Source organism: Zophobas morio, unplaced genomic scaffold (assembly GCF_036711695.1).
Source record: "Zophobas morio isolate AGI-343-1 ecotype UQ-CSIRO unplaced genomic scaffold, CSIRO_AGI_Zmor_V1 ptg000568l, whole genome shotgun sequence".
Classification (NCBI taxonomy): domain Eukaryota; kingdom Metazoa; phylum Arthropoda; class Insecta; order Coleoptera; family Tenebrionidae; genus Zophobas; species Zophobas morio.
The window spans coordinates 69,057-199,837 of NW_026972671.1; the positions used below are offsets into that span (position 1 = coordinate 69,057).

The 130,781-nt window shown below is 35.7% G+C and overlaps 23 protein-coding genes and 5 long non-coding RNA genes across 40 annotated transcripts in view; 18 read left to right on the top strand and 10 right to left on the bottom strand.

Annotated features, from left to right (window-relative positions):
- Positions 1-12,275: 12,275 nt before the first annotated feature.
- LOC135121323 (uncharacterized) lies at positions 12,276-12,738 on the bottom strand. Its single transcript, XR_010278924.1, has 3 exons — positions 12,653-12,738; positions 12,548-12,585; positions 12,276-12,473 (listed from the first exon to the last, which is right to left on the bottom strand). It is a non-coding gene; the product is annotated as an uncharacterized LOC135121323 (long non-coding RNA).
- Positions 12,739-12,952: 214 nt separating this feature from the next.
- LOC135121352 (glutamic acid-rich protein-like) lies at positions 12,953-14,425 on the top strand. 2 transcript variants are annotated; one of them, XM_064045666.1, is made up of 9 exons: positions 12,953-12,976; positions 13,057-13,179; positions 13,238-13,350; positions 13,403-13,468; positions 13,520-13,568; positions 13,619-13,646; positions 13,698-13,770; positions 13,823-13,875; positions 13,949-14,425. In XM_064045666.1, exons 2-9 carry the CDS (start codon positions 13,081-13,083, stop codon positions 14,383-14,385), a joined length of 918 nt encoding a protein of 305 aa, XP_063901736.1. In that variant the 5' UTR covers positions 12,953-12,976; positions 13,057-13,080; the 3' UTR covers positions 14,386-14,425. The 2 variants fall into 2 exon arrangements, with proteins under 2 accessions (XP_063901736.1, XP_063901737.1); XM_064045667.1 differs by having other exon boundaries at positions 13,979-14,425.
- Positions 14,426-18,814: 4,389 nt separating this feature from the next.
- LOC135121327 (uncharacterized) lies at positions 18,815-21,197 on the top strand. The gene is made up of 15 exons (XM_064045646.1): positions 18,815-18,852; positions 18,902-19,130; positions 19,185-19,228; positions 19,297-19,383; positions 19,448-19,544; positions 19,600-19,749; positions 19,806-19,878; positions 19,932-20,004; positions 20,056-20,124; positions 20,182-20,283; positions 20,348-20,483; positions 20,546-20,640; positions 20,707-20,808; positions 20,872-20,998; positions 21,079-21,197. The coding sequence occupies exons 2-15, from the start codon at positions 19,052-19,054 to the stop codon at positions 21,195-21,197; spliced, it is 1,353 nt and encodes a 450-aa protein (XP_063901716.1). The 5' UTR covers positions 18,815-18,852; positions 18,902-19,051.
- Positions 21,198-21,257: 60 nt separating this feature from the next.
- On the top strand, positions 21,258-21,774 carry LOC135121320 (uncharacterized). The gene is made up of 3 exons (XR_010278922.1): positions 21,258-21,442; positions 21,510-21,596; positions 21,659-21,774. It is a non-coding gene; the product is annotated as an uncharacterized LOC135121320 (long non-coding RNA).
- A 1,009-nt stretch (positions 21,775-22,783) lies between these two features.
- On the top strand, positions 22,784-27,085 carry LOC135121322 (vesicle-fusing ATPase-like). Of its 2 annotated transcripts, XM_064045639.1 has the most exons (20): positions 22,784-22,829; positions 22,888-23,076; positions 23,131-23,252; positions 23,312-23,389; positions 23,474-23,605; positions 24,372-24,484; positions 24,626-24,783; positions 24,857-24,952; positions 25,010-25,086; positions 25,144-25,278; positions 25,327-25,414; positions 25,470-25,549; positions 25,609-25,743; positions 25,797-25,964; positions 26,041-26,122; positions 26,176-26,309; positions 26,362-26,428; positions 26,492-26,571; positions 26,631-26,844; positions 26,903-27,085. In XM_064045639.1, exons 2-20 carry the CDS (start codon positions 22,902-22,904, stop codon positions 27,013-27,015), a joined length of 2,247 nt encoding a protein of 748 aa, XP_063901709.1. In that variant the 5' UTR covers positions 22,784-22,829; positions 22,888-22,901; the 3' UTR covers positions 27,016-27,085. The 2 variants fall into 2 exon arrangements, with proteins under 2 accessions (XP_063901709.1, XP_063901710.1); XM_064045640.1 differs by lacking the exons at positions 22,784-22,829; positions 22,888-23,076; positions 23,131-23,252 and having other exon boundaries at positions 23,346-23,389; positions 23,450-23,605.
- Positions 27,086-27,765: 680 nt separating this feature from the next.
- On the bottom strand, positions 27,766-30,028 carry LOC135121357 (target of EGR1 protein 1-like). Of its 2 annotated transcripts, XM_064045670.1 has the most exons (12): positions 29,899-30,028; positions 29,803-29,843; positions 29,611-29,749; positions 29,443-29,550; positions 29,282-29,389; positions 29,078-29,147; positions 28,903-28,981; positions 28,708-28,792; positions 28,570-28,647; positions 28,136-28,458; positions 27,959-28,079; positions 27,766-27,902 (listed from the first exon to the last, which is right to left on the bottom strand). In XM_064045670.1, exons 1-12 carry the CDS (start codon positions 30,019-30,021, stop codon positions 27,804-27,806), a joined length of 1,374 nt encoding a protein of 457 aa, XP_063901740.1. In that variant the 5' UTR covers positions 30,022-30,028; the 3' UTR covers positions 27,766-27,803. The 2 variants fall into 2 exon arrangements, with proteins under 2 accessions (XP_063901740.1, XP_063901741.1); XM_064045671.1 differs by lacking the exon at positions 29,282-29,389.
- A 3,035-nt stretch (positions 30,029-33,063) lies between these two features.
- On the bottom strand, positions 33,064-34,400 carry LOC135121355 (uncharacterized). 5 transcript variants are annotated; one of them, XR_010278940.1, is made up of 6 exons: positions 34,296-34,400; positions 34,190-34,229; positions 34,062-34,132; positions 33,930-33,974; positions 33,326-33,873; positions 33,064-33,277 (listed from the first exon to the last, which is right to left on the bottom strand). It is a non-coding gene; the product is annotated as an uncharacterized LOC135121355 (long non-coding RNA). The 5 variants fall into 5 exon arrangements; XR_010278938.1 differs by having other exon boundaries at positions 33,326-33,574; positions 33,638-33,974; XR_010278939.1 differs by having other exon boundaries at positions 33,326-33,433; positions 33,514-33,974.
- A 2,071-nt stretch (positions 34,401-36,471) lies between these two features.
- Positions 36,472-37,853, top strand: LOC135121329 (zinc finger matrin-type protein 2-like). The gene is made up of 7 exons (XM_064045647.1): positions 36,472-36,554; positions 36,603-36,702; positions 36,753-36,830; positions 37,258-37,380; positions 37,435-37,502; positions 37,545-37,682; positions 37,734-37,853. Exons 1-7 carry the CDS (start codon positions 36,522-36,524, stop codon positions 37,851-37,853), a joined length of 660 nt encoding a protein of 219 aa, XP_063901717.1. The 5' UTR covers positions 36,472-36,521.
- Positions 37,854-37,858: 5 nt separating this feature from the next.
- LOC135121349 (uncharacterized) lies at positions 37,859-40,857 on the bottom strand. Its single transcript, XM_064045664.1, has 17 exons — positions 40,743-40,857; positions 40,270-40,585; positions 40,163-40,211; positions 39,932-40,094; positions 39,773-39,878; positions 39,606-39,720; positions 39,455-39,555; positions 39,325-39,389; positions 39,208-39,260; positions 39,031-39,154; positions 38,876-38,968; positions 38,710-38,814; positions 38,566-38,660; positions 38,418-38,509; positions 38,270-38,367; positions 38,080-38,213; positions 37,859-38,013 (listed from the first exon to the last, which is right to left on the bottom strand). The coding sequence occupies exons 2-17, from the start codon at positions 40,572-40,574 to the stop codon at positions 37,882-37,884; spliced, it is 1,830 nt and encodes a 609-aa protein (XP_063901734.1). The 5' UTR covers positions 40,575-40,585; positions 40,743-40,857; the 3' UTR covers positions 37,859-37,881.
- A 7,599-nt stretch (positions 40,858-48,456) lies between these two features.
- LOC135121372 (uncharacterized) lies at positions 48,457-50,670 on the top strand. The gene is made up of 7 exons (XM_064045686.1): positions 48,457-48,566; positions 48,617-48,708; positions 48,773-48,888; positions 49,774-49,856; positions 50,047-50,189; positions 50,247-50,325; positions 50,552-50,670. Exons 1-7 carry the CDS (start codon positions 48,519-48,521, stop codon positions 50,615-50,617), a joined length of 627 nt encoding a protein of 208 aa, XP_063901756.1. The 5' UTR covers positions 48,457-48,518; the 3' UTR covers positions 50,618-50,670.
- Positions 50,671-52,135: 1,465 nt separating this feature from the next.
- On the bottom strand, positions 52,136-54,205 carry LOC135121338 (ras guanine nucleotide exchange factor L-like). Its single transcript, XM_064045657.1, has 4 exons — positions 54,014-54,205; positions 53,790-53,951; positions 53,427-53,720; positions 52,136-53,369 (listed from the first exon to the last, which is right to left on the bottom strand). Exons 1-4 carry the CDS (start codon positions 54,186-54,188, stop codon positions 52,261-52,263), a joined length of 1,740 nt encoding a protein of 579 aa, XP_063901727.1. The 5' UTR covers positions 54,189-54,205; the 3' UTR covers positions 52,136-52,260.
- Positions 54,206-58,505: 4,300 nt separating this feature from the next.
- Positions 58,506-60,023, top strand: LOC135121330 (uncharacterized). Its single transcript, XM_064045648.1, has 8 exons — positions 58,506-58,590; positions 58,651-58,704; positions 59,047-59,124; positions 59,182-59,294; positions 59,356-59,583; positions 59,674-59,757; positions 59,815-59,950; positions 60,010-60,023. Exons 1-8 carry the CDS (start codon positions 58,548-58,550, stop codon positions 60,021-60,023), a joined length of 750 nt encoding a protein of 249 aa, XP_063901718.1. The 5' UTR covers positions 58,506-58,547.
- Positions 60,024-62,276: 2,253 nt separating this feature from the next.
- Positions 62,277-62,583, top strand: LOC135121319 (uncharacterized). The gene is made up of 3 exons (XR_010278921.1): positions 62,277-62,322; positions 62,374-62,445; positions 62,496-62,583. It is a non-coding gene; the product is annotated as an uncharacterized LOC135121319 (long non-coding RNA).
- A 430-nt stretch (positions 62,584-63,013) lies between these two features.
- LOC135121331 (uncharacterized) lies at positions 63,014-64,444 on the top strand. The gene is made up of 8 exons (XM_064045649.1): positions 63,014-63,039; positions 63,089-63,233; positions 63,288-63,630; positions 63,692-63,753; positions 63,818-63,924; positions 63,983-64,091; positions 64,146-64,287; positions 64,338-64,444. The coding sequence occupies exons 1-8, from the start codon at positions 63,014-63,016 to the stop codon at positions 64,442-64,444; spliced, it is 1,041 nt and encodes a 346-aa protein (XP_063901719.1).
- Positions 64,445-64,495: 51 nt separating this feature from the next.
- LOC135121364 (uncharacterized) lies at positions 64,496-76,362 on the top strand. Its single transcript, XM_064045677.1, has 74 exons — positions 64,496-64,595; positions 64,654-64,964; positions 65,015-65,099; positions 65,152-65,283; positions 65,345-65,467; positions 65,527-65,771; positions 65,829-65,952; positions 66,007-66,059; positions 66,122-66,169; positions 66,231-66,335; positions 66,387-66,481; positions 66,540-66,644; positions 66,701-66,798; positions 66,851-66,927; positions 66,978-67,035; positions 67,089-67,315; positions 67,371-67,444; positions 67,499-67,608; positions 67,664-67,914; positions 67,976-68,051; positions 68,110-68,226; positions 68,280-68,351; positions 68,416-68,484; positions 68,537-68,627; positions 68,685-68,759; positions 68,810-68,901; positions 68,965-69,111; positions 69,171-69,302; positions 69,348-69,411; positions 69,462-69,572; positions 69,629-69,694; positions 69,760-69,866; positions 69,928-70,016; positions 70,072-70,184; positions 70,239-70,320; positions 70,381-70,515; positions 70,576-70,639; positions 70,699-70,813; positions 70,874-70,984; positions 71,040-71,153; positions 71,209-71,276; positions 71,333-71,408; positions 71,467-71,643; positions 71,706-71,781; positions 71,842-71,899; positions 71,953-72,081; positions 72,140-72,242; positions 72,301-72,362; positions 72,424-72,505; positions 72,561-72,638; positions 72,693-72,771; positions 72,828-72,913; positions 72,966-73,067; positions 73,121-73,192; positions 73,245-73,330; positions 73,390-73,586; positions 73,650-73,797; positions 73,860-73,936; positions 73,994-74,099; positions 74,148-74,228; positions 74,288-74,377; positions 74,437-74,607; positions 74,663-74,745; positions 74,808-74,900; positions 74,958-75,055; positions 75,112-75,180; positions 75,245-75,291; positions 75,352-75,468; positions 75,521-75,634; positions 75,696-75,780; positions 75,835-75,908; positions 75,959-76,080; positions 76,130-76,188; positions 76,243-76,362. The coding sequence occupies exons 1-74, from the start codon at positions 64,497-64,499 to the stop codon at positions 76,350-76,352; spliced, it is 7,737 nt and encodes a 2,578-aa protein (XP_063901747.1). The 5' UTR covers position 64,496; the 3' UTR covers positions 76,353-76,362.
- Positions 76,363-79,930: 3,568 nt separating this feature from the next.
- LOC135121362 (U4/U6 small nuclear ribonucleoprotein Prp3-like) lies at positions 79,931-83,016 on the bottom strand. Its single transcript, XM_064045676.1, has 17 exons — positions 82,982-83,016; positions 82,869-82,926; positions 82,582-82,807; positions 82,483-82,527; positions 82,244-82,351; positions 82,101-82,192; positions 81,948-82,038; positions 81,793-81,891; positions 81,654-81,735; positions 81,488-81,600; positions 81,335-81,431; positions 80,885-80,967; positions 80,700-80,830; positions 80,517-80,643; positions 80,341-80,466; positions 80,174-80,278; positions 79,931-80,117 (listed from the first exon to the last, which is right to left on the bottom strand). Coding segments are annotated over exons 1-17 (1,641 nt in total). The 5' UTR covers positions 82,983-83,016; the 3' UTR covers positions 79,931-80,060.
- Positions 83,017-89,527: 6,511 nt separating this feature from the next.
- Positions 89,528-91,341, top strand: LOC135121332 (uncharacterized). The gene is made up of 6 exons (XM_064045651.1): positions 89,528-89,713; positions 89,808-89,856; positions 89,902-89,979; positions 90,032-90,107; positions 90,168-90,286; positions 91,217-91,341. Exons 1-6 carry the CDS (start codon positions 89,630-89,632, stop codon positions 91,339-91,341), a joined length of 531 nt encoding a protein of 176 aa, XP_063901721.1. The 5' UTR covers positions 89,528-89,629.
- A 3,861-nt stretch (positions 91,342-95,202) lies between these two features.
- Positions 95,203-96,778, top strand: LOC135121324 (uncharacterized). 2 transcript variants are annotated; one of them, XM_064045642.1, is made up of 9 exons: positions 95,203-95,238; positions 95,304-95,480; positions 95,626-95,765; positions 95,822-95,890; positions 95,946-96,047; positions 96,101-96,217; positions 96,295-96,415; positions 96,507-96,548; positions 96,607-96,778. In XM_064045642.1, exons 2-9 carry the CDS (start codon positions 95,369-95,371, stop codon positions 96,654-96,656), a joined length of 753 nt encoding a protein of 250 aa, XP_063901712.1. In that variant the 5' UTR covers positions 95,203-95,238; positions 95,304-95,368; the 3' UTR covers positions 96,657-96,778. The 2 variants fall into 2 exon arrangements, with proteins under 2 accessions (XP_063901712.1, XP_063901713.1); XM_064045643.1 differs by lacking the exon at positions 95,203-95,238 and having other exon boundaries at positions 95,391-95,476; positions 96,295-96,439.
- LOC135121333 (uncharacterized) lies at positions 96,688-98,277 on the bottom strand. The gene is made up of 10 exons (XM_064045652.1): positions 98,236-98,277; positions 98,028-98,168; positions 97,847-97,976; positions 97,760-97,799; positions 97,651-97,697; positions 97,417-97,485; positions 97,282-97,361; positions 97,065-97,230; positions 96,951-96,971; positions 96,688-96,895 (listed from the first exon to the last, which is right to left on the bottom strand). The coding sequence occupies exons 1-10, from the start codon at positions 98,275-98,277 to the stop codon at positions 96,765-96,767; spliced, it is 867 nt and encodes a 288-aa protein (XP_063901722.1). The 3' UTR covers positions 96,688-96,764.
- Positions 98,278-102,580: 4,303 nt separating this feature from the next.
- Positions 102,581-103,201, top strand: LOC135121370 (uncharacterized). The gene is made up of 4 exons (XR_010278948.1): positions 102,581-102,646; positions 102,708-102,798; positions 102,878-102,934; positions 103,021-103,201. It is a non-coding gene; the product is annotated as an uncharacterized LOC135121370 (long non-coding RNA).
- Positions 103,202-103,220: 19 nt separating this feature from the next.
- LOC135121337 (BRCA1-associated RING domain protein 1-like) lies at positions 103,221-105,515 on the top strand. The gene is made up of 14 exons (XM_064045656.1): positions 103,221-103,367; positions 103,484-103,574; positions 103,634-103,723; positions 103,778-103,844; positions 103,905-103,987; positions 104,039-104,114; positions 104,163-104,236; positions 104,296-104,553; positions 104,610-104,673; positions 104,728-104,829; positions 104,882-104,935; positions 104,984-105,045; positions 105,107-105,200; positions 105,259-105,515. The coding sequence occupies exons 4-14, from the start codon at positions 103,838-103,840 to the stop codon at positions 105,513-105,515; spliced, it is 1,131 nt and encodes a 376-aa protein (XP_063901726.1). The 5' UTR covers positions 103,221-103,367; positions 103,484-103,574; positions 103,634-103,723; positions 103,778-103,837.
- Positions 105,480-108,716, bottom strand: LOC135121336 (protein arginine N-methyltransferase 5-like). The gene is made up of 19 exons (XM_064045655.1): positions 108,597-108,716; positions 108,400-108,541; positions 108,259-108,344; positions 108,062-108,196; positions 107,680-107,735; positions 107,507-107,624; positions 107,359-107,454; positions 107,234-107,302; positions 107,076-107,168; positions 106,906-107,017; positions 106,716-106,848; positions 106,568-106,652; positions 106,419-106,509; positions 106,243-106,368; positions 106,103-106,186; positions 105,931-106,047; positions 105,745-105,878; positions 105,606-105,682; positions 105,480-105,546 (listed from the first exon to the last, which is right to left on the bottom strand). Exons 1-19 carry the CDS (start codon positions 108,669-108,671, stop codon positions 105,525-105,527), a joined length of 1,851 nt encoding a protein of 616 aa, XP_063901725.1. The 5' UTR covers positions 108,672-108,716; the 3' UTR covers positions 105,480-105,524.
- Positions 108,717-108,828: 112 nt separating this feature from the next.
- Positions 108,829-111,557, top strand: LOC135121346 (notchless protein homolog 1-like). Of its 3 annotated transcripts, XM_064045662.1 has the most exons (19): positions 108,829-108,912; positions 109,013-109,086; positions 109,134-109,214; positions 109,282-109,372; positions 109,451-109,496; positions 109,548-109,627; positions 109,691-109,767; positions 110,000-110,097; positions 110,154-110,224; positions 110,275-110,339; positions 110,393-110,452; positions 110,505-110,628; positions 110,686-110,763; positions 110,819-110,901; positions 110,954-111,036; positions 111,091-111,193; positions 111,250-111,306; positions 111,354-111,424; positions 111,484-111,557. In XM_064045662.1, exons 1-19 carry the CDS (start codon positions 108,846-108,848, stop codon positions 111,494-111,496), a joined length of 1,422 nt encoding a protein of 473 aa, XP_063901732.1. In that variant the 5' UTR covers positions 108,829-108,845; the 3' UTR covers positions 111,497-111,557. The 3 variants fall into 3 exon arrangements, with proteins under 3 accessions (XP_063901732.1, XP_063901731.1, XP_063901733.1); XM_064045661.1 differs by having other exon boundaries at positions 110,505-110,763; XM_064045663.1 differs by lacking the exons at positions 108,829-108,912; positions 109,013-109,086 and having other exon boundaries at positions 109,175-109,225; positions 110,505-110,763.
- A 3,340-nt stretch (positions 111,558-114,897) lies between these two features.
- On the top strand, positions 114,898-116,988 carry LOC135121351 (uncharacterized). The gene is made up of 7 exons (XM_064045665.1): positions 114,898-115,004; positions 115,128-115,658; positions 115,731-115,880; positions 115,931-116,025; positions 116,090-116,250; positions 116,359-116,408; positions 116,472-116,988. The coding sequence occupies exons 1-7, from the start codon at positions 114,953-114,955 to the stop codon at positions 116,930-116,932; spliced, it is 1,500 nt and encodes a 499-aa protein (XP_063901735.1). The 5' UTR covers positions 114,898-114,952; the 3' UTR covers positions 116,933-116,988.
- A 537-nt stretch (positions 116,989-117,525) lies between these two features.
- Positions 117,526-120,186, top strand: LOC135121360 (uncharacterized). Its single transcript, XM_064045675.1, has 8 exons — positions 117,526-117,582; positions 117,660-117,766; positions 117,823-117,901; positions 117,959-118,013; positions 118,071-118,176; positions 119,012-119,066; positions 119,388-119,488; positions 120,055-120,186. Exons 5-8 carry the CDS (start codon positions 118,072-118,074, stop codon positions 120,127-120,129), a joined length of 336 nt encoding a protein of 111 aa, XP_063901745.1. The 5' UTR covers positions 117,526-117,582; positions 117,660-117,766; positions 117,823-117,901; positions 117,959-118,013; position 118,071; the 3' UTR covers positions 120,130-120,186.
- A 4,395-nt stretch (positions 120,187-124,581) lies between these two features.
- LOC135121366 (geranylgeranyl transferase type-1 subunit beta-like) lies at positions 124,582-126,377 on the top strand. Of its 3 annotated transcripts, none has more exons than XM_064045680.1 (11): positions 124,582-124,711; positions 124,870-125,079; positions 125,135-125,237; positions 125,309-125,351; positions 125,416-125,572; positions 125,625-125,705; positions 125,757-125,812; positions 125,867-125,960; positions 126,010-126,085; positions 126,142-126,221; positions 126,277-126,377. In XM_064045680.1, exons 1-11 carry the CDS (start codon positions 124,616-124,618, stop codon positions 126,373-126,375), a joined length of 1,095 nt encoding a protein of 364 aa, XP_063901750.1. In that variant the 5' UTR covers positions 124,582-124,615; the 3' UTR covers positions 126,376-126,377. The 3 variants fall into 3 exon arrangements, with proteins under 3 accessions (XP_063901750.1, XP_063901751.1, XP_063901752.1); XM_064045681.1 differs by having other exon boundaries at positions 126,281-126,377; XM_064045682.1 differs by lacking the exon at positions 124,582-124,711 and having other exon boundaries at positions 124,968-125,079; positions 125,130-125,237.
- Positions 126,378-126,412: 35 nt separating this feature from the next.
- Positions 126,413-129,247, bottom strand: LOC135121334 (cytosol aminopeptidase-like). The gene is made up of 20 exons (XM_064045653.1): positions 129,200-129,247; positions 128,941-129,129; positions 128,816-128,878; positions 128,657-128,717; positions 128,513-128,605; positions 128,377-128,457; positions 128,174-128,284; positions 128,034-128,119; positions 127,904-127,987; positions 127,805-127,847; positions 127,653-127,751; positions 127,582-127,597; positions 127,448-127,524; positions 127,253-127,389; positions 127,072-127,201; positions 126,956-127,011; positions 126,803-126,907; positions 126,669-126,750; positions 126,544-126,606; positions 126,413-126,480 (listed from the first exon to the last, which is right to left on the bottom strand). Exons 1-20 carry the CDS (start codon positions 129,245-129,247, stop codon positions 126,413-126,415), a joined length of 1,692 nt encoding a protein of 563 aa, XP_063901723.1.
- A 1,046-nt stretch (positions 129,248-130,293) lies between these two features.
- Positions 130,294-130,781, bottom strand: part of LOC135121335 (uncharacterized) — a 4,864-nt gene continuing 4,376 nt past the window's right edge. Inside the window, exons 21-23 of the mRNA XM_064045654.1 lie at positions 130,627-130,691; positions 130,484-130,560; positions 130,294-130,387 (exon numbers count right to left, since the gene is read on the bottom strand). Coding sequence (XP_063901724.1) covers positions 130,294-130,387; positions 130,484-130,560; positions 130,627-130,691 — 236 coding nt within the window. The remainder of the gene's footprint in view (positions 130,388-130,483; positions 130,561-130,626; positions 130,692-130,781) is intronic.

Here is a 130,781-nt window from a genome sequence, read left to right on the forward strand (position 1 = left end):
GATGACTTGATATTAAGGGAGTCCTGTGTGTTAATATATTATTTTTTGAACTATATATCGTCTGAGCTGGTAATAACTAGGCTTGAAATTGGGAAATTTAACGGTGCACGGTTGTTTAAGCTCTGTATACCGTGTTGCGTTTTTAACATGTTTCGTTTGGCATATTTTAAGTGATTTTACTGTTAACAATAAAGTTTTGGACCAATATACGCTTGTAGAGTCATATTTAAAGTATATATAAAGTCTATCGTGCTTATAACGTAATAATACCGACTACAGAGAAGATGAGAAAAAGAAATGGTAGTTGGTTAAATTGAGGTAATCAAGTCATTTGTATTCCTTTAAAGTAGGTTATAAATATTATTTCGTTTATGCATATCCGTATAGATTTAATTTTAGGTCATTAAAATGAACAAACTTAGTTTGATTCCACTGAAAAGACAGGTTAAAAGTCATAATTACCACAGTTGTATATAAATATATTTGTTAAAATGGCCTGCAAAACTTGCAAATGTTTTCTTAAAAAAAAAATATAAAGATTTTCATTGGTTTACTTCAAGTTATAATTTTTTATAGCTAATTTATGCGTATAGTTGTTTGAGCATGTGTTAGTATTTTCTTAAAAGACTAGTGCAGAAAATGGAAAGCCGATATAAATGGAACAAAGAGCAAAGCTCTCTTAACAATGAAAAAACGTTTCCCTTTGCGGGCGAACTTAAACTTTGATGTCGTGAACATCCAGTGGTGCCATAATGAAATACAGTAGAGCCCTCATTGACAACAAATAGTCGTTGTGGTTATTCGTGGTCTTCGTTGTGGTGAAAATTAAGGCCGCGACTAAAGCGCTTTACCCTATACTATGGAACAAGATCTAGCTTCGCTGAGTAAGAATAGACGATTTCTATGTGTTTTGCATTAAGCCAATAATGATTCGCATCTGCTGCTTGGAGGGCCCCACGGCAATAGCGACAGAGGAATGAGGCCTTCCACCAGGAGTCGATTTAGACCCATTAAACGCTGTCCTTCAACGTAAAACCCTTCATGCCCGACTAGTCAGGCAACATAGCACGTACCACCGTCCGCGTGTTGTGCTTTATATTTTTCAGGTTTTGCAGTTAGGGTGGGTACTGGGAACGTAATAAATTGCCGGAACGTGCGCAATTAAAATTAAATATTTTTATTTTGCTCATGTACGCAAGCCCTTCTTAAAAGTCGGGAACAGACTTTTTAGTTTGGTCCTCAAGGTGAGGGTGTGAAGAAAGCACTAAGGTTGAATTTATACTCTTTTGAGGGTAAACACAACAGCCTATATAAAATTAATACACGATATTGTGACCACGCCTTTGTCCGAGCATAAAAGTTTTTTGGTTGTGGTGTGAAGCAATTCGATAATGTATTACTCTTGCCTATTTCTTTTTTCCTTGCTATAGTTGAATTGAAAGTTTTATGTGAAAGCAGCCAGAAATAAAATTTGAATTACAAGCTCCGCCTTGTATAGAAACAGAGTACATAGTAACTAATTAGACATGTCGTAAAGCTTGCCCGGAGAAAGACTTTTCGGCTCTGGTCATCACGGATAAACTACTGAAAGTATTTTATCAGAAGCAACAAGAGATGCAGGAAAGGCTAGTAGAGATATTTGGGCCTTAAAAGAGGATTTGAGGTTCAGTTCGAAGATGTCGAATCAATGGATCTTATGAGGTAAAAATTAGTTCGCTAACTGCAAGTTTTAAAAGGGAAGAATTTCGATGGTGAGTCGAAAGGAGGAGAGATTAAAAACTCACATAGAAGAATATATGGAGGCGGTGAGGTTGTTGGACTTCCCACCAAGATCTTTTGAGCAGTGGAGAGAAAAAAGGGGACCATGTCTGTTGTTCAGAGTAGGTTGGTGTGTTTTCTCTACTTGAATGGAAGCTTTTAGGTTGAAAGAAATAAGATGAATTTTTGTAATAAGCGAACTTCTTTAAACGATCAATTTAATTTTCGAGGAAATAGAGAAGTAATAGTAAAAAGGGTTTAACCGCGTGCAAAGGGTGTTATAGCGCAATTAGAGGGAAATTATGTTTAGTAAAATAGAATAAATAAGGGTAATTACATAGTTATTGCTAGAATTGTATTGTCGATAAAAAAATAATTATAGAATAATTGTAGTAAAGGTATTTGTAGGAATAGTAATGGCAATATTAACAGTTAGTATTAGTTGTAGTGAACTATGTTGGAGCTGTACAGTAAGTAAAGGACCATTCAAAGAATAAAGTTGTAGAAGGAAGGTGGAGGGAAGGAATTGAATGGCGTTTTTATAATCTGGATCAAGGTCTAGTTTTTTTTTTATCTGTAAGACTTTGCTGGTGGGAAATAAGCTAGTTACATTTGTAATATATCAAAAGAATGTTTTTCAGGTATTTGATGGAGGTAACTGAGTGTTCGTGGGAACTATTACAACTAAGTTCCGGCTTTATGGGTCGTTATAGATAAATTAAAGATAGTGATTTGTGTGTTACCAGAAGAAGTGGATCTTAATGAGGCCTAAATTATACTGAAAAGTTAACGTATTGTCTTGTAAACGTAATAGAGAAGGAAGATGTGGCCTAGAGCGGCAAAGGGGAGGCTGTGTTTTCTAAATAATTTGTTTAAGGTGGTGCCAAATTTTATTGAAGCATAAGTAAGGTTTTTCAATTTAAAGGGGTGCCGTTTCTTTGCTCTGTCCTGGAGTGGGCAATAGATGTAAAGAATTTGGCTAAAAATAGCTTGGGATTCTTGTTAATATAGCCTTATAAAGTTAAAGTAAACATTTTTACCATGTTAGTCCAAGTATGAGATTAAAGACAGGAACAAGATTTTAATATAGTGAAGGAATGTGAAAAGTTATTAAAAGCAGGACTACTTGAAGAGACTACAATTATAGAAGGAAGCCATATTTAACCCTTAGTGGAGAAATGATACTTGAAAAAATAACTTGGGAAAAAGTGCACCAAGAACTTAAGAAATTTTGCAAGGATGGGCGATGCACTGCAAGTGCTCAATAAGATATGATTAACAGAAACACTCATTGTTTTAATTCATAGGGAAATACACAGAGATTAGAAAACACTTTGCGTTGATAATGCCAGAAGAGTGAATGGCTAGTGGCAAGTGAATTTAAAAAAGAACACTTTGAAGATTATGCTATCTAACGACAGTATAAAATTAATAACGTTAAACTCTGACTCGAAAAGTGTTGCCTTGATAAAAGTTTAATTAAGTGGGGGGTTGGGAAAGGAATTAGTTTGCTAGAGGCCCGATTGAACTAGAACGCATGTTAAAACCTTAGTACATAGAAGAAATGATGAGTTTTACTCAAACTTCAAATTTTAAAGAACCGTATACTTAACAGCTCTGCATTTATGGAACCCTTGAGCAGGCTGTTGAAGAAAAAGACAAGTTTAGTGAAATGATTAACAAGAAGTGGCATCGCTCAATGTTTGGCAAGGATTGTAAGCTGGTTTTACATACTGAAGCAAGCGACCAAGGAATGGGAGGAGTTTCTTCCAAAGATACGATGGCCGAATGAATTATATAGCTTCCGTAAGCTTAGAATTTATTGACACACTGGAAGAGGCCTTAGCAGTAGTTTGGTGCACTCATAAACCTGATGGATTAGCAGACTAATAAACCATTAGTTGTAGAAACAGTCCCTGAAATTCTATTGAGTATTCTTCGCAATGGAAATGATGCCGTGACGGTTAGAGTTAAAAAAAATTAAACGAATAAAGCAATTTATGAACAACATTCACCAGGTTCTGAAGTACATTTCGGGAGGAAGTAACAGTTGTATTAAAGAGAAGGGAACTGAGGTGTTTACAGAGTTGGCTTGTTGCTCTAACTTAAATTGAAGATCAAATAGAGCTGCTACTGGTTTCTTAATGGATAAACGAAACTAAAACAGATACTATTAGCTAAAAAGCTAGGAGATCATGTTGATAAGGAGATAGATAATGTAACTCTTCGAAAATTTGGTAATAGGAACAGGAAATTTTGGGTAAAATTAGAACTTATGGATTTGCCTAAAATACGCCTCTCTACTTAACAATCTATATATTGGTACCGCCTAAAATAATGAAGGGGAAGGATAGCTTGCTAGTGGTAGTGGAAAATACACTCGATTTGTATGCACATAACCTATAAAAAAGGTCAAGACACCACAGTCAATTATTTAATGTTTACGTATTATTTTAGTTCGCGAGTATCTAACCAAGTAGTAGAGAACTGCTAGAATTTTTGACAAATATGGACTAAAAGAATGCTAACACTACGAATCACCATCATTTAAACGGTTCACATAGAAGAGGCAATACGAACTACTAAAGAAGATTTGTTAATATCAGGTGTCAAAGAGTGGTGAGTAGTCACGTTTACTAAACGAGTATTTATATATCTTCCTTTTGGGTGAGAAGCTTTTAGCCTGGAGGCCTGGCAGGCAGTGGTGCTGGCCGGTGTCTCCAGGTGGCCACGGGTCTTGTGCCTAATGCTCCCTCTTCTAGTGGTGGTTTTTAGCAGTTTCCACCACACTAGGCCATATGCTGGGCATCCGGGCCGGACTATAAATAGCGTACGCTGGTGGGCACTCCTCGCCAAAGCCCTGCAGAAGAGGGGATTCGGATTAAGCGGTAAGGCCTCTTAAAGAAAACCGGCTGTAGTATGACAGCGTCTAAAAATAAGACTAAAGGATTGTCAACACTTTCGTGTTCCCTCTGTAATTATGATATTTAAAGAAAACGCTTATATAGAATACTTTGATGCGTTTAGAATTTTTGTACATGTAAAATTATAAGGGAAATATGGCTGGGTAAGAAGCGGTTGCAATGGATGGATTAATCTACTTTAAATCCTTTTGTTGTTCCAATCGACCTTGAATTACTGAGATATCACTAGCATTTGAAAGACAACAAAACACATCTGAACCTAAGAAGTCCAAGGTAATGTCGGCATGTAAACTGCTTAATAGCAGGTTTTATGGGCCTCATTTGTTCATATGCTTTTGCAAGGTTTAGTTTTTACAGTTCAAGTACCTCGATCTAGTAAAATGGGGGGAGGGGGCCAACATAGAACTCCTTAATTCGTTCAAATATGTTGTATGCTTTCGTTTATTATATAACCGCCGATGCTTTGTAATTCATATAGTGCCTACATGCACCGTTGGCTCTAGTTGAAACTAAGACTTTTTTTAGGAACTTGCGAGTTAAGGCTTATTTTCAAAAAATATTAGTTATAATAGTTTAACAACTACTGCTGTTAGTTACAAACTAAACTCTTTTTTTATGACAACGAAACTATATGATCAATTGGCGTGAAAACGTCCAGGTTATTATTATGCTAGCAATAACTAGACAAGGACCAAACTAAGTGCTAGCATTACTCAAAGTAAAAATTCTATATGGCGCAACCGAAGTGAGCTCGTGCTCTTTAAGAGCAGCAGTGGCTTAAGTTCTTGGCTCTTTTGTTCTTCGTGGAAAAAAAGGCCGAACTGTCAAAGTATCCTGAGGAATCTCCTGGATTTCTTGTGTAGGATTTACTATTATTTTTTTCAGAGTAAGCTTTTTTTAAACAGTAGGATTCCGAGACTTCGAAGCATGAAAAATAATATTTACCAAACAAGTTGTAGTCTTTAATCCTCCCGTTTGTAAGTGCACTGTGAATTATTATAAGCTAAATTTCAGTAAACCACCCTAAATCTTTTTCTTACAGGAAAAAATAAAGGATTGAGATTTGTTAATATCTTAATTTATTAAAATTGTTTTGTTGGCCATTAAATATTCTTCTCTAAATATTTATAGAAATTTATATATAAAACTGCCATCTTGTATTACATATAACTGTAAGTAATCCATTATTTACTTTAGAAGAAAAGAGTAAACTGTAATATAACAAACTTTCTCACAAAAAGTTGAGTCAGAGAAAGCATCTTTCTCTGTCGAGTCGGTACTGTTATAATACAGATCCTTAAAATTACACAAAACTTAAAATATTAAAATTAGCCATCCACCCGAATGTTTTATGCAAATTTAAAAAATTCTAAATCTTTTAAAAATAAGAACATTCAGTAAGTTGGTTTTCTATTAAAGATCTTTTAATATAAAACACAAAAAAACAATTAACCTCAAAAAATATATATTTTTATCAGTGAGATTTTCCTATCTCCCAACGCTCTCTATTGAAGATATACGTTTATAATTAAAGAGTGTACCATTAAAAAAGTATTAAGAACAAAATTATGAGGCAAAGAGAAAAGATGGATAATAAAAATATATAACTACTACTCTTCCAGTTTTCTAAAACTGTACTTTTAACTTGTTTTAATTGTTACGAAAGTTAAATTCTTAAAGTCTTTGAAGTATTCTTTTTCGACGGGAGTTATTGGGTTTTCAACTAAATATCTTAATAAACAATTATTACGAATTTGTAACAATAATACTTAATAATAAGTAAGAAATAGCGTAATTACTTATCGTTCAAATTCACAAACTTACAAAGCTATAAAGCTCTTTAGTTAAAAAAAGGGATTACCTTCAATTTGTTGCTAAGATTTTTTATGAGTGATCGTAATTAGTAAACCTAAATAAAAATAAGAGGTCATATAAAAAAATAATCAGCTGCTACCTTCTTATGTAAATGGAGCTATAATCAAAAACTTTACTACTACTTTTACAAGCATACCGCCTCTTTGAAAATAATTTACCGCTTATATCAGATAAAATATTACAATTCTTCTGCACCTCATTTGGAAAAGTTTCGAATCGCATTTGGATAAGTATCTTCTTTTTTATTTATGGATCTAGTATAAAGTATATTTTAATATTTATAAGAATGGCTTTAGCGTAAGCATAAACACAAATAATATTTAGTTCTTCAGCTCTTATTAGAGCTTAGACATCTCAGTGGGCTTTGTTTAAGAAATATAAATTAATAAAAAGTAAGACTTGGAAATTGTTTTAAACTATAGCTACAATTAAGCGATCAACGTATATATTTAAGCGCATGCTTTAAATTATAAAGTGTTTTAAGTATACTCACAATATGCTTTCGTTTTCGGAAATCTTTGATGTGAATGATGTGTTTAAAAGAAAAAGTGCTAGAAATAATAGGATCACCCAAAAAATTATGTTTGCAAACAAATTGTAATTGGGTAAAAGCTCAATTTTAATTTGCCAAAAAAGAAAGACTTTCTACGCTATTATATGTTTTTCCTGCGTTTAATAAGTTAAGGATATGCTAATAGTTACATTTATTTAAGGCATTCTGTGGTTAAGCAATTAAAGTTGTGGCTTACTGCTGTAAGTTACTTTTTTACCCAGTTTTTATCAACTGATTTAACTTTTTTCAATTTATTATAACTCGATTAAATAATGTACTCGCCGTTGGTATTTGATAATTAAGAAATACTAGATTTCAACAAATCATAACAATGCATTAACTCGAACATTTATCTTTATACCGGATTCAATGCTATTTAAAGCAACTTAATTTTGTTTGTATAATATTTGTAACTCTGCTTTGAACAACTGTGAAAAGATAACAGGGTTTACACAGAACATAACAAGTTATAATATTTTAAAGTAACGCCCTTTTAATTATATTGCTGATCTTATGCGAAATCTCCGATACTTTCTAATGGTACATTAAGTGAGTCCTACTTGATAGCCTGCTAGTTAAAAAAGAAAGTAAGGTTGCAGTTGCCTATCTACTAGATTGGAGTAAAAGATCTCAATTAAAGGGCCGGATGTATTCGCACAACTAAATGCTCATACAAAAACACTTGCAAAGACGCAGCTACTTTATTTATCTTACCTCTTAGCTATAAAAAAAAGTTTATGAACTTAGAGAAACTCATCACGCTTTATAACATAGAGTATTCTCCCTTGTCACGTAAAAAATATAATTCGAAATTAAAAAAATCAAGGTGTGTCACTGCCACCCATTTCTTAAATGAAGTTTAATCAAGAAAGGTGTAGCTTCTACTTGGATAGTAAACAGGACTTTCACTGAGAATTTTCAAGTTGAAATATCGCGTAATTTATTTTTAACACAAATATAACTCGTGCTTATTAACTATTGATTACTTTTCTGTTTAGCTCTGTTAACCCAAGCTAAGTTTTAATAAATAATATAATAATTTATAAATAGTTGGTACTACTTTGATAAAAATTTTAACAGAATAAGGAAGTGAAAAAAAAATTTTTTTTTACCAGCATATTGTGAAAGGAAACAAAAATAAAACCATGTAGAAGGCATAAGAATATTACAAGTTTAATGGAAATGAAAAAGGAATATTAGAGTTAAGCCGAATAATATATATAAAGCTTATGTTATATTTTTTTTTTAAAAAAAAAATCAGTTATCTCTAAAAAAGTTTTTTTTTCTATTATTACAGTTTTCTTATTAGGGGATAACAGTTTTTTAATAGGTTAGTAGAAGATATTTGTGTATTAGTCAAGTTGTAAATGAGGACCAACTATTTGAAAAATTTTTTTTTATGTGGACTTTTCGTTACAGATAATAAAACCTAAAATACTTTTTTTTTTGCTTGCAGTTCATAATATAGCAATTTCATTACTTGTAAAAAACTCTTAGAAATATTTATTATCAAAAATAAAACGAATGAAAATATTTATTTTTCTAATTTATATCAAACAAATATAAATACTTTGTAAATATTTAATAAAATTATTTTTTTAATTTATTATACTTTACTATGGAGATATATTTTGAAAAACACGCAATATTTAGATTAAACGAAATATTTAGTTATTAAATAAAAGAATTGACTAATATAAATATTATTTTAAAAATATTTAAAATTAAATTTTTTTTAATTAATTTATTCTTTAGATTTGATTTATATTATAAAAAAATAATTTAATGTTTTATAATGGTACCAGTAAATTTTACTTTCTAAATTTATATTTACGTTATTCCAAGTATAAAAAGTTTAATAAAATAATAATATTAAAGTATAAAAGTAATATTTTTTTAAATTTAAATTATAGAAATAATTAGGTATTTTTTTTAATATTAAAATATAAAAGTAAAATTTTTTGAAATTTATAAAACAAATTTTATTAAAAAATAAAATTATTTTTTTTGATAAATTTTGTTATAAATATATTTAAGATTTTATTTTTTAAACATCAGTAAATTTATTATAATTTTTGGAGTTAAATGCTTATTAAAAAAATTTATTCCATTTTTTCATTTATTTCCGATTTTACTTATGAATAATTTTATTTTAAATTATATTTTTCTAATTTTTAACTAATGTTATTTTTCAAATTTTAAAATGGAAATTTATTTTACTAAAATTATTTTTAAAATTTTGTTTATTAAAAAATTTTTTATTGTAATTTTTGTAGTTAATTTTATTAAATAAGTTACTCAAAATTTTTTTTAATTATAATTATTAATTCTTTTTAATTATTTTTATTTTTAATGAATATTTAACAAAATTTTTTAATTATTAAAAACGAGATTTATTAATAAATTTGTATTAGTTATAACTTTTTTTTGCAAGCGGAATTTAACTTTTGTTTTATAAATTTATGTTATTTTATAATATTTTATAATAAATAATTATAAAATTTAACTTTTTCTTAAGATAGAAATTTTTTTATCAAATTATCAAAATTGATTTTATCTTACCATATAAATTTTTTTTAAAGTACTAAAATTCTAATTTATTTTTTAACTTTAATTTTTTAATCTAATTTATTAATGATAAATTTGTAAAAAATTTTTAGATTTAATTTTTTTTAATTTTTTATTATTTTATTTTTCTGTCTAAACATTTATTATAAAATTTAAAATATAAATTTTATTTGTTATTGTCTTTATTAATCTATTTATAACTAAAATTTTATAACCTTTTTATAAAAAATATAAAATTTAAATTATTTTTTTAACATTAAAAATGTTTTACTATTCTCTGAAAATTTGTAGAAAGATCTTTAATTTTTATATTAATTTTTTCTTAAAGTATTATTTTATAGTGTTTGAAAGTAAATAATTATCAGTTTGAACCTTTTTTTTTAGATTTAGAATTAATTATTATATAACTTAAATTATTGTTTATTTTTCATATTGAATATTTTTTTGTATATAAATTAATAATAGATTATATTTTTAATTTTTTTTTTTTTACTTTTACTAAAATAATATTAAAACAACTTCTTTTCTATATTTATTTTGAATTCATAAAATTTAAGTAAATTTTATTGATTTACTTTTATTTCTGTTATTTTGCTATTTAGTTATTATACTTTTGCTTTATTAAAATTATATTTTACGAATTGTTTTTTCAATTTAATTATATTTTTCCTTATATATCATTAATAATAAAAGTAATTATAATTATAAAAAAATGTAAATCGTTTGAACGAAAATTATTTTTTTTAACTTTTTTTTTATGTTACCTTCACCAACTTTTTATTTATATGACAAAAATTTTTATTGGTTCAGGTGGCCGCACGCTTCGTCCAACATATTAAAATTTATAACTTAATAATTATTTCGTTCTCACTTAATGCTTTATATATATAGACAAGCTCCTTTATCTTCATTAATCTAACCTTTTATAATAATTAAAATTTATTATTTAAGTTATTTCTATAAATTTTTAGTTATATTTTTTTGCAGTAATAATTTTTCTATTAAAATTATTTTTTATGTACAATATTAGTTTAAGTCTAAAAATTAAAATATTTAATAATTTTTAGTTTGATTATTCCAATCCTCAATGGTTTTTTTACATAGCTGGCCAAGCGACTTTATCTTCATTAGTCTTAACTTTTATAATTTTTTTTATATTGTTTAAGTTTTACTTTTTATTGAATATTTTGCTTATAATATTAATTAGTTTAGAATTAAATATTACTACTTTCTTAAACTTTTTACTTTGAGCATTATTAAAATTTTAATTGGTTGCTACATATATATAGCAATTGAGACAGAAATCAGTTGAAAAAAACAAATGGGGGCTATGGTTAGAATTAAACAAGATTTAGGGCATCCAAAAAATAGAATATTTGTGTGCGAGTTGCTGAATAGAGACAACCTCAGTGTAAACCAGAAGAGATTATTAAAAGGTATTTGCTTAAAAGGGTATAGCTATTAAAAAAAGAAAAATACTACTATTCATGAAACCCTATTATTGTTATTAAATAAAAAAGAACAAAGAGATGACATTTACTTAAAAGGGTATAATTATTAAAAAAAGGATCTGCAACAATGCCATAAAACCCTATTATTTTTATTAAATAAAAAAACATGATATTTAAAAACATAGATGTGCTATAAAGTATAACTAAATATTATATAGATTAAGTTACAAAGTGCAGTAAAATGGCTTTATGCATGCCTACACATAAATAGAGGTTCGAATTAATAAGACTAAAAGGTTGACAGATTTTCCACCACGATAAAAAGTGGATGCTCTAATTAAGAGGGAAAAAGTAATAAATCCTAACAAAAGAATTTATTTATTCGATACATGCCCGAATCAACTGCGTTTTACTGCTTAACTCAATTAGTAATAAATTTTAAAACGCCTTCCAAAAATTTATAAACATTAAAAAAAATCGAGCCTTCCTTTATTTTTTTTAATTCATGGTAATCAGTTTAATTTTTCTATCTCGTTACATTCCCAGCATACTGAGTCAAGAGCTGTTAAATCGTTAAAAAAACAATGTAAAGGTACGCTTATAAAACAATCTACCCAAACATATTAATGAATGGAACTAAATAAAATATACAAAAAACACCGTTTATACTCTACTCTGATTTTATTCGTCTACATAATAGTGAATCAAATGTTCCTTAACGTACACAAAAAACTAACCGCTTGGCCGTGAAAAAAAAAAATTTAAAGAACTTTATACCATACACTAAAAATAAAATGACATACAACGCGCGTGGAAATTACAATTTTCTGCATCCTCAAGAAAAAAAGGAGAGAATATAATACTTCTTCCCCTCAAATGGTGTAGAATTTATAAAAACTCTATTTAAGACAACGAAACCAGCAAAAAGGACAATATACCATGTTATAGCATACAGTAAGAAGGTAATTTCAACTCGGCTTTTTATAACTCAAAACAATAATAAGGCTTGTCATCCAACACGAAAATATTTGTATGACGAATATATAAGGCAAAAGAGAGTAACTTTAAAATCACAATTTTATAACAAGACTGCTAATCAAGATTAATAAAATATTAAAAGACTTATGGCCAATCAATAAGAGCAGGTAAGTATAATAGTCAATCTTCACTTCTATATTCTAACTCTGAAACTTATCTCTGCCCAGTAACAATAAGACACCTTCTGTAAACACGACCTGATAAAGACTAGCAGAACAGGTGACTGACGTTTTCAAAAGATAAACTGGATCCATAATTATAATACCTTTCGATAAATTGACTATTCAAGGTTACAATAAACCTTGCCTACGCTCAAAGAAAACAATAAAGATTAAATTTAAAACAAAATTAAACAATTAGCCAAAATGAATTAACACAACCTCTTAAACTGGGCAAACTAAATTTATGATGATAAACGCTATATAATAAAAAAAATTTGTAACAATTGTAAAAATAGAGCACTTAATTAATCATAATAATTTTACCCAGACTGGTTAAACAAATTTGACCATTCACCAAACAAGTCACCTATTAATAGCCTATTGCGATTGTAGCAGGTATAACATATAACTTGATACTGTATGTAAACAAAAATGGTATAATACAATACAAAACAGTTCACTTTGAGTGCTTAAATAAACTGTGACGTTCACTGCCTTATGGTGACCAACTTGGCCCCCTACAACGTGCAAAGAATTTGCTCACGTGCCATAATTTTCACATGGCCGCTCCTCTACTCAACAGATTGTTAATATAAATAATATATTCTTGACTTATACTTTTTACTGTCACCCCTTTTACTCCTTTCGGTTTGCCTTTTTATTATTTTATAGGTTTTATTTGTTTTTTGTAAAGAAATGCTATTTATGTCTCTTATACAACTTATTAGTTACTTGATACCCCTTGAGAAAAGATGTTTGATTTTTACGGCGCAGTTGTTTCTCAAAAGAAATTTTACGAGTATACCGATGCATCATCTGAAGAAGTTGAAACGATTTTACACATAACACATGTGAGTATTTTTTTGGTATTTCCAGGGAAAGAGGATATTTTAATAATACAAACTTAAGGCGACATTTGGCCCTAATGCCACTGATAAAAAACCACATACGTTAAGCTGTACAGTGCCTGTTGAGGATAGCCATAAGACTTTTACCATAGCAACATTAACCGTTGATTCTTGGTAAGAAGTTAGCTTTATTGTGAGTTGATTCTTTATTCATTTTTAAAATTAGCCCTAATATTTCTCTGGACCTTCGCTATTCAGACGATGTTAAATTTGAAGTTGAAGGTGGAAACAAGTAACCTTACTATATTAAGAAGTATTTTTTTACTTAAATGGATTTAATTAGTGAAATTCATTTAATCGGCTATCTTGAGACTTTGGAAATTCGGGACAACGTAAGTTCTTGCCTGATTATACTATGAGCTTATTAATTGTCTACTACTAGATCGAAGATGGCCTTATGGATTATGAAGGTTTTCGCTTGTTATTGTTGTGAGAGCTACAAGTTTATATTATATGTTTAGAAAGTGATAGCGAAGACGAAGTTGTAAAGCGTAATACTCTCGCTAATGAAGGAAAGAGTGCTAATCCTAAGCGGTAAAATTTATATTGACGGTATGTTGAAACCCAACTTTAACTTTTTTTTTAGAGTGAAGTCTTCTGATGGCTTTTTAGCTAATGGCAGTAAGAAAAATGAATTTGGTATTTCGTAGTTTTTTGCTTTTCATTAAATTTATATTCACTTAGTTGTGCTGTAAAACTTTTTGTTTTTCAGCACTCATACTAAAGAAACGTTTTTTTGAAGAGGCCGGCAACTTGGACGACGATGATGATGAGAGCTACCATGAAGATAGTAAAATCGAAGAGTTGAGTGATGAAGACGAAGATGAGGATGAAGACGACGATGAGGACGATGAGGAAGATGAGGAGGATGAGGAGAATGAAGAAGAAGATGAGGAGGGTAAGGACGAGGACGAGGACGAGGAAGAGGACACTGATGACGAAAAGGAGGTGGAAGTTAAAAGGGAAAACAAAAAGCTAAAAAAGGATAGCAAACAACCTTTAAAAGGAAGCAAAAAGGATAACAGCGTTAAAATCGAAATCAAAGACAAAAAGACTGACAATGAAACTATTGCTTGTCCGGTTTGCTCGAAAAAGTTTAAGAAAGAATTTTCTTTAGAACAACATAAGAAACAGGTTCATGCAAAGTAAGTAATCTTCCACTTTCCTTATTAAAGTCTTAAAACTTTTATATATTGTTCTTATGTTATGTATTTATATTTTGCAAAAAAAGTAAGCAGTCTTTTGAGATTAAGTAATAAATTCAGTCATCTCTTTTATTTGAATAATGTCTCTCTTAGATATGGGTAGTTAACCTTTTTTGCCATTGTTTATATATTGCTTTTCAAATCTCTAAGAAAGTTCAATGTAAAGTGGTTTACTTAAAAAATATAATCATATAAGATTGTTCTTAACTTAAACGCGTAATTTTATACGGGCAGTAATCAATTAATAAACTTAAAAGGCTTACCACTTTAACTTAAACACATTTATGCAAGCACTATCAAATTCTCTTTTTACTAGGATTTTATCTCTTTTATCAAAAGGATAGTCTTAAAATGTTTTGCGACTACAAATGGGTGTGATGGGGAGACGCAGTAATAATTTTATTAAGATTACTTGAGGTTCACTTTAAAAACCCACATAAAAAACAGAAGCCTACTCTTATTCACTTAACTATTGTGGAGTAATGATTTAAAGCAGCTATATTGCTGTATGCCTTACCCTGTAATTGAGGTAAACTTTAAAAATAAGTAGCTTGATAATTAGCTAAAACCACAAATCATTTTGTACGGCCACCACTCTAACGTAGCGGGTCGCAGAGCGTAACTTTTGTATGCTAACCTTGCATTGCTGAATTTAAAGTTATTTTTAAAAACGTAATCTTTAATAAGCTTGCATAATCCTAATCTCAACTCTAGCCCAGCGCCCGTTGCAAGGAAGGTTTTAAATAAAGTTTTTTCAAAGTTTTTAATTTACAAACTTTAAAAATTTCCAATATGAAGTTAGAGCACATGCAAAATTTGTTCTATCCACTAAGCCGCTCTTCCTTCAATTCAAAATGCTTGATTTAGTTATAAAGCTTTAAGAATTGAGTAACTGTGTTACAGGTTTAAAAAAAGCTATAATTAAGTAAAAGGGTACTATTGGGTAGTGCACGAGTTTAGGTTTCAAGATATTAACTGGCACTCTAGATTAACTATTCAGTAATTAAAAAATAAGTTAAATAAGGACGAACAAAAAAAACAAAGAATCGCAGCCTCTTTAATAGTTACGTATGTTATATAAATACCCACTTCCGATTAAAAAAAAAATTAATTGAAAATAATAACTAATATCACTCAGTTAGAATACTTACAATTTTTTGTGAAAAAAAAAAGATGCAACATATCCGAAGGGCTTAAAAATACAAGCTTGTTACTCCGCCTGCGGCCATAACACAGGGGGAGGGCGCGAAAGGTGTCAGTAGAGTACCTGGTGCCTATACACAGACTTAAAAGTGATATATAGCCAAATGTTAAGAACTGGAGTGCGCAGCCACCAATTATTAATCTATTTATGAGTAGATTATCTAAGTGGTAATAAAACAACTTAACTTAATGTTACTAAAATTTCCTTGAAATATCCCATTTCGTTGCAGGTGCGTAATGATAATGATTACTAATTTTCCACTGTTGGGCAAGAGTCGCGCATTTTATCTAGGGATCTTGTATACTTCGGGTAATTAGAGTTAACTTTAAAGTAGTGTGAGAAGTTCAGCAGGTGCTTGAAACATGATTATATACATTACTTAAAGTTGGCTTTTATATTTATGAACTCGAACCTTATGGTTATAACAAGAGTGTCGCAGAAACTAAATTACAAGGTGCGATTTAAGTATAAGGCAAAATAAGAGTTCTTCGAGTTCTTTTCTATAAGCAATTTTTTTCATGTCACCCTAGATTAAGTAGAGAGGCCCCTAAAGTTATTAGTATAGATGTCACGATTTATAGGGTAAGTAGTCAAATAGCTCGAGTTAAAAGTATAAGGTGGATAATAACTTATTTTTTGGTGACGGAGGTTATAAATTAAATTTTCAAACATTTTATTTATAAAAAGGATGTAAAAAATAGTAATAAGAGCATTGAGGAAGGCAAAATCTTTTTAAGATTTACGTAGTCAATTAATGAATTTAGTTAACTAGCATTAGTGGAGGTTTTAAAAATTAGTTAAGGTTGTTAGAGTTTACCCCCTTTTTTTTTTTATATTACAAAAAAAACAGATTTTTAAAAACTTTTAGGTGTGGTATGCTTTTGAATTTATATAATGTTAACAATGAGGATGTTTAAAACTTCCTTCAAAGCTTGTAGGCTATTTTAATAATACACACGCCCGCTAGACGTTAAGCTCCCAACCAGCTACCCTGTAGACAGTTACTATTAACACTTTGGTCGACCCCTATAGACCAAAAAAATATACTAAACTGGATCTTTATATAATAAAGCTAAAATTTCTTTACAGTCCTATAGAGTGAAAAGATACCACGAAAATGAAAGAAAATCTTGTTTTTATTTAATTAAAATGAATATATATATATAATTTAAAACAATCTTTATAGATGAAAAAAAAATCTACCAGTTAAAAATAATTTAAACGCAAAGAGCATACGCTCGATGGAATCACCATTTTTTTTAACTGCGCACTGTAATTGGAATCATATAATCTACAGAGGGTGTGACACATACTTGACATGACAGAATATATTAATCAATAAATTTATTTGGTTTTATGTTTATGTTTATTAGAGAGACCGACTGAGATTATGAGATTTTCAATAGTAAAAGGATCTAGAAGATAAATTTAACTTTTTTTTATTAAATAGAGATCATAGCTAAAATCATACCAAAAGGCCCGAATACAGGTTTTAAGGTATAGTTAGTCATAATTAGAGGTATCAAACCAAAAGCAGGTAGAGCTTTTAGTATGCTGAGTCATTGCTCTTCCAATGCTTTTCATATGTACGACTGTTTTGCAAATAGTAACCGGCGTTCCAATATGATATGTATGTCTGGCTGCACATATTCAAAAAGGTAAACTAGGGCGTCTACATCTAAACGTGAGGATTAGCCTAAAAAAAAGTAGTTCCTTTACAGCTTTATTTTGAGAACTTAAATACCGCAAATTCAACATCCAATAAATACTTGCATAATTTAATTTTTTTTGAACCCAGAAACTGACGCCATCATTTAAGTACTGGTATTTTCTTACACCCTACTAATTAAGAGTTTCAAAAATTGGAACAGGGAAAAATTCATATTGGAGGCATTCCTCTTTTGCAAGCACTGGGACTGAACCTCTTTGCGCGCACAAAATATACTGTCTTATCAAAAATGTAACTGTGGCGATGAAAGGTATTAAAAGAGAAAAGATAACGGTAACTTCTGCTTTATCAAGTGTTCTGTGCTAAAAACATCAAAATTAGAGAAAATAATGATCGTTTGTATCGGTTGTAGAAGGGACGAGTGCGGAAAGCATTCCAAGAAAGTAAGTTTTCATGTGCGAAAACTAACTGAAGGAAGTCACAGGAGAAGCAGAGTAACTATTATCTTTCTATTTTGTTTACAATTTGTGAAAAATGAATATTATCAATTTCTTTTACCCATCTCTATGCATTTAAAATAAACTGAGTTCATTTTTTGATTATTTGCGGAACTAAGGAAAAAAATAGACTTGGATAATTTTAGGTCACCCTCCTTGATGCTACAAGGGGTAATAATGAATCGCAGCAGTAAAAACCTACAGCATAAAGTTTCGGCTGGTCGATCTATAAGCTTCATTTTAGTAGAGCTAGGACACAATTACGCACAAGGTGGAGTATATATATAAATTCGTGCTCATAACAACGAAAAGCGATAGAGAATAAAATAGAAAACGAAGCAGAAAAATGAAAGTGAAAACTCCCTATGTTTTTTTTGGGTTTCACTAGGTATTAAGCAACATTTAATGCTGAGGTACCCCTCAAAACGTTGTTTATAGGGCTCATAGAGGTTATTTAATATATTAATTATTTACTTGGTCCAAAAACTATTAGTGTACTTACCTTTTCAATTAAAGATCAACAATTATATCATTTCTCAAACATAATTCAACAAATTTTTTGTAGATTAAACTATTGTATCACTTTTTGTTATTACTATCGCCCCATATATGCCATAGCATAGCGGTGTAATTTTTTATTACGTAGCGCTTCAAACTGTATTACTTTAACGTTCACCAAAGAGTTATAGTTGCCACAGTAAGGCTAGGTGCCACTCGAACAAGGAAATATATTAGGTATTTATCCAGTAGTGTTAATTAAAACATTCTTAGTCCTTACACTCAAAATAAAAAATTATAACAATGGCACTAGTATTTTCCGTTTGAGATTTGCACTACTTACCAGTAAAAAATTTTTTTGAGAATATAATAGATTTCATTTCTTCTAAAAAATATTATAAGAATGGTGGGCATGCGCGTAAGGTCTCACATAGAAAAGTGGCAGAATAACTGAGTTCTTCGTACCTTGCGGACACACTCCTTCTGCCAGGACAACTGAGTCATTGGGCTTGTTACTTTGGCATTCTTCCGGCGTCAATTTTGGTCAACTTTATAAATCGTTTAACAATAATTTTGAATAACTTGACTTTAGGATTATTTCCTTATAGTAATCAGGAAATTTTTTTTAACAACTCTTTGCTCACACAAAACACATCTTATCTCTCTAGTTATAACACAGCTTTTAGAATTTACAACTATATTGGGACATTTATTGATCACACTCTTTTCACATTTCGGCGTTATGAGCGTATTATTCTCAACACTGTTACTCATTTTGTTTCCTTTAAATTTGTTAATTAGAAGACGACGGGTAAAAAGAGGTCTTAACATTCTAAAACTAATTTAACTTGACTATTATTTATATAATACCGAAGAGTGTATACTGGAAGTTGACTTTAGTCACGGATTAAAGCTACGAGTTAGATTTATCACTTTTTTTAGAATATCTTGTGTTTTTCATTTTTACGTTTATTTGTTAACGTCTAGGAGCATGTTTCTGGTGACCCGATAACAAAGTTATTATTTTATAATAACTCCATGTCCATTTTCGAATTTTTCACTTGTCTTGAAAAGGTTTTTAATTTTACTTAAAGCCACTGTTGTCATGTCAACTTGCTTTTTAATTTTAAATTTTTAGGCAGGCCTTGATAAGCGGGTTAGTGGGCTTGTTTGCTACTTGGGCAACGGCTCTTATGTGACGACACTTGGCTTGGCTGCTATTCAGGAACTTCGAGGTAAACGTAAACTTGATTATTTTTAAAAGTTGTCTTATTTATCTTGTAACGTTAGAGTCCATCACTAATTTTTCACGGAAAGGAAAGTTCACCTGTTGTTTTTCCAACTCTTTCGGAGAAGGTTTTAATGGAATTTTTGCTTATTACCTGGCCACTGCTTTTGAACAGGTTTACTTGCAACCTAGTGGTGAACTAAACTTTGCAGGTTTTATATTTTGCTTTATATATATTTTTTAAAGTAAGTAAGTTAAAGATGGGTAGGGTTGATAATTGAGCAACCTTTTGTAAAGCGATTCTTAGAAAAACTCGGTTTAGTCCCGTATTTGGAAAGCAGGTTTGTTTATGTTTGGTTATTACTAAATTATGAGACTTGTGTTTTATATAAAGAAAAGAGTATAAAAATATGAAAAATTTATTTACCGAGACAAAATTCACGGACGAGCACAAGGAAGCAGTAGCGGTATTGATAATAATTAAAGTTATTGATTTATTAAAGAAATTTATGACTTAGGGGGTATTGGAAGTTGTAATTCAAGAAATAACTGATGAGATTATTGCTCGCCGTAGGATCGCTCCTGAGGTTTTTTATTTACTGTAGTATCACACGTTAGTTTTACCATTATTGTATGTTATAAAGGATTTGAAAAAATTGATAGAAGGAATATTTTTGTCTTCTGAAGAGGCAAAGAAATGGAAACTTATAGATGACGCCATTTATCTGCATCAATTCTACGAACTGGTTTTACTAATCCGTCTTTGGACGAAAAAAATGGCCGTTTTAAGTAGCTCTTCTTTTTTCTTAGGATTTTATTAGAAACAGGAATCTTCTTTTTCTCCAGCACTACTATAAAAACCCACGTGATTTCTCGTTGATGATCCCAAAGTGCGTGTATAAAAGGGTCCATAGTTATTTTCCGTGGTTGGCACGGCGTCTATTAGGTGAACGAGTGCTTTCGTTCTTGTGGATGTGAATTTCGAATTCCCCCACTTCCGCCACGCAGGGTCCCCAAGAGTGGCTCTCATATACTTACGCGGCAGCATACTAACAGGGAAAGGGGTCCCCGGCCGCACCAGCGGAAGTGACTGTGTTTCTAAGGTGGCGTCTCTTCCCGCACCCTCCTGCCCTCGTGCTACTCCGTGATTCTCTTTTCTACATTTCTAGGCCCTCCTTTCAGCCTGCGAAGATGAGCGCATTTCTGCCATTTTGCTCAGGGTTGACACTGGCGGCGGGAGCTACGTGGCCTCGGACGCAATCTCAGCAGTTGTTAGTTCTTCATAATTAAGTCTGCGCATTTTATCTTATTCTACAGCTGTTTTTCATAAATAGGTGGCCTATGCGGCCCAAACGGCCAAGAAGCCTGTAGTAGTGAGCATGGGCAACGTGGCTGCTTCAGGCGGGTACTTCGTCTCCTGCCGGTGCAGCCGCATCGTTGCTCATCCTTTGACCCTCACCGGTATTCCTTAGTGTATTACTAGTAAACTCCTTTACGCATCTTAAATAATATCTTTATTCTATTTATTTTTATAAAAATAGGTTCCATTGGTGTTGTCTTTGGAAAGTTCGGGACCACCCAACTATGGAACAAACTTGGAGTGGATTGGGACGATTTAAATACACATGAAAATGCAACATTTTTCACAGGAATTTTTTGATGAAAAACTTTGGATAATAGTTTTTTTTCTAATTAAATTTATATGTCTTCACCAACAGGCCGTTACGGTTATAACGAACAACAACAAAATAAACTTGATTGGTTTTTAGACAAGATCTACGAAGACTTTAAACAACACGTGGCCACAGGCAGGAATCTTGATAACGAGAAAGTGGAAGAGATCGCTCAAGGACGAGTCTGGACTGGTCGGCAGGCTCATTCCCTGGGGCTCGTGGACCAGCTCGGGTTTTTCTTATAATATTACTGCTTAGAAAAGTTAAGCATTTCATTTCAACATATACTACTACAACAGAGGCTTCCACACCTCCATCTTGGCAGTAAAACAACTGTTAAATATAAGCCCTCATGCACCTGTAAAGCTCATAGAGTTTCCGCAGTGGTATATTTTATTAAAGTGGTTTGTGCTTTTACCACTGACTTGAATATTATATCTATTATTAGGTCTTTAAAGAGTCTCTTTGGGAATTATAATAATTCGCGAGAGATCTTTGAATCAGCACCATGGGGCTCGTTCGCTTTGCGCTTTTTGTTTGAGCATATAAAAAGTTACCTTTTTTCAGGGTCTTATAAAAGCGAGTTTTTTCCTTCAGGTTTTTCAGTCCACGAGACTGGTTTGCTAATAAAATGATCTAAAAAGTAGCTTCGGCTTCTTCGTATTACTTCAGACAAAATTTGCAGTGCTCAGAGGTATATCCAATAGTTCATAAGACTGCAAGGCTGCTCAATAGTTGCATAAGTCAATATTGCAAGAGGGAGTAGGTTTTATAAAGAAAATAAATATTCAAGGCTATTCGTTATAAAATATATAAAGCTACTTACCTTGGAACGTACGACTCTCTTTTAGAACACCTAAACAAGATCGCGCTTATCGCTTCTTGCGTAAACCCTTTAATTTAAAGATATTTTTAAACATAAATTGAAAATATTGGTCTTTTTTATAAAGTAAAAAGTTATTTTTATAAGGTAAATAAGCCTAAATTATCTTAAAGCCCTATTTATTTTGGTTTAAAGATCTTTTTATCTGCGTAAAAAAAATTAAAAAGAAAAGAGCACATAAAGTAAAGGCGGGGGGGGGGGGGGTTGCAAAAAAAAATTCCTTCTTACTAGTTTTTATTACCTTTTGCCTTTTTTTTACATTTTTATCTATGTAATTCGTTTACTTGTTTGAGACTTGCATAATCTCGCTTGTATATTTGTTTAGAGACGAGTAGGAAGGCACAAGTAACCTAGATTGATTGTTTGCTCCCCTTTCCTTATCTTCTCTTTTTAATTTTTTTAACATTCTCAGATGATTCGCTCGCATAACTTGCGCACAACAGTCTATTCTCCAGCATATGCATAGTAGAAGACAAAGAATTCGAGCAGTCTTTTTGTATGAAAACAATAGCCAAATTTTAGGTCTACTTATCCATTTTCTGGACCAAATTGCTTTGTGCTAAAGAAAGCTGACTGATGATAAGTTTAAAATACCTCTTCATAGGCAGTGTTATAAGCCAGGAAACTTTTAAGTACTGAGCGTATATATATGGTAACCGAATTTTTTATATTGCATGAGAGAGCAGATGTGGGGGTTCCCTGGGAGATACTGCAACGAGGCCTTAGTTGAAGAAAAGTTATCTCTTTTTTATGTTTAAACACTGCTTATCGTGACTTTTACCCATTATTATCAGACATCCGATATGCTATGAAATTAAAGGTAATAAAATCTCCAAATGAAAATGCTGCTCTGACCAATGCAGTTTTTTGTCATCCCAACCTTCTTAAATCAAGCTATATAGAAGTTCGTACCAGTGAACATCCGACTCATAGTTTTTTTTTTACACTCCTCGAAGACTCAAAGATACCTTCTGACTCAATAGGTAACTATAGACCTATTGGATTTTCTTCGAAATTCATATATATAAATTATACAGCTTTTTCTTATCATCAAAGAAATTGGGCCGAACTTGCTTTAAACGTAGAAGTTGACGTTTTCCCTTTTGATATCTCAAAATATAAAAATGGCAACTATTATTTGAAACACATAAACCTTGAAGTTGAACTATTTTTTTCTGCTTAGGACTAGTATATAATAGCTATATGTTTGCGCTATAGATCGACTTTTTTCAAAAGAAACAAAAATCTCCTGCTGAACCTTTCGACGCCAAAACAATGGCTGCAGAATTTGTACAGGTTTGAGAAAGTTTTACTTAGAATTTTATTTCTATTTTAAGGCGTTTTTTCTATATTAAGCTTCTGCTTATCAATATGTTATAGAAATTCCCCAATCTTCTTTTAAGTAAAGGACAGTTATTGCTACTGGTACACAAAGGAATCAAATTAGATTGCAGAGTAGAAACTTTGGAAGTAATGGATTTAGAAAAACTTAAAAACTCCATGGAGGACGGCGTTAACTATTTTATTACTTTTTCCAACTTGTGACGTTGACTATATAAGTTATATATATTATAGAATATTAACCAAGTTAAAGAGGCGCAGACTAATAATGCTATCATTTTATTATAAATTTTTATCTATAATCCGTTTTTAACTATTTTAGCTAAAATGTAATTTCAAAAGAATTTATTTAATTCAATTTTTTTTTAAACTGCCTTTTAAGTTATTGTTAAGAAAAATATGTCTTTTACTTATTTTTTGTAAAGTTTACGTAAGTATATTTATGAACCAGAAAAGTTTATCTAATTTTTATATACTTGCGTAAAAATATTTATTTCACTTTTCAAGTCTTAATTTTTATTATATAGAATAATAATCCCTTTTTATAGTTATTAAATATTTTTTTAATAATATTTTAGTTTCCTTTTTTATATTTTATTTTTTAAAAACTTTTATGAGAGAAATAAAATTATTTTTTGTTTTTTTTTCCAAGTCTTATTCCTGTTTATAGCATTTTTTTACTTTAAGATTTCTATAATGTTTTTAAATTTTTTATTATATAAAACATTTTCAGTATTAATTTTAAAAAAGTTTATTTTTGAAAAAAGATTTTACTTTTCTATTATATTAGTTTTGTTTTCCAAATAAATTAATATAAAACGCCTTTTTATGATACTTTTTTAAAGTATTTAAATTTTATTTTAACAATTTCTACGTTTAAGTTATTCACTAATACAAATCTTTTTTTTTTACTCGAACTGCTTCTATTATGTTAAAGAGTCACTCTGAAGTTGGAGAGCCTTCCGATCTTGGAGTACTCATGTCGCAAACAGCCGTTGACTTTGTTAAGGCGGAAGGATCTGCTATAAAAATTAAAGGGACTGCTGCGGGGTGCTCCCTCTTTAGACTTTTCACTATTTTATAGAACTTTATTCAGTTTGATTGAATTTATTTTAGTAGATTTTTTTGTGTTTAGTTACTGTTAGCAAGCAGCAGAAGTCTGCCTAAAACTTGCAATATTTATATTGTCAGTATTTGCGCGGTGAATCTCATCAATCCCGATTGGAATTTTGAGCAAATGGGGATTGGCGGACTCGATAAAGAGTTCCGCACGATATTCCGGCGGGCCTTTGCCTCGCGCGTGTTCCCACCGGACTTAGTCGCCCAGCTTGGAATCCAACATGTGAGAGGTGCGATGACTACTTATGCTGCGCTCAGAAGTTTAATTTATACTAAAAACTACCCAACCCTTTATTTGGTAAGGGATTCTTCTTTATGGGCCCCCCGGGTGCGGTAAAACTTTAATGGCTAGACAAATCGGAAAGATGCTCAACGCAAGGCCGCCCAAGATCGTGAATGGTTTTATTTCTTTTTTAATTTTTTAATTTTGATTAGATACTCTGAAAAACAACTCAGGTCCCGATATATTGAATAAGTACGTCGGTCAGTCCGAAGAAAACATAAGAAAATTGTTTTCGGACGCCGAAAAAGAGGCGCGCTACTTTTATAATGTTTTCCTTCCTGTAAATTATGATGTATTTTTATAAAAGGCGGCTGAACACGGCGACTATAGCGCTCTCCACATCATTATTTTCGATGAGATTGATGCGATTTGCCGCCAACGCGGAATGTCGCTCGGCTCTACAAGCGTCAGCGACAACATCGTCAACCAGCTTCTGGCGAAGGTTAATTATTATTGTAACCAGCCTTCCTATTATTGTTATTTACTGCAGATCGACGGCTACGAACGTCTAAACAATGTTCTTATCATCGGGATGACAAACCGTGCGGATCTTATTGACAGCGCTCTGCTCCGCCCTGGTCACTCCTTTCCTTGCGCAGATTAAAACATGTTAATGTCTACCGCGTGGTGAAGGGCGACTCGAAGTCCAGATGGAGATTGGTCTTCCGGACGAGAAGGGGCGCCTCCAGATCCTTTCGATCCACACTCAAAGCGTACACCTGCCTACTCGTACTTGACTTGCGCGGGCCATTAAGCACAGCACGAACGGCAGATTAGAGACAATGGCTTGCTTAGCCCAGACGTGTCTCTGGAGGAACTGGCAGCTCTTTCCAAGAACTACAGCGGAGCAGAGATAGAAGGCGTCATCAAGGCCGCCTCCTCTTATGCCTTTTATCGCCACGTGGATGTAGTCGATGTTTACGTTCATTTGTTTAAGAGGATGATATTATGGCAACGCAGAATAAAGAATTCGGGAAGGTCGATGTTGAATCCCTCAAGCACATGAAGCTCTACAGAGCGGACTTTGTTTCTGCGTTTGAAGATGTAACTCCTTCATTTGGCGTACAAGAAGCCGACTTCAAAGATTGCACCCAAAACGGGATTGTCACGTGGGACTCAGACATCGAAGTATCCCCCCCCCCCCTTTTTTTTTTATTCTAATAAGCCTTTCTGCTTCTTTTGCTTAAACAAATCTCTTATTCAGCACATCATCGAAGAGGGCCGGCTCTACTGCAATCAAGTTCAGAACAGCAGCCGCACTCGCCTCGTTAGTTTGCTCATCGACGGTTTGTCCACAGCTTACTTGGAAATAATTTTCTTTATAATAACGTGCGACCAGGGCTGCCAGGGGCTGGTAAAACTGCTCTTGCCGCTACGATAGCGCTGAACTCGGGTTATCCCTTCATCAAGTTGGTGTCTCCCGAGCAGTACGTCGGGATGTCGGAGGCTTCCAAGTGCGGGGCTATCACCAAGGTCGCACGTTTACTTCGGTGTAGGCACCAGCTTATGCGTTGGTCTCCGATAGACTTTTGAAGATGCGTACAAGTCTCCGCTGAGTCTCATTGTTATAGACAATATCGAACGCCTTTTAGGTCTAGTTTTGCCTTTCTTTCGCCGTCGAAACGGTTTCGTTTTTATTATATATATCTCGGCAGACTACGTCCCGATAGGCCCCCGCTTTTCTAATATGGTCTTGCAGACTCTTCTAGTGCTGATTAAGAAGCAGCCCAAACAGGTCCCTTCCGAGGCACCGTTTCATAGCCTGTGGCGACGCTAACTTTCCCATGCCCGCAGCATCGCCGCCTTTTTGTTATTGGCACTACCAGCCAACGCGGCACAATGGTCGACTTGGGAGTGCTGCAAGAGTTCGACGCGCATGCAACTGTTCCTTGTTTGTCGCTCCCAGAACATGTGGCCTCTGTAGTGAAAGAGATCAACCTTTTCGAAGGCTCTGAGATTAGTCGCCTCGCCCAACTGCTTCGAGCCGAACAGCTCAACTTCCGACTTGGTATGCGGGTACAACTTGGTAGAGGTCCTTTTTTATATCTTTCTTCTTCCTTTTGAAGGCGTCAAGCCTCTTATTATGATATGCGAGATGGTAAGACAAGACCCGCAGATGAGTGCAGAGACATTTCTCATGTATTTCAGGGAAGAAGTTATTAAACTCCAATATGCATAACTTGAAACGTTCTATCTGTTTAAACATTGCTGCCCTGAATGTAAAATAGTAATAAAATAAATTGTAATCACTGCTGTTTATAAGGAAAGTGTCTTAAATGTTTTGCAACGAGCTAATTGCGAAAGAGAAACGAATCTTTTGCCTGAACTAAGCCGCCCCGAAAAATTTTACAGTAAATTGTCATTCCGTTGCATCTCGTTGCTAACTTTGCAGAAGGTTAAGTGTCTTTAAAAACGTTGTAAATCACGACAAATTAAAAACCACAGAAGATATAAACCTTAAAGTAGTGTTAATTTGACCAAAAACACCGGCTAGTTTCTCCTTTTATTGTAATAGTTTTTCAAATTCTGCTATTGTGCTTTAAATTTCTATGGTTTATTAGTCTTTTTAATTGCTGGCAGAATTATATTAACGGTTCAGAATCCCCTTTCAGTCTTTACTCTAAGTAGTTCGATGTGGTAGCAGCTATCAAATAAGAACTGGAAACTGTCGATTTAATAATTATTTACAGCCCAAAACGCACTGTAAAAGAATTTTATCCGTGCACGCGCTGGAATAATTTCAAGCATTTCTCTAAGAAACCGTATAACACTGTGAAGTTATTGGAAGCAGCTTTATAAATTACTCTAATCCTAAACTCCCTTATATCAAAGAAATTGCGTTTACAAAATTTAACAGGTTTAATATGTCATTAAACCGAAGGGCAACGCCTTTTTTATTTCTATAACAAACTCTCAGGTACAGTCACTTATTCCAAAGCTTAGTCTGTTGGTAATTAGCTAATTAGTCTACTTGCCGAATAATTGTTGCTGAGCGACGTTCCTGCTTTTTCGCAAGAACTCCTGTGAGTTCAGTGCATACGCGCTTTTCTCCAACTTGAGAGGGACCTGTTAGAAAAAAAAACTTTGCGGAGGTTATAGAGGACCGGTTGAATAATAGAAACTTTTTTATAGCTTAGAAAAAGCATATTGTCAAACGCCGTTAACTTCTCATTATATATGTGACTGTCGACAAAGTAGACAAAGCCAGTCATGAAGGCGTCGAAGCCCGCCCGGTGACTGAACCTGTTGATGGCCGTATGTTGCCTGCATAAGGATACACGGCCAACACAGAGAGTGACCTTTCAGTAGGGCAGAGAGCATCCCGCGTGGCCCTTTCGCGAAGCTCGTCACGTGGCTCGGCGTTGGCCGCAAAGCCATTACTGCGGGGGCGCTCCCCTGTTGACTCCTCGAGGGCAAAGCGCTTAGCAACATTAGCTAAACACTCTTGTTTCGCACGCTTTAAAGATTTCCGCATCTTTTTTTTCTGCTTCTTCGAAAGCTTTTCGGCTTTGGGGGCATGTAGGGCGCTTCCTCCTAAAGAAACGGAGTTGCCGGCTGTAAATAAAAGTTTGATGTCGTGGGAGAGGAGGCAGTGGCGGCCATGCGAACAGTTGCCGTGGCTCTAGAGTGCGGCTAAGGTTACAGTAGTTATATAATCTGACTGGATTGCAAGAAACAGCAAAATGGAAAGAAGAACTGAAGCATAAAATTTGAAAGATTGAATGTGAAGTACAGCGTATTGGGCGCAAAGGACAACAGGTGTGGGTGGAGCTCGGCTTAAATCGAACAAGTCAATCTCGTTCATTCTGATCTACAATTAAAAACAATAAACCTTCCATTCTTTGTCAATAAAAATAATGGCGATACTAACATTGATAAGAGGGTCGAATGAAGAAGCTAAAAGGAGATTTGAAATAGAGACTGAGGCAAAATTCTCGGTAGCCATGGTCTTCATTCTGTATAAACATATATATATAAAGAATAAAGAAACAATTAAAAATAAGCGAAAGTCTTGAGTAATATACTGATCTGCTTTATTACTAAAGATCTATGTAACAATATATGCCTTTTCCAGAATAAATACTCCAAAAAACTTGCGTCATCCCTAACTTGGTAGTCGGCTATGTACTTGGTATCAGCGATGCCTGAAAAACGAAAAAAGATTACCAAAAACAGGCCCAAGTTTTGCACCACTTACCGCAAATAATTATGTATTTGTCCAACTAAAAAAAAAAAAGAACCGCCGCGAAAAAGGCAAGACACGTCAGCAACAAAGGTCTCAAGGCTACTAGGAAGATCGGCATAAAAAGCCTAAAGGAAAAAATTTCTAGCTCGTTAGGTATACAGAAACTAATTAAAAAGCAAGCGATACACTAGAAAGAAAGATATACAAAAATTAAAGCTGAAATTAATATAGAAACGGCATAATAAAGGTTACTCAAAACCTGATAAAGAAATATAAGATCAATGAAGCCGTTATGCAAAACAACACGTAAATTTGAGTTACTTATTTCTAAAAACAGTTTCCTCAAAAAGGGAGTTCTTTCTTCTTCCTTACCAACAATTATAAGCTCACATATAACTTGGAACATATTAAAGACTTAACTCGATCATTTCCAGAATAATATAGCAGCCCTTCCGATATTTGTTTATTAAAATCAAAACCGTTATCTGCTAAGAACTGTAAACTGCTGGGGTCAACAGTATAACTATCCTAAAAAAAAACCGCGTTTTAGGTAAAAATATCTATTTATCATTGCCTTAAGACAGAAACCTGGCATGCCGTTAATATATTAAAAGAGTACACTTGAAAATCATTAACATCTAAGGGACAAAAAAAAGATAATCCTAGAGAAACAATAGCCCTGGACTTTGCCGTTAAAGAGAGTAACCGGTAACGGTCTTCGAGATTCCTGTATAATAATTATAAAAAAAAAGGGGATATTGGCCAAGGAAATAATATAACGGATGTTTAAGAGATTTCAAGTCTCCAAGGCCACTGAGTTCCTAAATTTTAAATACTAATTTAACAGTTTATCAAACAAAAGAGGTACCAACGTACTAAATCGACTGCTACGAAAGAAGCCTTAGCTACTAGTTGTAACAAAAAGAAGCTAAATTGGTTTTCAGCGCTCTTTGTTAATTCAATAACAATATGCCTACGTACCGAGTCAGAGTTTACCATTTTTAATACTTTATGGCACGAAGCTAAGAAGGACTATAAAATTATTAAAAGCTTGTAAATTACCCGGATCACGTGTATGATGTAAAAATGACCACTCGGGCCTAGTTCGTGTCAAGCTATATTCAATCGAAATAGATTAGAAAGAAAACTCAAACTTTCAATTAGGACTAATTGCGACAAAGTGCATTCTAATCATTTATCGATAATCTTCCTATATTTTTTAATCTTCAAAAACACAAACGAGGAATTAGAGCTTAAAGCGCGTCACGATGATATCGTCGCTAGCTAGCAACTCCTAAATGACAATGGGCATTGTGTCGGAAGACGACCTTCAGTGGGTCTAACTGAAGGTCCTCATAAAGAGTTTCATTCGTACAAACCACGTTGCTGCACTTGGAATGCAAACGCTATTGCCTTGAAATCGTAAGTCCTTCCAGCAAAAGCGTATGTCATTTTTGGCCGGACCCAAGACACATACAATCGTCGTGTGCTTTGCAGTGTAAGCTTGCTGTTGGTGCATAATTAAAAATAAAGCGTCTTAGTTGCTCCCTCAACCTTCACCACTCTGTAGACCCGTGTGACCATTACGAAAAATTGTTGTCAATTATGTCTCCCAGGTATTTCCTTTGGAGCACCACCCAATCTTCATGCTATCAGAGGTCAAGGTCGCCAATGATGAGTTACGTTTCTGCGTTATTAGGAGGGCTTTGCTTTTCGTGTCATATAATTACTTTTTATTAACGACACCAGTCGTCGAGCGCGTCAAGATGGCGCCGCAGATGCTAGCATGGCAGGGTGGGAGACTTCGACGATAAGAAAATGGTTGGCTGTATCGTCGAAGTAAAGGACGACACGCATTTGAAAATTAAATGGCAAGGTCACGTCGCATATATAGAGTGCGGACAGTAGAGGTGGGAGAGGAGAACCTCGAGGGTCCCCTGCTTTCAGTAATCGCAACGGCGGCTTGTGCAGACCTTGATGCCAAAGTTGATTCAAGGCCTTCTCCACGCCAACACGGCGTGGTTATGCGGCCTCGCCTAATTTTTACGATTTAATTATATTTTATCATATTAATATTATCATTAACTCTCAGCTACGAGGTTAGATGTAGAGGCATTTGCCACCCACTAGAAGCTCACCCATCTAAGTTAGAGCCCTACCGACATGAAGACCATCCAAGCACGTCCACCTTAGTTACTGCTTACCTTCTAAGGCCTAATATAAGCAACAGGATTAAGCTAAAATCCAGAGCGGAAAAGATATTGTTCGACCCATAAATACACAGAAAACGTTGGGCCCTGATAATAATTTTAATTTAATGCTTAATAAAATTTACTTCAAAAACTATTTCTCTGATCTTAAGATTAATTAACTAAATACTTACCACTGCTTACTTAAACGGTGGTTATTAGCAGTTATATTTAATTCGAGAACTAAGCTTTAATACTTAAAGACTAACTTTTAATAAGCTTGCTGTCTTTCCTTGGAAAGGAGTCAAAAGCGGTTAATTTTCTATAGATGGCAAGAATTTGAGGATAGGGTGTGTGTTCTAGCTAATATTCAATTTTGTTCTTCAAAAAAATTCCCACTCCACCAGATATTTAGACGTACCGGGAGAAGCTACAAATGTAACGGGTGTGGTCATTTAGATTTTGAAATAGGCTTTTAATAAAATATGGCAGGATGGTCTGCTTTATTGAATGATTACTGTTAGATTTCCTTTTCACTTCACTGCGGTGGTACATCCATATTTAACAAATAGAAGTTTACTGTTAAAGTAAGTTCGATAAATTCCGTTATTAAACACCACAATGTGAGCGCTCCCCATGATACTCTATTGCTCCCTTTACTTTTTCTTCTACATGTGTAACATGCCACATTAGTCCAAAATCCGCCTAACTGGTGTCTAAAAACAGACACTTTCATTTAAGTGTTTGATGCATGTTTTCACATGAAATCTAGTAATTAACGCGTCAAGCAGTAGCTTTTTTTTTAATGATTATAGCAAAGGGGATACCCCTCCAAATTCTTATTCTCTCACCAAACCAAACCCATTCCTGGAAGTAAGAGGTATATTACCTCAGAGTGAAAGTTGACAACAGACTAGGCTGTGCTCCGCATCTTTCTTACGTCGTTACTAAAAGCATCCGTTTTATACCCCCTACTATGTAGAAGCAAATTGCATCTAAAAAACAAGCTTCTATTATACAAATCGGCTATACGCCCGTTGGTGGTTCATGCCTCTATTGCCTGGCTCTAATATACAAACAGTCATATTCATTCGACTACTACAAATAATACACAATTGCGTTCTGAGAATGGTGGTGGCCGTGCCTTGGTTTATGTGCAACAAGCAACTCTAATGGAGGGTGTAGCCTACAGCCTATGTAAACATGTAGACACCATAATTACTAATTTGGCAGGCTCTTGATTATGACTGACTCCCCTTGGTACACCAACTACCGCAGCCGAGACAGTTTTCAGACCAATCGAAAGGGGATTATAACTAAGAATATAATTTATAATATTACTTTAATTTAGTATATATTTTTTAATATTATATAATGGTACTAATCTTAACTATTTTATTATGACAATAATGTGGTGGTTATAATGCGAATTCATTCTAATTGACGGCTTTATGAGCTTTGCACCCTCTATTAATAGAGAAGTATATTACGTAGCAACTGATTGTAATCACGCCTGTGATAAGCCAGTACTATAAATAACTGAAAATAATATATTATTAAATCTTCAAATTCTTTTTAAGTTTTATTCTCTCCATAACTGTATTTGTCCTATTATATCTAATATTTTACTGCCAAACTTAGTTATTAGAAAAGTTTGAGCTTTTAAAATTATATTAATGTTGGTCATGTAGGTAAGAGAAAGTCATAGTATCTTAATTAGTGCTAAAAAGATGTTAAAAGTTGACTTCTTATTGCGTATTTTTATAGCTTTATGTCGTATTGAGAGTTATAGAGTGGTACAATATTGTAAATGATTCTTTTAAACATACAAAGTATATTTCAAAAGGTGATCTCGATAACTTTATACCTAAAAAAAATGAGTTGGCTAACTCGTTGGTATCATTAGGAAAGGAGGGCACGGGTCTCAAGTTCATAATCCCATGGATTAAGCAACGCAGGTAAGGAGATCTAGCACTATGAAAACATTTAAAAGGACAATCACCTTTTTCCTTCTGTATACTTACAAGACGCACACACGTCTTGTTATTAGATTATGCATTTTGATGCTTTTTAACATTAGTAATTTAAATTGGCTTGTATAACACACCTTTTACCTCACTATTGTTAATAGAATATGGGCGTAAAGCAATTTAGTAATATTTTTTTTGCTTCTTCCCTACTCCCACATCATCGGCGTAGACGATATAGTTAATCTAAAAAGTCTTAAATATTGGTGCGACCAAATGGGAAGATATATGTATTCATATTAAGTCAAGTTGTACTAAATTACAATTGTGCAAACCTTTAGACGATGTGAGGTTTATCCCGAAGGTTTTAGGGATGGACGGCCAATATATACAATACTAGTAAATAGCACAAAAATGACAGTACTCATACCAACGTATCAAGGGACTTAGAACAAGCACCATTACACACCAGTTAGGCGACCAGACCAACATGAATCCAATCAACCACTAGCGGCCTCGGAACCAGAGCAATAGTGATGCCTATTATCACTCATTAGCTAGTTCTTACCTCCATGGTTTTCGTCCACAGCTAATCACTCGAATAGAGGCAGGTTCCTAGCTAATTCGGAAAGTCTCCCCAAAATTTCATCAAAGGGCCGAGAAGCTCTCCATCGGCAACGTATAAGAATATTTTGCTTGAGAAGGTAACGCTAGTACTCATCGCGAAGAGTTAGTACTCAAGTTACTTAACCTGAATAGTTTAAGCAACCAAAGTCAACTTTCGAACGTGCCAAGTCTAGTTAAATAATCCGAAGACACCAGGTCCAAGGCAGAATATTAACCATAATGAGACATCAAAAATTATAGGTTAGAGAGAACCTACCTACAGAATTTAGCCAGCCTTTGGTTTTTTACCAAGTTTAAAGAGATCTTTCCACCCGAGCGTTATACCATCTATAGCTTTCCAAAGTACAACGCAGCCTTCATAACAAAGCTGAACTCAGGAGGTACCATAATAATGGTGCATTGGTTTTTCGTAGTTAATCACCTACTAGTGTTAGAATCAAGTTAAAGAAGTATGAATGGTTAAAGTTTACATTAACGTTAATGTCAACACCTTTGCAGAGTAGAGAGTGACTTCACCCGAGACAGATGTTACTACATTCACATTGGATTACATCTTCGGATGGCAGTCTGTTACCTCCCCTAGATCGAAACCATGGGGAACCCTTCAGGAATATGGGAAAGGCTGGAAGCGAATTCTATATATAGATTTGTCTGTTACAGGTACTTCTACGACATGAGCCCAGGGACTAAAAGCAATCCTGACTCCACATTAAGAATGTACTAGACTATCGCGAGGTTCTAAAGACATGAACCATCACCACCGAGATACATTGTACCAGCACCTGCACTGTTGACGTTAGAAATCTTTCTTTAAAGGATCGCCGACGCGTACCTCGCCGTAGTCGCAGCGATAACCTAGGTCACTTACGGTTCCCCGGGCGAAGAATGAGACGCGAAGACAAGATGATAAAGGCGTAACAGGACAACCGCAAGCAACAAGACAAGAGAGCGAATCTCTTAGCTCTTATACAGGAGTTTAAGAACCCTTACTTATTAAAAATGACCTGTGCAAGGTCAAAAATAGTGCTTCTATCCACAGAATTAAAACAGATTTGGACAAGTTTTTGGTATTTCTAGGGGCAAAAGCACTAAAAATTTAAAATAGAAAATAGGAAAATACTAATAAACAACATATAGTTAGTCAGCAAACAACCGGCCCGAATGGAATATTAAGGCCGCTCGAAGGATGACCAAATTAATACCAACGCAACCATCACAAAGCTCGTTAATTAGCCAAACTTTCTGGTAATGTAAAGGCATAAGTAGCTTTTGATCCAAGCATAGTGTTATTCGCTTTACTTTATATTATTTTTATTTAATTATTTAAATTGTTCTTTATTCCAACCTTCCTGCTAGCAAATAAGCACTAGGTTACTCCAAGTTCGCACAGTAGCAGAGGAGCGGAGTCTAGGTTAGAAGTACGATTGTTTTGTTAAGCATCAAGACGCTACTGAGGCGGGAGGTGCCTCGCCCTGAAGACATTACAAACCTGATGTTAACACAACTGCCGGAATAGGCTATGATTTATTCCCGCTGCCTCTTAAACTGGGTGATGGCCTTCAGCTTTTACCTGTGCGATGGAAAATGGCGGTAGTCGTGATGTTACCAAAGACACCGCAACTGGCATCCGAGCTTCAGAATTTCGACCCATTAGCCTTTTGTCAGCAGTTGCTATACCGTTTAAAAGCATTGTGGACGCCCATAAAATTTACCGGAGTTTCGGTTTGGATTATAAAAGGTCAACGACCCAATAAATTTTTTGCTTAACCAAATGGACAACCAAAACCTTGAATTTACGCCCTAGTCATCCCGCGCGGCCTTCGAAACGTGCTCAAGTTGCATCTAAACAACCGGGCCTTCAGCGTGCGAATAGGAGCTGCACTGTCCTCGCCCGCTACCCCCAGCGAGAGTTCCGCAAAGCTCTTTCTTATAACCGCTGCTATTCAAACTCTATATCAGCGACCAGTCTCTGCCAGTCCGCCTAACGTGCGGGTCACCGTTTACGCATGTGGTACGATGATATATTTATCGTCGATGTCTCCCATTGTATTACTCCAGCGATTAAAACTTTACTCGGCGCGCTTGCTATCTAATGTGACCCCGTTGACTTACAACGGTGTTGAAATACTGTGACGTCCTCAGGTGATATACCTGGGGGACGTCATAGTTTTTAAGTGGTCGTGGCGTTCGCATGTAAATTACGTGGCCAACGGCTTATCGCAAGTAACGTCCAAAATAAACTGTAGCACCTTATGACAAACGCCTCGTGGCTTGTACGAAATGATAAACTTTACCGCGAATTAAAGTTGAAGGGTTGACAAATCCCCCCGCCTTTACAAATGAATAGCTGTTCACGCTAATTGGGAACTCACTTACGAGGCTTGGACCAGCGTACAAAGCTAAGGTTGGGGTGTAAACCAAACGCAAAAGACACATTTCAAGATAATAATAATATCGTACTTGTGGGCCACGAAACCTGTTTAAGAGCTCGGGTATTCAAAACTGTTATTATGATAAAGCACTAGGATATCATTTATAAATAAAGTCATGCGGCGGACACATGGAGGCGATTGGTGGGCTAAGTATCTTTTACTTTTTCTTGTCCCTATTTGCCCTCGAAATCTTTGTAAGGTTTATGTTTTAGCTTTGATTGAGGAAATCTTGAGTTTAAATTTTTTAATTATTGTAATATACTATTTACATCTTTGTTTATTGAATGTCTGAAAGAGATCCAGAAAAAGCTCATCTGGTTAGTTGTACGAATACATACTACCCAATTTTTTACCAAGAATTTTAGGCCGAAACAGACGACAGCTTTCGCCGTAAATGGGACAAAGATGAGTATGAAAAACTTGCACAAAAATATATTAGGGAAGATGAAGAAAAATTTAGAGGAGGTTATATTTTAACTTAAGGGCTCTTGTGTACACAACAAATATTTTATTAGTCGTTAGACCAGGAAAACCGATAGAAAGATCCCTTTTGAAGGCAAGGGACTATAAGGTTAACGTTGAAGATAAGTTAGGTAACCTTCTACTTCTCCACAGTTTCAAAAATTTTTTGCTACGAGTTAATTTATATACATTTTTTATGTAAATACTTTTATTGTATATATTATGGTCTTAGTTGACCGTGAAATTGCTTAAGTAATAGTAACGGATTACTTTGAGCTTTGTTGGCGGTTGACCATAACTTTTTAAAATTAAGAGCGACTTGACTCATTTGCGGTGTTTCCAGTTAATATAGTTGAAAAATAGTTTACATACTTGTAGCTATGATTTGATACAATAATGCGTAGCATATTCTTTTAACTAATCACTTTGAAAAGTTGCACATTTTAAACTTTCGATAAAACGGTAGGTTTGATTAATTTTTGCTTCACGTTAAATTTTTTTTTTGGCACATTATTGTATTAAGAGTGCTTAAAACTTAAAGTATTTACATAACTATAGGCAAAATAGTTGTAGTGACAAAAGACACGCCACTCTCGCAAAGCGGTGGATTTTACTGCAACGTCTGTGATTGTGTTATAAAAGACTCTACTAACTTTTTTGATCACATAAACGGAAGAAAGCGTATTAACTACTTTTACTAAAACAGTTACCTTTTTTTAAACTTCGCTCATACAGATCAAAAAAATCTTGGTATGTCTATGCGGGTCGAAAAATCGACTCTTTCGCAGGAAATTATAAAAATAGTTTATCAGTGAAGATAATTTTCTAATGTAGTATTATGATAGGTTCAGCAAAGGTTAAAAAAAGTAAAAGACAAGCAGGAATTAAAACAAAGAGCACAGGACATTGACTATGAGGCCAAGCTGAGGGCTGCTGAGGGAGCAACGCAACGGGCTAAGGAGGAGAGAAAAAAGAGAAAAGAGGTTGTTTCCTTATAGGTGATTGTTATTACTATCAGTTATTGTGTTTTTCAGGAAGAAAGAAAGGCTCGCCGAGAAGCTGCAAAGGCAGCCCTGCGGAGCGCGGGCATACAGGAAGAGGACGAGGTCGAGAAGGTGATGGGGTTTTCCGGGTTTGGCTCGTCGAAGGCGTAAGCAGTCGACGGAGTAAATAAAGGCTCCGTCACGCAAACATGGCTCCCTTGATGTCCACCCTCCCCTTCGTGTATGCGCAAAGGCTTTCAGTGATCCGGTGGCAGCCCCAAAGCGCAACTTCCTGCAACCTCTCGCACTTGCGCACAACACTCGCTACTATCTGGAAATGAAGAAGGGTACAGGCACGTGAGTTCAGCATGCAAGCCACTGCACGGGATTGCGGAACCTCGTTATTGACTCTTCCGCACCAGGACAGGTCCAGCTTCTCCAGTAGCCGGCAACTGGATAGTAGAGAAAGGGATCCCACCGTAAGCTCGGTTCCTTCACTCATGGTCAAAGATGTAAGCCTACCGGCGTTTTCTGTGGACAGTTAAGGCTTTCGGCAAGAGTTGATGATTTATTAAAATAAAAAGAACCCTTTAAAATGGCGCATAGCATCCCATCGTCTAACGCCGCGCAGTGATAAAGAAATAATTTTTCAAGACGAGTGGACTCAGTAAGTTCATTAAGAAAACTATAAAGGCGCTTTAAAATAATTTCAATTAATAAAAAACAAAAAAAAACGCTTTTATTTTGTCCACACTTGAAAAAATTCTCAAGTCCAACTCCAACGACGTTAACTTGGGTAAAATTTTATTTATTATAGGCAAAGAGTTCTAAATATGTATTATAATAGTTTAAGTCCGAAGTTGACTCATGTAAAAAAAGCCACCTCCACCAGCGGGGAACAATTAACCACTTTCAAGCTGTAAAATTCAGAAGAAGCGCGGTTTAGGATTTTGTATGCGTCGCTCGAGATGGCAAGTCCTTTAAATAAAGGTTAAGTAGAAGCAGAGTTAAGAGGTTGGTAACTTACCGTCGTATGTGAGTGCGCTCAAGCAGGAGGAGTCAAGACGACCAGAAAAGCAATAATCTTTAATGTTGGCGCACTTCGCGATGCAAAGCTTGCTCAACTTATTTCCTGATAAACGTGTGATAACTTTAACTTCAACTGTTATGTGCACAGCGACTAATGTTAAAACCTTCCTTGAAGAGAGCTCTGACAGTGCGCTCTGCAATATTTGAGTTATAAGACACCTCGAACTCAGTAAGAGCGCGCGAAGCAATAAAGGAGGCTGAAAGAAAAAGCCCAGACATTAATGTGGTATATAAAAAGTTGGTGTACTAAAAGTTGTACAAAGAGCTTCATCGCTAACTAAGTGGGCGCCATTCAAACAAAAACGAGTAATCAAAGGGCAACAATTAGAAAGGCTTTTTAATATTTCGTCGTCCAGCTGGCCACACTCTTCTAAAGTCAAACTCTATAAGATATTAAAAAAACAAGTCCCCAAGTAAAAGTTCTATATAAACAAACCACGAGTTTTGGAAGATTCCAGCCAATACTTTTTAGGTTTTCACGAGTTAATTCTATTTAAAAAATAACAAAGAATGTAAGAGTGAAGAAACAGCAGCAACAATAAGCGGTGCTTACTAGCGCAGTCATAAAGTGTCAAGGAGGTAGTCGGGTATTCGACGAAAAGCCGAAAGGTTTCCTCGCTACATGTTATATAATAGAGTAAACGCGGCATTATTCACATCAGTAGATGCATATACAAGCCTACTTTAGAAGACGAAGTTTGCACAAGCAAGAGCAGATAATGTTGAGAGCTTTTGAACCAATATGCCCAAATGTTTCAACATTTTTTATATTTTTTCCTATAAACTATTGTACAACATAAATATATAATAATACTCTCCATTAAAAAAAATTACCTTGACGCAGATATCCTGAAGAGTAGGAATATGGGTAGTCTGGCGAATAGTGCCAGCGACGATACATTTATTCTTCATTCTTTTAACACCACCTTTTCGAGATTTCATCTTTTTACTAATATATAAATAATATTGAAAAATATTTTATATAAATAGGAGGCTAAAACCTTAAGATGGACCAGCACAAAGAACATTTAGGGGCCCTTGGATCAATATCGCTCATAAGCATATTGTTGGGAAGAGGACGTCGGCACATCACGCAAAAAATAGAAGCTACGTTCACGATAGTTAATAAAAAATTATTATTTAAAAATAAATTTATTTACAAGGGTTATCGCTCCCATCACTGTCGCTTTTAGTATCGTCAGAGTTCTTTTTTTTAACCCTGACTTTCACCGAATTTTTAATATCTGAGCCTGAGTCATCCTTCTGCGGAGAATTGCTGGCGACAGAAGATTGGTTAACATGATCAAAAGAGATCGCTAAATTCTTTCGATCGGGCCATAAAATAACTGGATTTCAAATAAAGCTTTATAACTATAGAGACAAAAGTCAACCTGTTGTACTGAGGAAGGCCCTCGGCTTCTGCTGTATTGATTCATATGCCTAATAGTATATATAAGCACAAAAATAGGAATAATACATAGTGAAAAGTGCAAAGCACCTCCTGCGGATTTCTTGGGCGGAAATACCCCTTTCTTCTAGAAAAGAAGTCAAAGCGCTCTTAGGGCCACAAACCGACTTTTTAGAACTGGAAGCGCTTGAACTTGAAGCTGCTAGACACGTACCTCCAGAGGAAATTAAAAAAGAAGTATTTAGCACAGTAGAAGCGGTTTCCTTGATAAGACCGGGTGTGTTTAAGGTAGTTTCAGTAACTTCATCAAAAGTAGCGGGTAAGGAATCAGGAAGAGGGATAAGAAAAAAGTTTTGAGGTGCTTCTGGCGTATTATAGTTGTTATTATATAACATAGCTTCACCATCTGCAGAGGAGGAGGATTTAATAGAATCACCCTTAGAAGGCAGTTTGTTTTGACAAAAAGGACAAAACCATGACTCTACAGACTCTATATTTTTAGGGAGATATTTCTTGTCTAAACAAGTAATATGATAAGAATTGGGACATCTATCGCAACATACGAGATTCCCAAAGCAATCACATAAATAACATGTATCCGAGTTATTTTCTTGACTACTATCAATATATTTTTTTCTTTTTTCAGATTTCTTCCTAGTGTTCACACGCTCGCCACTACTAAAGTTTTTGGACCTTCGCTTTTTTAAAGGCATCTTATAGCAAACCGTTAAGTAATTTGATTATAAACTAAGGTCAAGTTTAAAAGCTAAAAAGTACAGGCAAAATACAATAAAACAAAAAAATAGCCAAGAGGCGACCAAACGCAGGCACGACCAATAAGATCTACACTTAGAGAAAACACGCAAGGTAAACAGGGCGCAACTTTTAATTAGAGTCAAATACTTCAGTGTGAAAATCCATCCGATAGGCTATAGTTTAATTCGGCATTTATCAGCACTGGACCCTAAGCGTGGTCTTGTCATTACAGTAGGTAGCTCCCATCACGCCAAAAAGTGGTCGCCCTCCTTAACGGGACAGGAAACAATGATTGAGGTATCTAGTTCTAATAAAAAGCAGGCAAGCGTTCAGTTGCATAGGTTTTTCACCTCGTCAATAAACGAACGCCTATTTGAAGAAACAGGAAACAATTAAAAATAAGGTAATGACTACTTACTTACATAATTGCTACTGTTAAATTTATTTCTTACTCAATATATTACTCATTTTCATTCAAAACAAACAAAAAAAAAACAGCAACTTTTATTTTGGGAGATGGTAGTGTCTTCGAATTGGAGTACATTGGAATCTATATTTTAGTTTGTTTCCCTGCCAATTATTGGGAAGAAATTCTAATAACACAGCTAACAGAATTAGCTTTAGATTTTTAAGGTGATATAAACCGTTTGAATTTTTTTTTTTGTAAATTAGCTTGGCTTCAAGATGTATGGTAAAGTGAATATATCAAATCTCTCCATTTTAAGCTATATAAATATTGCCCTTCTATAAGGAAGTTTTATACTTACATATCTATATGACTTAATATAACAGTAACTGTAAGAGGTAACAATTTTTTTGGCCGTAAATAAGTCGACAAGATTTCTGCCTACTTTAGGCTAAAGTCCAGCTCTTATTTACCTCGTGAGCTAAAAAAATTTGTACGTCCAAAGGTTTTTTAGGACTTTCAGCCTATTTTTATTACTTTTAACGTTTTAATAGACATACCAACTGACTGTTTAAAACAAAAATGGACCTACCTCTGAGGTTGTCAGCGCACGCTGTTTATACCGAGTGCACTTTTGAACTAAGGATTATTCGACCGCCAAACCCATAAAATTTAATTGCGCTTGTGTTGAAGTCTAAGCAGTTTACTCCTCAATAATGCATCTTATGATGTACTTTCTATCGACAAATTAATCTTTTAACTTATTAATTGTTTCACAGAAATCTAGTTTTTTTTTATAGCACAAACATTTAAAACCAGAAGCTCTTTAATGGGGAGGTAGCATAAGCTTTTATAATGTACTTGAATTCACCTTTTCTTATGAACATATACACTAAGGCTTAGGTATAAAACTATACTCCTTGAACAACAACTCCTTTCACAGGAAAGTAAAAGCGAGACCCATATAACTAACGAAATAATTCGATGAAAAGGACAACTACCCTCTTATGGCCTATTTTCAAGATCTTTTTAGTAAATATTTTGTACCCTTCGTCTCTCTTGTCAGTTAACAGGTAGGTTTTAAGATGACGTACAATTAGACGAGCGCTATTTAATGTATAAAGGTATTTAAGATTTTAAATTTTAAAATATAACCCTTCTTTAAGGAAAAAGCGTAAAAAATTTATATGATAATAAAGCGCGTTAAAGAAAACTAGAATAAGCTAAAAAACTACGAACGAAATTAAAAAGACGAGAAACCAAAACCAAAACCAAAATTTTTACTGAGACGAGAAACGCGTTTTATCACAAAAAAGCGACCAGAACTTAGAAACTTTCCATTGGGCGCGAGTTTTATGTCAAGACTAACCCAAGTGGGTAAGTGAAAATATTTGAATATGTGCCCCATCCGTAATACAAACGGCCTTATCTACCATTATCTATATCTAACAATATATAAATAGCGCTTAAGAAATCTATAACTAGTATCTTAAAAAAGAATATGGTGAATGCTATTATGGTAGCTTTAAAAAGAAAGCTTTTACAGTTGTGTCCTGTAATTGAGACCTCAATGTTCATTACTTATAAAATTACAGGTAGGCAAGCATACTTAAGAAACATGAATGAGAAATTCAAGGTCTGCCCTTTTGCAAGCAATAATTTTTGGGCTGCCCAACTGTCTCAATATTAACATCAACCATTGAAAATTTTTTGATTTTCAAAGCCCTTCTTTCACTGCCGTTGCAATAAAATACATCAAAACATATAAACTTTTGTGTAACGCTCTATCCTAGTCTCCCCAATTTATTTATTAACCCTTTGCCCCCTGATTAGTACGCTTAAATATTTTTTGTTCTGTTCTGTTTTCATCACTTTATTTTCCCTACCCTTTTTTTACATTGAACAGTATGAATTTTTTTTTACAAAGATTTCGTATAAAAATAGCAATAATAGCTAAGTATTCGAGGGCGCTAAAAAAAAAATAATCTGACACCGAACGCAAACTAAAAGCATTCGCCAACTTTAAAATAGCAACAAAATCTAAACAGAAAACCTAGTTAAACTTAATTAATTTAAAGCAAACTAAAAACTATATGAACTTAGTAAATTTCGGTTCCCTTTTTCGTAATAACAAAAGAGGATTATACTTGTGCTTTGTTATTTGGAAAAGCTACCCAATAACTGATTAAATTTGTTAGCAAGCGGAATTATTGATCGTGAATATAAAAACCAAAAAATTTTAAATTAATATAATTACATAAACCAAGAAGCTAAGTGGATTTCATTATAACAATTTTTTGTTGAAAATAGTATAAAAAGACAGAATATCTCAGATTTAATATTATGTCTAACATATACTATTTTCGTCACTAAATTACTGAGAAAATTATTATTTTTAAGAAAATATTATTCGAGATGTACTTATGTTAGCCTATTACATATAATCCTTATTGGAAATTTTAGACTTAGACTTATTTTTCGCAAGAGAAAAACAGTTATCTCGAGATGTATCTGTACATAACTCATTTTACACAACTTTCGACCTATACTCCTTTTTCGCATACACGCCAATTATACTCTGGCTAAAATTTACCCCGGCTACATTAACCTCGTCATTGCCAGATTAGGTGGTGTAGGTTATTCAAGGCTATAAGGAATAGCACCTTCGAACGGTTACAAAGCGCACTAATCGATTACTGGCAGGAGAACTCAGTTCCGAGCCCTGGGGCGGTGCACGTTATTGCCGTCCTTGCAACCCGCCTTTCCACCAGTACACCCAATATAAAGAGATCAAAAGTGTGGAAACGTCAAAACTTAATAATGGTGCATCTTTTTTAAATGTAAGGAAGCCATTCTAGCCGTGACAGGGTAATATAAGTGCACTAAAATGCATAAAGCTTTGGAAGAATTAATTAAATTTTTATTAGCTTTTTATTGCTTAAACAATTAACAAAATTTTTTAGATGTATTATAGTAAGTTGTATGATAATTTAGAAATATGTAACTGAGTATTACCTTGTTCTTCTCACGCATTTAAAGGTACATACAAATAGCCGAGTTTTATGACCAAAGAAATGACTATAACATTCTATAAAAGTAAAGAGCGCTAAACTAACTGAAATTCACAAGTTAGAAAACAGAAACTGATAAATTAAGCAAACTCAAGATTAAAGAATACAAGATAAGCCGAAATAAGGAAAGGAACAATTTTGGGTAAAACTAAAATGTTAAACAACTGAGCGTGACTATAAACCCAGTATGGCGATTTAAATCTAACACAATAATTTAGTATACACGACGTTTAAGACACAATTTAAAATACAGGATACAAAACTCAATATACCGAACTCAAAATACTAATAGAAAAACAAAAATAAACAGATTACAGAAACCATTGTATATAACATTAAGTATAAAGGTCCATCAACCATAAAACAAAAACTCAAAACATTTTTCTCAGGAAAATGATCCTTGATTAATCCAATCAGAAACCCGAGAAACAACCAATAAAAATACAAGAAAGGAGAAATTAATATTTTAACACAAAATCTAATTTGACCTACCTTATTAATTGGATACAAACTAAACATAGTAAATTTTATTTGGTGCAATAAATTTTTTTTTTATTGTAATCTATGGAAGCTTATTTCGATCTTTTGTAAAAGTATAAATACCTACCGAAACAGGTCAATAAAAGAATCTTTAATTTTAACATACTTATTTTATACATTTCATTAAAAAATTTTAGTAAAATCCCCGTACTTGCCAAATTAGTATAAAGTAAGCCCCTCACCGAGACGACAGAATTACCCTTATAATCTGACTGTTACTACCACGGGAAACCTCAGAATATAAGCAGCTAGCGCGGATTTTTCCTCCATGGTGCAAAAATATATATTATATTATTTTGTTAGATGAATATTAGTAATACATAAAAGGTAGTTTTTTTATATGTTAGATTTAAAAAACACAAATGAGCTGATAGGGCTAAAAAGTTACACAAAAAAATCTTTTTTTAATTAGGAAAATTTTTAAGGAAAGAAAATACTTTTTTTACGCATTCTGCATTAAATCATCTGCACATACTGAGAAGAGGATAATAGTGACTTAATTTTAACAACATTGTTTTCACGCACCAAGGACAAAATTGATTAAGAGCGCTGTAATAGCTTAAAGTTTAATATCCTCTAGTTTTCTCAACGCAGACATAATACCGTTAGCTAAATATATTAACTTTCCATAAGAGAAAATTTCTTTGATGTAACAGGGTTCCGCATTAGCCTAAAGCGTATGTTAATAAATTCTTTAGTTCAAGTATACTTTTAAAAATGTTGCGTCTCGAGTCTAGTGAGCTTCCCGGTTTCGTCTCCAGTTCTCTCTTTGGTCCATCTCTAGGTCGAATCTATTCATTTTTAGTTCTAAATTTCTTTTATTTTTAATAAATCGTTACATTACATGCAAAACCATATTTGTGCATGTAATCTCAATTTTAATATAAGTTGACCATATAAAATACTTTATCGGCAATAATCTTCTGATGATAATGTTACACAGCTATTAAAAACTGAAATTTTTAGGCCGTAACTCATGCTCAAATTGTAGGCTTAATTAAATTAGTAAGTTACTGCGGTATTAAAAAAAAAATTTAAAATTATATTAGAATAATAGAAATAGCTGGATAATGTAACATGGAGCCCGTTCGATAACATATAGGCCTAATATAAAAAAACAACAAAATAGGGAGATGCGGGAGAACTAATTTGTGGATGAACTGGTTGGAAAGTGATCACGTGCTTTGAACCTTGAGTTTGTAATGCAGTTGTATACCATGTGTTTCATTAAAGTTTTTTTTGACATTCTAAACCTAGTAAAGTACATTGCATGCACTCTTTAAAGTAAAAACAAATTTCCTGAGCGTAGCTGCGTATTGCTCTCTAAAGTAATTTTTAATAGGGGTCTGAAGTTAAAGTGTTCTGCCTTTTGTACTCTGGCTTGAGAAATTAATTAGTTGACCTTTTTGTTTACTGGTAATCAGCTAAATCACCAAAAAAAGCAGTGTTTGAAAAGTTTTGTGATCATAAAGCCTTCCCTCATCGATCCCACTATTCTCATACTCCGCGTAAAGCCGTTGTTTTCTAAAGTATTGTTTTTAAGCAAATAGTGCGTTCGACATCGAAGAAGTATTATGCCGTACTTGAGTGTGCTTCGTACCAACTAATTATTATATGCGAGCGCTTTCCAGCCCGCAATAGTAGAGTTAAATACTTTTCTGGTAACTTTAATTACAACAAACGCTAAATCAGGTTTTTAATTATTAGGAAGCAGAGCAAAGAATCGTTTGCAATTAAAATTTTATACCCAAACTTTTTACGTTCACTTTTTATTTTATTTAAAAAAAAAAATTTATAAACTTTTTATTCTTAATTTTCTAATTTTATATGTTTTTTATTTTTATTTTATTATCGTTGGCGCACTATAAGGCTCAGACATTGTAAATTTAGCTTGTATCTTAAGAGTTACTCTTTATTTAACTGAAAGCTATTCTTAATTTATTTGAGTGATAGTTGTTTCAAGTTTCTAATTAATCTTTCATATTTATTAAAAAAATAACTGCCCTACACAACCTCTATATTTGATCCCATAAAGCAACCGTCCATATATTATAGGAGTAGGGCACAGAAATCCTTTTTTAGAATATGGTATATGCACGAAGCGCTGTGACACTAAACGAAGTTGTAAATTTGGAAGGTATTTAATTATCGTTACATCCCACCTCCTGCTAGATGGTTTGGAAACTAGGTTTATATTTGGTAGCAAATACCTTGGCATCTTAAGTAATGTGAATTGATAGTTAACGAAATTCTCACTATTTGTACCTTTTTTGGTCATTTGGTCTTTGATTCCAGAAAGGTTTAGCGCTATATTTTGGTATAGCACTCGATGCTAGGTATATTCAGCGATTGATGTTACTAATATTAGAACTCGATACCCTAATATATGAGTTCCTGTGCCCTTGAGGTAGGCGCTCAGTTTTTGGTGTGGTGGGACATCTAACAACTAATAAAGTAAATAAAAATGCGGTACAGATGCTTAACATATTTCACAACTTCCCTTATATTTGCATGTCTGTTCGACTTATTTCCCAAGAATGCGCCGTTGTTATTTTTTAATTCCTTTTGGCTTTAGCCCTATAGACCAACGCACTTGATATTTTAACTTGATGACCCTTGCAGCCCTACAGACTAGGGTCTTCAAAATACATAACCAAATGGTTTCATTAATAATAAGATACAGAGATACGGTGCAAAAATAATAATGTTTGAGAACAAAATTGCTTTTTTTTTTAATCTGGGAGGATCTCGGGTTATGTTGCCCGAGATCCCGAAATAATCGTGAGACTTGAGAAGGCCTTAAAGAAGTTTGTAGTCCGACATGTGCGATGCAACTTGTTTAAAAAAAAATTAATTATAAAACAAAACAATTAAAAAAGAGGTTACTGTTATTTTCTACCCAGGGGTACTACGCTTAGCCCTATAAAAACGTCTAGCTTTAAATCATCCATCAAAATTTTTCATCCTTCCCCCAAGGGGTACCACGACTATGAGGGATAGTGAAAGAGTATTGTCCTCAGACTTCCGCTATTCTGCTGAGGGGCGATAGAAAATTGCCAGAGGCCCCACTGACCTCGTAAACCTGGTAAACAGTTTTTTGACTAGCGGGTAGGTGAAGGAGACTAATAATATATCTATAGCGGTTAGGATTTACATATAATACTAGATCTGCATTATCGAATTGATAGTAAATAGTTTCATTGGCTCGTTAGACCCCCATTTGAAGATTGTCTTATTTTATATTAAAAATCTTCCAGTTAGTATGCACGAAAACTTGAATTTCGAGCAAGTACATTGGGCTTGCCAGGTGTTTTTGCATCGTGCATTTTGGGGCCTGAGTACACATTCGTCAGGGCAGATATATAAAAAGCGTTGCTTTGTGTAGCTATCAGCTGTTTTATATGGTGTGGCTGCGGCCCCCCCCCGGACATAGAAAGGCTGTGGCTTGATGAGTTTACAAAATTGAGGTCACAGACCTTGGGTGCCGATCTGGCCTAGGGAAAGCTCAAATATTTATTAGCGTTATATTGTAGTAGCTCGTCTCTGACTGTAATACTAATGATATCATGATCGGAAACGATGACTTTATACCACTTTGGAGAATACGAAAAACAGTATTTCATAGTTGCTGATTAAATTTCCAAAAGTAAGGTTTTTTATAAAGATTTTAGAAATGTGTAACGATAGAGGTTACATTGTGCCTGACCTGGGTATGACTATGGATGACTTTAAAATTCGCTTCGGTGAAGAACCAGAGTATATATATTATAAGTATACTATTACTTTAAAAATGTAACTTATTTCTTTTTAATCTATGTAGTCGTTCTCGTTTACTAGTCTTAGTTCAGCGTAAATTGGAGCAATCTGATAGAATGTACTGTTTTTTCACTCCTTCTTACGGCGGTGACAAGAAACTCAGAGCTCAGACAATAGAAGGTTTACTTTACCTTTAGTTTTTGTCACTGTAAATAAGTAACTATTATTTCAATTTTGTGTTTAACCTGTAAGCTTTATCCTTATTATTTTTTAAATTACTCGTTGTCCTTACTAACTTACATGAAATACTGTGTAAAACCCTTTTTACTAATTTAAACGTTTAAGGTCTTTATTTTTAAGCTTAACATACGCAAGTTAGCTTTGGCCTTATTGTGTACCTTTGTTATCAATTTTATTCTCTTCTTACGAGCTAACAACAATAACTTTAACTTTATACTCGAAAAAGTATAAATTGTATTATTTATTTCTGCAGTACAAGTTAGCGGTCATTTCGCAATATTTGTATGTACAATCCCTTCTTTCCCTTGTATTTGATACTTTACTGCAGCTACTTTTATACAACTATTATTGAAGCATGAATACTTAAAAATTTACTATAATTAGGAAGTTTATGATTTTTGTAAATAAAAAATAAGTCTAAGTTTAATCTTTTGGGTGGTTACTTTGTTTATTTTTTAATTTTCAACATCCTTATTATAAATTTTTCTTGTTATACTTTTATTTTGTTTATTGTTCATACGCAAGCTCTTTTATTCTTTTTTTTCGCTAGACTATTATAAGTTACCATTTTGAAGTTTAAATTTCTGGTGCTTGTTTTTTAAATGTCGAAAGCATCTAATCTCTCGCGTAGCTTCATTAGTGGGATGCGCTGCATTTTTCGGGCGTATACTACGTATATAAGTTTGTTATGAAATTTAAGTTCGTCAGTTCTCTTTTTTAAAAAAAGAAAGAAGCGGCCACTCCCAGTGTGTCGCTCCCACAATTAATAATAACCTCTAAATCTGTTTAAAAAATATACAGTTTACTATTATATTTATTTATTAGCATATTCTAACCAAATGGAACAAGATGGAGTGCAGCGCGCTATACTTATTGTTGAACACGGGGTTGGTCCAAGCGCTCAGAAGGTATTAACTAGTTAAAAATTTATAAAGTGTAGCGTGTACACGCAAAATTATTATAAGGGAAGCGTGATTAACTAAGTATGAATAACTATTAAACAGTACTTTAAATGGATTATAAAACTTTACAAAATCTTGGACTTTTTATTATTTGTGGGTTTGTACAAACTTTATAACTTATTTGGCAATGCAAAAGTTAATAAACCAACTGAGATCGAAGAATCAGTTTTTTGAAGTCTTCAAAGACAGTGAGCTCCTTGTGAATATCACGGAACATGAACTTGTCCCGAAACACGAAGTTATCTCCGATGAAGAGAAAAAAATCTTAATGGAAAGATAGTATGAAACTTTTTATCCCCTTGTTTCTGTCTACTTTTTTATGTTTGCTCACTTCAGTAGAGTTCGGGAATCTCAACTTCCTCGAATTTCGAAGAACGATCCGGTGGCCCGGTACTACGGGCTCTCTCACGGGCAGGTCTTTTAATCTTAATAATCTAATAAATATAAATAAGCACTGTGCTTCGTTATATAATTTTGAGTAACTCTTTTTAGTAAAATAAATTCCTCTTAAAATTTACAATGTTAAAAAATTAAAAAAAATCCCTAAAATATAATTTACCACCTGAAGTTAAATAAAATGTTTTATTACTGGTTTTTTTTATAAAATCCATACTCTATTTAAAGTTTTATTTTTAAATCAGGTTGTTAAGATTACACGTACTTCGGAAACCGCTGGAAGATACGTCACCTACAGGATCGTTATATAATTTAGTTATTTTATTGAGAGTTTTAATTGTTTAGTATATTTACTATTAGCAAAAAAGCCACGAAATTAAAAAATATATATATCTTCACGACGTTTCTACCCTTTAAGGATTTACAAAATAATTATCAGCTTACCTTTATAATTTTTAAAGTTTTTTTTCGTACACAAACAAATTTTAAACTTAACTGATAAAAGATAATTGGTAACAAAGGCATTTTATTTATAAAATGCCTTTGTAAAATGCCTTTGTTACCAATTTACGATTAGAAGAGGTTGCTGGTATGTTCTATAAAATTTTCTTATACTTTTAGAAAGCACAAGCTTATTTTTATGAGAGAAACGCAATATCTCTTTTGTATGTGTGAATTCGTTTTATTTATACCTCGAGATTTTTGCTGAGCTGCTTTACCTTTTTACTTTTTTAAAGACCTTACACCGTTTATATCTGTTTTTTTGTAATAATCTTTAAAAACTCAATTATCTAGTTTAGGAAAATAACTAAAAGATATTGGACAGTATTACTTTTTTAAGGCATCGTACATTGTTATTTAAGTCAGTTTTTTGTTTACTATTTCTTATAACCCACATGGTTTGACTGAGAAAACTTTTGAAAACGACTATTCGATTTTCAAATTGTTTATTGAAACTTCTTAATAACTACATATGAAAAGTCTAATTATAGGTGCATATTACGCTATAATAGGCCTGATGCAGGTTAGAAATTAATTGCTCGGTGTTAATAAACTGATCACCTCTCAGCACGCGGTTTATAAATTGACGCTGCTTTAAACGTACCAATAACCTCATTACCATTAAATTTTAGCGTAGTTTAGCGCACGTGGGAAATAACAAAAGACATTTTTGTATCAACTACGTTAAAGGGTACATATAGTATTTTTTTCGAAATTATTCTAACCCATCATAGAAATATATATATATGTAACTAGTTTTAACGAGGAAGCTTTTTGCTTCCGGCTTTGTGTAGCCTTGTTTTATAATAAAGGGGGCAATCTGCAAAGTAAAACCGGGCAAAAAAATAGTCACCAAACCGAAAAATAATCATAGTCAGATACATATAGCCTGATTGATAAAATTGAATAACAAAAAATTATCTAATTGTCCCCTTTTTAAATTAATTTAAGGGAGCGATATATTATAGAAAATATAACGCGGATTATTTAATTTTTAAATAAATAAAGTGCAGACCCACCAATTTTTAAACACCTTTAGCATCTTTTGTTTTCCTTTGATCCCTATATTGCTATACTGCACACAATTCATTTAAATTAAGCACCCTTTATACGTTATTACCTCCTGACTGACCATTTCGCAATTGCACCCTTTCCATGTCTGCCTGCTTGATTAACTTACCGCTAGGGCACCTTTAAAGTAGTGTGCATGTCCGTAATTTTTTCAAAAGTTACTACTCTGTTTATTAAATGGGCGCAACTTTTTGTAAATGCAATGCAGGAGCAAGGTGGTGGATCTCAGTGTACATTTTAAAGGTATAGTAAAAAAATTAAGTCTTAACCCTTTATTAAAAAACAAACAATTCGTTGTTAACTTCTGAAGCCGGCCTTCATTCAAAAAAAGTTAAAGAAAGTTCTCACCCGCTACCTTATTTATCCATAATAGCAGATTTGTTCACCACAGTAGCTCTATTCTTTTATAAGAACAAGCCCTAAAAAAATTTAAGCGACAAAAAGCGCAATAGCGCTGGAGAAATGGGATGCATGGATGACCTGAACACTCAGTTCTAACCAGCGCCAATTTGGACGAAAGAAAGCAAGGTGAGTGACAGTTATGGCAGCCTTTAGCAGTTTTCAAAAATTGAATAATATCAACTGGAAGGTCAATAACAGCTAAGTTAGATTCCAACACGTTCGCGACATGATAAGCTATCTCGGGCCAAGCACTCGGGTTTAGGGTATGAGCGCCTCCTAAAAGGGCGAAGCATCTTAAAACAGCACAGCTTGAAAATTCTTTTAAAGTTGGAATAGCCGAACTGCTTTTCCTTAAATGTGTGAATGGAGCTTCAAATTTGGTACTGGGGGTACTACGACCCTTTAATCCCGTAGTGTAAGTACGAGGACTAAGGGTGCAGCTGTTAAAAGATCCTTTAAACTTTATAATATTATTTTTCAACTTGTTGCATAACGACTCCATAGAAGAGCTAAAAATAAATTCCCTCGTATTTCTTAAATGTGATTTTTTATAAAAAAAATCCATTTCTTTTCTGAAAGTTTGAAAAGTGTTGAAATCAAAGTCGTTAACGCCAGCAGTTAGCTCCGAAGCCGCTGTAATCGTGGAATAAAAGTTCTTTCTAAATACAGAACCGATAACAAGTAATTGGTCAGAGTTTCGTTTAAGAACTACGCCTCTTTTTGCAAAAACCGATCCATATAGTGAGAAGTGTCCGCCATTCTTAATATAAGATGAAGACTGTAAACTGAAAAATGTATTACTAAAGTGATTACAACAGGAAGATGGGTGAAAAGCTAGGAGATTTCCCCCTAAAAGTAGTGTAGTGCGTTCAGAGATTAATAATAGTTCCCCAGGTAATACTTTAAGAAAATTAGCACGCACGTTTAGAACACGCAAGCTTTTGCAATTTATAATTGAAGAGGGGAGGGTAGCCAGTAAGTTATGGGAAAGGTTAAGCTGAAGTAGATTAGAAAGATGTCCGATGGAGTTAGGTATTCTCTTTAATTTATTATCTTCAAATGAGGCAAAGCGAAGAGATTTCAACCCTCCTAATTATATAAAAACAAGTCAAAAGAAAGTGTGTAGTCTATACAATAAGCATCCACCTAAGCAACTTGGGAGCACAACTAAATTATTATGACTGCAGTCCAAATACTCCAAATTTTCTAAAAAACCAAACGTATTGGGAAGACTTTCCAATAAGTTACCACCAAAGCTTGAACCAATATATAGAATTTTTAAAGAAGTACAAAAGCCAATTTCCTTAGGTAAGCTTCGCAAAGAATTTACTTCGCATTTTAAACGTTCCAATTTTACAAGATTCCTTATCTTTTTTGGTATACTTTTAATATGATTGTGACTTATGTCAAGACTTTTCAAGTTATAGAGAGAGCATATCACTATTGGGAATGTACACAGATTATTATTCGAAAGATTAAGCCGCGTTAAACTTTTCAGTAAAGTGATACCATTAGGCAGATAAGTTAGATGGCAACGGATTAAAGATAGTGAGGTAATATTACAGCTGTATTCGTAGTGTGAAGTGCACAGGTTAAGTAGAAGACAAGTAGTGAATTCCCTGGACTTGTTTCTTAGCCGATAGTCAATTAGTTTAGAAGAACTTTTTCTCGCTTTAACAAAAGGTAAAAGCAGATATATTAGGTAAGTAAAGAATAAGCAAAAACAGAATTACCTAATATAAATACTTGATTGTTGCTAGCGAGTCGAGAGCTTTGATTCTCAGAAATCTGCGAGGTAAAGGTAGATAATGGTTTAAACGTCTCAGAAGTTTCACTATTTAAGCAAGGTAAAAATAACTTTTTTCTTGGCAACACTTCATACTGAGTAGGGCTAGTCACCAAACACATAGCCCAAAATATCGTTAGTAAGGACCCCGCACTAAGTGAAGCGCAGTCAAGACTAAGCGGCTTTATATTATACACAATACTAAAATCCTGATGTCAGGGGCCTCTTTATTATTATCATCTAAGGCTCGCGCATGCAGTTTCATAACAAATCAATTTCGTGCAAATTCTATTGAGAACACCCCATTGGTTTACTGTTAACATGTTACATTAACCCTGAACTTTTAAATAAAAAGTACATATTTATTTGGTCGAAAAGAATGTATTATATAAAGCGGTTATAATTATAAGTGTACAATTAGCTTGTTTTCTGCAAGTTGATAAAAATAAGTCAAGTTATATTAGAAACTGGAACGATAAATGGTACAATCATTTTAAATATTAAAAAATTTGGTTTTTGTTAAATTTTTTTATAGGTGGTAGTCCATACATTAAAACTAAAATACTTTAAATTTAACAAAAATTTTTTGTAAAAAAAGTGTACATATGGAGGTAGTTTAACTATTAAATTTCTAATTCGTTAATTAGAGTTATTTTATTAATAATATGCATTTATTATGACATAATATGACTCGGGTTTTTAATATTAAATGTCGATAAAAACTTTATTCCATAAAACTATTAGTAACTTCGTATAAAAATTTGGTTGCCATTACCAGCAAAATGAGCGCAAAAGTAAAAATAATTTTTTTTGGATACATAAAACCTAAAACGTTATAATATGATTCAAATAATGGAAAAGCTATTATACTCAAATAACCAAAATAAGTAAATTGCATGACAGGGTAATAAAAAGGCTTCTTTAAGTCTTCGGTTTATGAGTATTATAAAAGTGCTGCGGAACTTCAATAATTTAATTAGAGCCTACGTTCGTATATAATTCAAACAAGTCGATGATTTTTATTAATTATATTCGTCTTTTCCTTGGCTATAACTAAAGTAGTTTACTTATAACGGAAATGGTTTTATATCAAAAGTTTCCTACTTTTCTGGGTTCTGTAAACTTGAAAAGAAAACGCCGTTACTAATTTGTTAGATTAGGAGTCTTATCGGTAATAAGGTAATAGTAAAATTTTTTTTTTAAATTTGTGTCTAGAGTTATAAAATTGTATGACAAAAATACTAACAAAATTCTCTGGAAGAAAAAATTTGGAATATACTGCGGCCAGACTCCACTCTTAGAGAAAGTCTTCATTACTATGAGTGTTTAAAATAATGGTGTTTTTCTGGTTTTCTTTCCCAATTTGCCTTAAAAATAGTTGTCCAGTGTTTTTAATAAATAGTATTGGGAAACATTTAATTACTTTACTTAATAGAAAGAGATTACTATGAAGATGTTTGTTATTTACTATGAAGATTCCACAATAACTTTATTCGATTAAAAAAGACTATGTTAACATTACTTAATATATAAATCTGAAACCTCAAATTTATCCTTCCTTCTGTCACTCCTTAATGATTTTTTTTGCTTTATATAAAAAAACCAAAATAGCTTAAAGAATTTGAGCTTAATTTATATAACTTTACAATACAAAAAATAGCGGTGAAATAGCATACATTTTAGGCAAGGTAGTTTTTGATGCCTTAAGTGCCCTCATTATTAAATATACTTACCGTGATTTCTACTCTCTCCTGTCAGATAACAGCTAGTAAACATCCCATTATGATCGATCCGAAATGCTCTAGTATTGGTTTTATGGACTAAAATAGCTAATAAGAATTATATTGATGTATAAAAAAGCTAATTTTATGTTTGATGTGTTGCATTAGAACTATATATTTGATCCTAAGGAGGTTTGCAGGTTCATTTTAAGGTGCTTGTTTTATTAACGTATCTACGAACAGATAAATTTTTTCTGTACCTTGGGATAAAAACCCTTTTCTCTGCTTGGAGCCCCTATTACCTTTCGCACTAATGATAGCTCCTTGGAGGCGGCAACCCATATTACTCATTGCTTCTAAGACCTATCTCGGAGGGCATCTAACAGCGAAGCAGGTAAAATTAGGTTTTTATCCCTCAAGAATAATACCAATACTTAGCTATGTAACCAAACTTTTCTCCATCACTAGGTAACCATATAAAATGACATAGCACATTTAACAATAGTTGCTATAACAAGCTTAGAAGGACCTAGACTGATAGAATGTAGTTCACATTAATTACTTACTTGTCTAGAGCAACAATAATCTCGAACCGAACATAACTATAACTAGTTGGCTTTAATTAGACTTCAGTACTAACCATAGGAAGTATAATTATTATGCTAGTCTAGTCAATAATTAGTGCTGAAGAAGATTGTTATAAGTTCTTTAAAGCAATAAAACTCAATTCACGTACTTTAATTTTTTTTTACTAAAGATATTCTTTAAGATTGCAATGCACTTTACTGCATACATGGCCAACTACCTCAACTAATTGCCCAAATGCAAACTTGCACCATTTGGGAATTAGACGCATCCCACGATATATGATTTACATCTTAGACGCTTTTACAATTGTAATTTACCTAATGATGCAATTAATTAATAATTATTTTCTATGACATTTTAACTACCATAAACCCGTAAGTTTAGGACTTAAATAACCGTTGCAGATAGCTTTGAAGGGTAACCATATTAAAAAATGCGGTAACTTAATACTGCTATGCTGCTTACACACAGAAGCTGACTTTTAAGTTAGAATCCGTCAAAGCACAAGGAAACGTCTTCAGGGCTTCGTTGCCAAAAGCAAACAAAACATCAAATTGAATTTTGTGCAAGTAATTAAAGAAACATTAGCATTAATCGCAGTAAACAGCACCATCGACGTCAACCCGTGGTCTTACAATTGAAGAAAACGGTCCGCTTTCAGTAAATTCTGAGTTTTCTTTACACTTAAAATGTCATAGTTCTAACTTCTGTACATACACTTACACAATCCCAAGTTACATTTTCATTTATAGCTCTTTCTTGTTTTTTACTTATTATTTTTTTTAAATTATATCTATTTTTTACTTATTAGGGAACGCCCCCTTCCGGATCTTAGGATCCTAAATCCTAGGTTTAGAATATGCAGATATATTACAGTAACAGATGAAGTGCTTTGAAATCTTGGTACAAAGAAAACTAGAAGATAGTAAAACATACATAGAAATGAAGTACGATATACAGGCCAAATTAGAGAAGTTAGCATCAGTATTAGGAATTTGAAGAGAAAAAATTAATTTGGTGGTAAGAAAAGCATTTAGACTACAAAGAGGGCAGCACTTGTACCTTACAATCTAGTATATTTTGTGAAAATTATAATATTGAGCTATCTACGGTTAACTCAGTCACGATGTAACACAACCAGGGACCGTTATATGAACTTTCAGCGCAAGATAAAAGAGAACAATAAAATAAATTATCAAGTAAGAGTGTACAACTCCAAAAACCTAATTAAATTTATTATAAAAATCTTACACTATATATACATAAAATATGGTTAATTAGATGCTTACAATTATTCTCTTCCTGTAAATTTTTAAATCGTCATCCAGTCTCTATTGTTGATTGACGCCATTAGAAGCTTTTATTCTTATGGTTTATTAGTGAAGTACTATAAAGAAATTGATGTAACTAGCTTCAATAAGACGCCATGGTCAAATGGTTTTTTTTAACATATATATACCAACTTTAATGCATGTACACGTTTTAAAAATATTAGATACGATGACTACTAATCAGGCAGTCAATTGAAGCTACACCCTTCAAAAAATTATAAGGGTAGTTAATTTGGTGACCTGTTTGGATTTATAACTTAGGTATCTGCACACTTCTCAGCACGTACAACTTGTTCTGGGAGTCCCCACAAAAAAAAGGTTTTAGAGCTCAAGCCGCAAAAGGGGCGGTTTCCTGGCCAGAATTAGCGGTTATACTGAGTTTCTACGAAAGTTATAAATTTTGCTCCAAGGAGACCACTTCTATGTTCGTCCTTAATAAGAGCGCTAGAAAAAGCTTTAAGGTTCTCAACCCACAAGTGGATTATCAAGTTTTTAGTGGGTAAAGTTGTTGTTTTTTTTTTATTAGATTCTTTTCTATCAAAATTTTTGGTTAATTAGGGTAATATAATTTTTGTTTGCCAATCTGTGCTGGTTATTCAACTCAGCCCAAATATAGTAAAAATATTTCGCCGAGACAAAACTTAGCGCTCGCTGGTAGTTCATCTGAGATAAGATTTTAACTCGTAAATCTTGGTTTAGGTGGCTTCAGTAAGGTTTATACTTTTCTTTTATTATAGTAGTACCTTTAGAGGAGTTAACTCTCTTGTGACTATTCTTATATAAATCTTCTAAAACCTCTTTAATTAAGATATTTCTACAATAAAGGTTGAACGTGTTCACGATGTTAGAATCTTTAGCCGCCAACTTACTAAATCGCTACATAGGTTTTACTTATCACAATGATTTTAGTATTAAGTTACTTATACCTCTTAATATTTTTTAAGGCGCTTATATTGAAAATATTGACCCAGAAAAATTGTCTATTGCTGCGTGGAAAGGTTAAACATTTTTACTATATTTTTACCTCTTTCTAGTTAACTATTTGTAAACTTTTATGTAGTTATCTACAAATATATATTCCTTTTTATTTTCCTTTTAATTGCGATATATATTATATCAATTCGATAAATTATAGTTACTTTTTTCTATTTGTAACGCAGAAGGCTTATTATATTTTAACTATTTATATAGTTTTACAAAGTTTTATTTTACTTTGCACTAATAAGTTATTGAATTTAATGGTTACACTAAGATAAATGAAGTTGTTATCACCTTTAACAGTTTAGTAATAATAAAAAAACTAACACTAAAAGTAGCTTAGCTTATAAATATTTTGTTAGGCGAAGTGTCTCTTACAAAAGTTAAGCTAAGCAAGAGTGCGCTTGATAAACTCGATCTTCCCGTGGAGGTTACTTTTGGTGAGTTTGAAGAATTTTTCCCGATGCCTTTTTTTAGCAGCCGTCTTTTTCTCATAGGCTACTTGGAAAATCTTCTTCTGAAGATTCCTTGGACCAACCTTGGCTCTAGCCCAGTACAGCTGAAGATTGACAGTCTGTTTCTCGTGGCAAAGCCAAAAGTCGAGCAAGAGGTCAAGTACTTTAAATCTCTGTGAAGGCTCTTTTTAGACATGCCGCTTGTTTATCACTCAGTACGACGAGGACAAAGAAGTTGAACAAGAATTTAGAAAGAAACAAAAACTTCTTGCCGACTTTGAGCAGAAAAAAGAAAATCTGCGAAAGGAAAAAGAAGCACAACCCACCGACAATGACCGCGACCAACCGGGAGGAATTTCCCTCATCTCTAAGATTATTAACAACATTCAAGTGCAGATATGCAACGTCCATATTCGCTATGAGGATTGTTCTTCTCTTTCGGAGGTATAGTCACTAGCTTTTTAGTGTGGTCATATAATGATCTTTTTTATTTTTAAAAATTCTATAATTATTTTTCTGGTCAAATTTACTTAGGAGTGCGTTTCCGCCGGGATCACTTTAGAGAATCTTTCTTTGCGGACCACTGATTCCAATTGGCAAGAAAAGTTTATTGACTCGGTAATGTTGACTGTCGTGCCTTATTGTTTTTGCACGCTCTAACGCCACTTGATTTAGATTCCGGCTATAACCTATAAGCTACTGACTTTGGACAACTTTTCCTTGTATATGAACAACAAGGCGTTATCTGTCTCTACGGCGGATGCCGACGGCTTTGCGGAGTCGATGAAGTGCATGATAGCTTCAGAGAAAAGTCAGTACTGTTTTGAAAGTCGTAAGCGAGTTCATTATAATTGGCATGGTAGGCCCAAGCGAGCCAACACTGAAGGGCTTGGGGCACGTATTGGGGCCACTTTCTTTTTCGGTGCGAGCCAAGTTGAACACGAGGGGCCCCCTGGACCTGAAGCAGCCCCAGCAGGACTGCAAGCTACTGCTTCCGCTTCTCCCCATCACCATAGAGGGTACGTGCCCTATCCGCCACCCAGCTTCCACTAACGTGCTGTCCTGCAGAGAGCCAGTACCGCTGCATTGTTTGCATCGCGGAAGCCTTTGAAACGTTCTGATTGGCACGATAATATTACAGTTTAAAATTGATAATTTAATGTTATTAGGGCGGAAAAAGCAAATAAATACCGAAAGTACCGTTATGGCCGCCCTTTTAACTCACCCGCGTCAAAGTTGTCTTAGCGTTGCTTGTTCCGCTGTAGGCAGTTGACTTTATTCTTTGCTTTGTTTGCAGGTGGTATTTTGCTCTCGACTGCATTTTAGCACAAGTGAAGGAGAAAGAAAGGTCGTTAGCTTCTACCAAAAATGACAGCCACGATCTTAATGAAAATTTTTGCTTACTGTAGATGCTGCTCGGCTGCGTTCTTTCAAGAAAGAAGTCTGACAAAAAAGAAGTATATCGACAGCTACATTGAACTTTCTACGAGGTTTCTCGTGTAGCGGTGACAGCCCGTTCCTGTTCGTGATGTTTACCTCTGGAAGGGATGTGGAGGCTTCTGTCCGAGAGACCCTAGAGGCGATAGAAAGACAGTATACGTTCGAGGCCATCCGCTTTTTCCGCTGTTTGGCCGACTTGCAAATGAAGCAGAAGAACATATGCAAGAAGCCAACCACTGCACGGGTGATGACTATGAACCGCCATCAGTCTACTTCCCACTTTATAAATGACTCTTACAGGGATACTATTCGTCCTGGTTGCATGGGCTCTGGTCGGGTACCAGCCGGGAGCCTGATAACTCGCAGTCGCAAAGCGGAGACGCCGTTGACCACAGCTTTTCCTTTAGCGAGGAGGATAAGAAAGAATTTTTTGAGGTGATTGGCTACTCGACTAAAGAGGAACGGAAAGGCGCCCTTCCCCACGAGGTATACAGGGTAGAACTCTGCCCTTCTCAAGCGTGTTTAGTCACTTTCATAACAGTATGCGGCTACTGCCATTGAGTTTCAGCTGGATCGGGTGTGTCTGGATCTCTATAACAATGCTGGCCCTTTCTTAAATTTGGAAGCGAACTCATTTCTTGCAAAAGCGAAGTACTTTCCTGGTAGATCCGGCTTCGACATGGTAAGTTTTATGTGTCCTCGTGATATGCAACACTAAGATTGGTGCATTACAAAAGGCATTGAAACTGGGAAGCTTTCTAATTCGCGATTTGAACTGTCACCGCACTCCATTCTCGTACATGGTGGCCCCTACCAAGCTGTACTTTACGCTTTTGTGGTCGAAGCTTCTTATACTTATCTTTAATGTCCACTCGTTTAGAGACCGACAGGAGGGCGTTTTCTTCCGACTGAAATACCAGCAGAACCCGCTAGGCGGGGAGGTCGATAAACGTCTGTTCCTGAAGTCCAAATCATTGGTTTATCGCCTCGTATTGTGTTTATTACGAGTTGGAAGGGCACGTTACTCTACCAGAATATTGTTCTGGACCCGCGGACGCTTGCACGGCTCGTTGACTTTTTTTATGTTGAGCACGGCCCTTATTGGAGTAGAGATTTGAAGGTTCCATTCTTTTTTAAGCAGTTGTTTTTGAACCACTATCGCCCACTCCGTCCTCGAGGAAACCACGACACTGCGAATGCAGAAACGGGCGCGAGTGTTGGGGTCTATAACTCGCCAGCAAGAAGCCTTGGAACTCGATATTCAACTGAAGGCGCCGAATATCGTGCTTTTTGATACGTATGACTTTTGCATTATGCATACTTCGTTATTTTATTTCCGTGCACGTGTAGCCTCCAGGAAAACGAAAGACCCCTCATCATGGCACTTGACTTGGGCTTCTTCGGGCTCAAGAGCCAAAGAGAAAAAGAAAATATATTTGTCGAAGGTTAACTGGTAGCACGCTCTTTGCCGCCGTGGCTAACACTCGCTTTTCACAGAAAAGAGTGTCGATTCACACGCGTACGACCAGTACAGGCTTTCACTCTCGAATCTTCAAGTGCGTTGAATTTTCCGTGCTGTGCTCCTTGCTGCCTCCTTAGTTGTGTTTTTGTGCGCAGATGGGCTTGTTCCCCGTGGACGGCCCAAGCAAGGATATCTCGGAAGAGTGCGCAGGAAACGACCTAACTGGCCGTCTTATAGAAAAGTTTAGTATTGACTGCCTAATATCAAAATGCAGGCAAAAAGTTAGTGACTTCTGTGTGCTTCTGAGTTTTTCATGTTAGTTCTTCGTTCAGCTGATTTCCTGCCCTCCTGTGTGCATCTCCGCTTGCCTTCCCAACCTAACAGTGGTCATATCGGACGGCCAGGTTTATGCATTGGTGCTTGGTCACGTGCTTAAAATATACAATCTTTGCAGTTGCTAGAGAGCCACCGCCTGCTTATGCATTTTGTTCGCGACTTTTACGAGTCTTGTGCCTCTTTAAAAAAAAAATCATCTGATGAAGACCAGTTCGCTCCCGAAAAAGGCTACTTCTGTAGCGCTGCACACGCCGAAGAAGAAGACGAGCATTTACTTGAGCAGGTGGTACACCGTTTCGGTTCTTGACGGCGGCTACTAAGAGGTCTCTATACTTCTTGCAGGTTTATAGTGAATTCAGCTCTGCTCCATCGCCAGCCGATGCCGCAAACACACGAATTTATTTTAGTGCGCATTTCTCAGTGAATTGCGTGTCGGTTACGTTCAGGACTTCTACGGACAGAGAGAGTAAAAGACGCAGCCGTATATTACACGCCCCTCCCCCATATGCCTTTTTAGGCGCCAAAGTGGTCGGAATCTCCTTGGAGCAGGCATCTGCTTCGACAACGCTAAAAGAATCCTCGTCGTTTTTTTGCTTTCGTCTCGGAGGCTTTCACATGCTTTATTTTCGTGGGGGCATGTCAAAGGCCGTCCTCTCGTCCAGGTGTGCAACCACCTCGAAGCACTGTTTTTTTTAATCACGCTATTTAAAGAAACGAAGGTTCCGAGGAGAGGAAAGCTCTTGTGGAGTTGCGCGCCTCCGTTGTTACTGAAAGTCCCACTGGACTCAAGTCTGTGCGCGCCGAAGTTAAATTTAACTGTCTGCAGTGCACACTTATTCCGGAGTTTGTTGAGAAGGTTGGTCCACTACCTGCCAGCCACTGAGTGATAATGACTTTGTGTGCCAACCAGTTAAGAGGAATAACAGCAGATGTCAAAGCTCGACTTATTACACAAGCGAAAGAGCGCGACCAAAGACTCAGCCTCTCTAAGAATGAAGACAAAAAACCACCCACTGCGAATACCAAAAATCCGCACAACGGGCGCTTGGGGGCCCCTGCCCTTAAATTATTGGTCACTTTTGCCGTGGAGAAGTTGGCGGTTGCCTGTGTTCAACCTTCGACTCCCGTATTCTCTTGGGTGGAACCCGGCTCGCTATTTGCCAGTGCTGTTATTGGTCAGTTGAATGTTTCCGTCCAGTACCAGAAGGATTTCCTTCAGCTGAGAGGCAACTTGACTAGCATCCGCGTGGAGGGTACGTTGTGCCAAGTTTGTAATGCTGTCGTCTCGTGGTCAATCTCCCGCCTTTGCTGCAGACCACACACGCGACCCGGACTCCTTGTACTCTGCTGTCTGTCTCAGCTCACCCAAGAGCGAGGTTTACACTAGCCATTTGGTTTACTTCTGCCACCCTACCCTCTGACCACGTGTGTTCGGGATAGGTCTTCCACTTTGAGATAGTCCGCTATCTTTCCAACGCAGACTCGAGGATATTCAGTGTAGATACGCGTTTCGTTCTTGGCGAACTTACCATTAACTTTTTCATGCGGTAGTCTTGTCTTGCTTTTCGGGTGGTGTTGTCCGCCGTCTAATCCGTTTAACTCCAGTTTTGTGATGCTGTGCAGGTGGTATGTCTCGTTATTTTGCACCCATGAGAACTTTGTGAGGTCGGTGGCGGGTGCGGCCAACAGCGCAGCGGAAGTATTAACTCAGTCGGTACGCTCTTTATTTATTGGCTGCCTGTCCGTATTTCACAGCATGGGTTACCAGGCGACCTATGTCAATATTCATGTCACCGCCGAGTGTCCGCACATTTCCTTGCCACGCAGGCAAAACAGCGCCAGTCACTTCATGCTCGACTTAGGGACTCTGAACATCTCAAACAAATTCATAAAAGATGCTGAAGATAATGGTAGCCAGCTACTTGCCCTGTTTCTCGTGGTCTTGACTTTAATGGAACAGAAATCGACGAAATTATCATCGCTTTGAAGGAAATGAGCGCTTCGTTTTGCGATGGGGCAGGGAAAAAAAGAGGAAAGACTCTGCTGGACAAAACAAGGCCTCTTTGACCAAATTATCTGTACTTGTAGCAGACCCTCTTATACTCTTATTAGCTTCAATATGACGCTGAAACGTCAACTTTCCAACGCTGTTCCAAAGTCCACGCCTCTTTTACATCTTTTGGCCACCATTTCCAACGTAAACGTCACCTTGTCTCAGGTTGACTGCCTTTTATATGCCCCCTCGCTCTCATGGTCTAAAGGTTGTCCAATCCTAGGGCGCCTATCAGTACCTCCTTGGCGTTGTCGCTGATAACCTAAACTATACTCTTGAAGAGCCCGCAGAGAAATCGTTGCCAAGCCTGTCGGAAAAACAAAGCGATCCGATCCATCAGGACGGACAAGAGATTAACGCAACTACTAAGACGTCTGGAAGCTTGCCAGACCTACTGCAAGCAAAGTTGCAGGCGTCCTTTACTCTGCCCTGCTTTAGTCTCGTGCTCAGCTACGAACCCTCGTCCGAGAATTCTTCGATGCCAGCCTACGCGTCATTTAATGAAAGGAAGTTTGTGAGAGCCGACTTGAAAAGGTTTGCCTCTTATTATACCTCCATGTCACTATTATACGAACCTCTACCAGTTTAACAGTGGAAGTAGAAAAACGCCAGGAAGACCTCCAATGTCTCGTCAGTATGGAAGGCATGAAAGTGATCGACTTGTCGCAGGTCGTTACTGGCAGGTAAAATGCGTTCTTATGGTAAACGAAGCTGTACGTAGGCGGTGGACGAGAGTGAGTACGCCTACATCCTTACGGATGAGATTTCCACGCGGGCCGGTGATGAAGGCGAGGATCTTCATCTCTTAAAAGTCACTGTTTTGCAGACCACCCCAAAGTCGCCTGTCGCCATCGTATATTTTACTTCTTAAGCAAGCTTTAAAGGGTGCAGAGTTGGTGCTTTACTTACTTTAGGCAAGTGACAGCGACGGAAGAACCGTCCGTGTGGAGTTCAGAAATGCTACGAAGCTTATTGTGAACCTCGAAACCGCAGTGCTACTTATCGATTTCTTCCAGTACAGCGAGGCACAAACCCCAGTAATCCATGTGCATTGGCGAAAGAAGACCCTTTTTCATAACCAAACAACTTTGTTAAGGCCTGGCTGACGTCCAAAAAGGAAGCGAGAACTGGCCATTCTTTACGGCCAGACACTACTCCAGAACTCGCGCAGGACATTACTCTCATGTTCAAGCGACTTTCCCTCCTACTGACCAAGAAGAGCTCTAAGGAAAACGCTCCTCTCACAAGCTTGTACCTCTTTGAGCTCGATAATTTGCACCTTTTTGTTCACCTGGGAGGCCTGTATTCCGGGGGAGTCCGCATCGACGGGGAATTTTCGAGGTTTTGCCTGTCTTCTTTGCTTTGTCTTTTTTTTTTTTTTTACAGTTTGATTGCCAGTTTCAACGTGTTAGACCTGACACGTGAGTGCGCACCCCACAAGCGCATTCTTTCCACGAGAAAAGACACTTTTGTTTTCCAATACATACAACGGGGCTTCTTCCCTCTTCCCGATATTTCGAAGGTTTATTGCTGCTTTGCCAGTGGAAAGACTTTAAGCCTTACTTATTACGCCCAGGAAAGATTTCCGGCTGCGGAGCAGGGAGATGGCACTTTGTTGCTCAAACTTAGGTTCAAGTTCTTTTTTTCTTACTTGATGGCGCTCGAGCTTCTTGTTATACTGCTGTTTTTAGCGGGGTCTCGGCTGTGTTCATGAAGCGCTTTACGGATACGTTAGTTGCGTAAGGAAAACCCACACACGCCCGCCAAAGATTTACTTTCTCATCACTTTTCGGGGAGCAGTTACCAGGCGGACTTCCAGTACATGAAGGATATCTTAGCGTTCATGCGGACAGGCGTGGAAAACATGAGCGTGAACAAAATTTACCTGAGCATAGAAATTTCAGAGTATTTTTTACGCGTTTTTGGCGGGTTTGCTTAAGAGTAACGTGCTTACAGCACCAGTGTATTCGTGCCCTGCTCCTCCCAGGACACGAGAGGCTTCGGTTTCCAGATAGGCAGCTTGCTTGTAAGGAACCAGTTTATTACGGATGGTCTCCTGCTAAATTGACCGCATACTCCCCACCTGACAACGCTTTCTATTTCCTATAGAATTTAGGACAGTGCAGGGCGGGCAAGCGTCCTGTTTGCTAGATCACATGCACGTGAGCATTGAAAATGTCACTATGTACGACGCCAAAAAATTGCCCGAATACGGTAATTCCATTCCCTTCGTACGCGCTATCTCTTGCTTAGCTCATGTACCGCGTAAGACTATAGCTTAAAAAAACGAAGAAAAATTCTTGGCGATATGGCAGTTGAGATTGTTATTAAGCGCAGAGTAGCTGGAAAGATGCAGCAGCAGCTGGCGGTCCGTTGTAGCAGCAGTACTTATCGTGAAGCTTTTCTTACCATCTATGTAGGCACCTCTTCCCTATATCGATGTTTTTGTTAATTTGGCGGAGGTAACCATAACTTTAACAAATAAGGAGTACGGCAGGTTCACATGCTGGGGTTTTTTTTTATATTATCGTATAACACCGCATAAAGACTGGTTTTGCTGCTGATGAAAAACTTTTCTGAGAAGCCGGATTATATACACTCTAAGGTCAGCTCTTCCTTGTTAATCCTTGCTTGCGTAAAAAAGCCATGGACTACCAGGACAGTGCGTTGAGCCTTCCTAATCCAGCGGAATCCCATGTGTCTAATCAAGAGGAGCAGCTATCATTGCACTTAAAGCTGAGCCTGACCAATGTGCTGCTAGAGCTATTCGATAAGCAAAAAGGGGCTCCGCTTTACCCTTTAACGCAAATGGGCATCAAGGAATCGATGCTGGCGATCGCCCAAAAGAGCTGTGGGGCTCTCTCCATTAAGTTTGACTGCAAGAGGTCGGCTTTTATATACTGTGGAACTCTGTTATAACTCTGCTTTGCGCTTTTTAAGCACTTCCGCGGTTGACACACGGCCCTCGGTGCACAGCGCTTTTAAGACTATTTTTTCAAGTGTGAGCACGAAAGGTTAACTCACGTGACAACGATCGCACTCATTAATTAACCTTTCTCCATCTGCAGAGGGTCTGTTCCATGCGCAATACACATGCAACTCCAACCAATCAGAGCGCACCCTACATCTTAAAGTTTCAGAGACGCGCATTTTTTTTGTTGTGGGCTTTTTTTTGGATGTATTGACGAATGCCGAGGCGCTATTACCTTGCGCTAATAATGATACTCCTACAGCTTCAACATTATGTCACGCCGCCGAGTTCCGAAGAGAATGGGCACCGGAAGTATGAGAAGTCTCGAGGAGCTGCCAACCCCAATGAGGGCTCCAACTTTATCATTTATGTGACTGTTGTCAGACCCGAGTTGGTGTTTCTGTTTGACCACACGGTGGAAAATACACCCACCGTTGTGGTCTCCTGCTCTTGCTCCCTTAAGAATGTCTTGAACGAGGAGGGCCACTTGATTCAACTAGGACTGGAGGCGAAGTAGTGCCTGTTGCCTGCCTTTACGGATGGCCACAACCTTACGGATATGCTTTTTCTGTAGCGAACTCACTATCGAATCCTCATGGATGGGAATAAATGCGTCCCGAAACGCTCTCCTGGAGCCCACACATGTTTCGGTGCTTATCTCAAGCGCATACCCCTTTTGACGGCAACTGTTAACACCTTTTTATTCAGCTCGAGTACAACCTTACCGCAGAGAAGAATGGAGCGATGCAGCGAAAAGTTTACGTAATGAGCGACTCTATCAAAAGCAGTTTTTCTTTAAGCGATGTGAACTTCCTGGTTTCCATGGTATCTTGGGCCTGCGTGCCTCGCTCATGGGCGGTTAAGATTGTTATGCGCAGTTGCAAGCGTACATGGCTGTCTTCCAAACTGACGACGACAAGCTTGTGGAAGCCTTAGCAGAGGAAGCACAGGTTGTTCATACTGACTGCCTAAAACCCCCGACCGATTTAAGTACAAACCACCACTTACTGGTAGCTTACCAACAAGGAACCCCAGGCACTTCTTAAGGCTGCACGCCATGACTATGCGTTTGCTCGGGAGCGAGTATGAAGAAGCGCTCTCTGTTGTTGCGCATGCTGTCATTTGCCTACACAAGGCTAAGGAAGGGGGCTTCGACCAGTTATGTACGAAGGTCGAGACAAGCGGCATCGTTACAGTCAGCCCCAAAAAAATAACCGACTTTACTGGTACCTTAGCGGGTTGTATTTGTTTAGCAAACAATTGGTTCTTATCATGGCTACCAGAGGATGAGGAGCTAAGTAGTCGAAAGTTAGAGGCACCTAGTATTATTTGCGGCGAAAGCCAGGACCCATCACCTTGTATCTTTCAGTTCTTATTGTTTTCTGGGTTCCTTTATCTACTGGAGCAGATTCCTTCCGGGACATATACCTTATAGAAGCCAGAACTCTTTCTCTCCTACTAGTGGATGACACGCGGGACATGATTATGGGTCTATTAGACGTACTCATATCCTTGTACTCAAATCAAACTTTGCGGTGCATGACTTAGAGTGCCATTGCTTAGTTTACCATGCGGGATACCCAAGGAACATTAGTACTAACTGAAGAAAAAAAGGAGTGCAACGTGGAAACGCTTCTTACCTGTGACTACTGCAACCGTTCGCTTTCCACGTGGGAGCCCGTCATTGAAAAATGCCAGTTATGCTTTCAGGTAAACTGCTGTACCGATATTCCGGCAGGTAAGCTCAGCGTGCAATGTGTTGTTGGCAGATGGAGGTTAATGCTCACAACGGGGCGGACTTGTTTACGCTGAATTCTAGAGAGAAAGTGGAATTGAATATTACCCGGACCGGTGTCTCCTTACTTTACGAAGTCCTTGGGCTTTACGAGACATCCAGAGTGGTATCTTAATGACATCGCCACGACCCACTGCATTACTTTGAGAAGCAACAAACCGCAGCCCCCTCAAACGCCAAAGTCTACAAACCTTTTGTTGTGCGCAATCTCACAGGTGTTTTTTGCCATATGTTACTCAGCGCCTCTTGGCTTATTGGTTGCTAGGCCGCCGTATGAACTTTCGGACACTATGCAGCGGTCAAGAAGGCGCGTGGAGCTTAGATCCTGGGCAGGACGTGGCCCTTAACACGAGAGACTTGAGACTCGATAGCGCAGGTTTGCTCCACTAATGATGATCGAGTTGTTTATAATGTATTTGGCGGGCTTTTTAGCTATTGTTTCCCGATACTCTGAAGAAAGTAAAATCAGAGGCTCCACCCTCATCTTTCAGCTCGAGGGTGAGGCATTCTATCAGCCGTCCAGTCATTTTGTTGAATACCTAAATTTCTGCTTCTACGGCTAGGCTGCCGCCCTCTGCCTCCCGTTCACAGCCGGAATACTGGTTGCATCGTACACGCCCTTCACGCAGAGGACCCGTCGCTTCATGACAGCTCTCTTGGCATCGTTATTGTAGCTTTTCTCTCTTTTCGGCCCACGATGAGAGACCAATGACCGTTTCTTGCCCGGTAAGATCCGCATATCCACTCTGCAGAACAACCAAACGGTTTTCGAGGTGGGCTCTCCCACTCTTGTGGTCAACGAGTTACTGGACCCCCTCAGGTTCTAGAGCATGGTGGGCGCCTGTTTTATCTGAATCGTTTATCTGTGTGTTCAGACTGGCCTTTGAGGACTCTTCCCAGACGGTAGATTTGGCGAAGCTGGCCAAAACCAATCTGCCACTGCACCTTAGTCATAGCAAGTTCAACATTCAGCCGCTCGGTGGCTCGGGTATTCGAGCATAAATGAACCTCTTTCGCTTTCACGTATGTAGTATGGCGGTAGGCTTTGAAAAGTCATCAGAGTCGTTTAACTGGGAGCTTAACAGCAACCTCTCTAAAGAGCAGTTTGTATTTATTTGTAAAAGGTCACCTAGTTTCTTTGCTCCATGCTAACTTGACGGATGTTGTCCCTGTTGTTACCACAGTTTGAGTGAAAGAGAGGCGGCACCGTATATCATTGCCATGACCTGCGAGAGTCGCTTTTCCCGAAAATATCGAACCTACGTTCTTACCTTTTTTCATCCCGTTCGACTGGAGAATGCCCTTCCGTGTGTTTTAAAGTGGTTCCTTCTATGCGAGCCTAAACTACAGCTAGTGACACGCAATGCTTCGTAATGCAGCATCACGCTTGGCAGCAACGAGCGGTTTGCCATCCAGCCCGGAAAGGCGGTGCATCCCAAGGCGGTACCTTCTTTAGACTTTTTATAACACATGGCTTTCCACGCTTAGGAGACGTTGCCTAGTGTCTTCCCGGAGAAGAAGTGAAATACCAATTACAGTTTCCGCCATACCGTCAAAGAGGTTCGCAGGTGACTGTACTGTACGAGAGAAAAGACAGTGAAAAGGGCAAGGACAGTGGTGCTGCCGTCTGTCAGTCCTCAATTTTATATAGGCCGACTATTTTTCGTGTTTACTTAGCTGCGCCCGTGGCCAGGATTCTTAGCGTTCCCTTCCGCCACACAGACGACTCGCATACTCTAAATCTAAACGTGTCGCATTTCAAGCGAGACGGTCGCGTGGAGGCCATACGTTGCTTGCTTTAGCGAGAACAGTAGCTTTTGTACTTTTTTACCGGCTTCTCCAGGTTTTTGGGTGCCGTTCTGGATGGTTAACAGGACCGGCGTTGACTTGACGTACAGACAACTCAACAGTAAAGAAACGTTTATGTCGCGATATTCCTCCTCCATTTACGAATCAGGTTCGGCGCTCTCTCGAATCAGGAAGACTTTTTTTTAAACAAGTTCTTCGAATAGTGATTATGTTTTCATGCGACGTAAAAAACCACAACAACCAAAATCCTATGTGTTTACTGCGCTGCGAGGTAAGTTTTCTTTTCATTGGTTTAGTCTATAACTGTTAGCTGGCTCTTCGGTTTAGGGCTCCGACTGGTCCAGCCCATTCATTCTGAAGGCAGCTCCTGCCGAGCCTCTCTATCTTCCTGTTAACAACGGAGGTTCTCAGCAACTTCTGACATTACGAGAGCGACTTCCTTTATAAACCGATAACTTTAGTCAACAAGGAAATCAAAGTTTCCATGCAGCAGGGCATTGGCCTGTTCAACAGGACAAATATTATTACATTTACACCGGCGTTTATGTTTTACAATCAGAGCGCATTTGATATTCATTGCATAGCCGCCCATAAGTTAGCTAAAGGGTTGCTTTCTTGCGTTCAAGTGCTATCCCCTGGTACTAAGTTACAAGGAAAAACTGTCTATATGCCTTTACTTAATATTTTCTGCGCCTGAAAGGCGAGCACTTTCCTTTTTGGCATTTATCCGATGCTAGCGAGAAGTCTATTTGTCTTCGAATTCCCGCATTAATGGCGTACGACATTTAATTTATGTGTGTACAGTGGATGTTCGACCCCAACATACTTCGACATAGAGAGCAAGATTGGTCAAAACCTTTTGCAGTGGAAACAGTTAAAAAGTTTCACGTTTTGGTAACATATACATGCATTTTGTCTATGGTTAATGCTTTATATTTTGTTGCTAGCTGTGCTCAGATGGCCTGCAGTGTGAGTATTTGAATGTGTCTGTATCTTTAAACAACGGAGTTTTCAGCGTAGTATTTGGCTACAAAAATTACTTTGGAATGCCTCTTCTATTAAAAAATAGGACTGGCGTTCGATTTTATTATTTTCTTTAAGCACCTGTGGCCTAAAAAAATCCGCTTGCATTAGTTTTGCGTGGAATATCAACAAAAAGGAGGCAAGTTCGTTCAAATTCTCCCCCCAGAAAGACAAGTTTGCACATCTTTGGAGTACTACTCCCTCTCTACCAAAGGTGCACTTTGACGGAACATCCTTACGCGCTTTAACAGTGTAAACTTTATATATTTCAGAATTGCTGCTTTGGAACAGCGACTGCCGGCGGGGCTCACTCGTTACGCTATCTTTAGACCTCGTATTGCTCTTTAAATTATTTATAAATAAAGCATCCCATGATAAATAAATGCTCCGTGCAGTCCGAAAAGGAGCAAGTCTTTTCATTTCCAATATTCTGTCGTATTCGAAAGAATGGGTTGGTGGTGTCCGCAACGACCCAAGGTGCTATCTACTAGAAGATCTAGTAAATCCCAGCGTTGAATACACTACGCCTCAGGTTCGTCTAAGGAGATTCAGTTGATTCTTGAAGAAGCAAGCGCCTCTTCTCGACAGCTTTGGTGCTTTAAAGATAATGGTGTTTACTTTTTTTTGACTCTCCTTTTCGTTATGTTCTACCCCTGAACCGCAGGAACTTTGTATAATAAAGCATTTGACGCTTGTCTTGGATACGAAAGCGGCAAGTTTTTTTTGGAATGCCCTACGAAGAAGTATTCCTTCGGCCTTGACTGATTATATGCTGCTCCCATGGGCGACTGTTTCTTAGGTCTCTTTGCACCTGGAAAGTCACGTCTTCCTACTATATTCACCTCTGCTCGGGATCCAAGCCCAGCAACGTGTTTTTGAAAAACGGTACTACAGAATAACATCATTAATAATACTCTTACATGCTATGGACTTGCAGACGTGGCAGATTCTAAACCAGGCGGGCTTGTTACATGCCAACCACTAAGTTCCTCATCTGAGCGAAGTGCGTTTGTGTTTGACATTATTCCTGTTATGCCAGGTACTATTACTCCTCCTCCCTTTAATCAACATAATAAACGTGTTTGTGTGTAGGGACGGGAAAGTTTAGCGTAACCATTAATTCCTTTGGCCCTCTAAAAGAGCTTTTCTTATGCGATTTGCCTGGTTTGTTTAAAGTTTTTCGAAATGATTTCCTACTCACAGCACTTCATCGTAGGGAACCACAGCCCTCAAGCTGGTCGAGGCTCTTCTCAAAACAATTCGGTCAAGAGTGGCAGCCTTTTATTCTCGCCAACCAGAAGGGTGAGTGATCTTGCTCATCCTCCAGCCTTAGCGTTTACTTATTTATGGGGGCGGTAAAGTTTGAAGTAAAAGCGAGCTTCGGCGTTTCATTGATCGACGACAATGCCTTTGAACTGGCCTATGTTAGCCTCAAGGACTTCTTTGCGGTAATTGCCACGGCTAAATCGTCTGCCAAGTTCTCTCTGCATGTGAGCGCAGTGCAAATTGATAATCAAATATTCTCTCAACCGACCCAAAAACTCCCAAATTATAAAACGTTTGTCAGTTTATATCGGTCCTGCACCACTTTTTCAGTCAGGGGCCTTTCGGGTATATGCAGGGTAATATTGGCTCCAATGAACCTACAAAGAACGGATTCCAGAAAGAAAAACTCTAGTACGCCATCCGGCTCTTCGTCTAGCTCGAGCCAGACTTCCATTGCGGAAAGCGAAGGGTCTTCTCTTAACAGGCTTCTCTCTGCGTTAGAGGCACCAGCTCTACTAGGGTATTGCCTGTTCAGTGTCGTCGCTCATGTGTTTTATTTGCACAGGGACCCTTTTTAAAGTTTTCTGGCACGATGAACTTTGATGACCAAACAGGGAATACTTTCTGGGACAAAATATTTTTGTAATGGAGTGCACATGAGCTTACCCTGAAAAGATAGAATGTTGCCCTTTTTTATAGGCAAATGCAAAGCTTTTGCTTGTCAATGAATGAGGAGTTTTTATACAGAATCATTCACTTTCTTCGCTCTGTGAACAATTTTCAAGCTCAACCTAAGAGCAGCCAGGTCCTTTTTTGCATGTCTCATTGCATCTCTTTTTCTAGTGCTCTTTAGGACGGACGCACCAAAGGCTCCAACTCTCTTGCTTTTTTGGAGTCTAAAGAAATTAGCTCCCCGGAAGACAATGGCCAAAAGGCGAGGATTGCTCGCTACTTCTTTTTCTTTAAACCTCTAACTGTATACGCCATTGAAAGGGTTTAATTTATCTCGGCTCTATACTAATCCAAACGATTGGTTGTTCGGCCTCTCTCCGACGTTCGTTCGAGCTCACCATACCTTTGAAGGTTGTATTTCCCCGCCTTTTGTGTGGCCTTTAGTAAGTCTTCCCTTCGTCTAAAAAAAGGAATTTGAAGAGCTTAAAGCGAGTAGTGGCATTCCAACTGTTGTCTTTTTCAAAGACATGTTTCTCGAGTTGCGCAAGTTCCAAATTGACAGCGCCATGAACACCGTTCCCGAGCTGTTGGCCATTGTTAAAAAGCACTACCTCACACAACTTCTCGGACACTGGTACAAGGTATACCAAGCAGAGACCGGGCCCGACTAGCTTCCTTACCGCCCCTTCCTTGAAGATATTTGCGGCCGCGGATATTTTTGGAAATTTCGGAGGAACGCTAAAAACCTTTTCCAAAGGCGCCGGAAACATTAAGGAGGGGTACTTGTTTTCACTGTAGCGCAAGGGGGTTTATTTTATGACTCCGCTCTCGACTTTCAAAGGTTTCTCTCTAAAAATATCGGTGATGCTGGTGAAAATCTTGGCAGGGGGGCGGGCGATCTCTTATTGGGTGTTAGCGGCGGAATCTCTCATGGGTTAGCCAATTAAACGTGTTATAGGGGACACTGAAAGGTTAACATCGAGTGTACCAGTGTATCGGCGGTGAGCGGCGCCATCTCTCATGGTTTTGCAAGTGCGACTTTTGACGAGCGGTACAAGCGTGACCGCCATCGAATCAAGCATGAGAGCGGTGCACCTTGTTTTACAGCACGCCTCTCAAGTCTTTGCTCACCAACTGACCCATAGAGAGCAGAAGTGACACAGTGAAGGGCGGGCTCACCATGCTCGGAAAAGGGTTTTACAGTGGGCTCACAGGTGACCATCACCTACTCATTTAGCGATTGATGTGTAAATACTGATTGCCTTTTTGTCATTAAAGGCATCTTTACTCAACCATTTAAAGGAGCTCAAAAGGAGGGCGTAGAGGTAAAATTACGTTCTTGAAACGCCTAAGAAAGAAACTTGTTCTTTTTACGGGGACACAAGGGTTTTGCTAAGGGCATTGGGAAGGGTCTGGTCGGAATCGTGACGAAACCCGTTAGCGGCGTTTTTGATCTCACGGCAGACTTGACAGCAGCCGTTCGGGACAGCGCCATTCAAATGGTTGCAATCACGATTCCTCAAGCATTTTACTGTTTGACTCGCAATGCTCTAGAAAATACCTCAGTACCAACCAGAGCGTCTTACTCGGTACATTCCGCCCAGTCGAACAGTCTGCCCCTACGACCCTGAGGCCGCCATGGGCCAGCGTGTCCTCTGGAGCATAATAGTAAGCAGTAGGCATGGCACATTTCTCGAACCCACCGCGCCACCTCATTTCTACTATGTAGGTGCTGGAACAAAGGGAGGCGGAAAGCTTTCCCTTGGAAACAAATGTTTTGCTGCAAGAGACTTATCTTAAGCTCTTTGCTTTGGGTAGAGCTTTGGACCGTTTACAAGCTTAATATACAATATATATGCTTTTGGTAGAAAATCAGTTTTACTTAATGACAACTACAAAACGCATTCTACTCCTTAGCGTAAAGAACTTGGACAAGGGGAAGGTAAAAACTCTCCAAACTTTAGTTGTATGATAGTATTCACTTTTTTTAAGGTCAATTATCACGTAGAGAAAAAGGTTTCCTGTAGCGATATTCAAGCTGTTGGAGTGGTAAGGGGCGTTACAGTTTCAATAAAATACTGCGTAAAGTTAGTAGAGAAAAGAAAGTTTTCGAGGTAACTTATTTATACAATGACGAAGTGATGGAATTGACTTTTTTCACAGTCATTTTATATCCCGCCGGCGCTCCAGCCACCTTGAATTCTATGAATGGTTTATAGAGGGTACTTAATTGTCAGTGGGTCAACCCGAATTCTTTTTAATAGCTCTGAATGTAGCCGGAAATGAACAGGATGCCTCGATACTTAGTGACGCCATAAAAAACGCTGTGTCTACGAGTAAGCAAATCGAAGAAAATACTTTACAACTGGAAGCTTCACAGAGCTAGCGGATGCCTACTTCCTATCTTTACAATAAAAGTGTTTAAATCTTTTGAAAAATTGGTCAGTCTATATTTATTACGTAAAGCTACAGTAATCGCATTTTCGATCATACCAGTCAATAGGTTATAAAAAAATGTATAAACAACTCTTTAAATAACTTAGATGAAGTAAAGTGATAGATGTTAATACTATTTAGCTCAAAACGTTATCATAGAAAGAGCAATATACTGTTTAACAGCTTAGCACCAAACGGAGAAAGCGGGCCGGAACGCATCTCACCTTTTAATCCGCTCTGGTCTTTATAAACACAGTTGGTCAGCTTTAATATTTATGCAACAACCTCATGAACGGATTAAACGAGATAATACCCCGAATCGACTTCGACTACGTACTAGTTGTGGTATTCTATACTCTTTTTTACCCGTAAACTAAAGCGTATTCTAAGGATAGCTTATTGCCCTCATCATAATCACTTTTATCATATAACGTTAAACGTAATTTTTTGACATCTTTTGGTTTTAGGTGTTACTAGGTTGATTACGTCTCGAATTTTTACTTTAATTTATAAACTTTGAGTTGAAATGAAATGCCTTATCCATGATTAGATTTTATGAAAACATGGCTGAAGAGCCGATAAAATACGTGATCTAGAAAAGAAGAGAAATAATTACCATTACACCATGTTTAATAATTAAGCGCAGGAGAGGCGGCCTCAGTACCTTTGGTTAACTGAACTTCTTTTGGGCACGGGGACTTTATATAGCAAAGAAATTATGAGTCGTTTGATTCACCAAACAAATATGCTTGGCCCCATGATTTTATAAAGTATTTCACCTCCTGTAAACCCAAATTATTTTTATCGCACTAAATTAAGGTCAACTTATGTTTATACATGTTAAAGAATAACATGAAATCACATAATCGTCGACGGACAGCAGCCCGTAAGAGATCACTTTTACCCATCAATTTTATATTTTTATTTGTAAAAATACCTTTTCTAGCGCTCGATCGAGTAACAACTTCGAATACTTGTTGCGTATATTTTTTATCGGTCGCTTTTTCCACATACGGTGTGCGCCCCTCTTCCCACCATCATGGCCATATAAGTTTTTTTTATATGGTTTAACAGCTTATTTATTTTTGAACAAAGTCTATAAGCGTTTTGCTAACTAATAGTCTAGGCAAAAAACTAGTTAACTGAACTGTAAAACAATTTTGCAATGCTAACGGAGTAAATAGGTAAAACAAAGACTACTGGCAATTATAGTATAGGTTGACTGATTATTTAAAATGCACTTAGGGGAAGGTAAATCACAACGTTTAGAAAAGTTATAAATATGTCGAGAAATATTGGTGCTGTATTTAATCAAGAGGCATTCTTATTAGCCTGAGAGCTTGAACAGCTGTTTAGTCGTAATTATCCATTTGTCGTTAGTGGAAACCCGAGTTTCAAACATTGAAAAAAAATTTCCAGTAATTAAAACTTTTTAATCTTCATGAATTGGGTACTTTTTGGTCTCCTAAATCCATAGAGTATTTTTGAAGAACGAAGGGTCTTCAATTTTCTCAACATTGTCTTAAAAGCTTTTTATGCCCTCCACTATGACCGATATTGACTCAGTTGAACATCATTAAGAGTCGAGGGGGCTTTGCGGACTATAGTTGGCTTCAGCTTTTGAATCTGTTGCCGCTCTCTGGTGGTAATTATTTCTAGCGGTTTTTTACCACACGGTCAAATGTCGACGCTTTTTTTGTCCTCCGGGACAGCCATTATAGCTCGTTTAAAAGCGTACACAGGAGGAAAACTGGTCGGGCAGCTTACGTTTCTTTAGGAGGTCAACCCTAAAATGCCACTGCTAGAAGAACACCTCGGGGTATCACAAACCTTTTTAAACTCATGACCCTGTCCTGCTAATTATTTAGAATGCTATTGGTAGTGGACAATTCGCGCTTTAGATTGAAAAACTATGGTATACATTTCAAAAACATTGCTATATTAGCTATCGTTTTATAAAAATGCAATACCTTCAACAGGTTTCATAAATCTCGCTGAATGCGTCGTTCAAAAGGAGAAAAAGAAAAATAAAAAATATTTTTAAATTTTATTGGAACTATCTTATTTTGGTTCTTCGTTGTGGAAAAAGGAATAACATATTGACTTAAATGTGGTAGTAATAGAAAAGTTCAACAACTTACTGGTATTCTAAAGACAGTTTTATGTAAGGTTTCAAGCAAGTTAAGGTGATTCAGCAGATCAAACGGACCTATGACAGATTTAGGCATTGGGCGAAGCGGTCCAGCTATGTATAAAAGTTATTTAATATCTATGTATATATATATACAGGGCATGAATACACCAAATACAAAATTTTAATACTTTTTTTTAAGGTGCTAGTGTTTTACTGAGGTAAAAAGTTTTACGATTTATAAACTTTTAATATTGTCGTTATACTGTTTTATCAAAACTTTACTTTAAAATTACAAACTCTTTGTTGAGGCTAAAGTTCTCTCAAACCTAACGTCGAAAATTATAAGTTAGTGACAACATTGAAGACTTTAGAAATAAATATTTAAAGAATTATTTATTTGAAACTCTTATTTTTTAAGTGCGCGCTTGCCCCTTTTGGCAGCAAAAGAGCTTCCTTTAAGCAAGTAGGATCTAAGAATTAAGTAAATAAAGTCAGAACAAATATTTATTAGATCCTTTTTCTGCTCTGACTTAAAAATAAAGTTTGCGGTGTTGAATTGTGATCCTTATAATAAGTCTTGACGTCCTCCGTTAGCCTTAAACCTTTTTATTATTAATTGATGGTGGTACTAACGGAATACACAACCAAAATTGCTTAATCTACCATTTCCATGGTTAATAGAACATCCAATTATAATACATCTAAAAATAAAATTTTAAAGGACATAATTCACGATCTCGGGCGATACATTAACTTATCAGATCAATTTAGAAAGTCTACTCCTACTAAAGTTAAGTCGTGCGAGGCAGTTATAAAAAAAAGTTTTAAACTGATGACTAAAACTTTTTCACATATGAGTGAGGACACTTAAATTTTTACTTTTATTTCCGCACTCGACGAAAAAATAACTGTTTACAGCGACGCTCTTAAATTTGAATAGGCCGCTACACCATACAATAATACTTTCTTGAAGTAAACGAGTTGTTCTTTATTAATAAATTGAGCTCCTTGACATAAAGCAGATATTAAAAGAAAATAAAGAAAATTCTTGGATTTGAAAATAACAAGGGCATATTATTTATTATAAACAAAATTTATTTGCACCAAAAGCAATTTATCGTTAGCTAGAAGTACTGAAACTGCGAATTCAAAGCTTCTCCTTAAACACAAAATTTTTTCTTTCAAACACTCTACAAAAGAGCATAAGTTTTTTTAACAATAAAACTTCGTTGCTCAACTATAAAATAAAGGCGCCTGACATTTTATATTGTTCTATAAAAAACAATTTGTAAAAATGCTTAAAGCCAATAATTTATAAAAGAAAAACGTTATTATGCGATAGTTTTATTTGAAAAGTAATATAAACTATTATACAGGAAGAATCTTTGCTGAAATGAATAAGTCTTTGCTCCAATTTACGAGATCCTAAATTACATGACTGAAGGATCTGATCAGAGCCTTCTCTAGCCAAGTCAACAGTTTAGTGGCAAAGTAAACTTAGCTTTTCCAGTGTATATTAAAAAACTACTCGGCCTCGTCAATGTTTTCCATTTCCATTATTGCCTCAGTGATGCCTAAGTCCTGCGGAAAAATTATAAATTGGGTAACGACAATGGTAGCCAGCCGATATCCTGTACCCAATAATGTTCCACGTGAAATCTTGTTAAGTGCTCGCGCGCTTGACTGCTGGAAGAAAACGACTTGACTTTCCAGTTACCGAAAGCTCTTCTCTTTACGGTTCCCTTTCAAAAGGTTGACGTCAGGTTGGAGGACCCGAAAGAAAAGAATCTCTTAAAAGAGGAACCTCCCACACAAGGCGGCACTCGTTCTTAACAAAACCTCCACTCTCACTGGGCCCCGCCGGCTCGGCCAAGTCTTCTTCTGCCCATTTGATCCGGTTAAGCAAAAGTTTCTTGTACTTCTTTATGTTCTGGCACAAACTAAAGTCAACGCAGACACGAAGTACAGTATCAAGTGTACCTTCGGGCCACCCTCTGCAATCACGATACAGACGTCAGGGGAAGTTATAATCCTTCCGGTTAGCTTGAATTGCTGCGCATTTATATCGACTTTGTAGCGATTTTTAGAGTTTTTCATGTGATTCAATCTGTAAAGTACCGCTCAAATAATGGAAACTCTTCAATAATCTCAAGTCAGGGCAACCGAAAAACTGCTATGTGGGCCTTCTGGGATGTGTCTTCCATCAACCTTTTAGTTTTCTTTTCACTACGCTGCTCTTTAGTGAGTTTATTGAGCTCGTTATGCAAAATGCCAGCTTGAAGCCGGACTTCCATCTAAGAAAAGGAAGGAGTTAAAAATGTTATGTGGCAAAGCTATAAACGCAATACCTGCTTACGAACGGAAGACTCCAAGGAGCTTGGAGCAAGCACAGCCTCATCCGTTTTCGACCTCATAAAGTTGGAAAGTTTCACTGCAATAAGTAAAACAATTTTTAGGAAAGTAACGATGGCCATAAATTGTTTTATTTTTTTTATTATCAAAACCATTGAATAAAAAGAGGGAAAGAGAGAACAGGAGCACCAAACTAACGGAATTATGAAATATTACAACCTTGAACAAATTTAAATGCTTCGTGTGTTAAGGTTTACGGCGGTTACCGCGTGTAATATATATTTTTTGTGAGATATAAAGAACTACGCAAGAACAATATTTACCGCTCGGTTCGATACATTTAAGACCAGAGTTAACTTATATATAAACAACAGCAACAATTCCGTGTAAGCGAAGCTAAGTAGTGTCAAGAAATACACAATAACACTCCCCAGGCTCACACTAACATTTCGGATCGTCAGGGAGTACAAGCCCCATACGAATTTTTTCTCGCTTTTCAAGCTCTGCTTCTCGCCTCCGTTGGCGTCTAATTTTAATTCTTTCCTAGAAATACTGTTGGCAGGAGAGAATCTACACAGCGTTTAGAATAATATACAGACCTCTTTAGTAAGGTAAATAGGGACAGGTAGCTTCTTTTCTATAATGGGGGGGTCAATTAGTTCGGGATGCTCCACAAGATCAGTAACAACCTCGATTTTCCGGAGATCAAGGCCTGATAACCCCAACTATAAGGTCACTTTTACATAGAAAACGGAGGAAGGTCACTAGTAGGCTCGAAGTTGTCATAAGTCCCTGTCTTCAGAAGGGGGGCGTCCCACCACTCGACGTCGGGCACCACCGTCACAGCCTGACGCCGAAGAGTTGAAAATTTGGATTAAAAAGATTGACGAAGAAACAAACATACAAAGTTATTTGGTGTCAACAACGCTAACTTGGTAGCTGCCGAGATACCCGTTTTCTTAGCGGTTGCCGCGATCTCTTCTTGCAGCCGTTCAATTTGTTGCTGGCAGCAAAGAATATAGAAACTTTCCTTACGGACTGGAGAGCGCACTAAGAAACCTGATGCCGCATCTTCTCGCCAGCACGTTCGTACACTCCCCGTTCAATGAACTTGAGGCCTTGTTTGATTCGCGCAGAAGTCGGCTTTTCTCTACAAAAGTGAAGCGCCGGAATATAGAATTAGTTCAATAGATATTGAAGTAAACAACATACACAATTCGGGGATCATAAAATTCGTCCTTGGGCTCTTCAACAACTTCTTCTACGGGCTTCGGCTCAGTTTCAACTTTAGCTCGTAAATTAGCCTAAATAATATATTTCGATGTTTTATAAGTGAAGCAAACTGATATAAACACCTTCAAAGTCTGAACTCGCGAGTCAACAGTGATGACCCGTCCAGCTTCGTCAACAAGTTCTCCTCTTTCGTTTAGCTTCCAAGTTTTAGGCATTACTTTAGCCCCTTTCTATTCACTCTAAAATTAGTATACCATTCTTTATAGAGTGGTTTACAGAAATAGATATAACTTGACTAAGAAGCTTTAAAAGGGCCCTTAGGTTAAAATAGATAATAAGGAAGATATAATTAATTTAATACCAGATCAAACAGCCCATAGCTAGCTTTAAATTGGGCCAACCTTTCCTTAAAATTAATTATAATAAGAAACACCCAAAGCTTGACAAGAGATCTATTTACCTGAATGGAGGCTAAACTTAGTTCTGACAAAGGATAAGACGAGGAATTAGTGCCTGTCAAATCAACAGCGTCAGTGTACGATGATTGTGGAACACCGTTTCCAGAAGTAATGTCTACACCGGGCGTGGTTTTATTAAGAGGCGGGTCACAGCCAGTAGAATTTGTTAACTTCTTTTTATGCTCCATAATGTTTGCTTGTATCTGGGCAATTTTATCCTGGATGCCCCTAAAATTAAAGAGATTTATAACTTAGCCTATGTTTTAATAGTTTATGTGTTTAACATTACTTTAATCGCTTATCAGTTGTAATATGATCAGAGGAAAGCCTTTTTCTTGCTTCACTCACTAAAAAAAAATAAATAATAAGAAAAAAACACGTATACATAGGAAATAGACATACTTGCTCTTAGCTAAAGGTTTAAACTTAAAACAGAGAGACAAGGCGGTAGGAAACTGCTATGCACGAGCAAAGGCCCCCGCTGTTGAAGAGACAAGGGTAGGAGAATTCCATAACCTAGTGGTTTGCTGTCTGCGTACATGCAGTTGAAGGGGAGTTTTGGCAAGTTTTTATTTAGTAATCTGTATGTAGCGCTGGCTCACTGCAGGCACGATTTATTATTAATTGCTGCTCAATCTACTTTTCCTCTGTTAACTGGGGGTGTCTCAACTCTCTTAGCAAATCTTAACGCAATCAATTGGAAAGGATCTTCTTTATCATCACAGCTTAATAGCAAATCACAATAAAGAAGTATAAGCAAATGAATAACAGTATTACATGTAATACGTTAAGTTATTATAAATGGTGAGTTTTAGTTATTTAACCTATATTTCTATGTTTCTATTGACGTTTATCTCTTGTGACCATTCAGTATTTATACTATATAGGACTTTTTTAAACCTTTATTTTAAAGTTCTATTAAATAGTACCAGTTCCTATATAACTTAAAATAGATGATTTAGAACGAATATGAAGTAAACAAGCAAGGGCTTAAAATAAGCTAATTGAGACACAACTTGCCAAAACTATAAATTTACCTTTTGTTAACTTTTTGAAAGTTATTTATAATCCGTAATTTTGTATAAATTAATATGATTTTTTTTTTCTTTTTGTAATAAATCAAGCAAAAATTTATTTCTAAAGTTATTAGTTTCGTAATTTCGTGTACACAAATAAATCTAATATAAGACAAATTTTGTTTACCTTTAAACCTATTTTAATTAAATCAGATTTTAAGTTTATTTATTATAATATTATTGTGGAAACAATGTATACAATTAATTTTTTAAAAATTTTGTTTTTTTCTTCTTTCTTAAATTTATAGTTTACTATTTTTAAAATCTCTGTTTAACTTTTATACATTTTAATTGTTTGCCCTTCACTGTTCACTGCTTGTCTTCAGGCCGGAATCTCAGTCGATATTAAGTTACTTAAGTCTAGCCCGTGGCAGCGCTCGTGTTTATATCTGGGTTTTTTTCACGGAGAGGTTAACTTCGCAAATATCCAAGAGAGAAATAGAGTCGCGTTGGTAGGGATTGAACACACGGTCTTGAGTAGGTGCTCCATTAATTTTGACCCCCGAGCCCCGAGGGCAAGTCAGCCCTATTACGATGGTCTTACGTATTTAGCCTGTTAGATTACGGTTAATGTCTTAAAAGTTCAAAAATGTTTGCTCAAGAAGAGACAAAACCAAAAACCTCATAACCTTAAAGTTTTTTATTGCTATTCTGTGGTGGGCTCATTTTGAAAGTTATCGACCAAAATTAACTTGAAACACCTTGAACAATTTTTAAAAAAGAGAACACTAAGAATATTTTATACCTGTAAGTATGTAGACGAAGCAGACTCCACTTAATAGTAAGCTTCTTATCCCAATTCAGGGCTATTACGGAGCTTCAACGAGTTAAAAGGAAGTTTGTCGCGGCTTTCGCAAGTATTTTTCTGCTTTTCCTATCCACAAGCTTGAAAAGTTTAACAATTTAAACCATAAATCCTAATATTAGTAACTAAATCGATAATTTATTTATGTGCTTCTACATTTAGAGTATATATACTTTAAAATGTTGCTTTAAATAAAGAGACGGATGAGGCTAGAGCGTTGGCTTCAAGCCTAACTTAAATACTAAGAAGGCCAAATTAAACGAACTGCTAAATGAAGTCTCGCTCTCTTCGTGATTTTTTAAGTTTAAGTTTCTTCATCAAAAAATAGGTTTGTAAGGCCTTTACTCTTTTATAAGTAAAATGGTTAAAGATAGCTTTCCCTTGACGTTTTTCATTTTGCAGAAATTTGCCTAAACTGCGGAAGCCTTTTTCGTACGAAATTATAAGTCGCTTCTCTAATTTTATTTGGGCAGATGTTAATCTTATTTAATTTTAAAATTTTTTTTAACTGTGTTTTATAAGTAAGCACTTATGAAATAATAAAACGTTTATAGAAAATTATTGCACATGTTACAATAAAGGTTTGTTTACTATAGTTTTTACAGCCGTAATACTGATAAGCAACTTTTTTAGAAAAAAATTTTCCTTTGAACTATTTTTTAGTTTATATGCGAATTTTTAGAAATTTTTTTTTTCCTGTAATATAGATTTTTATAATTAACGATAAAAGGAGTAGCCTCGTGTGTACCTGGCATAAAATGGCATTGATTATATTAAAAGGCAGATTAATTTAGTTTGTTAACTTTAATATAGTATTTTTGTAAAGTTGCTCTTCAACTCAACATAATTAAGCGTACATGCTACTTTTTTCATTTTTATTTAGTAAATCTTTTTAGACTTAGGAACGCTTTTTTTGCATAACGTTATGTATTTATAAATTTTAAGACTTCTATGAACCATATATTTATGTTTTTATAAAACTATTATAGCTTAATTACTATGAAGGCTTGCTTTTCAACATTTTTGTCAATTAATTCTTTGTCTACAGTTTTATTATAATATATTTAGATTAGCTTTAATTTTATTAAACAATTAAGCGTTTAAGAACGGTATTTACACTATTGTTTTAATAAAGGTCGCTATTGTCTTGCCTTTTTTCTTATTGCAAAGCTCGGAATATAGTTTGCAGTCAAAAAGAATTTTACACCTTCTATATGTTATTATTACCACGTACCTAACAGATTATTATCTAGTATCTCTACCCTAAAATCTGTATGACAGGAAAACACAACTCTTCTCTTCATAATCAGTCGTAAAGGCACTATAAACTTTTAAAAAGCTAGGTTATTGAAAACGCCCTAGGGTTGTAGTGCAAAAGGCTTGACATTTATTTTAGCATTTTGGAATTTCCACCACCCAACTAGCTTTCAGATCTTCCGGTAACTGACTAGTAAAAGCATGAGTTTCTCGTATAACTTTCCGCAGATTTGGAATAATCGCCTTTCTTTTAATTAAAGAATCCGCAATTCTTAAGCTTGGCATTTCCATTTTCTCTTCAATTTGCTGGCATTATATAAGTATTAATAATAAGCGCACATCCTACACTATGTAGTTACCGAAATTAAAGTTAACTGGTACGCCAAAGTCATTTTTGTTAACTTTTTGGACTGATGGCTTTTTTTAGAATTTTCTTCTATGTATTCCTCTATGGTTTCTAAAAATTTTTCATTATTTTCAATCCATACAGACAAAAGTTTATCCCTTCCCTTATAGAAAACTCTTTCTTCTTCACTTACCAGTTTTCCTGTTGGTTCGTTTACACGGCTATGTTTTTTTGGAGGGCCTTGGGTTTGTTGACATGATGTAGGAGTAGCTTTCGAGTGTACTTTAAGCATAATATATCTCTTAACTTCTGCAACTTTGACGAGATACCATCGTACAGGGTATAAAGTATATATACTACTGTTATGGACTAATTTAGTTTTAATATATTTTTTAAATAGAAAAGTTTCTAATGATTAATTCTATTAGTTAGCCCAAAATTTCTATATTAGGGTTGCTATAAATTTATTAGCTGTTAATATAAATCTACAATAGAGAACAGAAACGGCCAATGTTAACCGGTTTTTGCCATTTGCATAAATGCTAATTAATTTTAATTTTATTGTAGATAGTTAAGAATTATAAATTAAATATATTATGTACTTTGCTTTGAACTTTTTACAAATATGTAGTTAGCAAGTGCATATAAGTGCGGTCAAGTTGTAAAACTATGTAAGTAAGCTAGCTAGTGGCGCGGCTCGAGTGATCTTCTATCGCGTGTTTGCGGGTGGTCTGCTTCTTGCGTTAAATAGCGTCGCTGGGCCAGTGAAATAAATTGATTATGTTGTTTCTGCACTGAGTAATCTTTATTATACTTCGGTAACTAGAATAGATAGTATCGGATAACAAATATAACAAATTACCACAGTCTCCGTGTTCTCCTCTCCCTCCCCACAACTTAATTTTTTTATTTTTTGCTAAAACGAAAGTCGCTGTGTACTAATAGTAAAAACGTATTATAATTAAAACCATTAAAATAAATTATAAAAAGACGGAAAAAATCTATAATTGAAAATTTTATCCATAAATTACTTAAAATTTAGTTATAATTTAAGGCGTTTTCGTTATTAGTTGTTGAGTTTACTTCTAGTCCTTAAGCTAGTATTTTTTTTTTTAATTTTACGTTACCTTACAAATAAAAAATTGGCTCTTATTAATCAACTAAACTTTTGTGCCTTATTGTCCGTTTCAGATCCTTACTGTTGTTAAAATAGTCTCAAGATCTTTTTTTGATGCCAGGTACAAAATCTTTACAATCCTACTTACGCGCCAACTTTGAATAGCATCATTTTTATTCAATATATATTTACCTTTGGTGAGTATTAAAACAGGTTCCACAGGAAACACATTGTCACTAACTTCCTCGCTCTAAGTATACTTACCTTATAAAATTTTTTAACAAACTTAGTTTCTCGTGTGATACTACTTTTTTCTATAACTGTAATATTATTTCCCGGTAATAAGAAGTCCTAAGTTACGTTACTTTTTAGAGTTAATTTGATAAGTCTATTAAAGTTAGTAGTGATTAAAATTTTTTAAAATTTTTTGTTTTTATTAAGGGTGCTTTAAAGAATTTTTAGTATGTGGGCTCCGCTTTCCCCTAATGAGCTCTTAAACGAGTTAATTGCATGCATTTGAGGAGCAATTCGGTGTATGCAGTAAATCAAACCAGTTTCAACAATTTAGGTCCTCCCAGTGATATACTCTAATTTTTAGCGTTTTTTGACTTATAACGCCATTTAGGTAAAACCTAAATATCTACCTTTTTTTATAAAACGTTTCACGACATTTATTTTAATTGAATTTTATTGAAATGCACTTATAAAGTTGGTCTTAATTTTGGTTTATCAAAAGGAAAGTAAAGACCAGTTAATGTTTTAAGAACAATAATTCTACACATTTGATAATAGATCCCTGAGCAAGAGTAATTATGAGACGGAGACAATTTTGTAAAGGAGCGAAAGCATATATAAAAAATTAAAATTTATTCAAAAGTTACCAGAACTCCTTTGTTAAATTCATTTTCATTTTTTAATGGCCATCACCCCTCAGATACAAGGAAGTAAGGAAAATATTGGAGAGTAGGAAGTAAGATAGGAAAAAAAAGGATGGAAAGTTTGCACCATAACATTGTAATGAATGAAGGAATTTAAATATTGTGCTCCCCCCCCCCACTTCATTGCCAATACTTATTCTTAGTACCCCTTAAATACGTTTAATATTTTTATTATGTACACTATAATGTTTATACTATCTTCAAAGTTAATGTGAAAATTTTCATGATATTACGTAAACGACAGATATAATATTAATTAAAAAAAATTGGACGAGTGAGTTTGTTTTTGAGTCATAACACCCGTACAATTGTTTAGATATTATCATACAGCAATGCGTAAGAATGCACCTGTAAGTGAATTTAAAGGGTTATTAAAAAGAAACTGGCTCTGTCAAATTCTTATTTTGGTTTTTAAGCCTATTCAAAACACTAACTGCTGGACTAGTTGTCAAAAACATAAAACTACTTAGAACTATTATTTTACAAAAGATGTGTCTATCGGATTTCATTGTCATCTTCAGAAAGGTTTTAGTACTGTTCGTGCAACGGTCGAACTTTAAGTCGCTTAATTAGTATTCCTTTAAAAGTTAAGGCGGTGTATTCTTCGGAGGAAGTACGCATAGGTGTTTTTTCCTCAAACTTACGCCATTTGGCTTAAGATTGAAAAAAAACCGCTATAAAACTACGGTCGTTAGAGGTGAAACTTATAAAACACTAATTTCGCTTAGCTGTTAGCCAGGTCTCCCCTACTGTCCTCTTGTTGCTCAAGGGGAGCTTAGAATTATGAAAGAAAGAAACAACAGTAAAGTTTCGCTTGATATTAGCTAATTGTTTTATGTGCCCAAAGCAGTAAAGTTCTTTTATATTTTTGTTGCGAGAATAACGTGATTCTCAATCGAATCTACAAACTTTAATTACCTTGAGCTCTGTCAAAAGATGTCGCAGTTCTATATCTAGCTGGCATTTTAACTTCTCGTGTCGGATGGTTAAAAGTGTTTTTTTCTCCAGGAAAAGTAGTTTCATCTATAAATACATATATTGCAACCGTTTCAAGTGTTAAGTGTTTCAGTTGTATGATCAATCATTTTGTCATTGGTAAAAAACTTTAGAATTACATTAATAACTGTGTACAAACCATTTAACTTAAAATTCACCTTGGCCAATCATTTCTTAAGGAATTTAGGGGCGCAACCTTAAAAGGGTTATATTGCGTTTCTTTGAGGACACTTGGACGCGGCGTGCTCTAAGCCCAATGCATTTTGTCGTGCGTTTGTGTTGCTTTGTATCGCTGCCATTACTATGTTATTAGTTAAAGAGATGTAAAATTAGATAGCAGATAACTTATCTATTATTAAAAGTTAAAACTTCATTTTGCTTTAATTTTTAAATTTTTAGTAGTTAATCTGAAGTGTTACATCATTACGTCTCCACTCCTCACAATCATATAATTACTAGCAACGTGTCAATTTAAGATAGCTTTCGAACATAAATTTTTATAGAAAATACGAAATATGTTTTCAACATCCAGATCAAAAAAAATAATAGATAAAGAGGCTCTAAATCAAATTTTGCGCCGGGTAGACGTAAGCAATAAAGTAAGTTAACGCAACAATAAGTCAGAAAGTTAACATAAACCTAGGTTTCATAGCTTTTCCTCTTATTTTTTAAATAAATAACTGTTAACTTTAGATTATGGAGGAACAGTTAATGTGGGAAAAACGTAAAAGGGAGCTTCGAGGTAGTAAGTTGGTCCTAAATTAGTTTTAGTAATTTACAAATTTAGATTTAAATTCTCATAAAAAATCAAAGCGGAAGAAAATAAGGAGATCTCTCGACGATTTTAATTCCGTGTATAGGAGAGGTTTTCGTTATTTAAATTTATAAATCAGCTAAATTTTTCTAATTTTTATAAGAGCGCCAATTGCAGCGTGAACGAATACGCCAAAGAAAGGAACAGCTCATGGAAAACTTAAGTTTATCAACCGAATTGTATATCTTTTTAGTTTAAAATTTATATTTTACCTATATTATAGGCATAACAATTTTTAGGTTGGGATCTATTCAACTGAAAAATAGCAGAAGTTTAAAAAAAGATAAAAAAACTAAAAAAAATAAAAAGAAAAGGAAAAAGAAAGATATAGATAGCGCCAAAAGGGAGAAATGCAAACGTAAGAGTTGAAATAATAAACCATCTAATTTTATATTCTGAATTTTGTAATGGAAAAAAGAATTGGTTTTTCTTATATGAAATAATTTGTATAGCTTTAACTTATGGTACGAGGAACGTTAATTATTTTTCGTACGTAAGGTTAAGGTTTTAAAGCGATAGTTTTAGTTGAGCAAGCCGAGAAAGAAACTTACTTGACCTGATTTTCGATGAGTAAGAGTTGAGATGAAAAAATATAAAAGGGTTAAAGGGTATACGCGAGGTTATTAGACGTACACACCATTATTACTATCCTTTGGATAGAAAGGGAGATAAAATATATTAAAAATAAAGGAATTTAACTTTTGGAGTGTTTTTAGTTTAGCATTCCTTTAGGAGGAAGATCGAATATTTGTCACACTTTAGTTTTAAGTAATTATTTTTATAAATTATTATAATCTTTACGATTGATAGGTTGCCTAATTGCTCATGCCTTGCTTTCAAATTTTTTGGTCAGTATAAAATTTAAGGCTTGCAAGACTTCTTTTAACGGCATTATCAGAAAATACATCTAGGCTCTAAGTGTTTAGTTAAGCGAAACCTAACTTATATGTAGCAACCACACCTTCTATGCGAAATTGCGTCCATCTTATCCTTGTAGCTTACACTGTCTCTCGAACATCACTTGTGGGGTAGTCGTACAAATTAGGTATCATATTTAAACAGTCACCTATATTTTCATTCACTAAATTTCTCTTCCACGCGACAGAACACTTAAAAATAATAGTTATTAGCTCCATAAGCCCCCCATTTTATCTTCTAACCTTAAACTATTTGGCAAAGAATTCATCTTGCTGTAAGCGACTATTAGTGTATTTATAAGTACTCCACTTGACTTCAATTAAAAATTAAAAACTCCCCGATTTTTAAATTTTGGGTTAACTTTTTATAGTTGAAACAGTGGGGAGCGCTAAGTTTCTTTTTTACTTTTTAAACTATATTAGCAAACATCAATGCGAAAGTAAACAAATCAACCCATCGAGGACCGGAAAAAAGAGTCTGGTTGGTGAGAATTAAACCCTGTCGACGCTCTTAACAACTGAGCTACGATCCCAGCTCCCAAATACAGTGTGATAAATACCTTTTCCTTTGTTATAGTGCTCATCTGGCGCTCAGGCACCCTCTTATTTCTCGTAACTACTTTATGGTAAAATTTTATGAAAGACATGAATGACGCATTGCTCACACAGCTATAATTCTTCACAGGTCACTAAATCATATTTCTTATACGTTGCCTCCCAGTACTATGATAATATGGGTATATAAGTAAAGTTTTTAATAATTTGCCCTTAATAAAAACAAGTTGGATAACTGGCAAAATTAATGAATTAAAGCTTCAAAAACTTATAGTACCTGTACTTTCTACTAAGTACCGGGAATCACACATACATGTGAAACTGTTAGCTACTAGTTTCTTCTGAAATTTAATTTATGAAATTTTTTAAAACACATACAGCTTTAACTTTATATTGTCACGATAATAATATCGCACCAATTTTAGTTGTCTGGAAACTGTTTTTATTTTTTTTAATCTGGAAAAAATTTTCTTTCTTTAAGATATTACTTTTCTATAAATTTATATATTAGGATAATAAGAATAATATTGTATTATATTTCCTATTTTTTTCTGAGTAGGTCTATTTTCCTCTTGCCCAAGCTTAGTAGTGTCGACCAAAAAAAAAGAAGTAAATTTGAAAATATTTCGAGATGTCTTTTTTTAATTTCTTGAGCTTATGTTATTTTTGACAACTGGTAATAAACTATTTGACATAAATTTTAGCAATGTTCACTATAATACGTAAAGACGCGTATTTAATCTATTATAGTTTCCAGTTCCGCAAAAATTATCACTTATATACTTCAAATACCTGTTAAATCCTAGCTCCTATATTTTATAATCACAAGGAACGAGTAATTGTGTGAGAGTACAACCTCAATAATGTAACCTTCCATATTGCATTTATGTATATCTCATATATGTAACAAGTAAATATATTTTTATAAAGTCATACTCCCACTTATTTAACAGTAATATGAAAACTAACATAGTAGACTGGAAGCAAAGAACAAGAGCTGCAATTTTAAAAGAAAACAAAGAGGGTAATAAATTGTTCAACGGTATTTAAAATGAAGTTAATTATAAATAAAAAAAAGAAGGATCTGATTGCAATAACTCAGTAAAGTCTAGTTATTAACATTTATATATGAAAGATCTAAGAAAAAAACTGCGAGAACTGTGCGTTATTGGACTCGAAACCATTATTTTACAAGCTGAAAACATAAAGGTTAAAACAAGAAAAAAGTACCACGCTCTCGTAAGTAAAAAGCTACGTTACGTTGTTTTAATACGAGACTCGCACGCCAAGTTTAAGATATGGACTACAAATATGATAGAAAGACCTACCACTAAAATTAGTAGGCACTTCCTTCATCCTAAAAAGGGACGGAACCTCCTCTCTGTCAGGGAGTCGAACCCTGGTCACCCGCGTGACAGGCGGGGGTACTAACCGCTATACTAACAGAGGAGGCCACGGCGTGGGGTGAAGTACTAATATTTAATATCATTTATTGGTTTCTTCTTAGAGACCTAAATTTAATATCTTTTTGTTTATGGTAAGTAGGGCAAATTGTATTTTAACTCTTCTTTAAAGGCTTATTTAGGGAATTATATATATGAAGTTTTCCTTTTCCATAGCTTACAAAGGTCTATTCTATATATAATTAACAAATCTGTTTTATTTCTCCCTTTGCAGTCTGCGAATATTTCATGTTTTCTGCTGAAATTATTTTTTTTAAACTAAAATATCGTGTTCTACTAGTTTTTTCAACCGTACTTTCACCAGTTTTTCTATAACTGCTAATTTATTCTACCTAAAATTTAGTTAGATATTCATATACATACTAAGGTAGCTTGTGCCTTAGCAAGTTTGTTAGGATTTTAAGAACTCCTTTGATAGAAAAAAATAAATTGGGGAATGTTAAGTTAGAGTTTTATCACATTTAGAAAGTTTTACTCTAAAAAATTTAATATATACTCTTTTGCACGTATATATATCAATGCATCACTGGACAGCTCACTTTCATGCTATTGCAGCTTGAGTAATTACAAAAGCTAAAAGCATCTGAAGGAAAATAGCGAAGCCTGCCTCCTTGTGTAAAGAGACAATTAGAAAGTATATTCTACTTATTCTAATATAAGTGCTATATACTAAAGTAATGTAATTTTAATAACTGTGAGAGCTTTTTTTTTGACTCCTTGGAACTCCCCCTTTATAAAAGCCCAGAAAAAACTTGTGTAGTACTTTACTTAAGAACACAATTACAGACTTTTTTAAAAGTTAGACTAGGCACACTCCACCTTTTTATATACTTTAAGCAATCTACTCAATATCAAAGTCTTTAACAAAAAAATTTTTTTAAGGTGGAAAGGACGTACTTACACTAAGTTAAGGCAAAGGAACTCAGTAGGCAAATTATTTTATTCTAATTTTATAAAATTTTTTAAAAAAAGATGGTTAGCGTTACACCCTATATATTTGTTCATGAAAGATTTTTTCTTTTTAAACAAACCATTGTGAAAAGGTATTTGGGCTGAATAACTTATTACATTATTATTAAGATTAGTACTGAGTCCAGGCAGAGTTAAATAATTCAAAAAGCCCTATTATTACAAACCTTTGTTTTGATCAATACTGGCGCTAAAGTTAAGCAATCTTAAAAAGTGAGTCTGAGAGTGGACTAACGCTTAATATATTAGGTCACGTCACTCTACTTTTTAGTTACAATTTTAAAAAATTTAGTAAGCACATTAAATGTGCTTATGTGTGCTATTTAAAAAAATGTAAGTTGTGTAAGTACTGCAATGTCCTCTATTTTGGGGAATTTTTTTTTAACTTGAGTTTGGTAACAAGCAATATCAACGTGCGCGCTTGGGTGGGGTTCATCATATAGTGGGTTTACTTTATTTGGCGGACATCAGTAAGAAAAATTAATTTTTGTTTATTTCCGTAATAGTTCGGAAAAATTTTAAATCTTTAACCAAGAATCTAAAAAAATTACGTTATAAATAGTTTAATGTTACTATATTTAGTTACTAAATAATTAAACCTTTTTATTAGGTTAAATTGTTAATAGGTTAGTTGACTCATATTTTGAATGGGTGAATGGCTACGCCTTAAATTAAAAAAGGTTTTGTAAAAATTATAGCTAAGAGTTATTATTTATTTACAAAGTTGACATACTACAGCCTGCTAAGATTAGAAGAGGTCTAAACTACTTAATCTGATTGACAAATTAGAAAAGAAGTCCACTACGCCCGGGAGACCTTTAGGGCAGTGAGTGCCGTGGTCTTCTATAAAGAGTGCAAGCATCCGCGCCATAGGTTATGTCTCGATGTAAATCGTTGGGATGGACTAAATATTTATTATAGCTCTCCACGGTAATGCTACGAAAATATTGAGTAAGTGTTTCCAAGCTAAAAGAGTAGCAATTCGTTTACCCTATTTATAGTACAAGTAAAAAGATACCTTTAGTACGACTCAAACAAAGTTCTCACTTACAATATTGACATTGTTATTATTAGGGAGTAACCACTAATAACTGATACTTAATCCCACAACATTATCTAAACCTTCACATTTCCGAATAATAAAAATTATTATATGAGTAGAAGACTAAAAAAAAAATGTTTAAATTTCGCAGAATTATTTATCTATGATCACATGGATCTGAAAAAATTTAAAATCAAGGCGGCTTTAATGTGATATAATAAACTCTAAAAACGCTATGTAAACAGAATGATTTTAAAGCCCTGCTTACTTCCACTATAAATTTTTATAGGCTCTACGAAGGAATATAAGTGTATACGAGCCCTATTAAATCGACTCAGAAGTAAGAGGTACTGCCTCTTTACTGGTAATAATCGGATCGAATCATTCGGTCTATTGTCTTTTAACCTCTAACCTCTTCCCCTCATTTAGTAAGTTTTGGAAGCCATTAACAATCTTTTAAGGCTTCCAGCTAAACTACTCTGAAGTTCTTGAGAATGAAGCGAAAGTTTTTCGTCGCAGGTAATTGGAAAATGAATGGCAGCACGTCATTCAATGAGGATTTAATTAATTTTTTCAATCAGGCCGAAATTAGAGACCAAAATGTTGGTAACAAGATTTCATACCTTAATTATCCGTTATCTTAAAAACCTAAACAATTACGGAAATTTCGCTCTCTATTTTTTTATTTTAGTATATTTACTTGATATATAATACTTTTATTAATTCAAAACATATGATTTGCTTCTATCAGAAATTGGCGTCGCCGTTCCCTCAGTTTATTTGTCTAACATCGTAAATAATTTACGAAAGGATTGGTTTGTTGCGGCACAAAACTGTTTTAAAAATGAAAAGGGTGCTTATACTGGAGAAATATCTTGTCATATGCTTAAAGTATTTTTTATTTCTTTGTTATCCAATTTATAAATTTATTGTAAACTTTATCACAGGATATAGGAGTTAATTGGTCCATTATAGGTCATTCTGAGAGACGGATAATATTTAACGAGAGCGATGAGGTATTAATGCTTCGACAACTCCGAGCTAACTTATTTTTACTTAGGCCATTGATAGTTAGTAGGCGAAAAATGCGAATACCTCCTTAGTCAAGGTATGAAAGTCATACTGTGTGTAGGCGAGTTGCGCTCGGAAAGAGAGTCCGGTGAAACCAAACAAGTTTATTTTATAAACTATAGTTCTATTTTATGTTGAAAAGAAGTGCTTTTAAGGTATGTTTAAGGCAGCTTAAAGCCGCAACAGAAAAACTAAAGGATTGGTCTAATCTTGTCATTGCTTATGAGCCTGTCTGGGCGATAGGCACTGGAAAAGTCGCCACCCCAGAAGAGGTATTTTTATCTAAATAGATATAGTCTTGCTCTAATTTTCTATTGAATACTTTAAATAAAAATTCTTTTGGCTACAGGCTCAGGAAGTGCATAAGGTGATTCGGGAGTGGCTAAGAACTAGCGTCTCGGCAACCGTAGCAGAAAGCATGAGTATCGTGTACGGCGGCTCTGTTAAAGCGGAAAACTGTGTAGATCTAGGCAAGCGAATCTCTTTTTTTAAGCGTATTTCACAAGAACAATATTATTCTAGATAAAAGTCTCGAACAGTAATTTTTCATGTGTATGTTAGGAAAAATGGAAGACATTGACGGTTTTCTCGTAGGCGGAGCTTGTAAATATATGTAAGTTTCGAGTTCGCAGTTAAGCTAGTAACGCCACTTACTTTGCAGCTATAAACAAGCGGGAGTTTATTGAAATATGCAACTCGCAAGTTCTCTGAGCGCAGCAAACTCGATCGCTGTTTAGCCTTATTATACAATGCAAATAAACTCCTTATAGTAACGCACAGAGGGTTCTCTTTTGTGCATTGTTGTTATGGGCCTTCAAATTATTCGATAGTTTCGCAGTCGGACGACAAGCCCAAGTGTTCTAGATCTCCTTCGCTGTCGTTCTCCAGAGGAGAGACGTCAAAGTCCGGCATGTCGCCGTCGGTCCCGTGGCTTTTCGTCAGTAAGGCAGCTGTAAAGAATATGCAACTTGTCTTAAAAAGTGGGAGGCCGTAAAAGGGTCTTACTAGGCGGAGAGTCGTCCGAAGCTAAATTGAGAATCGTTGTTGAGAAATATTTTGTGTAAAAAAAAGAAAGATTATTATGTAAAAAAGCGAGGAGCATTTAGTAACTAAACAAACCACGAGGAAGGCTTCCAGTCGCTTCTGTGACTTCTTGGTTGTTATTCAAATAATCTCTCAAAGAGTTGATATGACTCCCGAACTTTTTATAAAAAGAATTTTGAAATTCTCGAATATTAAAAACATATTGGAGATCAATATAAGAGTGGTCCTCAAGTTGCTTTTTCTTAAATCAGAAATTTGTTATAGCAGATGCGCTAGAAAGAAACGAGTTAACCGTCAGAGCTGCTTCTTTTGCATGGTGATACTTCGTTAGAGATTCCCCGAGTTTTGTCAGGTCAGAGCCGCTCACAATATCTGTATAAGTAGTTAAAAAGTTGGTATTGCAAGCGGTGACCCCACCGGGTGGAACCTTCTAAAAGATCGGGATCCTTTAAAATTTTGTAGGTATCTGGAGAATGTTTCAACTTTGTCTGCCGGACTGGAGGGGAGAGCATAAATTAAAAAAATATTAAAACTGAACTTTTTATAAAACCGGTAAAAAAAGCAAAGTCATCGGCGTCAGATGACTTAAAACCATAAACGAAAAAGTTGTTCGAAATCATCTTTCGGTAAATGTAAAGAAGGTCAATAAAATCGTTTTCACCTTCGGGTTTCTTTTTTAATTCCTCATAATGAAAACACAATTTCTTCCTATTTACTTAAAGATATTGAGTCTCAAAAGCCTTATAAAACTACAAAAGAATGAGGACTACCATTGGATAAGATTCAATTCTATAAAAGCTTTAGGAGAACCTAACAATAAATTCAGCTATGACTAAGTAAAAGAGAAGACATTTTACAAATTTGCGTGGTGAAAAGGGAGTATAATGTGTATATGATCCAGTGAAAAAGCTTTTCGTCAATAATAGGGACGGAGAGATAGTCTAAAGTGGAACTAAAAACGTATAAGAGTATTACCTTCCTTGCGTACTACGGAAAAATATTAAAGTTCCAATATGTTATGTAGTAAAGGAGGTAGACCTTCTCTTTCTGACAATAATGGAACAAAGAGAAATTTAAACTTTTCCAAACACCGGAATAATTATCAAAACTATAGTCTATCGGCGTAAATGAAGTTAACTTTTTCTTATATTCACAGTAGAGCCGATCTAGACTCTTAGCCTAAGCGTATTGAATACAACACAGTAGCTAACAATGTTAAACTTATAAGAAATGCAAAAAAAAAAACCAAAAATTCTTTGAGGGAGTGAAGCCCACCGTTCGAACTCATGCCATAGCTAAGTAAATAGGTCAAAAGATGAAATAAAGGAAATCCAGCCCCTAAACTTAGCCTTATCGCGACTTCAATTTTTCTGTATGCGTTTTCACGGGAGGGCTACTGTGATTTTTAAAAGCATGAGGACAAAAAGTTTTAGTTTTAGAGCTGGCTCACTTACAATTACTCACATATGGGTGAACCTTTAGTTATGGCTCTGAAGCTTTAACATAATGAAAAGCATGTTACTAGCTTAAGTTCCTTAAAGGTAATAAATGTTATAGTACAACAAAAAAACACACTGCTACAACAATTTAAAAACCAGCTCTGAGTATGTGTTAAATACTCAAGCCAACTATCAAAGCACAGTGGAAACTAGCCAGGCACTAGCAAAGAAAACTTCTGGCACCGGTGGGCCTGATACTATTTCTAGCATTCATCGATATAACCACCATAACTTTAGGTATGGTATTCTACACGAGTATTTAGCGGGTATATTATAAACTTGTCCGAGAAACTGGGAAAGTTAGCAAACCTCAAAAACTGCCCGTGCGCCGTGAGCAAGCAACATTAATATACTCCTCCGCAGGCTGTAACAGCTCCAAAGCCAATTAAACCAAACATTGTAGGGCTGAACTTATGATTAGAATGTTATAATGCGAGATAGTTCTACGTGCTATAAGCATCACATAGCTGTTTTAAAAACACTGCACTAAACTTTAATAATAAATTATTCTGGAAGGCTATTTTTAGGCTAGTAACCCAGTTTATTTTGCACCTCTGAGATAAATAGCTTGAACCGCTTAAAATTTTCTAAAATTACCAGTACTACTAGCTACTTCTCTGTATTATAACTAGCTCGCTTACCAAAATAACGTCTGAAAAAGGTTGTCATGCTAAATAATAACTCTAGATGCTAGTTTCTATAAAGAATTATTGCTAAATAATTGATGCCAACAAGGTATAATGGTTTGGTTAGTTTTACCCTTTGGTAGTTATCACGCTAGATCACAAGACCTATCAGTAACTGTCTTCAAGAGCTTTTTAGTTATTTTTAATTTTATAAGCATTATTTAAGACATGCACCTAGTTGAAGGACAGTCACAATATTTCTCGGAAGAAGGGTAGGATGTTGAGGTTGCAACTCTAAGAAATTTGATTTTCTACTTGTAATTTTTAGAACACAGGGAAGCAAACCCCTTATTATATATATAAGAATAGGTCTACAAAACTTTTGGTTATTATTAAGCATAGGCACAGGCTGCATATAACAAAAGAAGTATACGGAATTTATTAGCCAATTTTTCGGCGTAAGTGTTCTGAGCACTAACGCGCAATCGTTGGTTTTAGTAGGAAGATGTAAAAGGCTACCGGGTGGCAGCAGCCTTACGGCTCTGACTATTCAGCTCTTAAAAATAAAAACAATACTACTTAGGGCCTTTAAACACTTTGACTTGAAAAATGTTACATATGTAATCCTTTTTAACAACTCTTTACTGTCTTTCTCAGTCACATAGTAAATAAGTTTTAGCAATCACATCGTAAAAACTGTATTCCTTCACTATTTTTGATAATTTTGGAATAAAAATGGAATTTTTTTACAAAAAAATATATGATAAACCATATAAAAGTTTGGAAGTAAAATGTAATTTGTGTCCTACCTTTAGTAGAAACTCGATCAAGATAAGTTCATAAACGGAATATAACAAAGATAATCCAGGTCAAATGGTATTGATTAGTTATAATTTTGTAGTGGTGACATCTATAACATTATAGTAACAAACAAAGAATACTATTATAGATAATATTATTATGTATGATTTAATATTAACAATTTTAATTACATCTACAAAATCAAGGAAGGGGGCATATACATTTTGCTTAGACATAACTTTCAAATGCAGAAGGTTAACGGTGTTAAGCATATTTTAAGGAGAGCGATTCTATTGATGAATGAAAACTCTGCTAAACATAGGAATAACCAGGCGTGACTTCCTAGTTCAAAATAACCCTGACCACACATAGTTTGTGCGATATGCATATAATTAGGGATTAAAAGGTCACCAAATTATTTAAGATAATAATTATTACAGTTGTTGGAGTCTAAACTACCTTCGAAAGAGCCAAAGTATTCTAAAAGTTAAAGGAGACATAACATATGGCTTGGAAAGCGTTTTGTAATTTTGAAATCAGACTTAACCAAATTAAGGATATATTAATTTACTTTTAACGACGGCACGATTATTAATTTGAAAGCACCCCCGAACGAATAAAACTTTCTTATAATATCTTCGTTAATCGACCAGACTAATAGCGTTTTACGGAAACATAGAAGAAGTGAACTTGAGTCCCACAGAATTTGCCCAACAGAGTGGTCAATAAACTAATGAGGGCGAAACGGAACTAGTTTCAAAGCAATATATTTACAAACAAAAGATAAAGGGAAAACGGAGAAAGGGGAACTGCCGAAAGAAATGATTCTTCTAATGTTTGTGGTGATTTGAAATTAAAGCGGAGAGAAAAGGGCTAAATTAAAGAAAGGGAGAGAATTTAAAGGATACTTTAAGATTTTCTTTGACGAACGATAAAGGGGAAGAGGACTTTACAAAGAAAGAGAGGGCGGCAATTGCTATGCCCGTATACACGAATATGGATAGTATTCTATATGGTATGCTTGGAGAGTCGAAGGACAAAGAATAGTGTACTGCGATCAGAAAACTTCAACGTTACATAGCAAGCGTTAACCATTTAAACAAACTGTAAAGCAACATTTGAACTTCAAAAAAAAATTGAAGATTAAAACTTGTACTGCAAAGCAAGGTCATCCACGTTATATTGAGTCAAGAAGCCCTAAGCATTAAGTAAAGTACTTAGACGAAATTTTTATTTACTGCAGTTTGATACCAAAATTCTAACCTTATTTTTTTTAAACTTGAATTGAAGTATGTTTTTGATTTTCCAAATATTTTACGAAAACTTCTTTCGAACTGAACAAGCTGGTAAACTTAGGTTCTAGCTTATCTAGGAAAAATTATAATTAATTGTAATCAAGTATTCTACTATTAAACACTGCTTTATATACATAAATATTCCTGAACTTAAATGTATCGTTAAGAATATTTGTCTATCTTCTTAGATGATGCGTTCTCAAAACCGCAAACTGGTAAGATAAAAAAAGATACCGTTCATCCTGAACGATTAAAACCGAGTCTTTTTCCGTGAAAAGTAGTTAGGAATAGTAAGTTTTGGTCTATTATACTCAAGCTTCTGATACAAGGATAAAACACGTTTGTAGGTTTACTTATTATAGGTTTTTTTGTTTTTAAATTTCTAATGATCTACTTTGCTGAGTGAAGTGGGTGCTATTTGTCTGTAAATGGTGCAAAATTGCTGCTAAAATTTTTTTTTTCACAATGAAATTTAATTTGATGAAGCGATAAATATGACTCTACTATATAAATGTTAAAACGCAACTACCAGGCGTAAAGGGAACTTAAAAAAAAAGTCAGATGTTTATTAATTATATAGTTGCTAAGACTCAGAAGAGACCTTGTTTAATAATCTTTTACAGCTTTCAACAAGTTAGCGATAACTTATTACTTAAAAGATAACCAGAAATTATAAGCCAAACGATATTAAAAGGGAAATATTGTAGCGGGCAGGCCCGAAAAAATAGGAATCAAAATTATGTCGTTATTATTCAGTCATTTGCAGCTAATGATTATTTCCTAACCGCGAACTAAATAAATAGGTTATTTTATTAAATTTAAAGGCAATACATAAATATATGTCACGCTAAATCATTTTTTTTTGTAATATTAACATACATTATACTTACATAGTAATTCTTTATTCAATAATGTACTTCTGTTCATAACCTCTAAAAAATTAACATTTGGAATCTTCACGGCCACGGCCACTACGCAAAAGAAGATGAGTTAATTGCCCTAATGTAGCTTAAATACTTCTCAAGTCAACGTAAATGAATAAAAAAGTCATTTTTAAAATTAAAAGTAAGAGTGGTAATTATTGGGATGTAGAGGTGCAAAAGGGACATCCGCAAACAGAATTAAATCTGCGCGCAACAGTTTATTCTCTCAGTACTTTTTTTATAGGGAAGTCGAACACATAACCGCCAAACAAGAACAATGCGAGTTGGCACTAACGGGAGGCCGAACCGCGACCTTGAGTTTGCGCGACAGCGCTCTAATCACTGAACTACGGTGGTGATCTGCATTTCTGCCGATAAATTACGTATAACAAATTTTGTTATGTTCTCATAGCTTTTGTAGTATTCCGTAGTGTTTCAGCTATCAAAATTCTGTGTATGAGTTAAATATTAGTTTTTGAATATTTCATCTTTGACAAACTCTTAAATTTCTGGGTTAAGCTTTATAAAAGGCCTTTCTATATACCTTTAACCAGATCACCTCTCTTAATTACAGAAAACCTTGACACTATTAATATGGTTTTTCTTTGGGAAAATACCTTTAAAGTTTTAAAGGATTTAAAGTTTTCCCTTTCCTGTGAAATTTGGTAACTTCTATTACTTGTAAAATATGTAAACGGCTGAACTGCTATAAAATATTGGTGAATCTAACGTTAAATATATAAGCTATGAGCTGGCTGTAGAACCTGTTACTAACATGCAGTGCAGTCATCATTTTTGTAGGTAAATGTGTTTTATTTATTAAATAATATATCCACAATTTCTGGCAAATATTTTATTTGTGGTTGCTATATCCATGCCCTATATAGAGCTTGTATTTACGAGGAAATAGCTAAAAGAAGTAGATGTCCTGTTTGCGATATCCCTACTTGGAAAAAAGACTTGAAGTCAAACACTCTACTACAATCTTTAATAACCGCAGAAAAAGAATTTTATGCTTCTTTAAATGGCTTATAATTTTATAATGTTATTATGATAAACTCTATTATTTACAACTTTTTAAATCAGATTGGACTTTTTCTGAGCATACTAGTGTGACAAAAGTAAAAGCTCAAGAGAATGTTGTTGACGGAGCTGAAGAATTATTTAACTCCAATTTATTTGGATCTGAAGATAATAAACATAAAATAAGCGATATCAAAGAGAGAAGTCCCAAGTTCTTTTTAACTTATGTTTATACCGCACTAAATAAAACATTATTTAATAATATTTCTTCTAAAACACTTTTAAGATAGAGTAGTTGTCTTTATAAATTTAGTAATCTATTAAAAGTAAACGTGTAGTGCATTCTATACTTGACATTGGTAACGCAGAAGGAGTTGTTAAAGAACAAATAATTCTCAGTTATCCAACTGAAACGAAGGTTTTCAACGTGTTATTAGTATAGGTCCAACTTATTATAGAAATTATAAATAATATAAGAAAGAACAATCGGTGCCCGTTGACAAAAGAAAAGATGAATTCTGCAACACGGAAAGAAATAAGGGGAAAAGAGGCTCTGCTCCTACGCTTGTACTATTATTATTATGATTACTGCGCTGCTTTATCACTTAACACTTTATTCAGGTCACTCCCAAGTCTTTAAAGCGCAACGCTAAGGGAGAAACACTGCTCCATCGCGCAGCTATGAAGGGTATGTTATTTTTTAATAAAATTTCTGTGGTTTGAAGAAAATCGTATATCTTGAAAAAAGGAAATACAAAAACAGTAAAAGCGCTTTTGCTCCTCCCCGAGTGCGACATTAATGCAAAGGATAACGCTGGCTGGACACCACTGGTAAACGCCATTTAACATACATATAGCACTTCATAACGAGGCTATGAACAGCACGAAGCTTGCAACCACAATCACTACGAAGTGGCTGAGCTTTTACTACAAGCAGGAGCAAAGGTGAACCAAGCAGGTAGACTTCTGAAGAAGAACAAAAACCAACTTTTAAATTAACTCGAAGCCTACTGTAATACGACGCCCCTGCACGACGCCTTGAGCAACGGGAACCACGACGTGGCCTTTTTACTCCTTCAAGTACTCCAATGTATCGATACAATGAGTTTAGCAGTTAGCAAAGTTCATGGTAATACCAGAACAAGGCGAACCCGTACAAAAGAGACAAGAACGGCCTGCTGCCGGTGGACTACGTCTCTAACGAAACTGTGAAAGGAAAAATTATCAACTTCATGAGCGCTCATCCCCCAGAAAGTTTCGACCTCGAAAGTCTGCCTTGTTTGATAGAGCCGGCGACCTCCCTCTGCCCTCGCTCGGTCTCACCAATCTCCTCTCCTCTTGCTTCTGAAAATAGTCAGTACAACGTTGCTTTTACTGGGGGCGATGCAGTAGAGCGGGTGGGTGTCGTCTTCTGCTTGCAACTTAGTCTTGCCTGTTATGCTTACTACTAAAGAGCGTATGGGAGGCCGCTGCGAAGAACTTGAATATGACCGTTCAAAGTCACGTGGCCGGAACTAGTAGCATATGCAGTGTTGCTTTTATTAATTTGCTGACAGCACGTTAATACGCAGCCACGCACCTGCTTACCCCTGTTAACCACGAGGGCTGTGCTAAACGCACCATAAAATTTCTGACGGGCGTTTTGTTGGGGATGTGGATCGTCGACACAAATTGTATTGCAAACTCGGTCTTTTACTGTGCGTCTCCCTATCGTGTTGCCTTTAGGGTTATTCGACTCAGCTAAGGAGAAACGCATCAAGGACGAATCAGGATTCGAAGGTGCTCGGGATAAATGCCCTTTCATTTTTCTACTAAAAATCGAACTAGTGAGGGGAGACGGTACTGCTCTGGGCGGACCACGGAAGGGTAGAGCGAATAAGATCAACGATGTACTATAAAAGCTGCGTGTGCTGGTGTGCCACTTTTAAAGTCTTCTGTTTCTTAATCGAGTATCCACCACTATTTGACGGCTGCCATTTCTTCTTTCGCGGGCAGTTTTCTCAGCCCACCAAAAGCGAGCTTACTTCCTTGGCCACAACTGGAGGCATTTCTAATATGTTATATGTTGTACTTCCTTTGGGATTGCTTTTGTTCACGATCAGGCGGGATGGTGTTGAGCAGGGAACCAAAAACAGTTGAAACTCAGGACAACGCAACTCCCTTTCATTATCGCCTTCGTATGCGGGACACCCACGATAGTATTAACAACAATTATACTCATTTTATTGTTGTTGAAAACGACACGAATGCGAGCACCCCTTGTGGATCTGGCACGTGTATTGTGCCGGTCAGCTGGTTTCTGAAGTGCATTTCCAGTTTTACTTTGTTGGACCCTGTAAGCCCCCTCATGACTAAATAAAAGATTCTGCTAGTTTCTTATTAGTCCATGTCTGTGCAATCAAAATTAAGTGGAGTCATTTATTAAGTTATTTGAGAGTCACTTTAAAACCCAATGAAATAGGATCTTGCATTTATATTGTGGATCGTCGAGGCTTCAGGACCCTTAACGCACCATTCATACCAGACCTGAAGTAAAGTATGAAGAGTCCGTGGTACAGCCCCCCTCCAAACCTTGAAAGCTAAACAACCTTGCGCTTATCCGCCTTTCGCCAAAAGTAGATGGTCACTTCGTCATTTTGACGAACGCTGATTGGTTTTTCGATAGGAAAGTAGATAGGGAACCAACTTACCATGTCTACCGAGTGCGTCTCTGGGAGGATACCTGGAGAAGCACTCTTTTATAGGTTGAAGACCGTACTTTCAGCAAAGTGTACTGAGTACGATGTCCTTGTAGAGCACTGCTTCAAAGAACCCAACAATCCCGTGCAAACGCCCGCAAGTATTCATGATATACGTTTTGCCTCCAAAGCGAGTATTGTCGATAGGAGTCTCTATAGGCAAAAAGTGGTCCTCTCCCCGTCTGAAGTTTTCTAAATATAACAACACCGTAGTTCGGATGAGTGAAAGTAAACAGCGGCTGCGGCGAGGACATCACGTGAGCGCACTTCATGCGAACCACATACGGTGTCTCTGATATGCGCAATCAATAAACGCCAGCGCACAAGGATACACGTAACAAGCCCCACCGAAGTTTGTGAGTTTCCGCAAGCAAAGGGACGAGGGGGGCTGAGTATCCAAACCAGCGTGAAGCTTAGGGGCCATTAGAGGGGCTATAAAGGAAGTGTAGCTGGTGGGTATGATTACTCCGCCCTCTGGTTATCTGGCATTTCTATCAAAGCGAAGCGCAGGGGCTCTATGAAACCTCTGAGAAATAGCTGCGCGCCGTCCAAACATTCTGGCGAAAGTTCGTTGTCGCCGAACGACCCCAGCAGTTCACTAACGAGTAGATCCACCTGCAGTAGTATGATATATTGCACGTGACTAATAATCGTTGGTTAACGTGGCACAAACCTGCTTTGGCGGTCCAGAGAAGCGCATATCTGCACACACCACGTGAACGCAACCGTCCCACTCCTCCACGTTTTTCTTTTGTAAGCTAAACTTATTAGATATTACTGCTTGGCAAAGTGGTTAAGGCCGGTCACTATATATGAAATACGATATAACAGCGTTTGGGTTTTTCTCAAGAGCACAAACTTCGACCTGCTGCTCAGCCCTAGCTGCAGCCACCAGACAGCGAGAGACGAGTGGCCCTCTCCCAGCGCCCACCACACATACCACGAGGGGGTCCTCTGCATTCACGGAACTACTAAACACACGCTGCGAGTCCGCATAAGATTTACGGGTACCGGACTTTTTATCCAAAAGGGCCTTATAGATTGCTTCCTCGTATAGATTATACTTGACGGGGTCCATTTCGAAAACCTCGTAAGTCGAAGACTCGAGGTTGTCCATGAGTGGCTGGCGTAACATAAGAATAAGAAAACAAGAGCCGCAGTCAACAGCATATTTGTGAAACCTGAAGAGGGGCTTGCAGATAGTCTTCGTACCCCACAGAAAAGTTATCGATCAGAGACGACGGAGGTCTCTTCTGGAATAAGAACTGCATATACTACCGACACGCATCGAGAAAAAAGGTGGTGAAGAAATCGACAGGAAATACAACAAAGTATATACTTCTAAATAAGGCCTTATGCCACAGGGATGCCAAGGCGTCCCCGTCAAGGTGTACCGGATGGCAGGAAACTGAGAATATTGAGGATATGATAACCTGAAATAATATGCAACGGGAATAATATAACCCGAAAGAAGCTTTCTACAAATGATTGGTGCTTTTTCTTCAATACAGGAAACCCTTTAGCGTTTTTCAGGAAGAGATCGCACGGCAAAAATATACTCTGGTGGCGGTTTTTTGTAAAACGGAGTCTACTACCAACACTAAACACGTGCCTTAACGACTTCACTGCACCACGGGCCCATAAAGATGTCCTCCGGAGACTCGGAAGACAGTTCAAGAGCAACAAAGAGTTTACTATTCGACCTCACAAGAGTCCGGAAGAAGTCCCACCTGGCCAACAAAAATTTGTATTTGCAGTTAATTTAAAATATACATTACTAATTACCGTCTCCAAGCAACTGCACAATCGTACGAGGACAAAAGTTTCACTCGCAGCCAGTACTAAAGAAGAGAAAAAAGGAAAGGCAATGTTTTATTAGAAATTTCTAGTCCAGATAAGATAAAAGGAAACGGGACGCCAATAGAACCAAGTAGACTTGCAAAGAAAAAGTTTCTTTAAAAAATAATAGATAATATTGATAAAAAGAAATGATACTAACGGTAATCAGACTTCTGCAAGTTAAGTAAAGGGCAATATACAGAATATCAAGACAAAATATACGAAGGGAATAAAATCAAATAATATCAAAGATAAAAAATAAGTTGTATTTTTCTAACGTTAATCAGAGAGTAAAAGACATATAACCTTTCATAATATAAAAAAAAACCTGAGCTGAGGTGTAACCGTGTAGAAAAGATTTTATAACCCGCGCATAATTAACAAATTGCTCGTCAATAAAAGAAGGAAGAACCACAACAGGAACACCGATGTGTTGAGAAAGCATTAACTCCTGGTGGACTGCCTTTATAAAAAACAAATACGATATAATAAAAAGCCTTAATGCACAAAGAATTATAATAATACTTGTTCGTGAACATAAGCGATTTGTTCATTATTACTATCAAGATTAAACCAATCTGATAAAACGGCTCCTGTTGCAGCATTATGTTCTACGCAAAAATAACTTCAGAGGATGGAGCAAAATCATAAGAGACAAATCAAGACTTTGGCGAATTAAGTTGACATCGTTAAAACTAAGAGGAGGTAACCCAACTTTATTTTTAGACAAAACCAGCTTGTCCACAAGTTTTTTTCTAGTTTTTTTACATATAGGTACAAGACAGTATTGCAGTCCCAACTCGAAGCACTTTTATTACTTTAGAGTAGCAAGAGAAATTTCTCAAAGGTTATTAATTAGAAACCATATCCAAGTGATCCTCCAAATTTTCTATATTATGGAATTCCCATCCGCAAAAGAATACTAAATTATCCGACATTGAATAGTTGATAAAGAGAGCGTAAAATTGTAATACGAATTGCGTTAAAGCCTAATGCCTATAAACAAAAGAGAGTCAAAAGCAGAAAGCGGAGTAAAAGGAAAGCGCGTGACATGAATTTTGCTATTACAATGCGAGGAAGTTACCAAGTTTTATAAAAGAAAGTTTTCTGTTATGACCGGCGGTTCGCTTACTTTAAAACTTTTTGCACAGTTTAAAAATGAAACCGGCGAAGTTAAAGGTAAAAATTTATATATTTCTTATTTATTTATTAGCGGCGCGTGTAGCTTTTATATTGTAAATCCTCTACTTGTCAACGTTTATACCCGTTCTACTTGCAGGGCCTCCACTCGATTTACCCGAGAGTGTCACCACTGAGCAACTCTCTATTCTTTTAAATGATATCCTTTCAAATGTAACTTCTTCACAAATTTTTTTTTAATGCTTTGTAAGCTATTTTAGGAGGAAATAGTTCCGTACGCCTTCTTTATTGATGGAGAAGAGATCATCAAAGATTTAGCTTCTGCAATTGCTGTTACTAAAGTAGTTTTAAAGTAGTTTTTTTAAAAAATAAAATTTATTTTAATTTTTTTTTATAATATCAACTAAGACTTCCAAGGAATCTACTATTGAAATTGTGTACAGACCTCAAGCAGTTTTTAGGGTCAGGGCCGTTAGTCGTTGTATGGCCTCTCTATCAGGTTGCATACTATTTTTTGTAAAATAATAAATTTTATTTATTAAAGTTCCGATATTTGACTAACGTTTAACTTGTTAAGGCCATGAAGAGGCTGTACTTACTACTCAATTCAGCCCTGATGGAAAGTACTCAAGAAGACTTTCTATTCTCATTAGTTGTCTGATTTATTACTTTAGACGTTTAGTCAGTGGCTCCGGAGATACAACTGTTCGCTTTTGGGACCTCAATACGAATTTACCTGATAAAGTTTGTAAAGGTTTTAGTTGATATAAATATGAAGTAATTATAATAAGAGTAAATATTTATAAAATAATAAGAGGTCATTCAAATTGGGTATTATTTGTGTCTTGGTCTCCTGACGGATTAAAGTTGGCATCTGGCGGAATGGATAACGAGGTTGTTTATATTACTCTCTTTTGTTACTTTGAGAGCCTTTTTTCTTCGTTAAGGACCACGTAGCACTCTAAATCTCGTTGTGTAATTTCTTTTTTTTTTACTCTTAATTTAGTTTATATATTTTGCTGTCACTTGTATCGCATCTTTGTTGTTATTAAACTTTTGTTTACTTCCCTGTAAGTATTAGGTTTTCTAAAGAGTCATAAGAAGTTACTAATCTTAGAATGCCTAGATTTATATTTGGAACGGCGCATCCGGAGCCCAACTCGGAAAGGCGCTCAGAGGGCACCAGAAATACATAACATGTCTATCGTGGGAGCCTTTTCACGTGTATCACGCATATAAGTTAGAGACTACGCATTGTTGAGCTCTGTGCGATGCTCTAGGAATCCCAAGTGCGAGCGATTGGCGTCTTCTTCCAAAGACACGACCCTTCGGGTGTGGAATACTTCGACGGGTGCCTTTTTGCAGTCGTTGTAGTTTTCTATAAAGTTAATAACCCCACAGGGATTTGTGAGTACACCCTTTCGGGTCACACTATGAGCGTGACTTGCGTCGCTTGGGGCGGTGAGGTATGCACCCCGCCTGCTTTAGCTTTTTTTTTTCCCTTATCGTTTAAGGACAGGGCCTTATCTACTCAGCCTCTCAAGATAGAACTATAAAAGTTTGGAAGGCTGAGACGGGGGTACCACCCTTTTAGAGTGTTTCCTGGTTAGTAAGTTTATATAGTGCTGCAGTCTTTGTGCTACACGCTGAAAGGGCATGCGCACTGGATAAACACCATGGGCTTCAATGTTTCCTATGTCCTACGCTGCGGGCCCTTTAATCACCTTGGAATGCGCGAGGCTGTAGATATCTCGGGTTTTACTGTATTTTTGGGTTTATTGTTATACGAGCTTTTCACCTTTTCTTTGCAAGCCCAAAAAGATGCTTTCAGTCGCTACCAAAGTGTAGTATCCGTCGTTGGAGGAGAAATCCTGGCCTCGGGGAGCGATGGTAGTTCGTGTTGATAAAGCTCGCACCGGGCGCTAGCGTTACTATTTTTCTTTAGATTTTACCATATTTATGTGGCGCCCTAAGAAAAGCGAGAAAAGTCTGTGTCGTCTCACTGGCCACCAGCAACTGATTAACGAGGTCAGTAGTTATTGTGCCTCTTCCTATATCACCTTCGCTACTCTCTGCCCAGGTGCGCTTCTCTCCAGACGGGCGGTTGTTCGCGTCTGCGTCCTTTGACAAGAGTATAAAGCTTTGGGACGGGCAAAGCGGAAAGTAAAAACGTTTCTTTATCAGTATTAAAAGTTCATCTGTTGACTTTTCCAACAGATTTCTGGCCACTTTTAGAGGCCACGTGGGCTCAGTATACCAACTTTGTTGGTCACCTGATAGCCGACTACTCGTTAGCGCCAGCAGGGATTCCACTATTAAAGAAGCTTTACTTTATATATCATATCTTTCTCTTAGTGCCAATGCTTATTACAACAGGTTTGGGATGTTCATAGGAAAAAGCAACTTTTGGAGTTACCGGGACATGCCGATGAGGTTCTTTACTTATTAATTATTAACAGAAGCTTTACGACCGTGTACAGGTCTTTGCCGTTGATTGGAGCCCTGATGGCGAGAGGATCGCTAGCGGAAGCAAAGACAAATTATTAAAGATGTAGTTCATCCTAAAAGCTCCTTGTAGTAAATATACTAATCAAACTTAATAACTTTTAGATGGTCCAGGTAGTCGTCTCGGACTGAATATAGTTTTCCTGTCCTACCTCTGTGCAAACGAAGTTATAAAGTTTTAAAAAATTAAATATTAATCTTCTGTTTTTAATAGAAGAGGCGTAACTTTTAAAATTATTTATAATTGATTTTTACTGCGAATTACTTGTTGATTAGTCATATTTAATCTATTTTATCCGTGTTATGGCTTGTTATTACAAACTTTGTAGTGTAGCAAAGTTAAGAGTTCGGTTGTAAATATCATTATATACAACTTGAAGTTTAAAAATAACATATACTTACATACCCCGCAACTAGTTATTAAATTCTTCACGTTTAATAAAAAAAGGTGAAGTTAAATTAGTGTTAAATTTGATCTCTAGGTTTCATTAATTAATATATATATTCACTATATATTTCCTATTACCATTTATCGCTATTGTACCTAAGGACAGAGTCTTTATAATCATTACAATTATAATATAAAAAAAGCAAGTATTTTAAAAGTCATTCAATTAATAGCCCACAGTTCCAGTCAACTAAGTTAAATCTGCAGACTTCACAGCGTTATGGATCTGAGCTTAGCTTAGCTTATATAGTCTTCTATATTTCTTTATTTCCTGGAAGATAAAATAATTTTAAAAGGGCATTAATGTGTACAATTTAGTTTTATAACTTTCAATGGTCAACTTAAGACATGTGTGGGGTTTTTATTTTAAAGAGCCTTATATTATAATGGCAGCTTCAAGCTACTCAGACACCATCTCCCTGCCAAATATCTTCTTTCATGTATTATTAAAAATGGTTTGCTTATTTGTTAATTGGGGTTAAACCACGCGAGTGGAGAACTTTCGACCTTCCGTATTTCCTTAGCTATTCAAGTTCGAGGGTTTCTTACATTAGTCATCAGCTTGGAGAGCTTGACTACACCTGATGTTTTAACAATGAAAAAAAAAAGTGTAATTAAATCTACGCCAGCTTTTAATAATAAGAAAAGTATTGTAAAGATCTCCTCCGCAAGGAGCAGAAATTCTCATAAAAAGTTTGAAAAAAAGTTGGAGAAAGAGAAGGTTGCAACAGATGATTTTAATTTGAAAGAAAAGGTTGCAAACGAAATTGATACAATTTTTAGTTCTGCTAAAGATAAAAAGAACATAACGAAAAGTTACGGGAAGAATAAAAATTTAAACGTAACAAATATACCCGTACCCGAGCTAAATGATGACTTCTATGACTCAAGAGGCGAACGAAAGCGAAAAGTGTTTGAAGGATTGCTTGTTTATAGTGAAAAAGAACTTAAGTTGGGGCAAGGCGGTAGCGCACCTGATTGTCCTTTCGATTGCTCTTGTTGTTATTAAATGTACAATTTCTCCACTTATTATTAAAATTGAGATTGTATACTTTAAAGTTTGTTTTTTATTTAGGTGAATCAAATTTTTTAATCATTTTATTGCGGAGGGTTTTCCTGGAGAGAATAAAGTTTCGAAGTCATATTTTAAAAAATGTTAATTCTTGGTTATATTTATATCTACTTGACCGTGTTCCCTTAGTTTGCTCAAACTGAATTATTTCTGTTACTCGGAACTTTACTTTTTTATTAATTAAAAATGTTCTTGCTTTTGTTAAAAATTATTCAGGCGTTAATAATTTTTTGTGGTAAGGGTAGTATATATATTAATTTACCATAAAATTAACTTTTTTGTAGTTTACTTAGAACGTTTCTTTGCTTCAATGTTTTCTTTAATATAAGCCGTTTAAAAAAGGTAGGTTGCTTTGTTTTATTATAAACGGTTGCTGGGAAAGCACTATAAATATAAAGTAAAGAGAATCCTATTAATACCTTTTCCTTCGGTGTAAGACTACTGAAGAAAAACTATTCCCACAAGTAATAAATTTTCTAGCCATGTTGGTCTGTTTTTGAGCTGGAAATTAACTGCAGATTTTGAAAACTTATGGTTTTTTTGACCGCATACTTAAGTAACAACATAAAAGTTATTGTTACTTTTGACTTTTAGCAATTTTATTATATTGCTTGTAATCTGTATACAAGCTCTATTACACACAGCGTTGGTTAATTTAGTCAAGTAATTTTTAACCATCTACCTATTTCTTTAGACCGCAACACAATTTATAAAGCGAGCTCAAGAATGAGTAGTGGATTCTTAAAAATTATTCAAGATCTTGGTTAGCAGATAAGCTGACCTTTTAAAGATATTACTTAGGTTGTGCTGACTTTAAAACGTTAAATAGACCCTTTTAGGACCCGATGAAGAAACACACCACCGTCTCATAAACTTATATATACTAGTAAAAGGTAGAGCGCCATACAGCATTTAATAAAACTGCTGTAATTTACGGTTCTTACGACTTTATAAATATGTATGTTTAAAGCAAAATGCTCCTCTATAATTCCTTTGCGGCGTAGAGTAGTTATTCATATGTTTATATTTACCAAGAGTAAGCAGAATAAAGAGCATGCTTATTGTCTTAGCAAACAGGTTTTTAGCAGGGTCACTTACTCTAAAGTTTAAATTTACGGAAAAGAAACTATAAATTATGTATAAAAAGATATTAAAATTCTTTTCAAGTGTAATTAAATAAAATAGTGGAAGAACTAGAAATTATGTATAAAAAAGATATTTTAAAGTTCTTTGCCAGTGTGCTAAATAAAAAGAATATTGGAAGAACAATATTATGCTCTTAGCGAACTTACCAAAGGAGGGGCGTACAAGTAGGAAAGGCAGTATTATCCAAAATTTCACCAAAAATTTATGGTTTAAATTGCTAAAACAACAAATGCTTTAATCACTCACAGAAGTGGTTGTAATATCTTATGACTCAATCTTTTTTTACTCAATTCCAGTTTGCGAGGTAAGGAGTGTCCCAAAGCAGAAATACCACATTCGAGTCAAAAAAAAAATGTACAACCTGTTTTTTCTAATTAATTTAAGGTTAAAGCCTACTAAGCGTATGTATACTGTAAATGCTAAAGAAATATTTTTAATTGCATTCTACGAGTCTACAGTTAATATATAAGCTTTTTTAACACCAAAAAGTACACGTAAATCTTTATGCTCTTCGACTCTTAAAACCAAAAATTTTGTTTAGGGCAAAACCACTTCTAACGTTCCGATCTGTTCATTAAATAATTATTATGTAAGCCCTTATTATTATTTTTATATCACCACCGTTAATTCTAATTACCACTGCTTTTTGTATTAAAGGCGCTTCCAACAACACTTGACTACTTCTATATTACTAACACTAGACATGCCTTTTTTTATAATGCACCTAGGTGGACCCGGCGGCTCATTTCCAGAAAATAACTGCGTTTAAACATACTACTACCATAATATCACATGGTTTATTTAAGTAGCACAACCGACTGTTTGAATGGTGTTTTAACTGGCTTTGGGCTGCCTTTACGCCTACATGATTTTCGTTTCAGGCGATTATTCCATATTTCAAGGTTTTAATGAGTTTTCCTGAACATGGAAGCATGGATGACAATATAAACAATGCCCCTGGTTATTTTAATTTTTTTTTGAAATCTTTACTTATTCTTTTACAACTTGATTTTCGGGTATACCAAAAATTTTGACTTTACTATTTTATGCAGCAACCACTATTTTTAATTTTTTATTAAATAGTTGCTTCCAATTTGGAGTTAAACCCTGATGACTATCTTAGCACTACTTTTACTTCTGATTCGCAAGAACAGTTAACTTTAGATGAACCACAGTTAGAAGAAGATCTTAATGCAACAAGTGGGCCGATATACGTTTCTTCAGCGCCGACTCAATCTTTTGAGCCGGTTAATATTAGTAGTGTAGTTTCTGATGATAGTAAAACTTTAGTACAAAATGACTTAAACTATAAAGAATCCATTTCTTATCCTACAGTGGTGGATGTGGAAGAAAGGAATCAAAAACCAGTTGGCGTATTCGATGAGAAAGTCGAAAGTGTTCAAGATACAGCTGCAGACACTTCAGAAAATTTGAAAACTGAAATATTTTGTACGGAAGAAAACAGTTCACATTCTACTCCCCAGCCTGAGGAAAAATTCGTTTTTCAAGAAGATCATGAAGTGCAAAAGCTCTACGAACACAAAAGCCATGTGGAAGGAACACGGTCGCCACGCTTTGTTCCTTCTGCACGCGCGGATTATAATAACATTTCGGGTACTACACATACTTTTACTCTTCTATGCGTTGTATTTCTGCTAAAAATCGTTTTTTTCTTGGTTTACATAGAGAGCGAAAAGGGCTCGAGCGTTGATCTGTTTATCGCCAATATTTCTCCAACGCTCTCTCATCGGGAACTCGTGGAAGCGATAAGCCAGTATTGCCGCGTTTTAAAAGTGTCTATCGCTACGCATCCTTCGGGTCAAATAAAAAACTTTGGTATATGAGAACTTCGAAATTATAGCCCCGTCACTTATAAAGCGTTCTAGGCTTCGTTACTGTTCCCTCCGAACAGGATGCAGCTCTTGTTATTGAAAAGCTAAACAATATTGTATTGGCTGGAAGACCTATTGTTATTGAAAAGGTTTATTATATTGCTATACACGTTAGCTCTAAGTGGATGTGAATCGGCGTTTTTTTTTCTTGAGGCTAAAAACAAAAAAAGAGAAAATTTTCATCCTTCTTTCGGCCATCGCGGGGGATACCGTGGCCCTCCTTTCCGTGTCTCAACAGAAAGAACCAAATCTTTTGGTTTGAGGCCTCTTATAAAAGGACCGCCGAAAGGGAAAAAAGACTTCCGCGGCGACAGGTATCGCCCAGTGTCTCTTTACTCGAACACATACATAAACTCTTATACTTTGAAGGATAGAAACAATGTATGCTTACTTAATTTTTTATTTTATTATATTCTTAATAGGTATATCTCCAGAGGAGATTACTTGTACCCACCTGGCAGAGCTCCCAGCGGTGAGTCACCCTGAAAATTTTTGGAATTTTTTTCTTTTCATTGACATTGTATTATATTTAAAGATTTCAGGGGTACTAGGGAAGGACTTCGAGAAAGGGAGAGGCCCAGGAGGTTTCGCTCCCGCTCCATATCTCGTTCGAGGTCAAGGTCGTGGTCTCGCCCCCGCTCGAGATCTCCCTCCTTTTCCTGGCCCCAATCCCCTGTTCGGCCCGAACTGAGACCTAGACACCGCACTGTTGAGCCGTCTGTCTACTACGAGTACATTGGCGACTACGCCACTGCGCCTCGCTACTATGACGAACGATATGAGCATGGCAAGGAGGATCTGGGCGATCGGCCTCCCGTCAACCCTGCTGACTTGGGTCAGCCATCCTATGACCGCTTTGCCGGTGAGAAGGTTTTCGGAGATGCCTATCCACCACCACCTCCTCCTCACTTTCACGGAGGTTACACCGAACAACCCTCTGAACGACACCCCTCTCATCCTCGCTCCCCTCTACACCTCCCCCCTCAGCCCTACTAACTATCTCGTCACTTTACTTTTCATATCTGAACAAAAATAAATCTTAATTAATTTTTTTTCTTCTTTCTTTCTTGACTTCTAGTTAGTATACTCTGTTCAAAGTATTTAATTTTACTTTCGGAATTTTTTTTTAGTTAACAACTTTTTATATTGCCTATAGTCTCGCCAGGTTATTATACACTTGAAAGTTTGTTGACCTTAACTTGAATAGTCCTGTTCAATAGTAGTTGCTTTTTTTGTTTGATGTGTACAGTTCCTCGAAGAGTTATAAGATAGAAAAAATATTTTTTTATCGCCCGGAAGCTCGCGAAATGCAATGTTTTACTACTTTGCTTGTTTGCTGAAATTATTGCTAGTATAGTATAATTCTTAACGGCATAAATATAAGAGTTTACTATTGTTTTCGTAAACTCAACCCAAAATAAATGTTACTGTAGCCACAATGTAAATATATTGAAGGGCACTGTTCTATGGGAGAAAGGAAGAACCACAATAAAAATAGATGGGAGTGGACGAAATAGCTGATTCGCGGTGGAAAACATCCATAAGGATAGTGGCAGTTCCTGTGAGGCCCCCACTAAAAATGAAGGGAAGACTCGGCTGTAAACCGCTTAGAAACGGTTTTAAGCAGATTCTTGCTTTTACTTACGGTTAGTTTCACACGTCCCTTATTATATCTGATTGCTTACTCTTCACACTTATATTTGTATCTTTGTAAAACCATTAGCTTTCCTGCAAAGTAAAATTGTCGGTCCTGTCGAGAAAGTCCTAAAAACCGGCATTACCCCTCATTGTTTAGCTTTAACCATATCTTTTGGTGTTGTATGTGGTTTGGTATGCTTTGAAGGGGACTCTTATAACCGTTGTTTATTTATACATCTCTTCGTAAGTTTCCTCTTCCTGGGACCACTTTAATTCTTTGCGCTGTTGTCGCCTATGTTTTTTCTTTAAATCAAGCTCTCATTCAAGGTTACCTTCAACTTTTTAGCTAATTTTTATAAAGTAAGGGACCAATTTTGTTGATAGTAATTAATCTTTGTCTAACGCCAGTGGAGCTTTTATGTATTCCACTTTGCTATAAGTAAATTATTCATATTATCTTAAAAAATATATTGAAAGGCTTTTTTTTTTTGACAAGAATGGGACTTATAATTTTCAAAACCAGTAACAACCCGTTGTCAGCGGCTCTTTTTGTGAAAAATCTCAAAAGTAATTTTTGGGAAAGCTTAAAACTTTTTAAAGGCGTAAGACTTATTATTATTTAACGTGTAGCATCTTAAGTATAGCATTTTAAAAAAAAAAGATATATATCATAGCAACTTAGCAACTTTTTAAGTGTAATTTAATTTTTTTTTTAGTAAACGCTTTGACAAAAAAATTTAGATATTTAGTTTCAAGTTTATGATAGAAGTATTATAAACAAAATATTAGGGTCTTAATCTGTTGTAACTTTCTACTTAAGCCTTATAATCTGTTGTTTTGCTGGCAAAGTGAATTTACTATTAAAAAGAATTCTTAATGTTAATAGCTACAATACCTTAGTGGGCATTTCTTACGCTCACATTCCTTCAAGATTACTTTCCAATCAGGAAGTTTACTTTTTGCTTAACAAAGTAAGTTAAACACTAGAAGAAGAATGCTACTCTTCTAATACGGAATATCGTGTTATTTCTAGCGACTTGGGATTTTTCATAACTTTTATAAAGTACTCTGAATTGTGAGCAACTGCAAAACATTAAATAGGACATTTAACGCAATAAAGCGCTATTTATATTATTTTAAATTTAATTTTTTTTATTATAAAAGTCTACTGTGTTGCTTGTCCTAATTTTTTTTATAGTAAATGTTTTTAAAATTTTTTATTTACTTTATTAGAAATTATAGTTTTTAATCAGTAATTGTTTAAAAAAAAGTTTATATTAACAGCGATCGTTGGCTTAGTTTAAATTTTCTTTTTTTAAAATAGTAAACTATGTTGTGCGTTATAATTTATTTTTTTATAAGGAAACTGATCTATAAATGTTATTAATTTCTTCTAATAAAAATTCTAGTTTTTAGTCAATAATTTCCAATACATAGTTTATACTAACGTCAATCCTTGGCTGGCTCTTACTTGCCCCCCTCAGTGGCTTCGGTTTTTGCCGTTCACCTCTAATTTTTTTATTATACTCTTATTTGCTTGGTTTCTCACTTAAAGTTTATAACTATTATATATATTATTATATAGTAAACTTGTAATATTTAATAAATTTTATTATAAACCGGAGAATGGAGGGTTTTCCCAAAAATTAGTTAATTGGTTTTTTATTACTAATGGTGCTCGTATATTCACTTCATAATCTGAGTCTGCCTGGAGTATTGCAGTTTAATGTTTTACTAGGTTTACTAAATGTACGAACGGATGTGTAATTCTTTTTTTAAAAAAAATTATTTTTCTTTATTTTTTTTTTTTTAGTACTTTACGCCTTAAGTTTTCCGTTTTTTCATTGGCTCCTAAAGAAAAATTTTATTTCCGTACGCGAAACGAGAATGTCAGAGTGCAATGAAGACGAAGAAGTTGGTAGTTGTGTTCACCAAAGCATTCCAGCTTTAAATTTTTATTAAATTGAAAGTGTCAAAAAAAATTACTAAAAAAAGTTTATAAATAAAATCTTTATATATAGCCGAATTAAATTAATAAACGTTTTTTTCAGTGAAAACTGCTATTCACTTCCAATCTTTTTACTATTATACTTATAATACCTTTTTAACTTAATTTTTTTAAAAATTTTATCGCTAGCTTTTCTCATCTTTAACTTTTATTCGGTTCACTAGATAATTTTATCATTTTTTGTTTGCTCTTTTTTTACTTAGTTTATTCTTCTTATATAAGACTGTAAATTTTTACTTATGTTTTTATAATTCTGAAAATATGTAGCCTGTATATTTTAACTATAAACTTTTTTTTGGTTAAGTATATTCTGTTATCCACTTCAACTGTGCTACTTTTAACTTTTTTGTGCTTGCCATGGACTTTCTTTTGCTCAACTATAATCTTCTTTAACTGTGCTTCGTATACATACTCTACTACTTTTATTAGTACCACGAATCATATTTACTTATTACTACTATTTATTATTCAGAATTTGCTCATGTTGAAGAAGAACCCGAATCCTCTACCGACACCGACCCGGTATAAAACTACTACTGACAAATAGTAGGAGAATGAGAATATCATTTGATTTTACATCATTAAAGTGAATAAAAAGAGTATAAACTACCAGTTTTGGGGTGACAACGGGTGTTACTCAGCTCCTATGAGATAGGAGCCTGCAAGAGCATGGCGCTCTCACACGAGCAAAACGCGGTTAAGTCCGTCCAAAAACTCTCTTCTTTAAGTGTAGATTCAAAACCAATGGTGTCACCTCCATTGTTATCATTAACAGCGCAAGACTAACAACTGCCACTGCTTCTTATTGTATTAACGACGATGACTTGCTGTTTAATATTTTTCTACAGAATGACTACCTTCTTTAATTGTTACACTTTTCTGCTGAGTTGTGCCTCTCTAACTTCAACATCCCTTAAATGTTTAATTAGGGTTATGCCCTCAGACGATCAACCCTCAAATACATATAATATTTGTATAAGCATATATGTTTTAAAAAAATTAATGAGAAGCTCCTACAATCTTAATATGAATTAGTTAATGTTATATAGGTCTTCAGCCAAACTGAGCTGTCTAAGTTCGATTTATCTAAACTTCTTACAAATTTTTTTGTAAAAAATAAATTGTAATAACCTAGATCCTTCTCTCTTTCTTCCTTAGCTGAGTATATTAAACGCGTGCTGTTACCTCATCGACCGACGCCTATAATGAAAGAGGGCTGCTCGAATGCGTTTCACATAGCTTTCTTTAAAGATATTCACCTTTAAACAGCGATAGCAGTCTTAAATTGCCAATTTTATTCAATTCTGCGAAAACAGGTAGAAGGTATTTTTTTTACTGTTTTCCTGGTCAACCCCTTCCGCATTCTAAGCGCAAACTAGTTGCTTTAATTTCAGTTCGGGTCAAAGCATCAAAACTTCGCGACGAGAAGTTCTTGCTTCTCGTTGAGTGCATTTTTTCCCGTGACTTAAAGTTTGTCAAACACTGAAAGTCGTTTTCTCCTATCCGTCTGCACGGAATGCTTCCAGTGCCAGCTGCGTTCATTTGGGTGTCACCCTTTTGCGTAGACGTGAAATTGTACTGAGCTGTCGTATCTTTCGCGTTCGTTACGCTTGCTGCCTCATGATCTCTCAAGATACATCACATAACCATGCACATTAGCACACACACTTGCTCGTCGAAAAGCTATATTAATTAGGCTATATCCACTGATACCTAACGATTAAAGCGAAAAAGCAAGAGGTGCTTTGCACTTAAAAAAAAGCGTTTTCTTGCATTAGTCCCTTTCTCTCCAAGGCGGGAGAGCTAATGGTTCTTTCAAACGGTATACTTGAGTACAAGCGGTAAAAACATTTTGTCGTGGTGAATACTGTGCATACATTGCAGAGAACAGGTATCGACACAGATGGTTTACCCTGATCTGCGCCAGGAGCACGGTATATTAGCGCAACAATCACTTGTACACGATACGACTTAAAATGCACGCCTTTCTTTTAGGCATCAATACCCTTTACGGGGACTTGGGTACGCGCAACTTGCAAATTATATTTAACGAAGATGTCTTTGATAGCAAACACTTCGAGACGCATTGACACCCAAAGGCGTACCTCATCAACGTCGTGCTGACCTATGAGCATCTCATCTTCATTAGTTTGTCGAGTCTATCACAGCTACAGAAAGGAGCTCTAAAAATGCGTGGGCTGTATCCTCAGAAGGTCATGTAAGCTGTACAAAACTACCGCTTATAAGAGCTATATTAAAAGGCAACTCAGGGTTATTATTAGCCCTCTGCCAGTTTTAGAGAATGACTTTGTAGAATTGCGCCATTAAAAAATTTTATTTTTTGCTTGAAGTGCTACTATATTTTAACCAGTTAATTATCTTTCCTCTATAAAGTGAATAGAACGTCCAAGTATGATGTTACTAGCAAAGGTAGGTTTCTTCTAGCTTATTTAAATTTAATTAAGGCCCATAAATAACATTTTACCTCTAACTGTAGATTTTTCTTAAGAATAAGGAATTAGGAAACTTGAAATTTTCTTAAAGGGCTCTTTCTCCAAGCAATATTTAAAATAGACATTGGATCGTAAACTTATTTTGGCGAGATTTAATGAAAACTTGTTCCTTTTAAGACGTATTGTTTTAAAATAGAAGGCTATATATTTCTTATTACCAATTGAGCAAAATAATGCTTTTAAATGGTTTCTAATCAAAAAATATATTAATGTGTTATTTCTCCAGGTAGCTTTTAATCCCAAGATATCTTAATAAGCCAATCTGAACGGAATTCTAATATCTTTACAGCTCTTTCGCCTAAAATAATAGTTCCTTTAATATTTGTTTTTTTAAAAGACTTCTGTATTTTATTTGTTAAATTTTTTTTTTCTTTATACCAACTAGTAAATTGTTGGTTTGATCCACTGGCAGTACGCAGTTAAATAAAGGTGTTTTACAAATTCATTGCGCTAACAACATAATGAATTTTAGCCTTCAGTCGTTAAAATTAACCTTACTTGTAGATATAGTTTATACAGATTATCAGAAACCTATATATATATATATTAGATTTTAATGTGAAACTGTTTCCTCTATCTTCCAGAAGCTAAGTAAACTTAGACAATTAAAGAAAAAGATGAGGGCCATGTGATATTTTAGCCTTTAACTAAATAAGTAATAGGGTTTAACGTGAATTAAATACTTTTCAAGCAACCATTAGATATGAAGTTAGGGTTTTTAAACCCGTCCTATAATGCAATATATATATATATAAAATCTTTTAAAACTCGCAAAAATTAATGATATGAGAATTTACTTATATTAAAAAAGGAAAGATTAATATATATGCAGAGATTCTATCTCCTATTGCAAGATCTCTCTGCTTATTAACGCAAAGGGTAAAACTTCCTCTGCTTTACCTTAAACAGATGGCAATATATTGCTTTACTTACCATGAACATTTCAAACCAATTATTAACTAATACTTTGAACTAAACCTTGCATATTTGTTAAGGATGGAGGGGAGTATGTACGAGCGCGAGTGAGGCGGTTAGTTATTAGGAAGAAGGCCCGTGAGAGGAGGGCAGTTTACAAAGCACGCTTTTAGCTGATTATTAGGGCATTTCGTTGTATCCTCCAGACGAAGCTTAAGTGGCTTGGTGGCGTGGTCCTCAAGGGAAAAAGCTGACTGAGGGGTTTTTTAGCTGGTGCGACTCTAACAGAATAACACAGTATACACAACATTTTAGACGCACTTTAAAACACAATAAAAAAATAAACATAGATTACAATAACATATTGTATAACACGTTAATAAAATATTGTATTACACATTAAGTATAAAGTACAAAACCATAAAACAAATACATATAAACAAAAATACAAAAACAAAACACCGCCCCCTCTAAATTTTCACAGGAAAAATGATCCCTGATTAATCCAATCAGAAACCTGGGAAACAACCAATAAAACACAAGAAAAAAGATTAATATTTCAACAAAAAAAATTTAATTTGACCTATCTTATTAATTGGATACAATTAAATTAGTAAAATATTATCTAGTTCAACCCAATTTACTGTGCATATATGGAAGCAACCTTTTGTAGGTTTTAATACAGACCAAAACTGGTTAATCAATCAAACCTTCCTTTAATATACTTTTTTTTTATTTTTTATACAGACTTTTATAGATCCCCCAGCATTACCTATTAAGGCGAAAGCTTTGCTGTTTATTGGCTGCTGGGAGTGAGCTTAAGGGGGTCTCAGTTTAAAACAGTGTTGCCGACCTGAAGCGGTTAACTCTACTACGTAAGGTCAGATGTACTATTAGCAACCTAGGTCCCCAATTCCCATAATGCAAAAAAAATATTTTTTAGAAGGCGAGCACTTTAACTGTTTAAAACATCTAACAGCTTATATGAATTTTTATATGCACAAAAAAAAGGATGGTAAACGTTTCAATATTAAGAACATAGCTATCTTCATGTCATAAGAGATGGACTAAAAGACCTTATTTTGTAAAGGAGGCCACCTCCTTTACTCTCTTTATAATGAAGGATAATAGAAAATGAGGTTTCAGTTATAGAAATATAACAAATATACTACGTTATAAGGGGTGTATAAAGTTAATAGGACGTGTGCAGGGGTTCTAACATTTACCGTGGCATCACTGTTAACTGCACTAGTTTTTATTACTAATAACTCTACAAGAGTGGGTAACTTAAGTACCAGAAGTGTGTAACGCCAAATGTTTAGACCACCAATCATCCCTATATACTTCCTATTGCTAAGTAGTTGCGTTATAATTAAACTGTATTTAATATTTATAAAAATACATATTAACTTAATGCTTAAAGATTGACTTTAATATTTTTATTTATCACCCCTAATTAATAGTATTGTTTAACCCTCCTGCGAGGTTAGGGTTGTAAACCTTTCAAACTACGAATTCCATGGTGGGCTTAAGTTCTTTTTAACTCATCTCTTTGAACTGGGAGCCCCTTCGTATCTATTTGAACTTAAGCGGAACCTTTTATACATGGGAGTTAACTCGGCTATATTTTTTGACTATACAGCTCACGTTAATTTCTTTACACTTTGTTTACAATCCCTTCCTGAAGATGCTGCCATGGAAGTATGTATATATGTTTTATATTAAATAAAGCAGATTACACTTTTAGTGAATAGAAAAGTTTCTTAATTATAATTATTGTTAAAAAAGAATTGGTTTAATTTAAAAAAGCATATTCTTGTTTATCTAACTTTTTTAACGCCATCTAATTTATCCTCTAGGATAATAGCAAGTTAATGTTGCTATTTCTGTCTTTATCTGGTTTGGAGTTATTAAAAGGTTTAGACCATTGGCCTCAAAGTAGGAAGGACAAAATTATTGACTGGGTTTATTCCCATCAAATACCCCGCCGGGTTGATTCAAAGGGGATGTCTAATAAAGATGCTCTTGGTTTCCGCGGGGCTAACAATTTAGGATGCCGGGTTCTCGGGGTAAAATATAATAAAATTGTTCTACCATAAAATAATTCTTATGTTAAAAGAACAGGAAAATAATGTTGTTTGGGATACCGCTCATCTTGCTATGACTTATTGCGCTTTGTTGATTTTACTCATTTTGGGAGACGATCTTTCTAAGATCGACCGAAAAGGTTCACATTCTTCAGAATAACGTTTTTTATATTGTTTTTAAATCCCTATTAACTTTTATAAAAAAATTAAGGACTCCTTCAAGCCTTGGGTAATCTTCAAAGGGAAGATGGGAGGTTTTACTTCTATTTGACTCAGTGGTTTATAATAACTAATTTTTCTTTCTAAAACGAACCAAAGCTTTGGTTCTTCTTCAGAGGAGAGAAATGATATAACTTTTAGTTTTAAGGAAGGTGATATGCGCTTTGTGTACTGCGCAGTCGTTATCGCTCATATTCTAAACGGATATTCTTATATTGACATCCAACTTCTTTGTGACTTTATCAAAAACAGTCTGGTTCTTCTTAAGCGCGTTGTACTTTTCTTTATATTCCCACTGACACTAACAGAGCTATGAAGGAAGCTTTGGCCAAGGTCCGTTACAGGAGGGGCACGGCGGCTCAACCTTTTGTGCGTTGGCTAGTTTACACGTACAGCCGTAAACCTCCTCTTTTTTGAGACACTACTAAGTAAAGCTTAAGATTTTAGACAAACTCGATGAAGTTCTTAGCGAAAATGATAAGGAGTTAATTGTTAGGTAGGAAGAGATTTATTTAATGCTCGTTGAATTTTAACTTTAAAAATTACAAAGATGGTGTCTGTTTAGGCAACAGTCGGGCTTTCAAGGGAGGCCTAATAAAGAGGAAGACACATGCTACTCTTTTTGGATCGGATGTTCTCTTAAGGTACTCGTATTTCTACTAGATATGATTTTAATTATAAAATGATGTTTAGATTTTAAAATCTTTTAAGTGGATCGATAAAGAAAAAAATAAAGTTTGGCTTTCAAGGACCCAAAGAAAATTTGGAGGTCGTTAAAAAGAATTCCAGTTAGACAAAAGACCCAGCCATGTTATAACTCAGCAGGGTTTGCTAAATATGCAGAGGGGAACTGTCGGGAGGATCTTGGTCATTCCTACTTTGGTATATGTGCACTAGCACTCATGGTAACTTAACTATTATAGTGTAAGCTTTTTTTTCCGCCTATGACGCGTTATCTAGAAAGAAAGCGAGCTCCACGGGCTCCACCCGGCCCTAAACATATCTAAGAGAGCGACTCAGCGTCTAAAGCAACGAATGCTGACAACACACGCGGACTAAGGCGGCTTGTTAAAACACAGTAAACAGAAAATATCTTTTATTTATATACACGCTCTTTGGAAAAGAGCTTCTCGGCCAGTACAATTAGTGATCTCACGGGACGCCCTTCCCACCCGTCAAAAAGAAGTTAGCGACAGCAGTAGGCATAAGTAGAGAAGCAATATATACCCTGCATGCCCCTGCTTAAATACGGGCAGACAGATCCTTCGAAGGGACTTGCATGCATTACCCCTGTGTGTACAAGCACTACGGTGAGCCAATAGCGGCCAACACCTCAATGCAGCGCATTTCACCTGCTATATCCAAATGCGCAAATCGCTTATTCGAGATAAAGTTTTGCAAGAGAGCCGCCGCGGTGCATGCACCAGCAGACCGCTGCCAGAATGCGCAGTCAAAGAACGAACTGCCAAAGTCTGAGAGCATCTACCCCTCCCACGTTCTTTATATCGGCTACATCCGACTTAATTTGGGCTTGGTAATGACGGAAGAGAGGCATACGCCAGAATCTGTCTCCAGCCTCGTGGCCAGACTCCTATTAGCGAAGAAAGTTTACAAGTAGTGCCAGGCTGCTCGCTTATACCTCTATAACGGTGTAAAGGAGCCTCGAAGCACAGAAAGCACCCGTTGCTCCCGCACCTGTTAGCGCGTCAATTCCGTGAGAATGCTAATACAGGAGCGAGGTGCCAAACAAACTACCAAGCGCCACGTCCATGGCGCCTGTAAGAGTGGCGATAGATATGACGGCACGCGCATCAGGATAGAGTTCATCGGCATACGATAAAGCATCGCAGAGAATAAGTCGGCCTTCTGCGTCTGTGTTTTCAACCTAGCGGCCACGTGGTCTATATAATTACTTGACCACGGCCACAAGTGTTACCTCGATAGTGAGCCCTTTTCTGGTTCGGACGACGTCGCCTGGCCTGCACGCGTCGCCGGAGGGCATGTTTTCACACAACGGGATAAGCCCGATCACACGCCCGGGTGCGCCAAGGGACGCCACGGCCTTAATAACCCCTTCCGATTGAAATGACCGGAATATAGATACATAGACATAATGCACGTGCTTTTCAACCAACGACGCATGCGGCCCCGCCCATGTCGGCCTTCATTTGCTCCATCCGGGAGGACGGCTTGATGGAGATGCCGCCACTGCAGTGTTATAAGTGAGCAGCGCTAAGAAGACTGCAGTTGCCATACACTGTTGACCTGTCAAAAGTAACTCCTGGTGGTCAACGATGTCACCAGCTATGAGGATCATGATTAGTCGCAAAAGGCACCTTTCCCAACAAAAACCAGCGGATCCTGTAAGACGGCATGCTCTGGACTGCTGCAGTATTCAATCTCCAAAAACATGGTGGGCTCGATGCTCCCCTTTCCTTGGTAGGCATAGAACGGTAAAAAGAGCAGCACGTCTTTAGCCTAAACATACCGACGGTGTAGAGAGCCTCCATGCCTTGCCCTCGGATCCACTCCTAGAGATGGTTAAATTTACAACTTTAATGGTGCTCAAACATTTTAGAAAAAACACTTCATCCCGAATAGAACAACGAACAGAGTCGGAAAAGTTATTAAAGAGTTGAACGGTTCGTTCACAAAAAGAGGAGGGAGTGAGCTAAAAACCATGTAAGCTGTGTTCCCTCTTTTTCATATATAAATACAATATTAGCGGGCAACTCCATTAAAGTCCTGGCAAGATTTTGACATTCAGCGTAAATGACGCCTTTACTCCAAGATTGTAAACAAACTAAAATAATAGTTATAATTAGGTAAGATTGATAGAAAAGCAAATAAAGAAGACCCTCTTCGTGAGCATTCAACGGGGAGATACGTACGTCTTCCATAGTATTCTTGGAATAGTTTTGTTTTAAAGTTTTTAGTTGATGAAAGTGATAAGTTGCCAAAGTAGCCCCTGGAAGTAATAAGGTAGAAATATTAATGTATTTAAAAAGGAAAACTAACAATTCTTTATAAAGAAAAAAAAAATTCAAATTAATCGCCGACCTTCAGCAGCAGCTGCAGGATCGCCCATGGTATCAACCTCAATTACTGTGCAACCGTCCTTCATTAACTGCTTTACACCGACTATGTGTATGGTAGAACACTGGCATTTAGTGGCAGCCCCAAAAAACAAACAAACCAGAAGCGGCTACTCGAATACTTTCCTTTAACTGATTAATTCCATCATCGATATAATCTCCAACGCATTCAAATGTGGTAGAATCTTCCTTCCCTAAGCAAAATAACTAAGACTTGTAATTAATAAAAAAAAAAGGTCAACCACCTAAACCACTCAAAACCAAAAGGGAAGAGTCCCGCAAGCCATAAAGCGGGAGACATTGTCCCTAGATATATTCAATTAAGTTTCTTAAGGAAAATAATATTAAATTTATTAAATGGTTATAATAAAAGTAATAAGTAACTAAATTAAAGAAATATATACTTTCAATCCTTTAAAATTGGTCCTCTTTACAATATCTTCCAAAAAAAATGTTTTTGCTAATTTCTAAAGAATAGCCCAAGATCGTGTATTTAATGGTTTTAAATAACTTTAAATGATATTTAGACCTTGCCGAACTTTGTAAAAAAGTCAATCTGACAATCCGCATCGTCTGATGTCCCAACCTCCGATGGCTTAACTCCGATCACGGTCCCCTTTTGATCAACATTCAAGCGAGAACTTGAAAAAAAACAAGGTAAGATCTGAAAGCCCCTCTTTTTAAGTCTTGAGACAACAAACACTCTCATTGGCACTGTCTTACAAGAGCAAGACACATTCTTTTAAATAGCACCTCTAGTGTTCCATCGAGTTAACAACTTCGAATACTCTCGAGCTCTCGAGCAGGTTTGTTAGCTCACCTGAGACACTATTCATTTTGGTTACCCTTTAGTAATTAAGATTTGTAATCAGTTTCTTTTTAATGTGTTGGTATAGTCGATTTAGCGCCACTTTTGTCTTCGACGCGTTGACGGGTCAGGACTATTTGGTTAGTCGCTGACGCAGATATATCAGGTCTTCAGTTTTTTAAGAAGGCATTTAGGGCGGTTGTAACTTCTCGTGTTGTGGTTGTATGAATGTGAGCTTCCGTCATCGCGCTCTCGAAATCGGCAACAGCCTTTTATTATTGGTTGGAGTTAACTTTATTAAACCACGTGGTTTTTATACCATGTGCTTATTTAATCACATGTCCTTACCACGTGATCCTCGTCTGTCCCACATTTCTTGTACTTTTGTATCTCTTCTTCTAAAGGTATATAAACCTTTCCTCTACGAGATAGTGGACTGGTTGCTGTTCTCTCTTTCTTTCATCTGTCCTAATTTTATGTGAAGTGCAAAAATAGTTTATTGGCGATTCATTCAAAACCTCAGTAGCGGATGGAAGACATGTTTTGTGTAGGAAGTGTCTAACGCGATCCCTATTATCTTAGAGCTTTGTGAGGGAATCAAAAAGGTTGCCACCCGCTACCCTCTCCTTTTAATAAGGGCATCATTATGGCTGAAAGCTAGGAAGGTAAGACGGCAGACACTTCCGCGCCCCTGGCTAAGGATTGATTGCTGCTAAGATGCGAAGGTAAGGGCATCACATGGTCCTCTAGCCACTCACAGCAACTGAACTCGTCGCTTTAGAGACTAATGCACTTCAAGGGGGAGTGGCTCTCGACCTTAACCTCTCTTCGCAGTCGAAAGAACTTAAGAAGCTGTTGTACTACGCCAACTGGTGGCGTTCGTGGAGGATCGCGATGCGTTGTTTGGAGTTCAGACGCAGTCACCCTGCGACACAGCAGCTAGCTACTGCGTCTTGTAGAAAGGATAACTTTATGGCTTTAACTTTAAGATAGTCAGAGGCGCCAATTTTTATATAACGCCTCTTACACAAACTGCGTATGCTGGCCGTCTTACGGGACCTATAATGTTCTTTATTAGTTTTTCATATTTGCCTCGTCAGTGAGTTGTTCGCAGCACGAACTGCTTACTTCTTTACTTTTCGCGTTATAATTCATGACATCTCGGCTCCTGAGAAACAACACAAGCACAACGCACTTTATTTCGACGACACAGCAGCAGACGTGTCAAGAAAAACACCCTAAATTATAAAATATTAGCAGCTACAATGACACTTGGAAGCTCAACAAGCGTACTGTCTCGGCCTCTCTTTCAAGGGGCGCGTCGACAACTAACCACGCTCTCTGCGCGCAAAAGCATGGGACCCCTGCGCTAACAAGCTGCACTTATATCTAATGTTCCTGACAAACGCTTCGTCTACTTATGCAGTCGTCCGGCAATTGAGGCGGCGCCCTATTTTGTGTGCATAGATATTCTATAACCTTAAAATTAACTTTAAAGCTTTCAAAGAAATGGTAGGCTTGCTGAACCTATCTCTTATTAGTCTAAAATTTAATATGTGGGT

Excerpts from the sequence above, each read along its gene's own strand:
- LOC135121334 (XM_064045653.1), bottom strand. The coding sequence starts at position 129,247 with ATGAATAGTGTCTCAGGTGAGCTAACAAACCTGCTCGAGAGCTCGAGA. Across the intron at positions 129,130-129,199 it reads ACCTGCTCGAGAGCTCGAGA|ACAGTGCCAATGAGAGTGTT; the intron begins GTATTCGAAGTT and ends TGCTCTTGTAAG. Across the intron at positions 128,879-128,940 it reads TTTTTACAAAGTTCGGCAAG|AAATTAGCAAAAACATTTTT; the intron begins GTCTAAATATCA and ends GCTATTCTTTAG.
- LOC135121362 (XM_064045676.1), bottom strand. Across the intron at positions 81,736-81,792 it reads TGTTGACACCAAATAACTTT|GCTGTGACGGTGGTGCCCGA; the intron begins GTATGTTTGTTT and ends CTTCGGCGTCAG. Across the intron at positions 80,968-81,334 it reads ACTCCCTGACGATCCGAAAT|TGAAACTTTCCAACTTTATG; the intron begins GTTAGTGTGAGC and ends TACTTATTGCAG.
- LOC135121360 (XM_064045675.1), top strand. The coding sequence starts at position 118,072 with ATGGGACTTATAATTTTCAAAACCAGTAACAACCCGTTGTCAGCGGCT. Across the intron at positions 118,177-119,011 it reads GCTTAAAACTTTTTAAAGGC|TTTATACTAACGTCAATCCT; the intron begins GTAAGACTTATT and ends TCCAATACATAG. Across the intron at positions 119,489-120,054 it reads AGTGCAATGAAGACGAAGAA|AATTTGCTCATGTTGAAGAA; the intron begins GTTGGTAGTTGT and ends TTTATTATTCAG.
- LOC135121329 (XM_064045647.1), top strand. The coding sequence starts at position 36,522 with ATGTCTGAAAGAGATCCAGAAAAAGCTCATCTG. Across the intron at positions 37,381-37,434 it reads TCACATAAACGGAAGAAAGC|ATCAAAAAAATCTTGGTATG; the intron begins GTATTAACTACT and ends TCGCTCATACAG. Across the intron at positions 37,683-37,733 it reads AGAGAAAAAAGAGAAAAGAG|GAAGAAAGAAAGGCTCGCCG; the intron begins GTTGTTTCCTTA and ends TGTGTTTTTCAG.
- LOC135121333 (XM_064045652.1), bottom strand. The coding sequence starts at position 98,277 with ATGAGTTCGAACGGTGGGCTTCACTCCCTCAAAGAATTTTTG. Across the intron at positions 97,231-97,281 it reads CAAAAGAAGCAGCTCTGACG|AAAAAGCAACTTGAGGACCA; the intron begins GTTAACTCGTTT and ends TTCTGATTTAAG. Across the intron at positions 96,972-97,064 it reads GACTGGAAGCCTTCCTCGTG|CTTCGGACGACTCTCCGCCT; the intron begins GTTTGTTTAGTT and ends TTCTCAATTTAG.
- LOC135121357 (XM_064045670.1), bottom strand. The coding sequence starts at position 30,021 with ATGGTAAACTCTGACTCGGTACGTAGGCATATTGTTATTGAATTAACA. Across the intron at positions 28,648-28,707 it reads CATTCGACCCTCTTATCAAT|ATCAGAATGAACGAGATTGA; the intron begins GTTAGTATCGCC and ends TTTTAATTGTAG. Across the intron at positions 28,080-28,135 it reads GCTCTCTGCCCTACTGAAAG|GTTCAGTCACCGGGCGGGCT; the intron begins GTCACTCTCTGT and ends GGCCATCAACAG.
- LOC135121332 (XM_064045651.1), top strand. The coding sequence starts at position 89,630 with ATGTTTTCAACATCCAGATCAAAAAAAATAATAGATAAAGAGGCTCTA. Across the intron at positions 89,714-89,807 it reads GGGTAGACGTAAGCAATAAA|ATTATGGAGGAACAGTTAAT; the intron begins GTAAGTTAACGC and ends TGTTAACTTTAG. Across the intron at positions 89,857-89,901 it reads ACGTAAAAGGGAGCTTCGAG|ATTTAAATTCTCATAAAAAA; the intron begins GTAGTAAGTTGG and ends TTACAAATTTAG.
- LOC135121338 (XM_064045657.1), bottom strand. The coding sequence starts at position 54,188 with ATGTGTTTGGTGACTAGCCCTACTCAGTATGAAGTGTTGCCAAGAAAA. Across the intron at positions 53,952-54,013 it reads CAATCAAGTATTTATATTAG|CGAGAAAAAGTTCTTCTAAA; the intron begins GTAATTCTGTTT and ends CTTTTGTTAAAG. Across the intron at positions 53,721-53,789 it reads TCTAACTTATCTGCCTAATG|TGATATGCTCTCTCTATAAC; the intron begins GTATCACTTTAC and ends CATTCCCAATAG.
- LOC135121351 (XM_064045665.1), top strand. The coding sequence starts at position 114,953 with ATGAGTTTTCCTGAACATGGAAGCATGGATGACAATATAAACAATGCC. Across the intron at positions 115,659-115,730 it reads GGATTATAATAACATTTCGG|AGAGCGAAAAGGGCTCGAGC; the intron begins GTACTACACATA and ends TGGTTTACATAG. Across the intron at positions 116,251-116,358 it reads AAAGACTTCCGCGGCGACAG|GTATATCTCCAGAGGAGATT; the intron begins GTATCGCCCAGT and ends TATTCTTAATAG.
- LOC135121364 (XM_064045677.1), top strand. The coding sequence starts at position 64,497 with ATGACGCTGAAACGTCAACTTTCCAACGCTGTTCCAAAGTCCACGCCT. Across the intron at positions 70,017-70,071 it reads GAGTTACTGGACCCCCTCAG|ACTGGCCTTTGAGGACTCTT; the intron begins GTTCTAGAGCAT and ends CTGTGTGTTCAG. Across the intron at positions 72,772-72,827 it reads TTGGAATGCCCTACGAAGAA|GTCTCTTTGCACCTGGAAAG; the intron begins GTATTCCTTCGG and ends ACTGTTTCTTAG.
- LOC135121331 (XM_064045649.1), top strand. The coding sequence starts at position 63,014 with ATGTCAAAGGCCGTCCTCTCGTCCAG. Across the intron at positions 63,040-63,088 it reads AAGGCCGTCCTCTCGTCCAG|AAACGAAGGTTCCGAGGAGA; the intron begins GTGTGCAACCAC and ends CGCTATTTAAAG. Across the intron at positions 63,754-63,817 it reads TCAGCTCACCCAAGAGCGAG|GTCTTCCACTTTGAGATAGT; the intron begins GTTTACACTAGC and ends TGTTCGGGATAG.
- LOC135121346 (XM_064045661.1), top strand. The coding sequence starts at position 108,846 with ATGACCGGCGGTTCGCTTACTTTAAAACTTTTTGCACAGTTTAAAAAT. Across the intron at positions 110,902-110,953 it reads ACCAGCAACTGATTAACGAG|GTGCGCTTCTCTCCAGACGG; the intron begins GTCAGTAGTTAT and ends CTCTCTGCCCAG. Across the intron at positions 111,194-111,249 it reads GCAGGGATTCCACTATTAAA|GTTTGGGATGTTCATAGGAA; the intron begins GAAGCTTTACTT and ends TTATTACAACAG.
- LOC135121327 (XM_064045646.1), top strand. The coding sequence starts at position 19,052 with ATGAGCGTATTATTCTCAACACTGTTACTCATTTTGTTTCCTTTAAAT. Across the intron at positions 19,131-19,184 it reads AAGACGACGGGTAAAAAGAG|AGTGTATACTGGAAGTTGAC; the intron begins GTCTTAACATTC and ends ATAATACCGAAG. Across the intron at positions 20,999-21,078 it reads TCATCCTTTGACCCTCACCG|GTTCCATTGGTGTTGTCTTT; the intron begins GTATTCCTTAGT and ends TTATAAAAATAG.
- LOC135121349 (XM_064045664.1), bottom strand. The coding sequence starts at position 40,574 with ATGTTATATAATAACAACTATAATACGCCAGAAGCACCTCAAAACTTT. Across the intron at positions 39,556-39,605 it reads TTCAGGATATCTGCGTCAAG|TTTATAGGAAAAAATATAAA; the intron begins GTAATTTTTTTT and ends GTTGTACAATAG. Across the intron at positions 38,815-38,875 it reads CAGAGCTCTCTTCAAGGAAG|GAAATAAGTTGAGCAAGCTT; the intron begins GTTTTAACATTA and ends CACGTTTATCAG.
- LOC135121372 (XM_064045686.1), top strand. The coding sequence starts at position 48,519 with ATGATCGGAAACGATGACTTTATACCACTTTGGAGAATACGAAAAACA. Across the intron at positions 48,567-48,616 it reads TTTGGAGAATACGAAAAACA|ATTTTAGAAATGTGTAACGA; the intron begins GTATTTCATAGT and ends TTTTTTATAAAG. Across the intron at positions 49,857-50,046 it reads TTGGTCCAAGCGCTCAGAAG|TTAATAAACCAACTGAGATC; the intron begins GTATTAACTAGT and ends GCAATGCAAAAG.
- LOC135121352 (XM_064045666.1), top strand. The coding sequence starts at position 13,081 with ATGTTTGATTTTTACGGCGCAGTTGTTTCTCAAAAGAAATTTTACGAG. Across the intron at positions 13,469-13,519 it reads GAAGTTGAAGGTGGAAACAA|TGAAATTCATTTAATCGGCT; the intron begins GTAACCTTACTA and ends GGATTTAATTAG. Across the intron at positions 13,876-13,948 it reads CAGTAAGAAAAATGAATTTG|CACTCATACTAAAGAAACGT; the intron begins GTATTTCGTAGT and ends TTTGTTTTTCAG.
- LOC135121322 (XM_064045639.1), top strand. The coding sequence starts at position 22,902 with ATGAAATTAAAGGTAATAAAATCTCCAAATGAAAATGCTGCTCTGACC. Across the intron at positions 25,415-25,469 it reads CAGCGCTCTGCTCCGCCCTG|GGCGACTCGAAGTCCAGATG; the intron begins GTCACTCCTTTC and ends CGCGTGGTGAAG. Across the intron at positions 26,123-26,175 it reads CGTTAGTTTGCTCATCGACG|GGCTGCCAGGGGCTGGTAAA; the intron begins GTTTGTCCACAG and ends ACGTGCGACCAG.
- LOC135121337 (XM_064045656.1), top strand. Across the intron at positions 105,046-105,106 it reads GAGCGAATAAGATCAACGAT|TATCCACCACTATTTGACGG; the intron begins GTACTATAAAAG and ends TTCTTAATCGAG. Across the intron at positions 105,201-105,258 it reads TTCCTTGGCCACAACTGGAG|GCGGGATGGTGTTGAGCAGG; the intron begins GCATTTCTAATA and ends GTTCACGATCAG.
- LOC135121324 (XM_064045642.1), top strand. The coding sequence starts at position 95,369 with ATGAAGCGAAAGTTTTTCGTCGCAGGTAATTGGAAAATGAATGGCAGC. Across the intron at positions 95,481-95,625 it reads AATTAGAGACCAAAATGTTG|AAATTGGCGTCGCCGTTCCC; the intron begins GTAACAAGATTT and ends TGCTTCTATCAG. Across the intron at positions 96,549-96,606 it reads TTTTCTCGTAGGCGGAGCTT|CTATAAACAAGCGGGAGTTT; the intron begins GTAAATATATGT and ends CTTACTTTGCAG.
- LOC135121336 (XM_064045655.1), bottom strand. The coding sequence starts at position 108,671 with ATGTCGGATAATTTAGTATTCTTTTGCGGATGGGAATTCCATAATATA. Across the intron at positions 106,369-106,418 it reads CGCGCAGCTATTTCTCAGAG|AGGGCGGAGTAATCATACCC; the intron begins GTTTCATAGAGC and ends CCAGATAACCAG. Across the intron at positions 106,187-106,242 it reads GCGGAAACTCACAAACTTCG|AGACACCGTATGTGGTTCGC; the intron begins GTGGGGCTTGTT and ends TGCGCATATCAG.
- LOC135121330 (XM_064045648.1), top strand. The coding sequence starts at position 58,548 with ATGTTAGAATCTTTAGCCGCCAACTTACTAAATCGCTACATAG. Across the intron at positions 58,705-59,046 it reads GTCTATTGCTGCGTGGAAAG|GCGAAGTGTCTCTTACAAAA; the intron begins GTTAAACATTTT and ends ATATTTTGTTAG. Across the intron at positions 59,584-59,673 it reads ATTGTTCTTCTCTTTCGGAG|GAGTGCGTTTCCGCCGGGAT; the intron begins GTATAGTCACTA and ends AAATTTACTTAG.
- LOC135121366 (XM_064045680.1), top strand. The coding sequence starts at position 124,616 with ATGGGAGTTAACTCGGCTATATTTTTTGACTATACAGCTCACGTTAAT. Across the intron at positions 126,086-126,141 it reads GACCCAAAGAAAATTTGGAG|GGTTTGCTAAATATGCAGAG; the intron begins GTCGTTAAAAAG and ends ATAACTCAGCAG. Across the intron at positions 126,222-126,276 it reads TATGTGCACTAGCACTCATG|AAAGAAAGCGAGCTCCACGG; the intron begins GTAACTTAACTA and ends CGCGTTATCTAG.